Below are 127,229 nucleotides of genomic sequence, written 5' to 3'. Positions count from 1 at the left end.
TTAAATGAAAATTTTAAAAATAAAAGAATTTTTGAGGACTCTCCAGCCCTTTGGGCTGAGTTCATCAATCATTCAAGCAAAAGAAAGGTGCCAGTGCCGTGTGCCCTTACAGAGGCTTCTGCCATGTCCGCTCTGGGAGTGAGTCTCTGCCCAACAAAGGGGTGTTTGGATTTGGAGGGTTGGGCTGTCAGAGCCGGGGCGTGGAAACCCCGGCTAGGACCCAACAGAAACAGGAACAAGTCGATTCTTGATTTTCTCAGTGTTTGGGGGGTAAAAGAGTGGTTTTAAATTAAAATGCTGTAGAATGATCACTGAGTATATTTGAGAGCACTGGGAAAGGAATAATCATAGCACGGTATTTTTTAAAGCTCTTAGAATATTATTATATTATTTCTTGAGAACTATTTAACTTTGAAATCTATCTCATTTAAAGAATGAAACAAGATAAAGTCCTTGCTAGGAGTATTACTTGTTAAAAATAAATCTTTCTTCCTCCAAATACTTCTTTTTCCCAGAAAGTGGTCAACGGACTTCAAGTGTCTTGCTGAGGAATTCCTGGGAAAACCACTTCCTGTTCCACGCAAGCCTCCAAGGGCCCCGGTCACAAAACGCAGAGAAGCTGCTGCATCTGGCCATTGCTCTTCAAGGACACTCACTCTGGGCAGGAGACCGGCATCTGCAGCAGACACTTGCCCTGGCTGGGCTGTGAGCCATCGGCTCCTCACCTGTCCCACCTGGAGTCTGGCTCAAGTGCCGTGTGTCTCCTGCCCTGAAGGGAAGAGAGTAGCTGCCTTACAGGGAGCAGGTGTTGGGGCAGCCAAAGACCAGCGTGGGCCCCGCTGCCCTATAGTCGCACAGCTATGGACGGAGACTTCCTGGGGCTCACTGGAGCCCAGGATGGCCAGGCCTTCTCAGACGTAATTGGATTTAAGGGGGAAAAACTTGAAAATCCCTGCCTACCTGCATTGATGGGCAGTTTTTCGCCTGCTGGACCAGCAGGGTTGTGTTTCCCGCAGGACCAACAGGCAGCTTTGCCTAGTCCTACAGCATCAGGCCTTCTGGCCCTCAGTTCCACCGCAGTGGTCCTCACACCTGGGGAGGCCACACCCGGTGAAGAGAGCATCCTCCTGACAGACAGCCCTGTCGCCCCGTCCCCCTGGGCTGCCCATCAGGCTTCACCATCTTCACTTCTGGCCTCTGCACACCACCTGCCCTCGCTGCCCTCGGGACACCTCCTGGCCTCCTTGCTCGGCCAGCCTGGCCTCTGCTGGCTCCAGCGGGGCCCGTGCTGGAAGCAGTCCTCGCTCCCTTGCTAGATTCCCTGTCTCAAGTCTCCTCTTTACAGTGGGCTTCTGGGGTGACAGAACGGCCCGAGGCGCTGGGCAAGCCTGCGCACCTGGGCAGGGGGATTCTGCAGGCTTTTCCAGACGTTACCTTGATCCTCAGGTGCAGTATCGAAATGTAGTTCACATGACGAGCTTTTCCAAATGTCCGCCTCACCTCTCCCCTCGAAGCTGCCCCTGAGCCGCGGTGTCGGAGCAGGCACGCGCACACTTGGTGCCAGTGTTTAGCTTTGTTGTTCCCCTGGGCGCGGCCTTCCCTGTAGAACACTGCAGCCTGGTATTTAAAACATCCCAGCAGCCTTCCGATTTGTTTCCCTCATGCAGCTTAAAAAGAAGTCGGCTTGATGCCGTGTAAACAGCCCTTTGTCTTGGGTTTTGGATGCTCTTGTCCCCACAGCTGGCCATGCAGTGTTCAGATGGCGCTCTGTCAGCTGAGGACACTTCTTCCTCTTCAGTAAACATAGATGTTTTCCGATTGGCAACTTGTGAAGTTTCGGTGAAGCGTTGAGCCCTCTCAACCCACATCTTTGCCCTGAAGAGACGTGTTCTAAAGGAACTTTGAGAAGCTACAAGAGGAAAGCAACATGCCTGTGTGCATACATATGTGTTGACACACACACATCCACACGCATCCACACGCACAGGTAGGTATGTATTATTTGACCTGCAGATCTGTGTCACTGATTATCTAAAGGAAACGGTGGGTGTAGGCACACAGAGGGAGGGAGGAGGCCAGCACCATTTCCACTGAACCCAAGTGAACAAAGCCCTCAAACCTTGGGAGCGTGAATCTAGGTGCTCTAGACCTGTGTCACAGCAAGGGGGAAGCCTGCCCCTGGAGCAGAGCTCCCTCCCGTTCCAGCCAGAGTGCGGTGCAGAGGGGCAGTGCTGGCTTTCCCACGACTCAAGCCCCGTCCCCTTCCCCCGACCTGGCCCAGGGAAGGGTTCCGTGCCGGCTTTCCTAGGAAGCCCATCTTACCAACACGGCATTTAAAATGCCCCTTCTGTTGGGGTTTGGAAGTGTTACTGCAGGAACGTGCAGAGGTGAGATGACTGGATTGAGGGATGTGGTCTCCTGGCTTGAATGGAGGAGACGCGGTGATGGTGGGTGTGGCTGGAGGCGGTGGCTCCTGGTGAAGTGCTCTGAAAGGGCACATCTTCCTGGTGGGCCCAACCCACCCCGCTCTCTGCTTCCTGGCTGCCCTGAGCTGGTGTCTTTCCTCCACTGGGCTCTTGTGCCACGATGTGCTGCCTCACCTTGAGCCAAGGAGTCGGCCTGCTATGGACTGAAACCTCTGAAACCATGGGTCCCCAATACATTTTTCCTTCTCTAAGTTTTTCTTGCTGAGTATTTTGGTCACAGTGACACAAGTCACCAAAAGTCTCTTATGATCTTTTCCATCATTTTAAATTATAATCTGTTAAAAAAAAATCTTCCTATAGTTTTTCAGTCCTTTAAATTACTTTAGATTGCTATGTAATATTCCATTATGTGGCTACACCTTATGGAAGTCCTTTCCTCTCCAAAAGCAAACTTTTTGCTTCAATAAACACTCCTGTATCTGAAGTTCCACTGTATGCTCAGGTAAATTCCCAAGTGTGAGCCTAACAGGCAAAGGGTCTGAAGATTTCTATGCCCCTTTTCACACACGACCATATATATTTTTTTAGATGCAGGGTTTAGCTTACCAATAGGAGAAACGAGCTTTGCTTTCAGGTGATTTTCAGAGTGACCTGAAAGCTTTTCCCAACGCACACAGACTTTCGTTTGGGGCTGCTGTTGTGGAAGCAGCTGAGGCGCTCGGCAGGGCTGATGCACGGACAACCGGAGCCAGGCGGGGAGCGTGTTTCTGGCTGGAACACTGCAAAGTATGAATGTGCATATCCTAAAAATGCCAACGTGAGTTTGTGGGGTCCACGATCAAGATTCAGCTGTGACGTATAACTTAAGAAATGAGTGAAAGTGTAAAGCCGACCTGAGAAAGAACAAGACCAGCTGCTCTCCAGGTACAAAGCACCCCCAGAGGCTCCCCAGGGAAAGCTGAGCTGGCAGAACAGCACTGTGCCCGTAAGCAACGGGCAATCCAGCGAGAAAACAGAGAAAACACACGTGCACTTCAGATAGGCTAGGAAAAAGCTGGGTGCAGGGGTGGGTACTTAATGACACTGGGGAGGGTGGGAATCCATGGAGGGGGGACACATTTTAAAGTCCCATTTCTCCAATACACAAAACTACTTAAGAATGCTTAAAGTATTTATTGTAAGAATATGAAAATGTAAAAGCAAAGAAGAAGGTAATGGTGAATATTTATATGACTTGTTTGAGGACTGACTTTTTTAAAGCATAAAATACAGAATAGATTTCAAAGAAAAAGACTAAAAGTTGGTGCCTACATAGACCTTGAAGACCAAAACCACTATGCTAAATTGACACTACAGGCTTACAAATATCACTTTTTAATCATATGTGTTGTATGAAATTTGAAATAAACAAACATATCAACATCTTCAGTAGCATTAACATATCTATAAAATCTTCTCTCTCCTTTCTACCTAGAAACAGAAACTTCTACCTTTATCCCTAATTGGATTAAGGAATCTCTTTTGAACATGAAGTCTAAGCATTTCCCATACATTCATTGTGTGTCTGTAACACTTTTAATGTTTTCTACTACATTTTAATGAACCATCTGTCCAAACGACGTTGCCTTCATCTGAGCTGAACATTCTGAGAAGTGAGGAGGCAATTGTGGGTTAGGGATAAAAAATAATGACAACCAGGTCTAACTGAGAGCAGAGCCAGAGCACCACAGGCTCAGGATCAGGCGGAAGGGACCATCTCTGTCAGTTAGCAGGCAGAGCATCCAGCTGTGGGAGGAATCCAGGGCCTGGGGAGGAAGCCCCCCTTCCAAGCCTGGCTCCAGTATTTCCTCCTCCCGGGACCTGAGCTTCTAGCTCCTCCGCAGAAGTGAGAGTACGTGCATTATAACCCACAGCAGCAGGCGCAGCGCCAGGGCGTGCCCCTCAGCTTCCGCGGCTGCAGCAATACCTGAGCTAGTCAACCGAGAAAGGGTTTGTTTTAACCCACAGATTTGGAGGTGTCCATCCGTGATCAACTGGCCCTGACGCTTTGGGGCCTGTGGTGAGGCAGCCCATCATGGAGGGCTACCTATGGCAGCCAGGAGACCAGAAGAGAGGAAGAGGCGGGGCTGGGATCCCCTTCAAGGGCATGCCCCCAGTGACCTGAAGACCCCCCCAGGGGCCCTACCTCCCAATGCTCCATCCTGGGAGCAAGACTCTGGGGGACACGCAGGGTCAAGCCACAGCAGTGATAGTGAAGCTCCCCAGCTCCAGGGCTGCTGGGGGGACCACCCACTTGAGCTTCAAGCAGCACAAAAGCCAGGCAGTGGTGCAGCCCAGGGCCCAGGAAGGAGGGGCATGCCCAACCAAGGGAGCCGGAGGATCTGGAGCCACACACCTCTGTATAGTGCAAGAAAGAGCTCTTCTGGCTGCGGGAGCAGCACCCAGGGCTGACGTCACACCCCGTGTGCCAGGGTGTTTGGAGTGAGGGTGAGCTTTTGACCTCTGCCAGCTCACTGAGCTGTCATGGGGATCAGATGTCGGTAAAGGAGTGGGAACTGTGGCTAATCCTATCATGTGGGCTCCCGTGCTCCTCCTTGGCCACTGTGAATCCTTGTGCAGGTTGTACACTGCACAACTCGAGGGGCGCTGGTGCAGGGCCTCCAGCGCTGCCCTGTGCACAGTCGACCCAGTCGCTGCCGTGCCCCTGCTGCCCCAGGCAGATCCCTAGGACACTCCCGAAGCCCACACTGCGCTGGGTCACACCCTCTGTTGCACTTGCCCAACTACAACACCTATCTTGATGCTTATCCTTAAAGGGACACTGACTTCAAAACATGAGCAAATGAGCCCTGGGCTAGGCCTCCCCTGGGCCCACGGTAACAGAGCCCTGAGGAGGACATGGAGGTCCCCAGACCTCCCGGCCCCGACCCTCTGTATCTCCTCTGTGGTGGGTCCCGGGTGCTGTCCTTGATAGTAAACAGGCGATCCTCGGTCACCCTGAGCTTGGGTGCCTCTTGCATAGTGTCCCACCTGAGTGGAGTGAGCACAGCTGTGCGTTCACTGAGTCTAAACATAAAGGTAAAAACTGCACAGAAGTTGAAATCCAGCCAATGATCATAATAAACGATGACACAGTGTAGTGACATCTGTAGCTTACTTTGAAATTAGTCAGAAATGAGAAGGAAGGGTGGCTAGATGGAGGAGTGAACGTGGACATAGGATCAGGCTCACGTAAGAAGGTACAGTGGTGGGATCAATGGGTGGACAGGGACCACCACGGGAAGGGCCATCGCACTTCTCGCTTTGGCACGCTTGACAGCAGACCCAGGAGGCCCAGTGAGTGCCAACGTCCCCTCCTGTGGTCCTGGTGTGTTCTCTGGGCAGCTGCAGGGCTGGTCTTCAGCACAGGGTGAAATGCTAGGGTGGGGTGCACCCAAGGCCAGTCCCTCCCCTGAGTCACCAGGAAACCCAGCTCCTTCTGTCCTTCTGGGGCCCACCTGGGGTCTCCCTGGGCGCCGTCTCCCCTTGTCCAGATCTGGGGGGACGGGCAAACAAGCACCTGCAGGAAGAGTCTTTCACTTTGCTCTTCTTTGATTTTTTTTTTTTTTTTTGAGGTAGCTGTTTGGATCTAGATGAAGGATGAAGTAAAACACTGACTCAAAAGACCCGATGTGTTAGCCAGTGGCCAGATCCTTGGGGCGCTCTGAAAGGCTGCGTCAGGCTTCCCAGGGCCTGGTGTGACTGGCCTGGGATGGGGCCCAGGCGGGAGGGATTTTTTAAGCTCCCCAGGTAATTTTAAGGTGCAAATGTGCAGCAGGGACTGCAAGCCACCAGGGGGGTGGGGAGGGCCATGGGGTGAGTCTCTGTGCCTGTGGGACCTTCCTTCCTCATGCCCATGTGTGCTCCACGTATTCCACTAGAGTTCAAAGTTATCTTTAAAAGGCCAAGGTCAGTGGTGAGGGCGGGTCAGCCGGGGCCTGCAGGAGGAGGCTGACAGGACAGTGCGAGGAGCCAGAGCCGCCAGGACTGAGAGCACCAAGCCCGGGCTCTAGCTCTGGGTCCCACTCGGGTTCTGACAGCACCAGCCACTGTCACGGGACCGGAAGGCCATCTGCCTGGACATTTGTGCCGGGTCTCACCGTCATGGAGACAGGCCCTTGACAACAAGACCTCCACCGGAGAGTCTGGGGAGCAGCGGGAGGAAGTGCGCCAGGGTCCACTCAAGGCAGGAGACGTGACTTCCATTCTGTGCCTCCGGGGCCCAGGAGGGTCCTGACCAATGCTGAGCAGAGAGGACAGAGGGCCCCTGGCTTCCCTGGCCTGGCCGCAGGTCCAAGCTGCACATCAGACTTCGCCGTGTACAAAGCCCTCCCCACTCGGCCATCAGGATCCAGGCCGCTGGTCCAGTGGCACCCTGAGATGCGGGGAGTATTTGCACCCCCTTCCCTGCGGGGAGGTGGGGCCTTGGGAGGTGATCAGGAGGGTGGAGCTCCAGGAAGGGGTCAGTGTTCCCTAAGGAGACACCGAGAGCCCGTGCCCCCTCTCACTGCAGCTGGGAAAGGATCTGACTCTGTGTCCGGAGACAGGACCGCTCGATGGGGCACCGTGCAGAGGCCTCATCACAGGGTCTGGGGGCCCAATGCAGGCCCAGGAGGCTGAAGCCTGCCCAGCTGGCTCCTCTTCAGCCCGTCTCCCAGGTCTGCTGCCAGGGTCAAGCCCCCAGGGAACATGGCTTGCATGCAAGTGGCTTGTGGCAGTGGGGACGTTTTGGATCCTGCTGCAGGAGTCAGCTGAAGAGCAGAAGCAGGGCTGGGCAGTGGCCAGACACAGAAGGAAGCACCAGAGACAGCAGGAGCCCCGAGGCCAGGAGCCACTAGAGCCTGTCTGACACTCTCCCCAGACTCCACTCAGGGCCGGCTGAGAACAGCTCAGCAGTGCCGTGTGCAAAGGACGCGGGGTGAACTGCAGGCACTGGCGTCAGCTCGGATGTGCTTTACCAGTGACGAACTTGCTGCTGGCTCCTTGAATGTCAGAGCCATCAAGCAGCCGCCCACTGCTCTCCTGAGAAAGGCAGCCAGAGTCCACAGGCCCCTGCCCCCCAGGCTGCAGCTCAGAGCCACCCATGCAGCTGGCACAGTGAGGCAAGCGCAGGGCTGGGATGGCTAGACCTTGGTGCCAGGCCCTCTGTGCAGCTGAGTCAGGCGGAGCCCAGTCCCAGCCGGATCCTGCCAGACCAACCCCAGGTCACAACGCCCAGCACTGAGATGGGAAAGGCCAGCGAGGGGCTGCTGGGCCTCCCGGCCTGGCTGCAGGGGCAGGGAGCTGCTGCCTCGAGTCCCCTGGCTGGGTGTCCTGCAGTGCTGAGGGCCCCGGCGTGGTCACCAGTGTTCTGCCACCAGTCCCATGTAAAACCCACAGCAGAGGAGCAAGGGGCGCAGGGGTCTGGACCCTCTGAGGTGGCTGGGGACGTTGAGTGGAGATATTTAAACCCAATTCTGAAAACCAGGGCCAGCGGCAGGGGGACACTGCTACAGAATGGAGCAGGACACAGGAGCAGAGAGAAGAGGGATGTAGGGCAGAACCAGGTGATAGACCAGGTGCCCTGCCCACCACTCTGTGCCACAAGGCAGTGTCCCCACCTCAATTGTTGAGTTGACCCAAAAGCCACCAACCCTGGAGGTCACACGGTCACACAGTGTCACCCCCCCACCCCCACCGGCCTGGCTGCAGACCACACCTCTGACCTGTGGGTTGTGGTGATGACGGTGGCCTGGGCCACTCTCCGGGGACCTAAGGCCACTTTGGCTGAAGACTTGGACTCTTCACGTGGACCCGCAGGCGTCCCTGGGGCCTGGAGCAGGACGGAGAGACCTGGCCTCTGTCTTCACACTGTGTCCTGCACTGCCCTGACGGGGGCCAGGTCTCCCTGGCTCTGAGGTAGCCATGTTGAGCTTGGAGCCACGTTGGTCTGGAGCCACGGCAGGGGGACGGCTTGACCTGGACCTGCCTGGCGCCTCCTCCCCTCTGACGTGAAGACACCTGCTGGCCACCATGCCCAGAAACACTGGCCCATGGAGCAGTGAAGAGAGGACACTGAGCTCCTGAAAGGCCTCCCCCTGCCCCCAGAAGGGACCCGAATGTCCCCCTTTATGAGCCGCCCCCAGTGCTCCGAGCCTGAACCTGCAGCCGCTCACCCTGAGCTGGGAGGCTGACTCGGGGGCAGAGACCCCCTCTGCCCCCTCTGACCCCTGAACAAAGCCGTCTTTCCCCCAGCACCGTCCCTCGGGCCCTGGGTTTCCAGGGGACACGGCTCCAGGCCTGGGCTGGGGCACGGTCTCCCTCTGCACACGCGTCCCCCCATCCCCTCAGCTGGCGGGGGGGTGGGGTGGGTGCTGGACTTCTCCCCTCTCCCTGGGATTCTCAGCCCCGCCCGGGCTGCTGCCCTCAAGGGCTCTGTGAGTGCACGTGAGTGAAGGGGCCTGGAGCAGGGGGAGAAACCTGGCCAGTGGTGAATGAGCGTGAGGCTGGACAGAGCTGTGAGCACTGCCCAGGGCAGTCACGAAGCAGCTGGGAAAACGTCTGCCCCACGCAGGACAAGCCCACACGCGTGCAGGGACATAGGTGCAGTCTGTGGACTGAGACACACTGTCCCCTCCAGAGTCCATGCTGACCTCCTCAGGGCAGATGGGATTGCAGAGACTCTCCTCTAGCAGTCCACCAGGAAGCCCCGAGCGTCTCCCGCCTGCGGGCCTCTCTGACCTCCAGGCCTTCCCAGCATTCCCAGAGCGTGCCCTGCAGTTCACTCTCTCCTCCCACTCAGCTGGCGCCAGGAAGGGGTTCTGAGCCGCGTCCTGCTGCACAGCGGCCTCTCCCTGTCCTGTGCCTCCCACGTGTCCAGGCCAAGCCCTCGGGCTGCCTTCCTCACATCCTCCTCGCAGCCCCTGGTCCCCTCTGCCACTGAACCAGGAGGGTAACCTACAGAGCACAGAGGCAGGGGACCAGGCAGGAAGGGGGCACACAGTGGCCACTTTTCAGAGCCTCCAACTATAAGACAATGAAGTGGGGGCTGCCGGCAGGGGCTGCTTCCCAGGCGGAGGCCAGGCAAGACGCTAAGGCTCTGGCGAGACCCCAGTCCACAGGCGCGCCCCTGATGAGCTCTCTCTGAGCAGTGTCCACCTGGCACTCAGTTCGCAGGCCACCTCCTGCTGCTGACTCAGGAAGGAAGTGGCCCTGGTGGGGTCGCCACCTCCTACACTGCTCTGGACGCATGTCTGTCTGAGCCCTCCCCCTGGTGCTGGCCGGGGAAGCCCCATGAACTGCTTTCCAAGCCTCTGCTTTCGTTTCCACCCGGGCTCAACAAGTCATCGTACAGAGCACATGAGATCTCACCCCAAACAACAAAGCCCACGTCGGGGGACCGAGGGATGGGGTGTGGGGAGCTGCTGTGGCTGTCTCTGGGGTCTGCCTGGCCCATCAAGCCGCTCAGAGAATGTGCGGCAGCCTTGAGACGCTGGCTGGGCCGAGGCCTGGGCCTGAGGGTGCTTGGCCGTGGCTGCCAGGGCCTCTGGCATGTGCACAGCCCATCAGTGACTCCCAGGGAATCTGAGCACCCCCCCCCCACCCACTGGCATCTCGTGAGGGTGAGACCAGCGTAAAATGGCACATGAACCGCAGAACTGCCATCGGTTCACTGTGCCCATGGCGTGGAGATTCCTTGGCCAGTCGGAGGAGAAAGGAGCTTAAAGGCAGACCCTGCCTGCCCTATCACGTCTGCTGTATGGACCCCGGGAGGAGGGTCCTGGGGAGCCGCGGTGCTGAGCAGTGGACTGTGCTCAGCACACACAGAGGCTGGTCCAAGGCCCGGCAGACACGCGCTGCAGCTGCACTCTACGGCCAAGCTCTCGCAGTAACAGGCAAGTGCAGCAGTGTGACTTCTGCCTGTAGCTCAAGGACACTTCCCTCCTGCCAGCTCTTCAGGAGGGACGTGGCCGGCACACACTCCTCCCCTCTACTCTGTGCTGCCTGCCGAGCTGTGTCCATCTTCCCTGGGGCTGGGGGCTTCCAGGAGGCCAGGATGTGCCGTCAGCACCAAACACGGGAGATGGGGTCAAGCTGTTTGTAGAAGGTGTCACCTCAGCATTGCCAACACACGGGAAGGCCTCTCCGGCTCTGCAGCTGACAGAACTGATGCTTCACACCCCAGAGCTGTGCTACCTCTGCCTCCCAGGCCAAGGATCAGAGGGATGTCTTCCTGCCGCAAAGGCAAGGAAATACCCAGGGCTCCTCACCTGCCCCCTGCAAGTCCTCCGCAGGGCCACGTGCACAGGCAGCTGGGATGTGACAGCCTGGACGTGGGCTCTGGGACACCTTTCCTACAGCAGGCAGGGTCTCACTCTTTGGTGTTAGTGCTTGCATCTCGCACCTCCTGTGAGAACTTTGGTAAGTAAACATGGGTGCGAATGTACTCTAACACTAAAAGGCTGTACCATCTCCCTGCCTCCTCCCAGCGTGTCGGGCCACCTGCAGGGGTGGAGGATGAGGGAAGCTCAACACGCAACGTCAGAGCCCACGCAGGCGCGTCCTCATGCACGTGGGGACAGCAGCGGCAGGAGCAGACTGGGTGGTGGGATGAGCAGAGGTACTGAGGGCAAGAGCAGGCACATCAGTATTAGATGAACGGGGACAGGGGGACAACCAGACTCTCTGAGGTCCTAGAGGAGAACTGGAAGTCCTGGTGTGGACTCGTGGTTTGCCACGTGTGAGTCAAAGCAGACATGGATGTAGTCATCCATGGGTGTGCAGGACAGGACTTCTCTCCTTGGAAAGTGGCACGTGAGCCTGGAATGTGCTGGAACAGTGGTGTGGGCATGAGAAGGTGCCAGGTAGAGGCCTCCTGGAGTGAGGCAGGAAGCCAGGCTCCGTACCGACTCTCACTAGACGAACACGTGGGAAGTACCAGGATGTTTACATAACATGGTAGTAACCACCCAGAGAAAGCAGTGGAGAAGCTAGCTACCCAGACCAACCACCTGGCAGGACACGCCCGGGCAGCACAGCCTCTGGCCCCCGAGGAACCTGCCCTGGGGACTGGTCGAGAGAGGCTGGCTGGAGCAGGCTCAGGCAGAGGCCCTGCCCGTGGGAGTCCTGGGCACACTCCACACTAGAGGAGACCACAGGCTCCACAGCCCGCCACCACGTGCGATCCTGCTCATGCGCTGGCCGTCCGGGCATCACTGAGCAACTGGTGTGAACAGAATGAGGTTAGGGATGGGCGAAGTGATTTGTTGGGTTGATTTCTCAATGCACACAGCCATGTGTGAGGGTAAAAGAGTGTCCTTTGTAGAAAACACCCTGAATATTGGGGGTGACCAGGAACAACAGGTCAGCATGCACTTCAGTGCTTCCCGAGAGGAGTTCTCTGCACCACTTTGAAACTCTCCTGAAAACCTCAGTGCAGTATCAGGCAGCCGAGTGTCCCTGGGGAGAGCCTGGCAGAGCAGAGGCTGGGTGCCAGCCTCCCTTACCACCACACACCTCGGTTCCCACCTCTGCTGCTCAGGCTGGGAGTGGCATCCATTCTGAGAGCACCGTTCCCTGGGAAGTGAGGGCCATCTGGGAAGCCCCGCATGAAGGCCTGTGCCAGAGCTGCAGTGCCCTCAGCAAGGAGCCCCCGGAAGCAGTCAGTGTGGGAAGGCCCAGGGGCTGGGTGGCAGGCGCACACACAAACTGCAGAGGGTGCCGCCTTCGAGCAAGGTCTGAGTGGGCCAGACGTCCCCCTGCGAGCAGAACGTGTGTGTGGAGAGAGAACTGTCCCAAGGAATTGGTCGGGCAGCTATGGAGGCTAGCAAAGCCAAGACCTGTGGTTCAGGTCCGTAGGTGGCCCATTGGAAAATTCTCTCTTGCTAGGGGCTCAGCCTTGTTCTATTCTGGCCTCCAACAGACTAGAGAAGGCCCTCTGTGCTGGGAAGGCAATCTGCTCTCCTCGGAGTCCACTAGTTTTATGCTAATCTCATCCAAAAACATCCTCATAGAAACATTCAGAAAAACATTTGACCAAAGGCCTGGGCACCTCAAGTTGACACGTAAGACTAACCCCCGCCCCCAGTAGATAGAGGTGTAAAGATCGGAGGCAGAGCAGAACCCAGTTTCAATTCTTCTGGACCAATTTTCACAGAATTTCATTATTTTAATGCAAATGAGGTAAATTGCCTGAACTTCAGTTACAGTCAAATGCTGGTTGCCATAATGTACTCCAAACACTCTTGTTCCGGTTCCCTCCACGGCCACATGTAAGGAAAGGGACGGGGACCCACAGAAGCACTGAGAATTCCATGACAGCCAAAAGCCACTGGCCTCACCTTAAGAATCCATGACCAGGGGGCTGGCACTCGGCTCAGCAGCAGGTCAGTTGCCCAGCATAAAGAGGCCCTGGGTTCCAGGCCCAGCACCACAGGAAGAAAGAAATGAACAAGTAAATAAATAAAACAAGGGTCTGTTGAAGTTTAAGGAAGAAAGTGTGTCAAGACACCACAGCAGCATTCAGAAAAGCAGAAGCAAGAGCTCCACTGTTTGAAGAATTTCACATTCACCAAATCCGCTCGCCTGAGTGAAAGCCTGCCTGCCCACTGCTCCCGGCGATGGCTTCAGAAATCGTCACACGTACTTCCTAAGTGACGTTCACAGGCTGTGACTAATCTGAAGAGCAAAGGAGCAGCACACAGCTCCAGCCAGCGTGAGGAGGGCGGGCAGACCGGGGCAGGGCAGACTCCACACATCTCCCCAGACTCAACTCACCACGAGGCTATTTCATTCAAAAGTCCCAACCGCACTTGGTTATGCCAGATCTAAGAAAACTGGAACTGTGGTGCAAGGCAAATTGGCCACATCCACGAAGCTCTGTTGCTTCAAAGAAGTCTCAAGCCCTTCTCAGGGCCCTGACCCTTGGAAGGCAGCAGTGTGACCCCTGTGCCAGGTTTTCAGCCCCAGGAGAAGTCTGCTCCACCTGCTCTCACTGATGGAGACGTGTGATCTGCAGGTCTGGGGAGGTGCCCTGGGGACTCTGCTTGCCAAGCCACATGCTGGCTGCGTGACATGAGCTGAGCAAACACTCCCCCCAAGTCCTGCAGTGGCCCTCTCTCCTACTCCCCAGAATGATGGGGAAAAGAATATGTACCCACAACCCAAATTTGGCTGATTTTAAAACTTACTCCATAATAGTTGCATTCTCCATCAGCAGAAGTCCCCAGAGCACAGAGGAAGGGTCTGAGCAGAAGATTCGGTACCTTGTGCCTTTTCAGAGCCACATTCAGGGCAGGGTGGCTGCTGTGCTCCATGCCAGGATGGAGCAGGACCTCAGAAGTCCTGCCTTGCAGATGGAGCCTCCTAGACTTTGCACCTTGCTCTCCAAAGGCTGTGCCCTTAGGGCTGTGTCTACTGCTGCTTCTTAGAGAATCTACAGGCCCTGCTGTTGGAGGAGTGTGCTGGGACCTCTACACCTCACTGATAGGGTGTGTGTACCCCGCTTGTGTCCCGTCAGGATACCACAATGGTAACCTCCTGCCCCACCGAGCATTCCACTGTGGGACCCCCTGGGGGTCTCTGGCCCACCTTCCCTTGCTATTTGCATGTTGGGCCCAAAGGAGAGGGCCATGAAGAAACATTCAAGGCCCCATCTCAAAGTCAAAAGAGGGCTGGGTGACGTGTGTGTTGGGCAGCCGCTCACCTTGGCCAGAACCCAACGGACATCTCGAGTTTGCCCAGCAAGGCAGCACCAAGTGCTCCCCTGGCACACGAGGACGGCGGGAGCAGCACTGCTGAGAAGCAGAGGCCATCACGTCTCAGTCCCCTCTGCAGACACCACAGCATGCCTGTCGTGACTGAAGCGTGCTCACCAGCTTTCTGGATGTTCAAATGCTTGCTTGAGTGTGTGCGCTGGGACCTGCCCAGGGCCTTGGGCTCCACCACTGAGCTACACCCCAGGTGCTTTTCTCGATGCCTGCATCCTGCACACGCTGTTAGAGGAGACTGCTCTCCTGTGTCTGTAAAGTAGCCAGGACCGCAGTTGTCAGAGTTGTGAAAACTAATCAAGAACACAGTGTAAATGCCCAGCATATGCACCTTAGGCAATTGCCATGCACTATTATTAGGAAAAAAAATAAAACTGATCCTTCCACTAGAATCCTGGGGTGGGTGAGAGGGGCCGCTTGGCTAGAGGGGCGGCTCAGTGGTAGAGTGCTTGCCTAGCTCACACAAGGCCTTGGATTTGATCCCCAGCACCACAAACACAAGCAAACAAAAGGAAAGGTACCACTTGTCCTTGTGAATCCTGTTATAGAAAATAAATAGTAGAGAATAATGAGCTTACGGAGACTTGGCTTAGGGAGAAGTTGCTTTGTTACCAGGGAAACGGCTCAGATCCACCCTCTGATGAAATGGAGGCTTGGCATGGCTAAGAAAAAGCCACTTCGTGGAGGAGACAGAGCCCAGAGACCTGTGGCCCTAACCAAACTATCTGAAGTCACGTGCCCTCAATTACTTAAGCCACTAGTTGGCTTCCTGAAGACAGTCTTCTATTTGTTGTATGTTATGACTGTAGGTGCACACTGCACGCGTTCACTGGTGCCTGAGAATGTCCTGGGCCAGCACACATTGTCCCCATGGAGCCCCACAAAGTCCACCTGGTTTCCAGCTATCACCATAGATCAGATTCTCAGTTGCAACAAAGTTAGAAGTCACTCACTGATGTAAGTGGAGCAGCCCACCTGGGTGGAGACCACCCAGGCAACTTTCACACTTTCACAAGGTACCAGGCACTCAAATGCCAGAGGCCAGCTGAGCTTTCTTGCTTAGCTGCTGTGTGGCACTTGACATGTGTCTCCCTGTTGGTCTGTTGCCTCTGTCCTCCCTCCACCTACGAGGCCCACTTGGCTGTGCTGGACACTGTGGCAGCATGAGGAGTGGCATCTCATGAGGACATCAGCGTGCCCCCAAACCTAGAGCAGAGACGGCGAGGCCCTCCCCATGAAGGGCCATGTGCAACCTCGGCTGGCAGAAATCAGGCTGGTCAAACTTGTCAAGAGCAACACAATGAACAGCAGTTACTGCAGACTTCCTCCTTGGAACAGAGGGCTGGGAGTGGTTCGCCCCCACAGGTCTGAGCAAGGGCTCGTCAGCATCAGGTCACACGGCATCTGACGCTCTCGGCCTCATCCATCTCCAACTTTCTCACATCAGCTGAGCCTGAAATGCTAATTCTGTGCTTTTTGTCTAAAGTAAATGGAAGACTCATTACAGTCACTCAAAAAAAAAAAAACCCAGAAATTTCCATCACAAAAATTACATAAAATTGCAGTATTTCTCATTGCCTGTCAAAGATTTTGCTGAGCCTAAGAAAATCCCAGCTACTGCTCCTTCTGTGGGAAACGTAGCTTGTTCCTAAACGACGCAATCAAGTTGTCTTCTTACAAAGTCGACTACTAATCTGGGGCCCATCCAGGTGGACTCACGGGCAGGTCTTGTGACAAACAGCAGTGTTCTCAACTCCACCTGTCCCCAGCGCTCGCAGGATGAACAGCACAGCCTGTGCGTTGAATTCTGGAGTGGTATTTATAGTCTAGGGTTCGAGTTCCTGGTTAAATTCCTTTTATCCCTGTCCAGAAGTCACAGAGACGCTGAGGCGGTCAGTTTTGGGCTCTTTGCATCTGGGCATGGAGAGAAGCGGAAGGCTGCGGGTCCTAAGTGTGCAGTGTGGCTGCCTTCTCCAGCCTTCCACCCATGGACGAGCTCAGGAACAGCGGGCCAGCGCTTCTTGCCCCCACACCACGGTGGCCTCAGGGAGCCCAGCTAGACAAAGCCCTGACCTGACAGGCAGGGCCGTGGGGCCTGTGGCCCTCCCTCCCCGGGCTCCTGCTCAGAGCTGTCTTGTCACACAGCCTTCCCTGGCCACCGCCTCCCGCACTCCTCCCTCCAACCTCTCCCACCGTACGACCATTTTATTTTATTCATTTTATTTTATCCCCTTTTTGCCTGTCACCCTCCCCACCGACACGGGAGCTCCAAGAGGAAAATGAAAGCCATAATGGAGGCTGGCTGGGGGTCTGCGGGAGGTCCTGCTAAGGAGCTCTAAGGAGCTCTGAGCTCGGAGCTGAGCTAACACTGGGAGGCAGAGAGTGTGCTAGGAAGTACTGCTCCTGGGGAGGTGAGATCAACACGAAGCCCAGGCTCACTCTGGGGTCTCCTGGAAGGACTGGGCGTGGGGGGCTGTGGGAGGAGCTTCCGGGGAAAGCTGCCCAGCTCTGAGGACACGACAGCTGGGGGTGACAACGCCCTAGCCTGGCGGGAGGCTCTGCCTTCTCAGGAACAGTGGACCAGCGCTTCTTGTCCCCCACACCATGGTGGCCTCAGGGAGCCCAGCTGGACAAGGCCTTGACCTGACATAGCCTTGACCTTCTAGGTGGGAAGAGCACCCTAAACAGGGACCACACCCCGCTCCAAGGCACGGAGGCAGCCCGGGTGCAGCCCGGGCAGGGCTCCAGGGTTCCAGGGGCCCACAAGTCTTTTTGTTGATGGCGCCCTCCCACCACTTCCACACTTCCAACTCCACTGCCCCTCCAGGTCCAGCCCCGGGGTCCTCTTCCACAGTGCTGCAGGGACCTTCAGGCAGAGGGACCCCTCACTGAGCACCTGGTGGCTGCTCAGCTCCCTGTCCACAGGACAGGCCGGGGCCTGACTCCACCCCACTCACCTGTCCCTTGCTTCCTCAGATGAGGCAGGCTCACTGCTCCCTGCTGCACTGACACGCAGGTCAGCTGTCGCAGCCGGCCTGGCCTAGTGAGCTGAATTTGGAAAACACCCCAGGCTTACCTGTAATGGAAATGTGCTTGGAACTGGTGTCCTTCCCAGGAGCCTGCCCTTACCTGGTTCAGTCCACTGTTGAGAGCTTGGCTACTATCTGTTGCCACGCACTGGACCCAAACATTAGCACACATCCCTTCAGGAGCTCTTTCTGAGGGCACTGGTGGTGTGGGCTGTGTGCCCCCCAGGCTTGCCACACCCCACCACCCAAGGACAGAATGACGATGGTAGGCTCAGCTGGCATGACCCCACTGCAGCCCTAGGCTGCTCCCAAGAAAGGCTCAGACCAGGATGACAACTGTGCCTTGTTTTTAAAAAAATGATGGTTTATTTAAAATGCACAGGCAGATTTTGACACGGTCTAAGGAATGTTCAGCCCTGCCTCCCTCGACCTTCCAAGGCTAAGGCAAACGCAATCCAAGAGGACCTTCCAAATCCATTGTCCAAATCCATCAGCTCCTCTGAAGACACTGAAGTGGAAACCTCGCCCTGAGCTACGACCTTGCAAAACCAAAGAAACGTCACCTTCCACGTGCCCAAGGCCTGAGTGTCCCTGCTGCAGCACCCCGAGGGGGAGAAGCCCTGCTGAAGCTGCCGCCTGCCCTCCCCAACCTCTCAACAAAGCCAGCCAGGCCAGCCAGGTGGGGACAAGCAGCACCCTGGACCAGCAGGCGGGCGGGGGCGGGGCACTGGAGACAGGCAGAGGAGGGGCAGAGGGACACGGACAGGTGGCGGGACCTACGGTGGGCCACGTCCCTGGGGGCACTCTGCCCCTCGCCCCACCCAGCACACAGGCAAGATCCAAGTCCCTGATCATGCCACCGTGGGATCTGAGAAGCCGACAGGCATCTAGGATGGAGCTCGGGTCCTGCCCCATGAAACCCCTGTCTCCTGCCACTCGCCACGGCCGCCCCACCTGCCAAGCCACCTCCTCTGTGTGTCCTGCCCGATGAACCTCTGCGACTATGGGGTCATCTCTAGAGACAGAGAGGGTTAGGGTCATTTTTGGAGTCAACCTGAAAATCTTTTTAATGGGTAAGTGCCTTCACAGGAATCAGCAGAGCTGTTTTTAAGACCTAGTTATTTTGACATGGTGGTTCCAGGACCTAACACCTGCACAGATGAAGTCCCACGTGTAGAATAGATATTAACCTGATTAAGATAAACAGAAGAGAAATGCAAATTAAAACTACACTGAGATTTCATCTCACTCCAGTCAGAATGGCAATTATCAAGAATACAAGTAACAGTAAATGTTGGTGAAGATGTGGGGAAAAGGCACACTCATCCATTGCTGGTGGGACTGACAATTGGTGCAACCACTCTGGAAAGCAGTATGGAGATTCCTCAGAAAACTTGGAATGGAACCACCATTTAACCCAGCTATCCCACTGAATTAAAATCAGCATACGACAGTGATGCAGCCACATTATTTTTCATAGCAGCTCAACTCACAATAGCTAAATTATGGAACCAATCTCGGTGTCCTTCAGCAGATGAATGGATAAAGAAAATGTGATATTTATACATAATGGAATATTAGTCAGCTTTGATGAAGGATGAAATGATGGCATTTGCTGGTAAATGGATGGAGTTAGAGAATATTATGCTAAGCAAAATAAGCCAATCTCAAAAACCAAAGGCTGAATGTTCTCTCTGATATGTGGATGCGAACAAAGAATAAGGCGGGCAGGGAGAATAGAAATTCAGTGGATTAGGCAAAGGGGAATGAAGGGAAGGGAGGGGGAATGGGATTAGGAAAGACAGTGAATGAATCAGACATTACTTTCCTATGTGCATATATGATTACACAACCAACGTAACTCCCCATCATGTACAACCAGAAGAATGAGAAGTCACACTCCATATATGTACAATATGTAAAAATGTATTCTACTGTCACGTATAATTAATAAGAACAGATAAAAATCATAAAATAAAAAAATGGAAAAAAAATTCAGACCGACAGACCCAGGAGTACATAAGGCAGAAGGCAGTTTAGTCAAGCACACCAGGAAGAGACCCTCCACAGAGCACCGCTACCCTCACGGCCCAGGCCGAGATCCTGAGGCGGAGCAGAACACCTCCAAGGAGGGGGCGTCTCAGGGTTCTAGAACTTACAACCTCAGGATGGGGCACTGCTCGGCCACACTGACGTTTCTAATCACGCATCAGTGGATGGAGTCTGATTCCCTTCTGATGGGAACAAGCCCACTACAACCTCGGCTGCAGACCTAAGTCCACAGAAGAGGAGCCGGGAGCGCAGGTGACCAGGCAGGGTCAAAATCACTTCGCAGACATGGGAGGAAAAAGCAGAGAACACTTTAAAAGGCTTTGGAATCATGTTTAAAAAGCAGTGATTTGTGAATCTCTTTTTTATAAAACAGAATATTTCCAAATCTGGGGATCAACGCTGGGTCTTTGCTGGAGGCGGGTAGAAGACTGGGCCATCTTCACAGACGGCCATCCCCTGTGCCGCAGCGCCCTCGGCCAGCCACGCTTCCTGCTTGGCGGACAGCTGCTCCCCTGGCTCGGTGCAGTTCCGCAAATGCAAGTCCTCCTTGGTGAAGCACAGCTCTATCTGACCAATGGTTTGCACCTGCTCATCCTAAAAACAAAGATGACAGGCACTTCAGCATTCAGATCTCGGATCACCTTCACAGCTTCAGGATCCCGAAGCTTTAGAAACGCCTTGGGAACCAAGCAGGCGCCAGACTAGGAGCAAAGCCCGGCAGCAGAGGAAGGCTGGTAGGCACAGGAGACTCACAGAAGCACGGCTCCTCCGCTGAGCCTCACGCCCACCAGCCTGGCAGCCCCCGGGAAGGAAGGCGCTCTTAGCTTGGAAGGGACCTTGGAAGGCGGACCAAGTGCACACTTCACACCCACACCGAGAACCCGAGAGAACCACGACTTCATAGCACGTACTACCCTCTTGCTAAAATAACCCGTGTGTTTTTTGGCTGAAGAAAGAAACTACAGTTTTGTCTATAAATCTGACAGAAAACTGTAGTTTAAATAATTAAGAGTAGCAACACAGAAACTTAGAAACTCTCTAACTTAGAAATGTTCAACTTACTAAAATCCTCACTTCCTTCTCCACACTCCACCCGTCCCTGTACACCAGCTATGTCCTCCTCAGGGCAAGTGGCAAGAGGACAAAGCCTATTCTAGCATGGCACTGAAGAAACACGGTTATCCCAAAACACACCGCAGTGCACGCACACACAACACCCCCCCCCCACACACACGTGTGCACCTGCACTAGTGCCCACAGCACATGTCTGTCGTGTGCACACACACGTAGCATGTGTCAGCACAAGTACAGACACACATGCACAAACGCGGCTCCACCCCTTGGAATGCTGTGGTGCAGACAGAGCTGCCAGGAAAGTGACCTTGTCCTCTCGATAAGGACAGCCAGGATGAGAGAGCACGGCACGCCTGACCTGCTGTGGTGGAAGGCACTGGATCTTGGGTACCACTCCATAGACTCTGGTGAGGGCATCTTTGAAATCTGCAATCTGACGTTAAATAAAGGTGTATTAGAAGTGACGCCTCAACAGGAAAGGTCACAGAGGACAGAGTGTGACGCACTAAAAGCAACTGCAGCGTCAAGCCGCCTTCTCCCAGAGAGCTCCTGGCTCAGCTCTGAGAGACGTGACAATGACGGCCACCCCCTCCCTGAGGAGAGCACATGGTGGACTGGGCCCATCCACGAGTCCTCTCTACTGCAAGCTGACTCCCCTCCCACCGCCCTCTGTGCCCAGCCCAGCCTCTCCTCTCCACCCTCCTCAAACACCCAGACCGCAGCCCCCTGAAGCCAGCTCCTGCCCATGCCCTGCAGCCTCAGGCCTTTCCAGCCCGCCCACTCTGCAAGCCTCTCCCCACACCACACAGCAACCACCTCCTTTTCAGAAGACAGGCACTGGCTCAGAGCACCCCCCTCTCGACCCTCAGCTACATGCTTCCGACCCCCAGCCCTGCCCCACTGGGGACACCCCACCCCCCACCCCTCTCCTGTACTGACCCTGGGGACTCACACCTCCCGGGGCCATCTGCAGCCCTTGGTGCTCCGCCTCTGCGGTAGATGCTTCCAATCCTCATCCTGTCCAACACTGTGCAAAGCCCCTCCCTGCCGCCCTGCTCTCCCCACCCCTTCCCCTGCCTGGTGTTGGATGCCTTCTTTCCCAGCTCCCTCCCTGTCCGCTCTCCTCCTGGATCTTTCAGAGAACTTAAGTTCAAACTGCCCAGGCTGGATCCTGTCACCCGGCCCCTTGCTGAGTCCCAGAGGCCTAGGCCCCCACTCCTCCCAGGAGGGCGCCTCTCTGGATCCCCCCAGCTCTAGGCAGCTGAGCAGAGAGAGACATGGCTCCCAGCTCTGCAGCCCTCCTGGGGCACTTGCTCCTGAGTCCCTGCGGTGGCACCTGCTGTCCCTCAGCACCACTCTTGGCCCTCCCACTTGGGACGCTCCTCCAGTGCTCACAAATGCTGTGCCTTGGTTTCAACTATACCTTTTGGAGCTAGGATTGTGGCTCAGTGGCAGAGCACTTGCCTTGCACCTATGAGGCAGCAGGTTTAATCCTCAACACCACATAAAAATAAAGGTACCGTGTGCATCTACAACTAAAAAAACACCTTTCCTAGGCAGCCTCTGCTCGGGAGCTCTCTCAGAGCTCAACAGTGTGTGTCCAGCTGCATGCTGGACACAGAGCAGGAAGCCTGCCAACTGGACTCACTCTCACAGCAGGGACCCCTGGGTCACCTCTGTGTATTTCCTGCACCTTAGAGAGCGCCCAGAGCTCACAGGCTCAGCACTCAGATGGGTCTTTGAACCCCAAGTTCTGCCCAAAAACCTAAAACCCACCACCCTGTCTACGGGAACGTGAGGCCAAAGCAGGCCCGAGAGGGCCATGCGGCTGCCTGGGCAGGGAGGTCTTCAAGGTGCAGCAGCTGCACCCTCCTCAAGCCTAGGGCTCCATGGAGGGGGGACCAGAGGAGAACTGGGGAAACGTCTCCAGTCCGGCAGACACCACGGACAGCAGCAGCAAAGCTGCTGGCTCCTCGGAGGCCAAAACAGCCGCTCAGGGTCCGGCCCTGGCCCAAGCTGTCAGGCTGCTGAACAGGCACTCTCACCCTGTGTAACGTCCACACCCTGACAAGCACACCGGCTGCCTAAGAACCTGAGCACTGCCCTAAGGCCAGAGCCTGAGAGCCACTAAGACGGAGGTAGCACCTCAGGTTCTGCAGGGGACGTGTCTGTCTCTGCTGCAGCTGTCAGGAAGCTGAGCCACTCTGCTCCACTGTGGACCACAGCAGCTCCTAGCAGAGCGCATGCAGCCGCAGGCCAAGAGAACTGTCAGCCCAGGACCAAGAGCTTTCCTTCCTTTTCAGGCCATCAGACCTGTCCAGGCTTCCATTTCCACATCACACAGTTCTAGCACAAAAAAATGCTTTTTTCTCAAACATCACGTATTATAAAAATGGATGTCCCTTTTTCAAACTCAAATTCCACCTGCCCCCAGACTGTGGAGCACACCGCGACCGAGCACAGGCCACGAATGCGTCCCAACCATTGGTCTAGGTAGCCTTTGTCACACTCCGCGTGCAGACAGGAAAACACCACGGGGAAGCTAGCTAGAGCAGGAGAAGGGTCACGTTGGGTCACTCTAAAGCCCGACTGTGGCTCAGGGGTGCAGCAACACGCAGGGGTCCCGGGCAAAGGCCACACTCACGTGGTAGTAATTGACGGAGGGTCGGATCCCAAACTTCAGGAGCATGCTGGAATCAAGGAGACACAGTGAGCTGTAGAAAGCAGGCTTGCTTCTTTGGCCTTCTGAAGCTTATTTCATAGAGAGAATCAAGACACTCACACAGGAGGGTGCTTTATCTGTGACCCTGGGCACTACATCTGCTGCAGGGACAGCTGCCGAGGTGCTGCCCTGCCCCTCTCACCCTCAGTACAGGTGCTTTCCATCTGCACCTTCCGGAAGCCATGCAAGGGCTCCACAGCACTGTCCACTCCTGGGCCTCCCCATCGTCCCCTCCACAGCCTCCCAGGAGGCACCTGTTCTAAAGATTTTTAGCGGCTGACTTCTGGAATCCTGGCTTATCCCAGAAAGCTGCATCTAGCCAAGTCTTTAAATATGTCACACACCTGTCAACCTTGAATCACGTCCTGACGCATGGCCTCAGAGAGCCCACCACGGAGCCACCCAACGGACTAAGCTGTGGAGGTTCAGTGCCAAGTCCCAGACGGCCCCTCCCAAGCACTCCCTGGGGACTGACTTGTCCTCAGCCAGCTGCAGTGCTCCCAGGACCAGCAGGAAATGGTGGCAGGCAAGGGTCCTCCAAGCCCTAGAAAGGCCCCAGCCCACAGAAACATTCCACGGCCTGCCCTGTGCCTTCTGCATCCCCTCGACAAGAGAAAGCATGAAATATCTTGGGTTTTAAAAATACTTCCTGTGAGCTGCAATGATAATACCTTAGGTAAACTGAGTTAAGTAAAATACATGATTACAATTAGCTTTACCTGTTCTTCTACTTTAAAGGGGTCATGGGAGACAGTGAATTCTGCAGCTCAGGTTCTATCTCGATTGGGCAGTGCCTTCTGACACAGGTGACCATGGAAAAAAGGCAATGAGAGAAGGACAGGCAACAGGGCACCTAGTCCACCCACACGGTGCGCAAGGTCAGTGGGGCGTCCACCCCAGGTCTTCACCTGTAGGTGCTCATGTGGTCCCCACAGGTGCTCTGCAGCTTCACGTCTGCCACCCTCATGTTACAGTGAATCACAAACTGTCTATAGGGCTGGGCACAGTGGCCATGCCTACAATGCCAAAGGCTCGGGAGGCTGAGGCAGGGAGATACTGAGGCAGGAGGATGGGGAGTTCAAGGCCAGCCTCAGTAACTTAGCAAGGCCCTACGCAACTTAGCAAGACCCTGTCACACAACAAAATATAAAAAGGGCTGGTGATGTGGTCAGTGATTAAGAGTTCAAAACAAAACAAAGATACCTGCCTACAGTTCCTGATAACTTGTTTACATCCTATAACAAAAAGATAATTTGCAATGGTTTATTAAAAAAAAAAAGTAAGGGTTCTTGTTTTGGATTTCAACTTCTTAATTGTATTTTCCTTGGAGAAACTGGAAAGCAGGTAATTTTTCTATAACTGATTCTCTGCAAAAGCAGTGCAGTCCCAGTATGCGTCCCCTCAGCAGGCCTGCCCCAGCATGGGGCCAGCAGCTCTGGCCTCCCAGTTACCCCAGAAACTCCAGGGCTACGCTTCTGCAAAGGTGAACATGCAGAAAACTACTACATTTCAAAAGCTGCAAAAAGACACCACTTGATTGTTTAGATGCCTTACTTAAAAACTCGACAAATATCTACTTATTCTCCTTTTTCTGTTTGGATGAATAAAGCCCTGGGTGCAGAGCCAGCCTCAGCTCACACCGCGGAGGGACCTGGGTCGTGTGCAGATGCGTCTTTCTGCAGAGGCCCCTCCACGGGTCCTGTTCTTGCTAAAAGAACACTGCTCCCTCTAGAAGAAGCTACAGGTCAAATGGACATAGTCCACAGCTCATCTGTGACACTCTGCCGGCCGGGCACCTCCTAGGGAGTGCACTGGACACTGCAGATTTCAAGACCGTGAGGCCACCCAGCCATCCGCCCTGAGACATGGAAGGTGACCCAGGAGGCAGACAACGTCACTTTAGGGCCAGCACACGTCAGCTTCCAACTCCTCCACAGCGTGCCCTTGGACACGCCTCCATCTCCCCTCCTGTCCTGGGTCTGGCCCATCGATTCAGATTTCCCTGTTTTTGATCCCAAAGATGCAGGAACCTGTCTGTGTGAGACGGGGATGCCTTCAGGCTCTGAGGAGGCAGGGCAGGTGACTACAGAACCAGGGGAGCTTATTCATCTTCTAAATAAATCCCATTTGAGCACCCAGGACATGGCTGAGGAGTGAAGGGTCCTGGGACGCGTCTCGTCTGAAGGAAAACCTCCCGGATGAAAGCAGGCAGCAGCGCAGACACTGCGTAATCTCCTCTTCCCCTTCTTTAGGTCAGCAGGCACGTATCTCCAGTCTGGAGGCCAGGAAGCCAGAGACGGGTGCAGCCAGATCTGGTGCCTGATGCCAGCTCATTCCTCGTGGCCCGCGCCGCTCGCTGTCCTCACAAGGGGCAGTTCCCTGGGGTCTTGGATAAGGGCAGCGATCCCACCCAGGAGGCCCCGGCCCTCCACCACTTGGGGTGAGTTGGAGCAGGGGGCAGCACACTCAGCCCCCTGCAGGCCGGGCTCCCGGCTGACACGCCCTCGCTGTCCTGTCACTTTTCAAAACTTGTCCCTGGCTTATCATGATCACTCACAATAAGGAACAGTAAACACGTGTCTAGGTGGAGGGGCAGGGCTGGCCCTGAGCCCTCTCAGTGACCAGACTGGCAATGAGTGGACTGACTTGGCCCCTGCAGGACACACCTCCTCACAAGTTCACTGGCTCCTGCCTGGTGATAGCCCACTCCCCGACTCCAGGGATGAGGCGAGGGCAGGCAGGGGCAGGTCCGCGGGCCTGGGGTACTTCTAGGGCTCAAGGACTCTGGCCCGCTGCTCCTGCCCGCTCCAGTCCCACAGGCTGCAGACTCACTGGGCACTCGGAAAGTGGCTGTTCAGACGGCAGGGCAATAGCTCTGCCACCTCGCTACCCCCCACTGGGCCGACCGGCTACTTCACAGCAGGTCAGTGCCCAGGGAGGCAGCTGCAGCCTGAGCCACTGACTGTGAGGCTCAGGGGCGGCAGGGGCTGCCAGCAGATCACCGTCCACACTCACCCCTGCCCTGGGCCCAGGCTGGGAGCCTGTAGAGGACACACCCACCTGTTGAGGTCCACCTGCTTGTACAGAGCCAGGCTCTTCCCAAAGTACTTCCTCTCTGAGTTCAGGGCGTCCAGCTGGGCAGCGCAGGTGCCGTGCTTCTCCCACTCATGCCTCCTGGGGGTTCAGAGCAGGGTTCAGACACGGCCCAGCACCTGGGCCACGCCACCACCCTCACCAATGGACACCCTCACCAACGGGAAGGCAAACAGCATCCGCAGCATCAGCACCTACTTCACCTGCGCTTGGGACAAGGCTCCAGGAACAGGCCCGTGCCCAAGGCGCCCCCTGTGCCTCCGCTTCCTACCTCCCAGCAGCTCACCCCAGCAATCGGCTGGCTCAGCAGAACACTCCAAGTGAGACAAAGAAACACCACTGTCCAGATGCCCACCCAGCTGCGGGCAGTCTGCTGCAACAGACCGGGCAGCTCCACAGCAGCACAGCCCGCTCCTACGCAGGAGGCCGAGAAAGGCACAAGATCCATCACCCAGGATGGCTCCGCCAGGCCCCTCTCGGCCACCACTGACCATTACAGTGGGTGCAGCCCTTCCACAGGAGACAACCACACACAGCCAAGGGCCCTGACCAAGCCGAAGATGAGCAGCAGTTTGTTCCCGAAAACCATGGCTTCTGCCAGCTCCTGAGGTTCTACTGTAGTCTACCCCACGGCTCACGCTCTCCACTTGGCTCTCACAACACTGCGGGGCAGGGCACTACTGCCCATTCAGCAACGGGAGCTGCGTATGCAAGGGGCTAGGTCTCCTGCTGAAGGTCACAGGACCAGGTTGTCCCAGAGCCTGCCCTTGAACCATCTCGATGCCCAGGTCAGGGCCCTGCACGCCACACTGCCATCCAATCAAACGCTGAACAGAACGTGCACCCACCTCAGGACGGCTGACAACTTGACAATTCAGATACAACCAGGGTTAGCACGGAAGACCAAGGGGGGTCAGACCCCCAGGTCCATCAGGGATCAACTCGTGAAGCTTTAATAGATAAGACTTATGCCACCACTTACAGAGCACTTAACATGAGTCCTTCGAAAGCACAATCTGTGCATTAACTCGTGGCAAAGTTCACCTACAGTAGGAGTTTTAGAGAACTGGGATAGAGGTGACGAGCTTCTGGGACCTGGGGAAAGCAGGGAGGGTGGACACAGGAAGGGTGGACACAGGTGAATAACTAGCCTTCTCCATCCAGAAGTTTCCAGGCAAACTATCTCCACTTTCTATATTCCACGGTCCAGCAAGGAGAGGCTGAACGGTAACTGCAGAGAAACCAGAGTGATGGAATGACCTGTGGCCTGTCCCACAGGGATGCTGTGGTGAGCAAAGAAGCAAATATCGTGCTCAGCGCACAGTAACACTGACTATTAATGTCAAAAAAGTCAACTACTCTTACCTTCAGAGCAAGCTTGACTCCATCGACCTTAGAGGTAGGAATATGTGAAAATATTGATAGTAATGTAGCTCACAATATTTACTCACATCACTTAGACCTGGACAGTCTTTCATTTACCATCGACAAGGTTGGTTACTAATCCCAGGTGTCTTGGGTGCTGCCCTCTCCTTGGACAAGCCTTGGCTGGCCCACCAAGGGCAGAGCAGGGCCTGGGGTAGAGGCCCTAGGGGTCACCCTCAACATCACCTTCCGGTCAGCGCTGAGAGGCACATAGCCCTCAGGTGCCCCTCAGGCTGACACAGCCCCCGGGAGGCTGCATGGTCAAGCTGGGCGTGACCTAAATCTCATTCGTTTTCTTACAAGAATCAGAAAACAGAACCGAAGCCCTTACTCTGTAGAGGGCTGTTATACATGCTCTTCATGGTGGCTGATCTTAGGAACTATCCTAAACCTCAAGCCATAAATGCCAAGACGCCCTCCTACGCACGCTGGATTGGGTGGGGTTCACCATGTTCTCTGTACGCCTCCCTCCCCGGACGCTTCCCTGTGGAAAGCTGGGGACACCTGATGGATGCAGAGCCAGGGAGTGAGGCCTCGGGAGGCAGACAGGAGCACCCCTTCCCCTCGGGTGTGCGAGGCGCTCTCAGCAGTGGGAACGCTGACCAGGGGCATGGCTGCCCTCTGTTGGGAACAGAGGCTGAGCGGTGATTCGCCGTTCAGCTTGCAGAAGGACAGTAATCATCTGCCTGTGCCAGAGCACACAGGCGGCCCCGTACCCTGCCCATGCTGCCCTAAGCAGCAGGACCAGCTCGGAGGCCGTCTTCTCTGTTGGCTGGTTTATCTGTGATCTGACTGAAATCTGGCTCCTCCATCAGGACACAGGGCTCCCCTGGAGAGCCGGGTTTTGCCGACCGAGTCACTGCTGCAGCTTGGATCTAAAACGTCCCCACGGCCCAGTATCACAGGCTTGGTCACCCCAGCCTGCGGGCCACCGGGAGGTGGTGGGGACTTACAGAGAGGTGGGCCTAGCGGGAGGAACTAGTCAGCAGGGTGTGCCTCTGAGGGGAACTGGGACCCCCCCTTCCTGTTCCCAGCCGACAGGAGCAGCAGCCGCCTCCGCCAAGCGCTCCTGCCATGAGGCACTATGTGGGCCACCGAAGGCCCACAGCCACTGGGGCACGCAACCATGGACCCAAACCCCAAAACCAGGAGCCAGAGTCCACCTTCCCCCTTTTTAGGCTGCCTCTCTCCAGTACTTGAACACTCTCCGGCTCCGTGACCAGGGTCATCATTTGAAACACACGGAAGTACACGCAGAGGTTTCTCCTGTTCCCTGCTTCCGCTCACGATGGTAATGACCTATTCTGAAGCCACTTCCTGGAATGTAGGCTGCAGAACAAGTGCTGAGGCCTGAGCTCGTCAGCAACCAGATTCTAGTGGGAGAGGCTCCATGAAGGACAGGCTGGCCGGTCAGCCAGGGGGTCATCTCTTGCACTCCATCATTACAAAAAGCCTTTTGCTAAACTCTGCTTTTCTTTTTTTCCCTGAAAATCGTACATAAAAATATTTCTAGGCTGATTAATCTTTCTGGGAAAGATTAGTTATAATCTGAATCACAGGTTGTCATATTAGAGAAACATGTTGGGGAAAAGAATTACCTTCAGTTGAAACAATGCAAATAAAAGGCATGTCAGTTTTATCTTTTTATAAAGCCATGACTCTAGACGCTCTCCTGAGCTGACTGCAGCCCTTCTGCCTGGGGCGCCCACTCCTGGGTGACAGGTGAGAGCTCACAGAAGCTCTGCCTGGGAGGACGGGTAGGTGCTGTGAACGGGGCCTCAGGCAAGGAGCCCCCCTTCTCTACTCCCCAGACGTGGGTGAGGTCATGATCTGTAGGTAGGTCTTGTTTTTAAAATGTATTTCAAGAGAACAGCACAATATCCCCAAGAAATACTCACTCCTGACTAATTTGGATGAAGACATGCAAGTACTTCACTTATTTTGTCTTTAGTAGAGAAAAATCTTAAGTGAAGTAGTGAATGAAAGCACACAGGAGACAAAACACCTTTGTAAGGTCAATTCTGCTGTCCCCCGCCTCTTCCCCACCAGAGAAAGCCACCAAGACTGGCGAAAGGAGTCATCCCATATCCAGGGTGTTCCTGCTTCCCAGCCCCAGAAGACAGGTGCCCCCGCCCCGCCTGCTCCCCACGTCGCCCACAGAGCTCCCCTTCAGAGTGCACCAAGCAGCTCCCCAGCCTGGCAGGACGGCTGCCACTTACCAGAACTGGGTGCGGTTGGAAGAGGGGTGAATGACATCGGGCCAGTATATCTTCATGTCCGGCACGAGGTCCTACACATAATTTTTAAAATAAGTGAAAGCAGTCTCCACCAGACCCGGCAAACACAAAGCCCAGAAGGCGAGTGGGTAAGCTAACGTCTTCAGACATTCAGCCGTGTGCTGATGTACAACTCTCAGGTGAGTGAAGTAGTCCTGCAAAGTGTTTCTTAAGATCTGACCGATCGTACGAGGGCCTGATGGACGAGAGGCTACACAGGTGTCCAGACCCTGGACTATCACTCAGCACTAAAAGAAGAAGACACCAAGCCAGAAAAGACACGGAGGCACCTCAGTGCATGCCGACAAGAAGCCTGTTCACAGAGGCTCCGTGCGCCTATAAACAGAGGGTGACTGCTTTCTCCATCTCCAACGCTACCCTCAGTGCCCATCAGCGCTCCAGTAACTGGCCTCCTGCCCTCTAAACACACCCTTCTGCCTCCCCTTCTCTCAGAGCTGCCACCATCAAGACAGCTCCCTCAGCCAGGCACGTGGCCACGCCTGTAATCCCAGCAGCTCGGGAGGCTGAGGCAGGAGGATCCCAAGTTCAAAGCCAGCCTCAGCACTTAGCAAGGTCCTAAGCAACTCAGCAAGACCCTTTCTCAAAATAAAAAAATAAAAAGGGCTGGGGACGTGGCTCAGTGGTTAAGTGCCCTGCCAAAACAGAAGAAGACTCCCTCCTCACCTGCCCCCCCACTCAATCTTCAGCCACCACCAGCCCCCTGGAGAAGACACAGGGTGACAATGTAACTTACGGTTCACCCCAGGCCACTTTGGTTTGGGACAAGTGCTGAGTTGGATGTGATGCCACGTGGGAGCAGAGTGTCCACCAGCTGCCCCAGGCCCAGTGCAGAAGGCATCCTGGCCTCCCTTTCACAGACCCTGAACAGAGCCCTGTGGCACTACTTCATCAACCTCCCCTCCCTGACTGTCTTCACAGGCCCCTTGGACGCAGGGGCCACTCCAGGCCTGCCCTGCTCCTCTCGGTCCACACTGTGGCCTGCCCTGCCCCCCGACCACCCCGGGTACCTGACGTGTGCCCGACTACACGTAAGATTTGCAGGCTCCTCTAAGCAAGGACAGATGCGTGAGTGGGGAGGGTTCTACACTCCACAGGGACGACAAGTGTCCAAGAGCTCTTCGGCTGCCAGCGCTCATACACTGCAGCCCTCTGACTTAATCCTTACCCGGAGTTCTGCAGTGGACTGGGCATCATCCCCTCATTCAGGGTCTATACTTGGAAACCAGTCCCACCATGGCCAGAATGGCCGGCCTAGGTAGTACCCTGCGCCCGCTCCCTGGGTCACAGCTGCCTGGAGTCACCACAACACAGCCCGCACCAACCAGAAACCCATGCAGCCCTGACCCAGGAGCCCAGGGCCTGGAGATGAGCATCAGGTCTGGGCCGCCAGGGCCGCCTTGGCCCGCCTGAGCACCTTCCCACACTGGCTCCCGCAGCGGCTCAGACCCAGGGCAGAGGGTGAGACGGGCGGCTTCCATTTAACTCATGAGGTTGTTTTCTGTACCAATAGTTATTAAAATGTCACCGGGGTTCCATCCTACAGGAGACTTCCTCAACCTGGAATCTGAAACATGACTTGGAAGGTACACCTGGGAAGAAGAGTTGATGTTGCTCGATGCTTTACCGAACAGAAATATAATCAAAAGTTAATACCTTAATCTCGTCTACATTGAAGTGCCACGATCGATTGCATTCTTCTCCTTTGTCAGGCCTTGAGATCCAAATGAAAGGACACAAAACAAGAAATATTAGCCTGGCTTGAAATGACATCAGAACACACACATTAAAGTCTGCAGCGAACAGAAAGAGAAATTCCCTCTGGGAACTCTTTGCCCACACGAGTCATTTAACAAAGAATGCCCAGATGCCCGATATCGCAGTCTGAGTTACTTTTGAAGAGGAAAGAGAGTTAAAAACACCCAGGAATAACACACACAGGTTGTTAGCAGGGGAAGCTCGGTAAACGACCCAGCAGGGGCACTTTGGAGTCGGCCCCACCCCAGCCGTCTTCCAGCAAGAGGGTTCTCGGGGGTCTGACCTGGGCATGGGCATGCCCAAACACAGCCTGAGAACAGCCTGTGTCCCTCTACAGGGTGAGGGCACTCGGCGAGGTGACACGACCGGCAGGCTCACAGAGGGCCTGGCCCATGACAAGACCAGCAAGGACACCCTTTGCTGGATCTGTTGGGACACACACACACTCCTGCGTCTGAGTTGTATTCTATCAGGACAAGTCTGACCCTGGACACACCAACGCATACGCCCAGTGCAGCCTGTCCACGAGGTCACAGCACAGGATGCCGAGCTGCAGAAACCTGCACCCTTCGCCTGCTGGAAGGAGGGAGGAAAGCCCGGTAGGTTTTCATTCCAGGCTCAGAGAGGCAGCAGCCACAACAGGGCATCTGAGGACAGCAGAGGGCACCTGGCAAAGTCCAGGGGAGGCCAAGGTCCCAGAGGCTGGCCTATTGTGACTGGAGAGTTGGAGAGAACTGGAACTAGATGTGGGTGCCCAGGTCCCACCGAGTTTGTTTCCTACTAAGAACAAGGAAGGAGGGGAAGAGCAGACCAGCCCGTCCTCCCTGGGCCAGGGGGCCCCGTCCAGCACAAGCAAATGCACAGGACCGAACATGACAGGAGTGCACACAGAGCTCCAGCAGAAAGCAGGCAAACCCAGAATGGAGAGCTCAGATCCTGGGAGTGAGCACAACATGGATTCTCTCTCTCTCTCTCTCTCTCTCTCTCTCTCTCTCTCTCTCTCTCTCCCCTATTCATCTATTCTTACATTCACTTATTATGGGCCCAAAGAAATACTAGAATAAAATTAAAATCTGGGGGCCCCACAATGTACCTAGAACCTCTTAGCACATATTTAAAATAGATAGTTCATAGTCTAGCCCACAGAACTAAACAATGGAATTAGGGTTACGTTAGAAAGGCTGAAAACATTTTAAATAAAGATCCGGCCCACTGTATAAACTCCTAACAAAACACCAAGCACAACACGGTGAAGATGCGACGAGCTGGAACTCAAATCAGCTGCTGCCCCTTCACCGCCCGGTGGCGTCTGATGCTTGCCATAGTCCGTGTATCGTCCAATAGTCCAGAGAGTCCCGACAGCTGTCAGCTTCCTGGGGAGAAGGACACAGGAGAGGGTTGGTTCACTGTGAAGCTCACTCAGCACCCCAAGTTCTGTCACTGTACGTCAGCAAGGCACGGGTTCGCTATCAACGCCAGGTACATCCAGCGCTGATCTACGGCAAGCTCACTGCAGGGAAGGAACTAAATCAGGCTGCAGGCTCCAGGCCAGTCCTCAGAACCGCGACTCCAGGGACAGAACGAGACCGCTATTTCTGTTCTTCTCATTATCAGTGGGCCAGTGGCACCCAAGGCAGCTCCCATGCAGCAAACATCCACGCTTCCTCCCAGGCATAAATACCCTAGTGAAGTAATAAGTATTGAAAACCGGAAGCCAACCCACAAGGAGGGGAAGACAGGAGGTTATCCCGATCTCAGTAAGAAAGCCAAGGTCGTCAGCCATTGCTCAGCGCCTGGAGTGCAGGCCAGGCTCCGGCTGGCCGAACCCTGTGCCCTGCGCCCTCATCATGACTCTGTTCCACCCTAGGCCACAGAGACAGCACCGGAGGGGACTGGGACACCATGCAGGAGTGGAAGGCCGAGACAGGAGCAGTCCAAGGCCATCGTGGACGTGCTAGGAGAGAGCTCCCGTCACTGGGTGAGGACAGCAGGAAGCCATCTTGAGGAAGCTGAAGCCCAGAGAAGGCCTGCAGGCCCCGGCGGGCGGGTGAGGCACGGGACTGCGCATGATGGAGAGGCCTCCAAATGTAAAACCCGCCTGCCCAGGACCCAGTCCTCAAGTGAGTGCTGGCTTGGCAATGCCATGGATTCCCGTAACGGAGCCGTGACCCACAAGATGCGCTTCTAAGCTGCCCAGCCAGAGGACGGGCCAGGCAGGGACTGTGGGAGCAGGGTCCCAGCTGGTGAGCTCCAACAGGAAGAGCCTGGACACAGAAACCGGCCTGAAGGGACACAGGGCCCAAAGCAGACAGAGCCGCAGACACAGAGAGGCCAAGCCAGAGGGGGAAGGGCGCTGCTGGCGCCACTCGGAGCAGCAGAGGGGCAGGCACGGGTCCGGCTCCCTCCGCCCACGGGAGACAGGGCTCCAGCTTCCAATGACCCAAGTCTGAACCATGTCCCTCAAAGACACATCCCTGTCCTGTAGCTCTACCTGTGACCTTACTTAGAAACAAGGCCTTGGCGGATGTCATCAAGATAAGGTGAGGTCATATTTAATTAGGGTGGGCCCTAAACACAGCCACTGGTAGACTCAGGAGGCGGAGAAGCCCCTATGCCCGTGAAGGGGGCACACTGGGACCATGCACCCGTGAGCCTAGGACGCCAAGGACTGTGGCCCTACCAGAAGCTAGGACTCAGCCTGGAACAAACTCTCCCTCAGAACCCTCTGGAGGGAACCGACCCGACCCATGTCCCCATCTTAAACTTCCAGCTCCAGAACTGCGGGCAAACCCATTTCTGGGGTTCTAAGCCACTCCACTTGTGACTTCCACAGCCGCCCTGGGACACAGCACCCAGCCCTCTGGCAGGGTCCCGCTGGCAGGCACAGCTCTGCCGAGCAGCGCCCTGGGGCAGGCAGGAGGCTGGAGGTCAGTGGGCCAGTGGCACCCACGGCAGCTCCCATGCAGCAAACTGACTCTCCAGGTCCCCTGGATCCAGGGCCAGGAAAACTCACCTTGCACACTGTTGGGGGCCAGTGTTGGGTCAGAATTAGTTTCTTCCACTCATGGCCACCACTGTGAAAACACAAAATATTTATTTTTCAGTAACATTTTTAAAGTTACAGAAAAATTAATTCATCCATTCAACACTAAGTACCCATGGGACTAGGGGCACCATCAGGAACAAAGCCCCCACCTCCTGGAGTGCCCAAGCCACAGAGAAGGCAACAAGCACTCTAAGAACTTGTGCCTGGTGGCACACAGCGTCACGTGGCAAAGAACACACAAGCAGAAGAGGACGAGCAGGGGTGAGCCAGAGAGGGTCCTGCCCAGGGACCCAACTGAGCCTGAAGCACCTTTCTCCTGCCACTGCCCCAGCAGTTCAGAAACGCTTACAGACGACTTGTGAGTCCATCAGATCCTGAAAACCGGGTATCTTTTTGTAATTCATGTAACAACAAAACACAACTAGCGGAAGGCTACCCTCACTACGCCACCCAGGGTTCAGATTCACAGGCTGCTCTGCAGGTTTGTCATGTGATCACAGGGTGCTACTGCAGAGCCACCGTGGCAACCTAGAGCATGCCAGCGCACAGCACGTCATGTGCGTCTCCTGGAGCATGGCCGGGGCACACACAGCAGGCATGTCACCTGGAACACGGCCTGTGCAGTGCCTGTCACGGTGTTATCTAGAGCGTGTGTACACTCTGCGCCAGGTCATGCAGTGTAGGCGCTGCACCTGTAACTGGGGTCCACTTAGGCTGTGAATCCTGCCCTTGCTGCTCTGCCACTGACTTATTTTTAAAAATGGACAAGTGTCTTTCTCCTCTCTCCCTGCTCCTCCCTAATCCCTTTCTTCCCTGACCTAGGCAGCATTATCTGTCCTTGACACACGCCCATCATAGGAATGAAATAATTCAGACTTTGGGATGGCACCAGAAGATCTAAGGAATGACCATCCCCCAAACCAACAAGTGAATGACCACGCCAACAGGGAACACCAGGAATGGAGCCCTTGGACCACCTCCAGTTCCTCCTGACCCGCAGAATCACAGCCTCCAGGACAGGACCCCTGTGCTTCTCCTTTGCCACCAAAGCAAAGTTTTTCTCAAAACATTCCGTTACACACCCTCTCACGTGTTTCCTAATGTGTCTCACGTGCACCAAACCCCCCTCCCCAATACAGAAGCCCGCCCAATCCTGACTTTGCTGAGGGTGGTGCAGCTGCAGTTCCCACACTCCGAGCTCTTCAGCAGGAGGCCCGCCATGGTTGGTCCCCTCAGACTGGTGTGTTGGGACCTGGTCTCCAGGGGGCCCTGCTGGGAGGTGGTCTAGGAAGGGATGAGGGCTGTGACAGGGCCTGAGCCTGCCCCCGCCATTCAGCTCCTCTGGCCCTGTGATCCTTCCTCCTGCCCCTGTGCCCACTGCCATGCCATGTGGTCCTGGCAGGAGCTGAGTGGGTGCTGCAGCCATGCCCTTGACCCTCCAGAACTGGGAGCAAAGTCAGCCTTTGCTTCCTAAGTAGCTGGCACAGGTACTTCACTACAGCACACAAAACGGACCATGATGAGCCTCTAACCATATTTACAAGGCTCAATATGCAAAGAGACCAAAGTAGAAGTGCAGCTGGCAAACATGTAAGTGAAAAAGGTCAGCAGTCGGCTGAAGTTAATTCAGAGCAAGTCAAGAGTTACTGATAAACCCAACCTGATCTTTTATTAAATTGGGAGCCCTCTCACCACAAAGCCATGAAAAGCTAATTTCGGCTTTACTATAAATTACTGCAAATTCTGAACCTGCTTGAAATGCCTGCCCGTGCCTTGAACTCACCCCTGCCTGGCTCTCTGACCAGATAGCAGCCCTCTCTGAAACTTTAGTGACACCTCATAAATATTGGCCTTCCCTGGCCAGACAACGACCCTCTCTGAGGCTCTAATGGTCCTCATAAATTCTGATGTTGGAGCCAGCAAATAATGTAAACTACCATTAGTGTGATGCTTGTCAGAGTTCTGTTATCTGTAACCCCCCTTTTGTGTAACTTTCTGGGCTATAAAGCTGGGCTGTAGGAAAGGTGGGGCTGCTGTCTTGTTCCCACCGTTTGGGGAGGAAAAGGCAGTCCGGCCGGTGGAAATAATAAGCTTGCTTTAATTTGATTTTAATTGGAGTCAGTGGTCTTTTCTTGCGTCCTGGTCTAACAGTTACAAAGACCCAGAGTGAACCAAATCAGCGGCTCCAACCAGTGACGGGGTGGACAGATGTGAATGGTGGGAACATGAGGTTAAGGGACCAGTTCTATAAACTGGTGCTGAGGGCCATTGCCAAGTAGGAATGACGCCATTGCCAAGTAGGAATGACGCATCGAAATCCTTGCCAGCGTACCCAATGTTAAATGGACTTGCCTTGGAAATTTGCTGTGACCTTGCATGTGTGTTTGAGAAAGGTGACCCTGCTCAATGACCAGGGTGGATCCAGGATTAGGGTGTATCCTGCAGGTTTGAGGAAGTATCCCGGTCCTTGGGTTTAGGGCGTTCCCGGTTTAAGACAATAGAAGTTTTAGGGAAGTTGGAGGTTGAAGATTATTGCTGCTGGGAGTAGGGCGTGCCTGCTGCCTGAGTTCCCATGGAGAAAAAGTATTTAGGACGTGTATTGTGCGGGAGATTGGGAATTTTCTCCTGAGCGTGTGTGGAGGCTGGTGTGAGATCGGGAATAAAGAATTGCTGTTTGAACCTACAAAGCTGTGTGGTAGCTCGTGATCTTGTGCCAAGCCGAGACATTGGCATTTGGCAAACTGGGCCCAGGTGCTGACCCCCACATGCTTCCTTTTTCAGTAAACAATTCACCGGCAGCTCTGACTGGCCTAGGTGGACAGGATATGTCCCATTCCTCAGCCAATCACCTGTTACCTGTGTGAGGAACACAGGCCCAAAATAACGTGGAGAAGAGAAACCCAAGTTAGCCAGAGGGGGAGATTGTAGTGACCCTTCCACAGACCACACCTGAACTCAGGCAGATAAGGAAAATTCCTCCTAAGCATAGAATCTGCAACACTGTAGGGTTGAGAATCCGGTGAGAAATGCTCAGGCAATGGGCTCCAATTTAGGTCTTATTCAAAGGCAGAGTCCACACTTAGAGGCTAACCAGTAAAAAGATTAAGGCGCACCAACTGAGGAGGCGTTTTCCAAATGTAAAAGACTATTTATGGGAACACTCCAGCCAACTCCTTGGTCCCAGAGAGGTGGGAAAATAGAAGGTGAAGTGCACCAAATGGTTGTTACAGGAAGGATTAAAACTCAGGCTAAGGGCTGGGATTGTAGCTCAGTGGTAGAACACTTCCCTAGCAGGTATGGGTTTGATTCTCAGCACCTCATAGAAATAAACATCCATTGGTAACTTTAAAAATATATATTTAAAAACAAACCCAGGCTGAGAGACACAACCAGGGCCCTTGGTGATTTTTCAATGCCTGTTAGACATAGATTTGTCTGTGTTCATAACCCCCAACCAGGTAAGTCCTGAAGCCAGAGCACCAAAGTGGACTTCCCTGCTGTAGGTCTCCTCCCACACGGCGTGAGTTTTACCTCTTCTCACTTCAATAAATCCTACTCTGTCTACTCTTCCCTTCGGTTATTGTCCATGGATTTTAGTCTTCAAGTTTGCCAGACAAGAACCTAGGAAGAAATTGGTGAAGCAGAGAGCCTAGTTTTATCTCAAAACTCTGGTTTCACAAGCTTCTGTAAATAATCGTGTACTGTTGAGTAAGTAGGGAAATCACAATCATGGTGGAGATCTGAACTGATGATGCACCCTCTCTGCATAAAAGAAAAAGAGAGGAACTGCAGTGTGAGAACCAAGCTGGGGGGGTCAGGCCTTCGTGGCCCTGGTGCTACCAAAACCTGAGGCTGCAAAGTGAAGCAATTTCCAGGAAGTCCACATCAGTATGTTACAATACACCCAGCAAGATTTGGAGCATATGTAACGTTTGTAGCAAAATCTCCCATCTATCATCCAGGCAAGAGCAAAGACCCATCTGACCTACTCTATCCATGAAGAAACAAAGACAGGCTCATGAGAAGAGTCACTCAGCACAGAAGACCCACGTTTTCAAGCCCAGTTAGTACTTGGGAAATGCCCTTGGAGTCTGCGTTAACTCCATGCTCTCCCACACCAGCACAATTACATCAGCTGCAGGAGTTAAGTGAGAGTCTGGGAGCGCCACATAATGCAAATTAAGGTTTCCAGCAAACACACCAGAATTCCATCCATCAGGAACTGTTCCAAGCCCTTCCTGTACCCCTAATGCTGCCTCCTGATACTAGCTCCGCGGGCAGGTGAGGACAGAGCAGCAGGGCTCCAGCGGCACACCGCTGGAGAGCACCTAGCAGGTGGCACTCGCGCTGCCCACGGGCTACTTCCTTAGGGCAAGTGGGAAAGTATGCAAACGTTGCTCTGAGAAAATACTCTTTCTGGAGACTCTGAACTACAAAGTTGTCTCTTAAGTCTATTCCAAAACAGCGATGATGCTTAATTGAAAGGTAAAATCCCGTTTTCCACCCCCCACTGTGCAACTATGAAATGCTATCAGCCGGACCCTCACCCAAACCCCAGGGAAAAGGTTAGAAAGTGGTCTTCCGATGTTGGTGTCCGCTGCACGGTTATCATCGGGGTTAGCCGCGACGGCCGGCGCTCCCCTAGCGGCTGGGCAGGCGGCAGCCGCGGAAGGGACGCGAGGGCCGGCGGCCGAGCGGGCCCCAGAACAGAAAGCGGAAGGAGGCGCGGGGCGGCCCGGCACCGGCCCGCACTCCCGGCCCGCGCACTCACCTCCACCCCGCGCCCGCGCACCACAGGCAGCACAGCGCCAGGCCCCAGCCCAGGAGCGCGCGGCGCACGGCCCGGGACGCCATGTCCTTGGGGCCTCCCGACGGCTCTCAGCGACCCCCGCCGGCGGCCCGGGCCCAGAGCGCTTCCGCCCCGCCCCGGGCGGACCTGGGCGCCCTGGCCACGCCCACCTCTCCGGATGTCACGCCCACCCCTAGCTACCCGGCACGCCCCCAGCGCCCTGGCCACGCCCTGCTGCCCAGCGGACCCGCCCGAAGTCACGCCCCGGCCCGTAAGGCGCTCGCCCGCGGAGGGGCCAGAGTGGCGTGGGCGCCTGGCTCGGCTGGCTGGCCTCCGCCCCAGGGCCTGTGAGAGCGTCCCCTCGCCGCCTCCGGACGCACAGACGCCACCATCTCGAGCAGCTCTGCGGCCCCGGAGCTCGCAGCCCCGACCAGGCCCACCTTTTCCTTGCAGCCCCAGCCGTTCGCCACCCCGGAAAGCTGACCCATACCCGCGACCCGAAGCTGACCCGCCGCAGCGTCCCCTTGTCCATCCACTGCTCCAGCGGTCCTGAGCCTGCCCCCGCACGTACCAGAGACCTCTTCCTTGCAGAACAGCTCTGGGTGCCCGGGTCCTTGTGACCTCCTTCTGCAGGGACGTCCCTGAGACAGGGTGGGATCTGAAGGGTCGCTCTCTGTACACTCTCAGTCGCCCTTGCACTGCTAGTGTTTACTGGCCTTCACGACCTGCACCCCAGTCCACCTGTCCCAGAGACTAGGATGGCACCTCTGTGACATCCACAAGAAGCCCTTGGGAGACAAGACTTGGAAAACCATCTGCTGAAGCTCCCAGTGATGCCTTATTCCCTCAGGGAACACAGACAGGGACATGAGCCTGTCTGCGGTGGGTGCCTGGAGAGGGTCCCGGATTTCAGCCTCCTGTGCTCATCCAGGCCTCGCTGTCTTCCATAAAGACACTGCTGTCCAGTTCTGCACCCACCTGCCTGGCCAGGTGGCAAACTGCACAGGTGCCCCATCCTGTGCTCCTCACACACCCACAACTACAACATGGACAGTCACAGGTGTATTTTGAGTAAAACTGGCCAGGTTCCTGGACTTTAAATCAGGTGGCCTGCAATCTGCTCTTCTGCAGGCCTCAGTGTTGTCCAATAACACTTAGACTGTTTGAGATAAGATGTGGTTAACACTTGTCTTTTCCTCTAGTCTGCAGAGGAAAAAGGCCTATGTCCATCTTGCCCAGCACCTCGGCCCTGCCACCCGGCACAGTGATGGCATGTAGTAGGTGCTCAATGAACACATGATCTGCAGAGGAGTTGCAGGAGGGCTGACCAGGCCTCCTTTCCCCTTCCCTGGCCTCCTCGCTTCCTTTCCTCTGGCCCCTTTAACTCCGTCCCACCCCCTCACCCTCAGTTCATGCCCCCATGGCTCCATCCTCTTCCTTCTCCTTTCTTCTCAAAACAAGAATATTTCCCAGAATCCTACTTCTCCCCTCACCCACAGTCCTGTCTGTTTAAATAGCTCCTCAGAGAAGCCGGTTTAACTCCTACCAAACAGAAACCCAACTCTGGACATGGAGAGTTGGTGGCAGGGGTGGGATGGACTGGGGCAGGCGGCAGCGGGCAGTGGGAGGGGACAATGGGCTCCACCGAAGGGGGCGGGGCTTCTGTGTAGAGAGGAGGGAGACTGTGGGTTGGGGCGTGGTTTCATGGCAGCTTCCTCTCAGGGGCCCAGCTCCCCACCGCCCCAGGTGAGCCAGGCCCAAGGTTCTGGTGCAATGTTCTGCTCCCCTTCACAGCGGGCACCGGCGGTCCAGCTCCTCACCCACAGGCAGAGAAGGGAACTGGAGGGTGAGTGTGGAGCCTTGTGCCAGGCAGACGGGGGCATCTGTGCCTCTATCCAGGTCACATGAGGAAGGGGCATCCTTGGCAATCAGCCATTTTCCAGAACACAGAGAGTGAGGGGCTTTCTTACCTTTGCCATTTTCCAAGTCCACAGGGCTCAGTTAGAATTCAACAATGCCACCTGCCACTCTGAAGGAGCCACCCAGCTATTTCCTGTTGTGTGGCCTCATTTTTTCTCAACTTAGCTCTGTCCATCACCTGAGAATTCCATGTCCTCTTCACGTTCTCCCTCCCTTTCCCCAATACGGGCACTGGCCCCCTGTCCCATAAGGGCACTGGCCGTGACGTGAGAGAAGAGTCAGCTTCAGCCTCTTGCTCGCGTGAGCCCTTCAAGACCTGTGCCTCATTCGGTATTCATAATTTTGCATTCTTCTTTTAAAGAGGGGACTCCAAATAATTTGCAACCCGCAGAACCTGGATGTGAATCTGGGACATCTGTCCATAATGTCCTCTTAGCAAGCCCCTAAACGGAGTGCCATTCAGAGTGAGTGTCCAGTAGATGTTTGTGTAAGGAAGAGGGAGAGGAAGAGTGGCTCCTCGGGCAGCCGAGGAGGAGCTGGGCACAGTTTTGGGGGCTGGACAGCATTCACAGGAACAAGGGCATCTGGGAGCCAGCGCAGTGACATTATTGGTTCCCACAACACAGGGTGAGAAGGCTCAGATGATGAGGTTGAAGAGACCAGGGTTGCTTTCGTAGCAGCATGTCCTTGGAGGGGGCAAGGGCAGGCTGCAGTGGGCATCTCCATGGACAGATGCCCTTTAATGCCCTCTATGGAGCTCAGACTCCACAGAGCAAGAAGCTTTGTTACATATCATCTCGGTTTTGAGTCCTTGTTTCCAGTTCTCGTGTGGATTTTTGTCAGATTCACTGCAGTAACAGGTAACTCCCAAATCTGTGTGATTGACTCCAGCGTGAAGCTTGTCCTGTGCTGTAATCCTGGCTGCCCCGTCTCAGGAGCTGCCGTGGCCCGTGGTCTTCTTCGCTCTGAACCCAGGATGAATCTCCTGCCCACACAAAGGGCACAGCAACGGCAGGACCCCATGGTGGCCCAAACTTGCCGGCAATAACGTTGAATTTTTCACTGAAATTCCTTTAGCCAAAACAAGTGAGATGCCACACCTGACGCCAGTAGAGTGGGAAAACGTCCCCTCCCAGGTGGCAGAAGAGCAGATAATCGGAACTGGCGCAAGGAGTGGTAGTTACCATGACTGAGGAGGGAGGAAGAAGAGCACTGAAAACCAGGTGAGAAAACCGAGGGCAAGGAGTGGGCAGAGACCCCACCTAGAGGACGGCACTTACGGCCAGGGCGCTCTGCGTTCCACGTGGAAGGACAGCATAACCAGAAGCACAGGGTGGCACAGACCAACGGGAGGTCTGTTGTTGGTGAGAAATGGTCAGATGCCAACTGTCAAACACTCAGCTGTAGAACAGTCGAGTGAGCCAGACGCTGGAGTAGGGGCTGGTTGAAAACCACCACATTCCTCCTGTCTTTGCCTCCTCTTGGTAACAGAGCCAACGGAGCCACAGGAGAGCCTGCCAGTTGGGTTCCAAGCACATACCAAGGTTGCCTCTCAGCACAACGCTATCCTGGCCAAGCTGGGCAAGACAAGGTTTCTGCAAACCAGAGGCACAAAGCCCACAGCGCTCTTGATGTGGTGGAGGGCCACAGGTTGAGGAGAAGTCTCCTTAGGGAGCAGAGGTAGCACCTGGCTAATTGCAGGCAATTGGGTTAAGTTCAGCCTCTCCCACTGAGGAGCTGTGTGACCCTTGGTAAGTTAATCGACTTCTCCAAAGCTCAGTTCCCCATTTGCAGGACAGGAAAACAGTATTCTCCATGGAGGGTCGTGGTGATCGAAATAGAAGATGCCCTCATCTTCCCCACGTGCCCTGTCCCTAGAAGAGCTCAGCATCGCCTCTCCTCCGAGTTCAGAGGCTGGGGACCTTCGCTGGGACAGAGGGAAAGCAGGGCTCCTGGTGGGGACCTGCTGGAGTGTAGCTCTAGGGGAGCATCGTGGCCCCCTCTTCACTGCCCCAGCCTGGGGTCTCAGGCTCGCATAGCCACACGGGGGTCGCCGTGACCGCGTCTCTGCAGTCGAGCTGGTCGTACAAGCTGAGGACGGCCTTCCCCTGGTCACCTGCCTCCTTTCCCGTCTTCTCTTCTCCTCACAGACAACACTTCTGGCCTCCCCAGCTCAGCCTGGCTGATGAGCTACATTTTTTTAAAATTTTAAGACCTCGTCTTAAAAAATGCAAAGGGCTGGGGATGTGGCTCAGTGGTTGAGCAGCCCTGGGGTCAATCCCCAGCACCAAAACAACCCAAAAGCAAACCCTAACATGTTGTAGGGCTTTACGTTCCCCAAAGCGCACTGCAGTGACATTTTTGCAGCCCCCTCTGCTCTTCATAATCCAGCTGCTGCCACATCAAGACCGGGGATCCTTCCCACCCTGCCAGAGATGGGGATGGGATTCTCGGCTCCTGGACAGAGGAACACTGCAAAGACAGTGCGGCTTCCACCGTGGGGCAGCCCCCACCTGGCTTCCTCTCTTTTTAGGATGCTCAGTTTGAGAAAACCAGCCAACAGGCTGTGAGGGGGTACACACTAACCTGTATCCAGAGACACGTGGGAGGCCTGCCTGGAACAGCATTCACTCCTCAGCCTGGAACAGCACTCAGCGTGGAACAGCACTCAGCCAGCATCCACTGCCTCCCTGGTTCCTACCTCCAGCTGCACCATGTCCCCATTACGGTTTGTCCCCTCTGAAACTCATGCTGAAGCTCAGTCCCCATGGTGAATGTCAAGAGGGTGGAAAATGAGTGGCCCACGGAGTTAGGGGAGGGGTCTGTAGGATCACATAAAGTCATCTGGTAGAGCCCTCAGGGTGGAATCCTGGTGGCCTGGGAGAGGGACAGGGGAAATGTGCACATGTGAGCCCCCACTCCTCCTCTCTGCCACGTGAGGCTGTGCCCTCCAGAGCCTGCCAGCAGGAAGGCCACCCCAGAGCCAGCCCCTCACTGTCTGGACTTTCACCCCCAAAACCAGGACCTAAATGAACCTCCCTTCTTTACATTTCCCCCCGTCTGTGGTGTCGCGTCCCTAGCCACAGAAGAGGGACTAAGGCAGCCGAGACCCCAGACGTCACGGGAGCTGTCTAGAGTCAGGACCCACAGAAAGTGTGAGCCACATAAAGGACAGTGCGCCACCCACCCTGGCGACTGAAAGAAGTGGTTCTGGGCAGAGGGGCAGACCCAGGGGTGGGGGAAGCCCCCCGAATGCAGTTGCTTTGTGTATTTGACCTTGAACACTGCAAGTGTTTTTATGATCATACAACAAAACTCAATCCTTGGCAACTTCTGAAAACTAAAAGCAAAGTAGAGGAAATGTATGGAATTAGGTGTCAGGAAGATTGCTTAACCACACAGAGCATTATTTCAAGTGACTTTAAAACATGGCTTTGACTGTGTTTCCTAATGGACACATCCTAAAGCAAAAACCAAAAACAAAAATCCCTGCAAAGCATATTAAACTGCTTTCAGTTTCCATTTTGTAATTATATAGCATTGTTATCGTGTAGTTAAATAAATTAACAAAACAAACAAGTAATGATATTAATGCTACCGGGGGTGTTATAAGAGGATGGAAATATAAAAATAAAATTAAACAGATTTAGAAATGAATCCAAGATTAAGCAAAAGTTTTGTCATGCTAAAATTGAATTGTGAATCTCACTATGAACTCATGATGTGTGTGTGTGCCTTTTAATATAAGAAACAAACCAGACTTTTTCACTTTGCCATGTCTACTAAAAGAGCCTGGTAATATTGACCACCCCAGTGGCACTAAGCACCCCCTAGGACCAAAAGTATGGTTTCTAAATACACATTTTCTCCAAGAAGCCAGAACTCCTTGGAGAAGTGGCTGTTCCAGTGACAGGGAGAAGGGCCAACGAGGCCAGAGCATGGTGACGGGGGAAAGCTAGGAGGCCGGAAGGCAGCTGGGGCTGTGCTGCAGGGACCCAGGGCTCCTGATAGAGGAATGGAATGACTTGTGAGCACCAATAATAATAATAACTACAGTGGATCAGGAGATCAGACAGGTTCAAGTACATGAAAGCATAGTATTCCAGAGAACAGATTCCTCGTGGGTCGCCCTTAGCAATCAAGGGAACGACAGGAATCAAGTCAGTATTCAGGAAACTTGCAGACAGAGCAAACTCCTTTATTTATTCCTCCTGTTCTCTATCATCAGCCACCCTTAGGTGACTCACAAACCTGGGGCCACTGACCAGGTCACATCCTAGGCAACAGCCAGGTGCACACCCCCCGGCACCACCTCCAAAGCCCTCTGGCTAGTCTTGGGGTTCTTCTGTGCATTTGACTTTTGAGTCTTTTGGGGCCATCATTTTAGGTCTTCATTATAGCTTTTGTCATTTGTTATTTCAAAAATCCATTTTTGAACCATGACACTTTTTATCCTCAAATACTGCTTCTCCCGCCTCATGTTGCTAAGAAGAACTCTGCCTTTCTGATGGAGTTGGGCCCTCGGAGGTGGCAGTCCTGGCCTGAGGGATGCTGACTTTCTAGCCCTGCTTGGTTGACAGCGCTAAGAAGTAAGCTTTGTTCCTTTGGTTGTTTTTGTTTTTCTAAAAAAAAAAAAAAAAAAAAGATTCATGAGTTCAATGACATTTAGAAGTCAAATTTAGGATGAAAGGACTTTCTTATTTTGCTATTTTGGTCCTGTATTTTATATCTCTTCTCATCTCCCTTTAATCTCTTGCAAGCACTTGGCCACAGACTTAAAAGGCGACTCCATTTGTTCTAAATGCTACTTTGCTCCCTCTTCAAGGTATAGCTAGTCATTAAAGTAATTTTCTCTTTTCCTTGGGGCAGACTCTGGTTTGGGAAGCTGGTTAAGTCACAAACTAGTTTCCCTGGACCAGATAAAGGTGACGGCTCATGACTTGCCTCTGCGAGTTTAAAGGAGGCAAGGTTCCCTCATCCTGGGCGTCTGCGGGAGTCCAGGACGCCTGCTCGCCGGCTCCCCACTGCTGGGGCAGCCCTGTGGTGGTGGGGGGGGGGAGCCTGCAGGGGCTGCTGGGGAGGAGAGCTGCCCAGAGCAGGGTCGCCCCGGGCCAGCACAGACTGCAGTCCAGAAAAGAGCCAGAGGGAGTGGAGGTCCCAGGGACCCCCCTTGTCCCCGCTGAAACGCTGGCCTCATGTGGCGTCCCCGCTGGAGTCCACCTGCCAGCTTCTTGGTGAAGCTCCACTCCTCCTCTGAGTCCCGTCCTGTCCTGACTCAGCACCCTCTTCAGCACCCACAAGCGCCTTGGCACAGAGCTGTGTCCTGTTCTGCCTGCCGCCTTCCTGCTGTGGCTGGGAGAGGCACTCCCTTGATCCGTGCTCGCTCTGCGGTGTTTAGCTCCCTGATCCACTCAGCCAGGAGCACTTTGCCCACAGATTTCATTCTGTAGGTTAGATTGAAAAGAACAGCTTACCCAGCAAATTCTCAGTCAGAAGACATTTTCCTCTCATCATCCTGCTTAGCTTTCTAACAACCCCGGATCTAGACAAAGCAGGTGTGGTGCCCACCTCACAGAGAAAGGGACTCAAGCCTGGCGAAGCTTACAGTGTGTTAAAGGGGCACAGCTAAATAGTGGGTGCCTGGCGACACGGCCCAGCACCCCAAGTCCTCACCCTTGTTCCCCCAATCTACAACACAGGAGATCTTGGAAACATTTGTCAAGAAACAGCACAGGGGACGAGGACAGGTCCCTCCAAAGCCATCTGGAAACGTCATCTCGTGAGGATTTATTTATTCTATATGAAGCAATCCTTAAACTTTTGGTCTCAGGATCCCTTATACTCCTGAAAATCATTGAGGTCCCTTTGAATACAGCACAGTGAATACATCACCTTTATGTGTATCTATAAGACACTAATTTTTAAAAGTATGCATAAATAGAACGAAGATCAATAGAATAGAGGGAAAGGATAGGGGAGGAGGAGGGGCGGGAAAGGGGAAGCTGGGACTGGATTGGAGCAGATTGTACTCTATGCTTGAGTGATTACACAGTATCATGTACAACTATGATACACTAATAAGAACTGAAAAAGTCATTGAGGCCCCCAAAGAACCTCTGCTTATATGCATTATATTTAATGACATCTAGCTTATTAAAAATTTAAATCAGAGAACATTTTAAAATTGATAAATTAAAAACTCTTATAATAAGCCCATTATAAAGTCACATTTTTATTAAAATTTATGTCTTTAAAAACATTTTGTAAAGCAAAATTAACACAGTGAAAAAAGAAACATTACTTTACAGTTTTGCAAATCTCTTTGATGTCAGGTATAATAGAAGAAAGTTGATTCTTATATTTGCTCCTGCATTCAATCACTGAAATGTGCTGTTTAATTAAAGTTGATAATGAAAATTCAGCTCCACACAGATATCTAGGTGGAGAGGGGAGGAGGATTTAACAGCTTTTTAGATATAAACAAAAACTCTGAACTTTCAGCTGCCCTGTGGAATCTGAAATTGTATCACTCTTTCCCATTCTGACTTTAGAACGCACAGCACCATCTAGAACTTTGAGTGAATTTCTGCCCGTGTGCAATAGTCAAAGTCATGGCCCCCTAAAGACACTGGCCTGCTGCTCACCAGAACCCTGGATTTGTTCCTTACACGGCAAAAGAGACTTTTGCAAAGTGCCATTGTTAAGGACCTTGAGAGGAAGAGGTAATACAGAAGAGGACCAGAGGGATGGCACGTGGAAAGGACCCAACCCACTGCTCCTGGCTTCATGCATTGGAGGGAGAGGTTCCTGAGCCAAGGAATGCTGTGGCCTGTCAGCTGGAAAGACCAGGAAGCAGATTCTCCTGTGGCGCCTCCAGAAAGGAGTTGGTCCAATATGATACTATGACCTAAGCCCAAGGAGACTCGGATCAGGCTCTGAAACTGCAGAACTGTCAGATAAGAGAACCGTGCTGTTGTATACCTATGAGTTTGTGGTAATTTGTTACAGCATCAAAACCGTCACACAATGCGTGATTTTGTGTCACTGCCCATGGGTCATTTGGATGATATTGGTTCACTGAGATCGCAGAGTTTCCCATTGCTACCATGTCTCCTCACACCCTACCCAAGGAATCGTCTTCATTAATGCCACCACTGACCTGGTCAGAAGATTCTTTGGGAATGGGAAAGCTTTTAAGCTCACAGTGGCAGACACAGCCTTCCAAAATTCTAGTTTTTCACTTGACCACTCCACTTTTATCATTGACAACAAATACTGTTAGTTGTTTTCCTCGAAATAACACACTAACTGCACTCATTTTGGAAAAATACTCTAAATACTGATGTCCAAATAATCATCTCATCTGTCAGTTGCTTTTTCAACTAACAATGTTGCCCCGAAGTTGGCTCAGCACCCAAGCACCTTGAGGGAGAACATACTTCAGTGCAGTAAAGAGCGCAGGGCCATTCTCATCCCACACAATGTTTAGAAATGTGTACACAAAGATCAAGGCTAATAAAGTTAACACTTTTTACATCCTCATCAAGGACACTGGCATGTCAAATTGACCTCTTCTCCTTGCCTGGGAGTGAGACATCAACAAGGCCATGACCAATACCATGTGGTGGGTGTCACAACTCTTGGTTGCTGCAGTGGTACCCACCACTAATATAAATGCCAAAACAGCCAAAAAGGGCCAAAGACATCTTGGAGGTATTACAAAAATAATTTTGAAGCCTCAAGAGAAAAACATCAGGTCTCGTTTAGAGGTAAGCCAATCAGAATTACTTCTGATTTCTCAGCAGACTCTAACAGAAACTATCTGCACACCAAGATTGTTATATCCATCAAAGCTATTCTTTAGAATTTAAGAAGAAATAAGATAAGCATAAACTAAAAGAAGTCACAACCAAGTCATGCACTAAATTCTGTACTTAAAGAAACTGTATACAAAAAGAAGTTAAAAACAGTCTTCAGAACTCCCAAAGGGATGGATCTCATTAGAAACCAAATGAGAAGAAGGACCAAAATTAAACATTAGAAATAAATCAGAGAAGGAAATAATAAACATCGCCCTCTAATAACACTGAATATAAGTGTTCACAACACTCCAGTTAAGACGGTAGATTGGACTAAAAGGCAAGACCCAAGTCTATGCTGTTTTCAAAAGGCTCATCTTTAGGCAAAGTCATTCACAGGCTGAAAGTGAAAAGATGGGAAAAGATATTCCATGCAGATGAAGACCAAAAACAAGCAGGAGTATTTACTTTTACATCCAATAAAGCAGACTTCAAACAAAAATTAATGAGAGACAAAAAAAATCACTTCATACTGGTAAAGGGAACAATCCAATGAGAAGATATAATGTCAGTGAGTATTTATGTCTCAAACATCAGTGTGCATAAAACAAGCACTACTTGATGTAAAAACTCAAAAGATCCCAATTCAATAATACTGGGTAATTTCAATGCATCCCTCTCACCAATGGACAGGTCAATCAGACATAAACTCAGTAAAGACTTATTAGACCTAAAAAAATACCTTAAATCAAATGAGCCTAATAGACATCTATAGAATATTTCATCCAACAGCTAAATTTACCTTCTTCTCAGCCACTTGTGGAAACTTCTCCCAAATAGACCTTATTGTAGGACACAGAGCAAGTCTGAGCAAATACAAACAAATCAATAAAATTCCTTGAATTTTATGAGATCATAATACAATAAAATAAACAGTTAGAAAAGCCATAGAAATTACATAAACAAATTGAGATTGATCAATATATTTTTATAATGAATGGATAAGAGAGGAAATAAAGGGAGAAATTTAAAAATTCCTAGAATCAAATGAGAATAGAAACATTATCAGAATCTCTGGGACAGAGAAGGCAGTTCTAAGAAGAAAGTTTATAGCTATGAGTGCCTACATAAGAAAATCAGAAAGATCCCTAATAAACAACTTAATGATGCATCTCAAAGCCCTAGGAAAAAAGAACAAACCAATTTCAAAATCAGTAGAAGAAAGGAAATAATTAAGAGCTGAGGTTAGTGACAGAGAATTCAAAAATAATACAAAAGATCAATCAAACAAAGACTTGGTTCTCTGAAAAGATAAATAAGATTGATAAATATTTAGATAAAACTAACCAAAATAGAAGACCCAAATTAATAAAATTAAATGCTAAAAAGGAAATATTACCACACATATCTCCGAAACTTAGAGAGTCATTAGGGACTACTTTGAAATCATATTTAATAAAATTGAAAATCTAGAGAAAAAGGACAAATTTCTAGACACATACGACCTACCAAATTGAATCAAGAAGGTACAGAAACCTAAACAGATCAGTAATAAGCAATGAGATTGAGTTAGTAATAAAAAGTCTTCCATTCCAACAAAGAAAAGCCCAGGGCCAGATGATACACAGCTAAATTCTACCTGACTTTCAAAGAATAACTAACACCACTGCTCCTCTAACCCTTCCATGAAGTAGAAACAGGGAAAAACTCCCAAATTCATCCTCTGAGCCAGTATCGCCCTGATGCCCAAACCAGATAAGAACACATCAGAGAAAGAAAACCACAGACGAATATCTTTGATGGACAGAAATGTAAAAATCCTTAATTAAAACATTAGCAATTTGTATTCAAAAATGCATGAAGAAGACTGTTCATCATAATAATCTGGTTTCAGTTCAGGGGTGTAAGGGTGGTTCGTCATACACACACCCACGACCGTAGCACTGTGATTCACATTAGCCAAGTTACAGAACCAGACCAGGAGTCTGTCAACAGGTGAATGGATGAAGAAAAGGTGGTGCACGCACCCCAGGGCATTCTACTCAGCCATAAAGGAGACTGGAGTCTAGCCACTTACAGGAAAGTGGATGGAACTGGAGAACATCGTTCTAAGTCAGATAAGACAGTCTCGAAAGTCAAGGACTCAAGTTTTCTCTCATGTGTGGGGGCTGGAAAGAAAAGGGACCCAGTGAAAATAGAGGGATGACCAGAAAGGGGACGGGGGAAGATACAGGTATTATCCCATTCCAGCTGCGTGAAGGGGAGATTCAGGAGAATGGGAGCCCAGTACATGCTATGTGCACGTGTGAATATAACACTGAGAATCCCACTATTGTGCAAAATTGTAATGCACCAATAAAAAATGAAAAAAAAAATGATTTTCATCTTTTGGGGGGAATGAGATCATTTCCAAGGGTCTGCTGATCACCTTTGGGGAACTGCTGATTTAGGGGAATCTGCCTTTTGTTTGGCTTAGCATTTGTTATTGATCAGGGCTCCAAGGAGTTGTATGTTAACTCTTACAGTTGGTTACAATGCAAGGTACTTGTGTCCCTTAGCAAAGATAACTCCAAAGGTTAAGTGTTACTCCCCTCCTGGGGCATCAACCAGTTTTGTCACTAACAATCTCATTCCTCATCTTTCTTCAGAAAATAGTCTCTCAGGCTCTCTCGAGCTAACTTTACCATCCTGATGTTTTCCACATGACCGGGCTTTTGACGTGCACTTACCACACACTTGTAGGAGAACTATAATTAAACTTGTTGAAAATCATACTTCAATAAATGTGCCAACAAGTCTTCAGGCCACGAGGTCACTGATGGAAAGTATTTTGTGTGTACCCACCAATCCCGAGAGCTCTAGAAGCACCCTGGGGAGAAAGGTGGTCACTGGGGTCAGGGTGGGAATCCCTGTTATAAGGAAGAAGGCTCTTCTTGTTGTGAAGACTTAAAGGAGAATCCTGCTGCTCTGGTGTGCACCTGTCAGGGCGTGAAACATGCCAGGTCCACTGGGAGGGCGATGGAGAGGTGCGCTAGGTCAAGCTGTGCCCTCCTACCGGGCCACACTGTAGCTGGATGGATTGAGAACAGGGAAGGTCATGTCTGCTGGCAGTTTTGAAGCAAGATCACAGATCACTGGATCCCATTCCAGGGAAAAATGGGCTCTAGATTCCATCCTCCTGAAGACGGTGAGTGTCAGAAGCACCTCGGGTCTCAAGGCTGGTCACAAGTACCCCATCTCCCAAAGAGGAGCACTCACCCCACGGCCTGCCCAGGTTCCCCTAAGCCTGTCAGGTACAAGGAAGCCCAAGCCACACCAAGAGGCCACCACCCCGGCTCAACATCCTGAGTCAGGCCACGTGGCAGACCGTGGTGAGGAAGCCTCTCTGCTCTAGAACTTGGCTTCAAACACCTGCCACTTGAGAAGCCGACCTAATCTCCGCTGCTGGCACTGGACCGTGACACAGTGGAATGCAAAGGTTTCACCCTCAGACTTGAAAACCAATTTTGAAAACTGTGCACACTTTGTAAGTCGACATCTGAGCACTGTAATTCAAATAGGAGTAAAGAACATGGTTTCTGAGGCACAGTCTTATCCCGTTCAGCTGCTGTAGCAGAAATCAGAAGGCTGATAAACAACGGGAACCTGTTTCTCACAGTTCTCGAAGTTGGAAAGTCCAAGGTCAACCAAACAAGGGCAAAAAGAAAGAGCTTTACTGAACGTCACCCAACAGGGGAGCGAGAGGCCTGCTCAGATCTGTCTCCCCAGCTGGTCACGAGCAGGGTTTTCAAGGCGTTGGGAGTTGATGGGTCTGATGCCGTCTCCGTCTTGATGAGATCCATCTTGGTTTTAGTCCGTGTCTAAGGCTCCCAGCCTGTCTGTGTGCCCACCCTGTCTAAGGCCCTGAGCGTGAGACTTCCAGCTCAGCCTCGCTCAGGGTCGTCTGCAGGGCAGACTTGAAGCCGCTTCCCAGGAAAGCGTGTTCTGCCCGCAAAGATCTTACACCACAGCCAGATATGAGGGAGTTGGGGCCTGAGGGGCGGCTGTGGGGTAGAGCACTTACCCAGCACATGCCAGGCCCTGGCTGGATTCCAGGACTGAAAAGGGGAAATAGAAAAATTACTATTTAAAAAAAAAAAAGAAAGAAAAGAAAAGCCCTGACAGGAGGGAAGATCCGAGCTCCGTTCTGACTTTCTTCTTTTTGGTGCTGGGAGCGGAACTCAGGGCCTCACGCGTGCCAGGCTCTGTTCTGGGCTACATCTGCAGCACTGGTTTGGGCTTTTACAGGCAGGAGAAGTTAGGAGCTCCACAGAACCAGAGAAGTGGGAAGTTCAGGGGTGGGTGGGCATGAAGGAGACCTCGGCCGCAGCGCCCTCAGGGAGCCTGGGAGACGGCCTCCTCTTCTGAGGTCGCATTCTGAGTTCCTGGTCCTTGAGAGATGCTTCTGTGCTGGAGGAGACACCCACCCACAATCCAGGCCCTCCAGCCAGGGCTTGGGTCAAAGGTGCCGCCGTCAGCGCCCTCCTGCTCCGTGGTGAGGCAGAGGGAAATAGCCCGTTACAAACGAATTTCTTTGGCACATTTTGAATGCAGGCACAGAAGTGGCTTTGAAAGCTGCCCTTTGGTGAGTTTAAAGGAAGTCCGTGTGGGACCGCAGCTGCAGTGAGGGACGGAAACAGCTTCGGAGGCTTCTGCCCACTTTCAACCTGAAAGATCTTTCCACTGGGGGAGGAGGCCTGGGGCCTGCCACGGCCCAGACACAGTGCCACAGGGGCCAGGACTGGGGCGGCCCCCCTCAAGGGGTAAGAGGGCTATGTTCTTTTCTCTGTTAATCGATCTCGTTTCCCTATTAATCCCTGTGGTCAGTTTTTCCTGGATTGAATTAAGGACACTTCAGTGGGAAAGGAACAAGTTTAAAACGTACCACGACAAGCAGCACCTTCTTGCTGGGCCTCACATGGTGGAGGGGACAACAGAGATTCTGGGGTCCATTTTGTAAGGTCACTGATCCCATCATGAGGACCCACCCCAACCCTGATCACCCCTCAAGGCCCTCATCCTTGCACCCCCAAGACTTAGGGGGGTGAGGACTTCAACATGAGAATAAACCACGTGTTCCCTCCGTCTCCACAGGCTTTGCCAAGATCTTGAGCTGGAGAGGAGTTTATTAAGTTGGTGGAGTCAGCTGGAAATGGTCTCACCTTTGAGATCAAACCCCGAGCTTGGTTAGGGTGGATCCTCCTTTCTCATTCCACTGAGCACCTTGGGCTCTAAGGGCACAGAGGAGGAGCCAGGCAGAGGGCCCTCCCCGGGCTCTGTCCCCTCCAGTGGTCCTGGGTGGCCTGGAAGGCCTTCCACCCTGAGGCAGTGCTTAAGGGCTGGGCCTCCCAATGGGTCTGTGTGGGCTCTTCCTTACAGACAGGAGGAGCTGCCGGCCCCAGCAGGTCTCCCTGTTTAGGACAGTCAGTGTTGGTAAAGGAGCCCTTGGGATGTGCCCCTCCCCTCTCCCCAGGTGTGCCAGGACCTTTGAATGACCAGGCCAAGTCCTGGAGAGGAGTCTGCAAGGTCCTGCCTCCTAGACTGCGGTGGACGCCTCAACGGCATCAGGGGCCAGGTACAAAGGAGGGCTCTGTGCTGACCTGGTGGCAGGCGGTGTTGCGGCCCCCGTGGCTCTGGATGGTCTCCACGCAGAATTGCAAGTGTCCATTTGACAAGGGAGGTGGCTCGTCACTGTGGGGGCTGCTTTCTGGACTGTGGCTCACTGAAGCTCACACATTGGCATCCACCTCTGCAGCTGGGAACCAGAGCCTGTTGCTACAAACCACTGTGACAGACCAGGGCGCCAGATGCAGGGAGGAGTCGGGAGAAGTCTGCTTTGGGATCAAAGAAAACTACCTTTTTGATTCTGAGTTTCAAAAGTTGCGCCTGTCAGATGCTGATGGCTAGTTTCAACCTGAGAAAAACCAGTGAGAGGCTGCTGTGAAGGGAGATTCTGAATGTCCTCTGAGGCAAGACCTCTTGGCCAAGCTAACAAGTAACTGGGCTCCAGCTGCTGAGAACACTGGGCCTGTGCACCTGCGGAGGCCACGGGGAGAGGTCAGGTCAGGCAGCTGGCTCTTGGGGAAGGTCTGGGAGTGGGCCAGCTGGAAACCAAGAGGCCCAGGCACGGCTCGCGCGCCCTGGGGAGGGACCCACCTGAGAGCTGTGGGGAACTGCTTCCTGGTGCTGACACCAAACCACACGTGAACCTAACGGGTGCCTGTTGGGATGGAAGAAAGAAGGTTCTAGACCCATCTTCACCCGGACCAGCCTTGGGCTCTGGAGCAAGTCATTGGATCTGAAAGTCCAGTGACAGCCTTGACCCTGCCCTGAAGGCGTCATGGTGTGCACAGGGGACAAAGTCACCGCTGTGTTCGTAGAGTATACCAGAAATAGGAACCACTGTTCTCCTGCGTCCAGACCCACCGACCTGCCTCGACTCCCCTCACTGCCACCTTGAGCCAGTCACGGAGGATGAACTCCACACTGGGACCCTCTTGCACACAGTGGCTGGACAAACCCTGCTGAGACTGCCCACCAGAGGGCCTGCACGTGGCCCCTCGGGGCCCCCGGGTGTGGCAGCTGGATTTCAGAGGAATCTTCTCAGGATAAGTGTGAAGGAAAACCAGGAGGAACAGCCAGCTCTTATCCCGCCTACGGAGGGCCACCTGCAGTACTCTCCCTGACCCATTGACTGAGGTGGTCACCATCGTTCAGATTCAGAAACAGGAGGCCTGGACTCCCCGTCTCCATGAGAGGAGTACCTAGGAATTTGGAGCCAGCCGTCACAGCTGCACACCAGCTAGGGCCTCCCGCAGGCGCTGCCTAGTCCAGGTCAGGCCTCTCGCTGTCCTGCTGCTCTGGCCCACTCTGCCTCCCGCTCACACCTGTTTTCCTTTTCCTTTTCTTTCTTTTTGACGCCTGGGCTGCCCACCCTGGAGGGACGCTCCTCCGACATCAGCTAATTCCTGGGAGAGAGCTTGCCTTAGACGAGCCATTTACCTGCCAAATATCCAGCCGTCAGTCCACCCTCGCCGCAGCCCCTCTGCCTCTTGGGCCTTCCCACTCCAGTCCAGCCACGCTGGCAGAAGGCTGCCCCGGCCCAGGCCCTGGGAAATGACACAGAAGCCAATCCTGTGGGCCCCCGCCTGCCAAGCCCCGTTTCTGGGGCTCTTCTCCTGTGACAGCCTTGTCCCTTACCGGTCTCACCATTCCTGGTCAAGACAAGCCCCGGAACCCTGAGGCGACTCCACCAGAGTGCTGTTTCTAGGTGGACACTCAATCTGTCCCGTCCTGCAGCTGCCTGGGCCAGTCCTGGGCCAGTCCTCCCTGATCTCCCCACCCTCAGGTGTGGATGTTGTTCTGTCCAGTCACGTGTAGTCCCAGGCCCCTCGCCTAGAACAGGTGACCTCCTGTGGTCACCCACAAACTCCTCCTGCTCTGAGGCAGGCTCCAGGGCCCTTCTGTGAAGGCTGCCGCCTCTCAGGGCAGCTCAGATGATCCCTGGCTGCAGGTCCAGACTCCCCTATGACACTGTCCACATCACCTCGTGGTTCACCATTTACAAATAATTCACAGGCTTTTGTCCCCCAGAGGCCATGGATCCTTTCTGGGAAGATACTAGTTTTTCCTGCTTATTTTCCTGAAATGGATGCCTGGCTTTCAGCAGGAGAGAGACCTGTGGAGTCAATAGATTAGAGAGAGGACAGCAATGTTGTGTGCAGGCGGAGCTTTTCACACAACACACACGTGTGTATAGACACATGTCCATCTGTGCAGCATGTACATGTATGTGCATAGGATGTGTGTGGTGTGTGTACATATATGTGCATGTGTGCAGATGTGTCTATGTGTATGTACATGTGGGCATAGAGCTATGTGCCCACAAACACATGGGATTATATCTCACAGGCACAGCTTCACAAACCAGATGACAGACAAAAACCCCGTCTGAACTTCCCACCCTTGGTCCTTGTTACAGCACCACCTCTACTTTTAGCCTGGCTTGTTGAGACTTCTCAGTAGCTGGGAGGATATTTGCTTTGACCAACAAATAGAACAAGAAAATTTAGTGGTCTGTATGCTATGATTAACATCAATTTTATATAATTTGGATAACTTAGGTGCATTTCCCAGCTTGTAGTTAAGACTTTAAGGTTCATGCAAAACTGCTCTTAGATCCAAGAGCAGATAAAGACAGAAGCACTTAGATGCTAGTCAAAGGCAGCATTTTGTGCCTGTGGTACCCATGTGAAGACCGATTACAACTTCCAAACTGAATTATATGATCATTTGCTGTTGCAATTGATTTTTTATTTCAGTGCTAGGGATTGAAACCTGGACCTTCTATATGCTACACAAATGCTCTACCACTGGGCTATATCACCAGCATTAGCTACAGAAATCTAGATCAGAAATAAACTTCTTGCCAGACTTCCAATGCATAGATCCTTGACTTTTAGCTTGCAGTATTATTGCTCAGGTCCTGGCCTTTTGATTTCACTCCTCATCTTTGTATGAACCCCAATCTTTTTTTGACAGCTTTCAGATATCCATAGAAATCTGAAGGCTCGGCAGGTGTGACATACAGGCTGTAATCCCAGTGACTTGGGAGTCTGAGGCAGGAGGATTATAAATTCAAGATCTCCTTCTGCAACCCAGTGAGACCCTGTCTCAGAAAACAAAAAAGGCTGGGGTAGAGACCCTATCCCTTCCTCCCTACCACCCCTGGCAAATAGATCTGAAAGTTCTGGCTGTGATTATATTCAAAATTGATTACTGAGGACTTGGGGCACCTATTCAAGCTATAAACTTCCATGTTTCAGTTCAGGGAGACTTTGTTAATTTTCTAAGATCATGTTTTTTTTTTTTTTTCCTTTCTGTTGTTTCTGGAAACTCCTCTCACTTATCGGTTTTGGATCCTTCTGGATTGACCCTCCAAGTTTGAAGTCTATCCTATATTTTTCATCACTTCTGTGTGTTGCATACGTTAACAGATATTTGAGTGCAGAATAAATTTCAACACTGTGCTCTGACCGTCACATACAGGTGGTGAGTTTTTCCACAGTCTTTGTGCTCACTGGCCATTTCAGTGTCTTCTTTGGTGAGGTATCCGTTCAAGTCTTTTGTCCATCTTTTCTGGAGCTGTATTTTTACGACTGAGTTGCAGTTCTTTAATGTTCTACATACAAGCCCTTTGTCAGTATAGGTTTGGTGAACACTTTCTCACATATTAGATTCTAATGATGAAAAGAAGCTTTAATTTTGCTAAAGGCTAGTAGTTCACCCTTTTTTCCATTTATGGTTATGCTGTCTCTGCTACAGAAGCTGCATATGTGTTCTCCCACATTTCCTTGAAGAAAGTGTGATTTGGGGCCTCTTTCTTGACTCTTTTCCCCTCTGGTTATGGTTTACATTTTCCTGCGTCTTCTATATTTAGAAACTTTTCATGCTGGTTATTGTAAGTGCTACATTGTTCAGGGAGAATGGATTCTGCTGTCTTTCTCTAGGAGTATCGGAGGCTCCCTGGCAAGCACACAGCAATTAATATGCAGGCAGCTCAGTGGGTTCCCGTGAAGGTTTGGTTTCAGATTTTGGTGGGGTGGGTGGGCAGAGCCCCTGCTCCTGGGTTCAGCTAGTGGCCTTCCTGTGCTCCCTCCAGGGCCCAGGGTCCCAGGACTGGTCTGCTTGCTCGTGACGGCTGGGACTCCCCGTCTCGTGCTGTGTGGTCTCTTGTGATCTGTGCACACGGCATCGCCACAGCTGCTCTCTGCCAGGCCTCAGGGAGCCCACTGCGGCGGCGGCACATCTGGCTCCACCCACAGAGGACCAGCCTGGGGATTTCTGGACTGTCTGCTCTGTGCAGCTCTGCCCTCTCCTGACCCTGCCCCGCCAACCTCGTGACCGCCCGCTGCAGCCCGAGCTGTGCAGGGCCACTTCTTCTTTTGGGGTTCTGCTTTCCTGCAGCCTTGATTGGAAAGTGGCCCCAGATGGACTCTGGTGCAGACGCAGAGACCATGCTGTGTCAGGTCCTCTCAGGGTCACAGCCCTGCAAGACGCCTGCTGCTGAAAATGTTTGCTGTGTGTCTTTTGCCCAGTTTTGTGGGCATTTTTTAACAACCTCTGAAGTCGGGAGACAGACCTTGCTGGCTAGGCCAAGTGGGCCTCAGTGTCCTCCCTGCACCCCGCCTGCCTCCTGTAGCACTAGCCTCACTGTCCACACTGGCATCCCCCGTGCTACCGTCCCTCCGTTGTTTGACGTGTCTCTTTACACGGGTTCCAGGAGGCCCTGCCACAGCTCCGAGCTCTGAGGTTCCCCACGGCAGGCGGCAGGCGATTGGGCCACCCAGCTTTCACTCACTGCACCCCGCCACGGAGATTGGGACGTCCCTCTGTTCCTTAGTATTTGTGTAAATTTGTAGTTGGACACGGAGGCTTACTGAGGCTGAGGTTTGGCTTCCGTAACAAAACAACCTCACAGGTGGTTTTCCATCAAGAAGAGCGTGCCATCTTGTGCCTTTGTGTGAGGTGCTGCAGTCTCTGATGCTCTATGACAGTCCCTTGGGGTTGAAAAATAGCAGGATTCTGTCATTCTTCCTTACTTGCTCAAAATTTTCTATGTAGTAACACCTTCTGTCTATACTGCTGGGACCTGAGTAGTGACGATTTGAATAAGAAAGGCACGTTAAGTTTCTCCATTCTTTCCCTCTGTTCTCAGTTTTGAATAGTTGATTCCCTAGCGTCTCTTCAGGGAGGCCAGACACATGTATATGTGAGTGTGTGTGTGAGTGTGTGTGTGGTGTGTGTGTGTAGGTGTGTGTGGTGTTTGTGTGTGTGTGGAGTGTGTGTATGTGTGTGGAGTGTGTGTGAGTATAGGTGTAGGTGGTGTGTATGTGTGTAGGTGTGTGTGGTGTGTGTGAGTGTATGTGTGTAAGTGTGTGTGTTTCCTATTATCTGGGGGCTATTTCAATCTGATGCAGTTAACATCTTCACTGGTGCTCAGATTGTCCCATTTTGGACCTTGGAAAATCTACAATTTGATATTTGTGTCCTATTAGCATCACCTGGTAGTCTTTAATAGCTTCCTTGCTCTCTGATAAAATGTTCTAGATTCATTTTCTAGATTTTCTGACTCAGACCTAGAATCAGCTACTTCTCCGAAACCCTCTGTGCCGCCCTCCCCTCCCCTGGGAGAGGGCACTTCAAGACAGCATTAGAATGGGGAACGCTCACTTGGACTGGGTGATCATTGCTTTAAGGTTCTCACAGAACACATTCGTCCGTGTCTATATCTAGCTTTCTACCTACCTGTCACACACTCTCCAATATTGAACAGTGTGTTTATAGACCAGCTAACAAATGAAACGGAAAAGAGAACCAAGGGAAAACCAACTTAACTATGGAGCTTTGATCGACGTTAGAGAGAGGATTATAGGTATACGGGTGAAGAAGGAACTACTTAACATAATTAATGCTAGGACAACAGGGAAATTACACAAAAAAATCACATCAGAAGAGATTGAGAATTTAAATATGGAAGGTGACACTTTAAACTTTTAAAAGAATATATAGAATAAAAGAGGTAGTAAGTTTGGTTTCTGAGTATCATCCTCACTAAAAGGAAATAGGGATCCTGGGAGAAATGGCTAGTTCCAGAGATGAACCTGTTTCAGGGCTGGGGCCTTCTGGGAAATCGAGGCAGTGTGAGGACTCCCCTTTAAACCCTGATCCCTGTCATCAAGTCAGAAGGTTTCAGACACGTTGCTCAGGGAACAGGCCTGAGTTCACGAAGGACTAGGAAAAGGGAAAGGGGACGCTCTCATGGGGAGAGTGGTCCTCTCAGAGAGGAGAGGGACAGCGTGCCCCTCCAGCAGGCCAGTTTTATAGGGGATCCCAGGGCAGTTTCCAGAGAGTCCCACCCAGGTCCACCTTTTGGGTTTTGGCTGACAGGAGGACAATGTCATGTTTTCAAGTCCCCACTGCCATGGCAACTCTAGGTTTGGGCCATGCTGACCAGTTTAGATCGGACTCTTAAATTCTTACAGGTTTTATGATTAGGAGGAATTGTTCTTATCTCCCTAAGTTTGGGGATCTGGTCTGTGGAACGCGTCCCCCTTCAAGGTAATTTGGATTTCTCTTAGCAACATTATTTCAGGCATTTCTCCTGCAGATAACAGGTAGTTTGCTGTGGAATGTGACACAGTCTGTCCACTTTGGCCAGGCAGGGCTGCAGGTGAATTGCTTCTTGGAAGAGATAGCATATGGGGGTCAGCAGAATGGACCCAGTTTATGGATATCCCCTGAACCTTGTGTTCCCACCACTGGTGTCTGACTGTCCCCTATCAAACCAGAAAGTAAGGACATGCTTAAAAATAATGAAAGTATGTCCAAGGACAAGGGAGGAAAGCCAAATGGCCAAATGTGGGACAATTTGAGCAGCAAAATAAAACAATGAGAAAAATGGATTATAACTTATTGAATAAAATAAGAATCTATGCGCCACACTGATGTAGATAAGTGAAATAAGGCAAAGTTCCTCCTTAGAGAACACCAACTAATAAATGAAGACATTGAGATACAGTTTAAAAAAACAAACAAACAAAACCTCTCCCCCTTACAGCTGGCACAGTAGTGACTGGCTCAAGGAAAGAAGCACCCTCTGATGCGCTCTGGTCACCTCCAGACATACCTCAGCTTACTCCTCACCTCGCTGGTTTAGGATGACAGATTACTACCCACCAAGTTGTGTGGGATGGGCTGTGGGAGGGGCTCTGCAGGGTGATTCTGGCCTGGCGCCTCCTAGAGGCTGCAATTAGGGGTGGCCCTGCCTGAAGCTGTGATGTCCCCAGGCTTGCCTGGGGGACAGGGTCATCTCCAGTGACTGGCTCCCACAGCTGCTGCAGGAAGGCCCAGGCCCTCACTGTGAGTGCCTGGCTCCTCTGGGGAAGAGGTCCAGAGCAAGGTGGGGGCCAACATGGCTTCCCGTGTGACTGAACCTTAGAGGTGAACTTCATGACATCCTCCACATCCCTCTGGATTGGGGTGGGGAGGGGACCCAGGGATGGAGGTCAGGATCACTGGCCCCAATCTGGAGAATGACTCACAGATGCTAAAATTAGTAGGAAATTTGATGAGGGGGAGGATATTTATAGTCTCAAAGTGCCACTCCATGAAACATTAATTTCTAAAGGAAACAGTAATTTTACAGAGGAGAAACCTGACAAGCACACTTAGCCAAGTGATCAGAAATTGCATCACCAATTACAGGACAAGCTGATTTCAGGCGCTCCGAGGTGGTCCTGCTCTGGACTTGGGTGCTACTCCTGCCCCAAATGCATAATTGAAATCTACCCATAAGAAGGCATCAGATGACCCTAAATGAAGGTCATTTTACAAAATATTGCCCTTAAGAACAGCAGTGTATTGTAGATAGATAGAGGATAGACCACTCCAGATTAAAGGACACTCACTAATGCTGGGTGTGGGGGCACATGCCTGAAATCCCAGCCACTTGGGAGCTGAGGCAGAAGGATCGTGAGTTTGAGGTCAGCCAGGGCAACATAGTCATACGCTGTCTCAAAAACAAAACAAAACACTAAATTTATTCTTCATGGATTCTAAAGAAGTAGGACTAGTGATGATTTTGAGCTGAATCTTGAACTGGGAGGACATGTTGCTGTTGAGAATATTGTTGAAGCAGTCGGAGATTTTTGAGTAGGAACCAAAGAATCAATGACAGGTGCGATGGGCTGGGTGGGTTCACACTGACTCCCTCAGAGCCAGGTCTTCAATACTAGGCAATTTTTTGAACTGTTGGTTAAACTGTCAGTAACCTGAAATCAGCTGTGGTGGGCTGTTAACCATGGGAGCCAGCAAATGCTAAGAACAGGTCCCCTCTCCCTTCCCGTTGTGCCAGCTTGCCACTTGATAATGGCTTTGGGGTAGCGCTCTGTTTCCTCTGCAGACGTCAGGGTGCGGTGTGAAGCCATGGTCTTATTCTAAGGGCACACACGTGAGGGCAAAGCAGCGTGACCTCTGCCTCTTACTGAGGTGGTTCATGATGCACAGATAGATCAGTGGGTAGAAAAAGCTAACATGGCAAAGTTGTGACAAGGATGAATCTGGGTAAGGAGCTATTTGTGGTATTCTTACGACTTTTCTGTAAATTTATTTTTTTCCAAGATAAAACATTAAATGTTTCCAGATTATTGAGAACAAGAAAGATAATTGATTTGCCCAGAGTCATGGAGAACATGGATTTTTGGTCCAAAACTCTCATGACACCTGGAAGTGGCCTTATTTTAAAGATATTCAAAAGTTTTTTTTTAGAACTTTCATGATAAAATTAATGTGAACAGCTTTTAGATTTTGAAAGTAACCTGTTATGTGTAAACATTTACATTAAAAACAACATTGTTTTGTTTCCTTTTTCCTATTACAGTTGCAATGTTTCATTGGCTACAGAATTTAGAGTTGCCCAGAAGAGCTGATAGTCACTTGACCAAGGGAGAAAGAAGAAATGTATTTGAAGGCAGAGGGAATTTCATGTGGATCAAAAAAAAAAAATTTACAAAATGTAGTCTATAAAGTTGACAAATTGCACTTACATAACACTAATTATAGATGGGGAATCATTCTGCAGCAGGGTTTCTCAAAATAGTTCTACTGACATTGCGGGTCTGATCATTCTGTGCTGTGCGGGTCCGTTCCAGGCAGCACGGGGCATCCGGCAGTACCCTCGCCTCTACCACTGGAAGCCAGTAACCGAGCTCCCCTCCCCAACCACCACCAAGAAAACATGTGTCCAGACCTTGTCAGAAGTTCTCTGGGAGGGCATAACTGTTCCAGTGGGGAAGCACTGTTTCAGATACAGAAAAGTCAAAGAAGAAGAGGATTGGCGTATGTTCCTACACACACATATATGAAAGAAATATCAAGACAGCAAGAATTTCAGCGTGCATGTCCCAAATTGTGTATTTTAATCTTCTTGTGTATTGTTTAGATTCATTAATTAAATCAGTGCAATATTCTATTTCACACACATTTCAGACAATGAATATATATATGTTGGAATTACAATAGCACTGGAAGGTGGGGCTGGAGATGTAACTCAGTGTTAGCCTACATACTTAGCTGGCTTGTGAGGTCCTGGGTCCAATCCTCAGCACCGAAAATATTTTAAAATAAACACATAAATAAAATGATGTTGACATCTACTGTTTTCAGTTAATTTATTTCTGTCCTGATGTATTTGCCAGATTCTGAGTCTAAATGTCAAAGACATTTAAGTAATGGGTTAAGATAGCAGGCTAATAGTAATTTGAAGCAATTTTAAAAATGGTAATTCTTCAAGTAGTAGAGTAGCACATATCTACTGGAACACTGGAAGTGTGCATTTCTAAGGCTTGTATGTACCAGATATTGCTATGTTGCCATGGTTACAGCTTTTGAACCAATCAATTCTGCATAGACATGCACTTAGCAACAAAGTAATTAAATTTATAAAGTGTGCTAGGCAGTGAAGGGAAACGAAGAAATAAACAAATAACAAAATTCTCAGGGAAATAGTAGAGTAGAAGAAAAACATTTTCATACTGATCTTAGTATTTAAGAACATCTAGGAACTGGGCTGTAGCTTAGTACTAGAGGGCTTCCTGGGTTCAACCCATCCCCCCAAAATCTAACTTAAAGACATAAATTAAATGGACAGTCAACAGATAATATTAGCTGCCCACTCTAACACTGTAGGGGAGGAGAATGTTTTCCCCCCGTCCATCTTAGATTCTCTGGTCAAGGGTCTGGAAACTCCATGGGAAGAAGGGGGAAAACACGTTTATTCCCCTGTGTGGCCTGTACCCAGGGAGCACTCTGTGGAGAGGGGTGGTTGGAACTCAGGCCCACGCAGCCTCTCAGCAGGGAACAATGAACGTTAGGAAAAGGACTGAGTGTCCAGGCAGCATCCTACGGGCAGCTGAGCAGTGGGAATGGAGGAGGACCAGGGCCGGCTACTGTGGTGGGTTGGTGCCCTCTGGGGCCAAGCAGGGCCAGCCATTTCTCTAGGGACCAACCTCTCTCCATCCTGGTAGAGAGGGGAGGCCTTTAGCCAAATAGGCAGAAAGCAGAGGATTTTAAAAAAATGTTATCTGCTTGGACTCATTTGCCTTCAGCCTTATGCCAAAATGGCGAGACATTTTGGGGTGGCAAATTCTGGTATCCTATCTTTGAGCAAGTAATCAGAAATGCCAGTTGTCCTGCTGCACACTGCCCCCTGGTGGCGGTAGCTTTGAAGCTGTCTTGAGAAGGGAGAACATCTCCCTTGCATTTCCCATTTCCTTCATTCGGCCTTTTTTTCTTACTTTACCTATTTCTACTTAATTACATTATTGTGTGGTTTGAATATGTCACTAGAAAGTTCATGTGTTAGAAGCTTACTCTCCTATTTCATATTCTGACGTCATCTGGGTTTGGGGGAGGCATTAGGATTATTTGAGGTTGTAGGAGCAGAGCTGCATCAAGACAAAATGGCTTTATAGGAAGAAAAGATCTGAGTTAGCACATGTGTTCTGTCTTTCCATGCCATTCTCTGCCATGTGGTGAGGTGGTAAGAAGGCTACCTTGATATCGGTCTTCCTAGCCTCAGAACCACAAGCTAAATAAACCTCTATTTTTTATAAACCACCCAGTCTGCACCATCCAGTTATAGCAACAAAAAGCGAACTAACAAATATCTTATATAAATATTGGAAGAAAGTGAAATACCATGGAAAGAGCAGGAACCCAATAGACTTGAGTGGCGGATCTTGGCTGTGTGACTGTGGACATAACACCTAGATTTTTGGAGCTTTGGTCTCATCTATAACAAGTCAGGAAAAAATAGTTTTCTCAGAGCATCACTGAGATAATGAAATTAGACTGTATGTTAAAAATAATATTTTTATTGTGCATTCTATGTTTCAGGACATTAAGTATTATCTACACATCTAATTATGTGTACTCATACATACACCCATATATACATGTGATTTTTATCTCCATGTACATGTGAGAAACTGGCACAGAGAGTTAAGAAACTTTCTGTAATCAACATAACCACTAAGGGTATTCAAACCTATGCACTGTAGCTCTGGAATCCATGATTTTGACTATCATACACCATGTTATTGATCAATAAGTTTTTGTCAAAATAAGACACTAAGCAATTTTGCTAATTTTCCAGGTGTGCTATGTCTTTTGCACAATCTTAAGATATTTTAAGAAATCATATTGCAAGGTGACCTGTAACCTGCCAGGGTAGGTTCCTGCTTAGGTAATGTGAGCTGCCTGGGAAGTAAAAAGTCAAACAATTAGTAAGAAATAGAGCCAGAGACAGAAATTAGATATACAGAGGAGTGCTGATGGGTCTTCCAGTCCTGATGGGAGTACATCAAAGGCAGGGATAAGATTTCAGTACGAGGAGTCTTGCTTCTAACCCGGGAGAGGAGGGTGTCTTGCAGTAAACGGTTGATAGACATTTTGGCAAGCCAAACACAGATGCTGTGTGGCTCCAGCAGGTCACCCTCATCTCCAGTGCTGTCCTGAACTTGTGATGGAGCTGGGTAGGAAGCCACCAGAACCAGGTGTTCTCACACTAGCAGGGTTGCTGCTGGGAGTTCCAAATACCAGGCTTTCCTGCCCGATGGCTTCAACGTTGTTCTAGTTCACGCACAGTTCATGCATGGCATCCCACACCCTGGAGAAACATACTCCTTCTCCACTGCCTGATCCTTATAAAAACAGGACACCTGACCCCAAGCAAGAAAGTCTACCACTGAGTACAGACTGATGGACTCTTTTTATGATTCCAGAATCATTTTTAATTTTAACATCAAAGACACATTTTATTTCAAGAAAATAAAAGCAGAAAGTCAGAAGGCATTTCCTTGTTCTACCCTCCTGTGTTTATTCTTATCAGAATCTAGTTATTTCACACTTACAGTTACTGGAACATATTTGTTATGGTTAGTTTTATGTGTCAACTTGACTGGGCCATGGAAGGCCTCCATATTCAGTCCAGCGTTATTCTGGAGGTGTCTGTGAGCATGTTTAAACTGGTAGACTGAGTGGAGCAGAATGCTCCCTCTAACTTGGGTGCTCAGCTGAAGGCCTGATGAAACAGATGGCCATCCCCAGTAGAAGAGTCTTTCCTGCCTCCTCACCTTTAGACTCAGACTGAAACACTGACTATCCCCTGTCTCCAGCCTGCTACCTTTGGCCAGGAGGCACACCATCCGTTCTCCTGGGTCTCCTGCTTGTCAACTCAATCAACAGATCTCAGGACTGGTTCCTGGAAAGAGCAGGAACCCAATAGACTTGAGTGGCGGATCTTGGCTGTGTGACTGTGATGGTCCCATGAGCCAATTCTTTATAATAAATTTCCTTGTGGGTGCATATGTATATATGTATGTATATATGTAGACATGTACACAGTTTCTGCTTCTCTAGAAATAAATAAAATCTCCGTGCCATATCCATGTTTCTCAGCTCTATCCTCTCCTTTTCATGTTCTCTTCTGTGACCTTATTTGAGGCCCTTCTGAATCCTTCTTGACTATTGGAGCAACTGTTTTAGGGTCATTGCATCTCACCTGCCCATCCCCTCTTGCTTCTGGAGTCTCAGAATCGAAAGAGGCTACTGCCAACATTGCTTTAAAATATATTTTTTAGTTGTAGTTGGACACAATACCTTTGTTTTATTTATTTTATGTGGGGCTGAGGATTGAGCCCAGTGCCTCACATGTGCTAGGCAAGCGCTCTACCACTGAGCCACAGCCCCAGCCTGCCCACATTGCTTTACAGTTACATTTACAGGCCATTTCCTACCTTCAGGATGAAAGTCAGATTTGTCACGTTGGTGGATGAAGCCCTCGCACTCTGGTCACCTCAGCCAGACCTTACCACTGCCCGTGCCCCTTGGCCCAGTCCCCTGGTATCTTTGCTCTCTTCCTTACTGACCAGGAAACCCCTATTACATCAGGGGTCTAGCAGCACTCCATTAGGAGACTGACGGTCACCATGGGGTGATGGCTTGAACAACAGAAGCACACCTTCCCACACTTCTGGAGGTAGAAGTTCAAGATTGTGTGGCAGCAGTTTTGGTTTCTGTGAGGTGCCTCTGCATGGCTTAGAGGCAAGCAAAGAGTCCTGGTCTCTCTCCCTCTTCTAAGCACACCAATCCTATTGGATTATGACCTCACACTACCTTTATTGCCCCTGTGGGCCTGCTCTCCAAATACAGTCACTGTAGGTACACTGTTCTCTGTCCTCCTTGACTGTCTGTCCAGCTGCTTCTTCTCTTACCCTCCCTTTTCAGTCTTTTCAGTCAATTTTAAGAGTTACCTGTCTGAATCCTTGAACGGTCAGCCCCCTAACTAAGGGAAAAGAGCTCTGTCTCTTCACTACCTAATTTAGGGCCTAGAACAGAGCAGGTGTTCAATTTGTCAGTTCAAGGAATTTCAAATTGTCTTCCAGATGTCCAAAGCTGCATGTTCATCACAGGCTTCAAATGGCTCATTCCCCAAACCAACGCGTCATTGTGCCAGCTCCTGAATCCTGCTTCTGCCATAGATGCTGTTCTCATTTCCCGATGCGTCTGGCTTTCCAGCCTCTGCGTCTGTGACCTTCCCCAGCTGGAGCACTCTTCCCTTCTGCCCTCCTCTTGTCTACCTGGTCCATGGGTGTCTTCCTGGCTTCCCAGGCGTCTCGTCCATCCCCATTTTCTAACCAGAGCAGATTCTACTGTCGGCAACTTGAACACTACTTCCAGACCCTTTCTCTTTAAGCTCATGTCATCATTTATGTTTGGAATGGTCTTACTTCTCTCAAATGAATCTGATTTAATTATTTTCTTTTTAAGTCCACCTCAAAACTAACTTCTTAATCTTTACAAGAAAAGGCTCCATTTAAACTCAGTTTTTCCTGTATTCTCGTTGTACGACCATCAATATGAAAAACGTGTTTTTTTAGCACCTGTATCTCAGATTCTAATCTGCAGACTACCTGCAGGAAAATAAAGGAGGGCTCCTACGCCCTGCCACAGCCCTTGTGGATGAGAGTGTTTCCTATGAGTGCTGGAGTTTGGGATTCCCTTTCCCTCCCCAAGTATTCTTGCAAAAGGACTTAAAACACACCGGAGTAAACAGTAGGACAAGGCCAGTGCACTGAGCCTTCTTCATTCCTAGCCTCCACCCGAAATACAGACTCACTTTCTCTGGGAAAGTGTTTACACACACACAAACACACACATACATGAGTTGTACATGCAGACACTGCCCGACGGCGGTCTCTCGGGGCTAGCCCGCAGCTGGGCAGTGCACTGAACCAAGAGCCAACCACCACCCTATTGGAATTGGGAAGAGAATTCTGCAGCGCAGACCTGGCGCTCTGAAGCCTGCCCCTCGACCCCGCCCCTAGCCCCGCCCCGAGCCCAGGCCACGCCCCCGAGCCCTGAGTCCCGGACGTGCGTCGAGTCCTCGCCCCGGCGTCCGACGTCCCGCCCCCACAACCCCAATCTCGACTTGCGTCGAGTCCTCGCCCCCTGCGTCCCGACGCTTCGCCCTCTCGCGTCCGCCCGTAGCCTCGAGGCCCCGCCCCCGACGTGAGGGGCGGGGGCCGCTGCGTCGCTGCGCCGGGCGGCTTCTGCGGCGGCCGTTGGCCGTTAGCGCGGCTTGGGCGGTTGTCTTGGAGAAGCAAGATGGCGGCGACGACGGCCGCGGTGGTGGCCGAGGAGGACACGGAGCTGCGGGACCTGCTGGTGCAGACGCTGGAGAACAGCGGCGTCCTGAACCGCATCAAGGTGCGCGGACGCCGACAGGGTGGCCGGGAGGCGGGCGCGCCATCTGTGGAGGCGGGTGAAGAGGGCGCGGGGCCGGGAGCGCGGGCCGCGCGGGGCGACGCGGCTCGGGGTGGCGGCCCGCGGCTCGGGGTCGGGGGCGCGAGGTCAGCTGACCGCACTGCGGCGCCGGCCGGAGGATGGGCAGCCCGCAGGTGCCCGGTCCCCGGGGCGGGCGCTCGCCTGACGGTGGCCGGCTCCCAGTGACGCTGCTTCTCTTTCTGCAGGCTGAACTTCGCGCAGCTGTGTTCCTAGCACTGGAAGAGCAAGAAAAAGTAGAGGTACGCAGCCTGCAGACGTGGCCAGCGGGGTCAGCGGCTTCTGGCCGGCCGGAGACGCTCCGAGACGCACTGCGCAGCCCGCGGTCCCCGCGCACGGCCACGCGCCGGGTTCGCGCACGCCGGGTTCTTTATGACTGGGGGACCAACATTCCTCTTTTGTGTGTATTCCTAAAAGTATGCCCAGTAACTTAGGCCAGTGCTCAATCCGAATCGAAAAGCTGTAGGAGTTACCAGAAGAAATGGTTCATTGTCAGTGAGTTAGCCGAGATTGTTCAGAGCCCTTAATAAGCTTGTATGCATTGGGCATCTTCAAGGTAGGGGGTGTGCAGTATGTAACCTTCCAAAATTTTTTTGACCTCTAGTATTTTTCACATCTTTTTATTCAATTAATAATTTATAGGGTTTTTTTTTTTTTTGCCCTCTACCAATAATCCCCTAAAAAAACCTAACTAAATATCCTGTAACTTGTCAACAATGTTCACTTTATTATCAAAGTCTTTCACTGACCTTGATGGCACTTTTCCCACTTGCTTAGACCTATGTACCTTCTGTTTAATTTCATCAAACTGTTCATTTATTGTTTGCTCTCTCCTTGTTTGTTTTTAGGCATTCGATTTTTCTTTTTCTTTTTTTTGGTAATTCTGGGGATTGAACCCAGGGCCTTGTGCATGCAGAGCAAGCACTCTACCAAATAGCTATATCTTCAGCTTGATTCTTTTTTCTTGATTAATCTAGAACCATGGTCCTTCCCTCAGAAACCCTGACTACTTCACTTTCTAGAGAAAAGCCACTTAACCATATGAATTGGTGATGCTACAGATTGGTGGCTACCATCCACAGCTGGGAGCTGATCAGGTCCAGCCGATCTGTGTTTTACTTGGCAGTCCCCTCTTTAACTTCATTTAAGCCTTCTGCTTTATCTGTTCTCTTTGCTCTAGACAGATTGTCTTGTCTTTTCCCTCACAGGGAAAAATGGAAGCCATCGAGTCCTTTGTGTCTTCCTCTTTCTGCCCCCAATCTACTGCTTACCTTAGGAAAAGCTTACCTAAAAAGCATGTATCTGTACCTCTCTCTACCTCTCTCTTTCCTGCTTTAGAAGAGGCACTGTCTTTTGTTTTTTGTGTTTTTTTGGGGGGGTGGGTGGGTACCTGGGATAGAACCCAGGGGTGCTTAACCACTGAGCCACATCCCCAGCTCTGTTTTTTTCTATTTTATCTAGAGACAAGGTCTCCTTGATCGCTATGTTGCTGAGGCTGGCTTTGAACTCGAAGTTCTCAGCCTCCCAGCCTCTGGGATTACGGGCATGCACCACCACGCCTGGCAAGGCCCTGTCTTATCCAGGTATTATTACTTTGGGTTTTGCCTTCCATAGTCTTATTTTTTTTTCTTCCTTCCAGAAATCTAGGTTTTGAAACAATGTGTATATCACATACCATTTCTTATGGTACCAGACATTCCGTCATTAACATTTTAAATGTACCACTACTACACCTTAAGAAGGTCTCTTGCTACAGTCAAGAAGAATATCTTGAGTATACTTTGGATTTTACCTGTCTGGTTGAGCATAGTGGCATTTGACATTCTTAATTCCTTCTTACTTGAAAAGTCTCCCTTGACCTTTGAGACCTTTCTGTTCTATTTTTTCTCTTTTCTTATTCCATGATTTCTTTAGCATGATCTTTTTTTCTGTACTGCACTTGAACTCTTGCACTTGTTACCTTGTTAGTTTTCATTCTACAATCTTTTCCTAGTGACCTTAATAACACCTGTAACTTGAGCACCATATTTTCAGTGCCTATGTTTCTCCTGAGCTGCAGGCCTGTATGTTCAACTACCTAATAGACCCATCTTTCTGGGGAAATCAGGCAGGAAATGTGTTTCTTAGGCCTTGCCTTTCTTTCTGCCTATCTGCTCAGTCCTCACTCAGCTGTCTGTCCAGTCTGTCTCTGAAGGTCAGTGTGGAGGTACTCTGCTGCCTGCTTTGCCTGTGCTTCATTTTATTTCCTTTCCAGAATGCTGTATCCTGTTCCTATTATCTAGGCTTCTCTTTGCTGACGCCCCTCACAATCCCCCTCAAGTCCTCTATATTGCTCCTAGATCTAGATTGACTGTTTATAATACATATCTGATCTTGTCTCTCCATTCTTTCCTGAGTGTTTTAGTTGATTCAGTCTTCAAATTTCCTAGACTATAGACTATCAGGGTCCTTTGTGATCTTTCCCTCTTTTTTGAATGAATTCAGCATATAAAATGTGTAATTTGGTAAACTTTTACATTTATGCTAAGTATGTACTGATTACCACCATCAAGATAGTGAACATAACTCTAGTCCTTCAAAATTTCCTTGTGTCCCCCCTGCATCCTAAATATGTCTTCAGAGCCATATGAATGGGATCCTATAGTATGTACTATTTTTGATCTGGCTTCTTTTGTTCAGCATAATGCACTTGAAATTCATTTTGTGTGTATTAAGTCATATCATTTAATCTTGGGTTCAAGATATCTTTCCATTGATTCATTGAATGGATACATGACAACGTGTTTAACCATTTACCTGTTGATACACATATTTAAATGATTTTTGGATTTTGATTATCATAATCAAATGCTGTGAACATTCATGTATAAGTCTTTGCTTAAATTTGTGATATCTTTTGAGAAATACATAAGGGTGAAATAAGTGGATCACATTCATGCTAGGGATATTTTAAGCTTTTTAAAAATGATCACCAAACTGCTTTCCAAAATGATTGTGCCATTTTGAATTCCCATCAGCAGTATATGAGGCGCTTATCTACCTCTAACTGTGCTCAGCTAGAGGAGGGCCCTCTTGTGCTGCCTTGTTTGAACCTCATTGTCAATAATCACAGCTTTGATGCAAAAGAGTATTTTTTCCTATATTTATTCAGATCTATAATTACAAAGATAAGTTGACCTATGGCTACTTGTAATTGGAAATTTTAAGTATATATGTTATAAACAATAGAGACCTAAGATGATAAAATATCATACTCCATACATTTGAAATAATAAATAGTTGTTTAAATTTAATTGCATTTTACAGGAGTATTGAAGATATTGGGCTTCAAAAGCAGTTTAATGAATGATTTATAAAACAATTTAAAACAAACATGGGTCTTCATGTATGGCTTTTTAACTTTGAGACATTATTAAATAGTACAAATCAAGTCCTGTTTGTGAAATGGATTTCAGAAACTAATTTTATGATCGATAACATATTACTTATGTCTTTGCCAAAAATTAAACTTAATGTACATTTCATAGTTATTTTTAGGATAAACATGACACTTAAAATATTTCATTTTTTTTTTAACAGAACAAAACTCCTTTAGTCAATGAAAGCCTGAAAAAGTTTTTAAATACAAAAGATGGTAAGACTTTCCATTCATTCTTGTTTATTTTTATCTGCTTCTGAATTTTCAAATCTTGTCACCATTTGGGGAAAAATCAGAAATTTTATCTTTTTTTCAAGTATGTTTTCTTATAGATGCGCATTTAAAAATATTTTGCTGTGTAACAGTCACATTGCTATTGTTCAGTGGGTTTGGTTGTGGAAAGTTGTTGGTTAAAGCAAATTTTACATAAACACAATTTTAATAAAAAAAGTACCACATTGAAATATTTTTGTGGAATATTGCATTGTTTTATAGTTTCAGACTGGTGATCCTAAGGAAGAAATTGAAGATTGAGAATTTTTTATTATTTATTTAAAGAGAAGAAATTAATAATTTGAAAAATTTAGAAGCCTCTTTTTCTCCTATTCATTATCTTATTTCACCAAGGCTGCTTGGTGAAATTGAAATTGAAAGTTTTTTAGGATTTACTTACACAATTTTTTCTTGATCTTTACAGGTCGTTTAGTGGCTAGTCTTGTTGCAGAATTTCTCCAGTTTTTTAACCTTGACTTTACCTTGGCTGTTTTTCAACCTGAAACAAGCACAGTAAGAACAGTGATTTTTACATCTGTTTTCATGTCCCAGAAACATTGATACAAATGAGTTAATATTAACCTGGAAGCTAATAAAATTTGACAAGTTATATTTACTTGCACAGATTATTTTTTGTAATTGATGATTCATTTTTCTTATAAAAGCTATTTGAACTGTCAGAGAAGAGGTACCAGTGTTGCTGCTTCATGTAATTTGTAGCTTGCTAATAAAGTTGAGTGTTATTAGTGTTAGTTTTGTCATGATCCTATGCTGTGGCTTTTTTTTTTTTTTTAAGTAAAGTTTTAAAAGACATTCACTAGAAAGATAGCTTGTTTGAGTTTGGAGATACTTTCTGTGATCTCTGGTTGTACTTTTGGTATGTTTTTGGGCACATGTATCTTCTTCTTTTCCAGTTTCAAGGTCTCGAAGGTCGAGAGAATTTAGCCCGTGATTTAGGTATCATTGAAGCGGAAGGTACTGTGGGAGGACCCTTATTACTAGAAGTGATCAGACGCTGCCAACAGAAGGAGAAAGGGCCCTCTGGTGGGGAAGTAAGTGTGATCCTTCATGATTTGTTTTAGTTTTTGTCTAATTTGGCCAGGTAGAGTAGATATATGCAGTGAATCAAGGTTAACATGAAAAGATTTCCTTAAAGATAATGAAATGCAGTGAGAATAAATATATATTTTAATGAAAATTGAAATATTCTGTTCACTTATTTTTTAGCTGGACACAATACCTTTTATTTTATTTATTTAATTTTATGTTGTGCTGAGGATCAAACCCAGGGCTTTGAACTTGCTAGGCAAGTGCTCCAGCGCTGAACCACAACCCCAGCTCTGATTTTGACACTTTTGTATATTGTTTTAGTTATTGATATTCACAGTGTTGAATTCAGGAGCCAAACTGTCTGAAAAAAATGATAGCTCCTCATTGCCTAGCTCTCAAACTTCAACATGTTACTTAATCTCTCCATTGCCTTGCCTCATTTATAAAATTTGGATAATAGGATCTACATCTTGTGGGTGTTGTAAGACCCATTAGTTAACACCTATAAAATGTAAGAATGATACTTAACATAGGAAATATTTAGCTAGTTTTTAGTTTTTATTTTAGTTAAATTTGGAAGAGATGATGTATAGATGAATTTTTTTTAATTTAAAGGTTTTTTTAGATTATGTTTAAAACTGAGCTATTGATTTTGCTTAGTTTCTAAACGTTTTCAAATTTGTTGATTAGCAGTGATCTTCTTATTCTTAACCTTTCTTTTCAGAACTACTCCTGAGCAGGTCTGACTTATATTTAAATACTGTTTCAGTCAGTTTTTTGTTGCTGTGACCAAAAGACCTGACAAGAACAACTTAGAGGAGGAAAAGTTATTTTGGCTCATGATTTCAGAGGTTCAGTCCATGGTCAGCTGACTTCATAGCTCTGGGCTTGAGGTGAGGCAGAACATCATGGCAGAGGGGGATGGAGGAGGAAAGCACTTCAGCACATGGTGACCATGAAGCAGAGAGCTTTGCTCACCAGGGACAAAACATGAACCCCAAAGACATTCCCATGGTGACCTATCTCTAGCAACACTGTCTTGCCTATATTTAGACCCAGTTAATCCCTGTCAGTGGATTAATCCATCAGTTAGGTTACAACTCTCATAATCTAATCATTTCACTTCTGAACCTTCTTGCATTGTCTCACATGAGCTTTTAGGGGACACCTCATATCTAAACCATAATATACACATTAGTTTTACGTGAAGATACTGTCTTAAAGATGTAGATACATGTGTGACTATTCCAGATTTGTGGCTGAGTATGCTTTTTCAGTCATAGAAATTTCTAGAATGTGGATGGAAATGGGCCCGTGTATGTATGTATTCCATTTGGGGAGTCTAAGTGTATGTTTTCTACTGGGAACTTTGAAAATCAGTAAAGCTTGCTTTAGTACTAATTGAATTTCAGGCATGGTAAATATAGAGCTCAGAGGTATTCAGGATAAAAAAATGCTTCCAGAATTAAACAAGTAACAGTTCAAGATTAGAGAGGAAGATTGTACATAATTTTTTTTAACAAATGTTTGTGAATAATTGTTTTAATTCAAAGGGTGAAGTGATTGTTTCATGCCAAAATTTTGCTAAACAATGTGAGTAAGATATTGGTTGGGGGACCAAGTTTAGTAAGGGCACTTCAGAAGGCAGAAGAGGGCAGCAAGGCGGCTGGGGAGCTGGCTAGATCCAGGACCTGGGACTGATGGCCTCTGAGCCGTCGTAGCCCGTGTATTGCACCTTCATTCACTTATTCTTCAGTAAGTCAATAGGATTTTGTTGTCTTCTTATATGATGGACATTGTTATGTATTAGGGTATGAAAAATGGCTCAACAGTCTCCTGGACCTCAAGTCTACAGTTGGTGGCAGCATCTCTTTTTTGCACTCCTCTCAACTTCTGTGATCCCGAGGTCTTTTCTTTCTCCACCCGCCCTTTTGTTTTCTTTCTCTGTTACTCTCTGTCCTGATTGCAGTGGTAGTTGCATGTTTTTCTCTCTGGTCCTCTCTCTTCGTACCCTAGGTAACAGCTGGACTCTAGAGCCAGACTGTTGGGTTGGGACCCCAGCCTGCCACATTTTGGCTGTGTGAGCTGCTTTAGTTTAGAAGTCGATAATGGAAGCTCTCAGAGCAGTGTTGGCATGGAGGTGAGAGTGGGTAAACCCTGGCCTTTGTTATCACTCTTTCTTAGTTTTGTATAGTTACTATGTGGATGACTCCCTTAGCCATGCCTAATCCTCTCCCCTGGCTTCAGCTTGGAATTTCCAGCTCTTCACTACATATAGTAATCTGGATAAACCACTAGTACATTTAAGTTCTGTGTTAAAAAGCTGACTTCTAAAAAAGAAAAACATGACAAGAATAGCCTTCCTATCCCCCAAACCAACCTCAGTTCCAGGTGTTCTTGCATTCTTTCCTGGGCTCTGGAACTCCAGGCTCCACCCCAGGAGTGCTCCTCACATAGCCCTGGATGTGGTCACTTTGTTAGGAGGAATTCACTCTGGCTTGCATGCTCCAGATGTGGCAGCTGGCAATTAAGGAAAAGTTAATTACTGTAAGCTCTTCTCTGCTAGACATATGTTTGCACCAAGTTGAGACCTAGTAAAGCCTTTGCTTTGTGGTTGATGAGATTTGAGAGTAAAATAAATCAGTGTGTTCTTCAGTACCCTGTTCTGGTGGGTAGAATTGCAGCCTGCCCTGTCAGTTTGTCCTGACTCACATCTGTGATTCTTTCAGATAGACCAAGCATAGAACTCGTTCTTCAAAGTAGAATTGTTTTGCTCTCTAGATTGCAAAACAATTAAGTTGGACATTTTATCCCCACTTTTTGCTGTTTTTTTCCCCTCTTAATATTTGGGTATTTAGTCTTTTTTAGCTTTTCCATCATTTATTAGTATTTTACTCTATTACTTTGAAAGAAAACCTGATGTTAGAACAGAATAAAAAATTACAGGTTTTATTGTCCTTTGACTTTTGATAATAGAAACTAGCTATGGATTAACTTGTTGAGCTCAGTTATTAGGGCTTTTTGCCAAAACTTTATTTTAAAACTACCTTAAGAATTGAGTTACTCTGTTCCACATACTTCATTGTGGTTGACTATTAGTGTCTCCCGGTTGTAGTTCATCAAAAGCACTCTCTTGTTTCTGATCTCATCCTGGATCATTATCCTCTCCTTTAGCACCTTCATCATCCATCTTCATCTCCATTCCTCAGGGTTCTCACCTTTACAATCTTCACTGTTGCTGAATTATTTTTAAAATTCAATTCTTCATGTCTTCTTTCTGTAAAAATTGCTATGACTATCATAATGGTAATTTGAATCTCTAGATTCTTTGTCCTTAATCTCAGCTCCTGAGTGATACTGCAGGATTCTGTTTGTGTAGGGTTTTTTGTTGTTGTTGTTTTGTTTTTTGAAGTGTGAAACCTTGTGGAAGTTGAGTATCTCATTTCTGGAATGTGTTTCAGATCTCTGAGTATGTTTGTATATCTTTGTTGGATCACCTGTTCTAAAAATCTGAAGTCTGAAACTTTTTGTGTTTTCAGATAGGGATATTCAACTTGCATTCAATCTAGACTGAACTTAATTACTTGAAAGCAGCTTATGTCTTTTTGCCTGCTCTTATTGTCTTATCTTATTCTCTGCCTGAAATGATACATCTGTCCCATCACTCAGCCTGCAATGTTATCCTTGTGGTACTATCCACAGCTGGCTGACTGTGGTGTTTCCTCTTCTTGTTGTTCTCTCACTACTGGTAACTGATGTATAATTTAGAATTTATTTTGCTGATTGTTACAGTCACATATGTTTATCTTTGTCATACTACTAGATCACAAGCCTGTTGAGGACAAGGGTTTTCTTTTCATGCATCTGGTAGGATCAAAGACATGATGATTAGCTGTTGTTTGCTCATGGTCAGTGGAAAGTTTTTGAAGTCTTTGAGTGCTACATGAAAGACAGATTTGTAAAGGTTAGAGAAAATTAGAAGTAAAACCTGTAGGAAGGCGAATCTAGACAAAGAATGGAAGCAGAATAGAAATGAGAGAAAGATTACCCTTTAAAGAAGAATCAGCAAGATTTGGTAAATTAGTATTCTGGCAAGGGGCAGAGTCATAGAAGGCCGTGTGAGAAAGGAAGAGCTCAGAGATGAGCTATAGTTCCTAACCTGGGAGAAGATGCTGCCATTATAGAATGGGCTCGGGAAGAAGCCATGATGTATAGCACATTTTCATGTTTAAAAAATTGTGGTTGTTAAAGAATTTCTAAAACAAAATAGCCAGTATTTAATACACAGTGTCATAGAGCTTATGGTAATAATAACAAGTGAATAATTTTTGGAAGTGATTCTTATTCAGGAAATATTTTTAAAAACTCTCCTTTGCATTTGTGATTAAAACCTTGTGCTGAGAGACATATGTAACTATTGCACATATAAGCCATACTAGAATAGCTGCTTTAAAAATGCAAAAATAATAAAGGGGCATAAAAGAGAAATAGAGTACTACCGTTCGTAGAAACTGATGGTTTTTGTGAGAGTTGCTATTTGGTATTTTTTTTCTTGACATATAATGAAGGAGGGTAGAAAAAGTAGACCTTTGAGAATCACAGAATAATATTAGGAGAGAAGGGAAGAGAGAAAGTCAGTGTTGAAAAGATAGATTAGGGGCATATTGCAGTGCAACTAGGTGGCCTTCAAGGTGACTGAAATATTTTATAGGTAATTAGAATGTGGATGCATTTTTTTTTTTTTTGGTAAAATTAGAGGAAATCTGATAAGAAAAGTTATGTGAATGAGGCAAGAAGTAAAATGCCAATTTTTTACATTGTTTTTAAATGCTAAGATTCCTTTGAAGGATAATTTGTATACTCTTGTTTTATTTTTAAATGTGTTTTAAATTGTGATTTTTAGGGTGCACTGGATCTATCTGATATACATTCTCCACCAAAGTCACCAGAAGGAAGAACCAGTGCACATGGAACCCCCAGTAAGGTGAGTTAGCTGGGTATCAAAGTAACATCTGCACTGAGACTCCGAGGGCTCTTCCCTCTACTCTTGTGTGTTCTAGGTTTTCTTGTTCTTTTGTAACAAGGGCTCTGATTGTTCAAGGTGCCTTTTTCTTGTTGGTTAAGTATGTGTTTCAAAATTTCTATTCTTTTTGTTGAATTTTATAGGAAAAAATATGCCCTTAACATCAGAATTGTAGAATATTTGAATTCATTTGGTACTTTGAATATTTTCTTCCATTACCAAGGAGATTTGTTTACTTTTCATTTATAAATCCCTAGTTTGAGAATATTTGTTTCCAGAATATAATTGTTGTGTTGAATATTATATACTGTTAAATGGGTGGTCAGATTTAGAAATTGCAAATCATGATGGTTTTTTATATTAATGAGCTATTTTAATAAAATTTATGGGAAAATATACATACTATGGTTAGCTTTCTCTGTGTGTGTGTGTGTGTGCACACGTGCGTTTGTGCTTGTGTACTATTAAAGAAAAGACCTGATTTGGGGGATATGGTTTAAAGGAGCAAAAAATTGAGTTGAATGCTTGAATTTAAGATCAAGAATATACATATAGCAATAGAGGAACAAATATATGATTGTTAGGAAAGTTGGTGACTAACTGGAGTGTAGTTGGTCTTATTTAAGAATGGGCTTGGGTCATGGTTTAGTCTAGTCAGACTGCTGTGGTAAAACATCCCAGGAGGGGAGGCTGATAAAGAGCAGATGTTTGTTTATCCCAGTTCTGGGGCTGGAAGTCCAGGTTAAAGGCATGCAGACTTGGTGTCTGTTAAGGGCTTACCTCCTGGTTTTTAATTGTGACCTACTATATGTCCTCACATGGTGGAAGGGATAAGGGAGCTCTCTGGAGCCTGTCTTATTTATAAGGGGATTAATCCCATTCATGAGGGTTTAATCCTCTGGCCCTAATAGCTTCCCAAAGGTTCCCCTTCCTGATACTATTATCCAAAGGATTGGAATTTCAGCATATGAATTTGGGGGGACATAAACATGCAGTCCATCACAGGTTACATTTGTATTCTATGATCTGTCCTTTATTTCTACTCCATAGAAATAGAGTTATGCTGTGGAGTACATTCAAAGATCAGGCTGTGAGTTCAGGGTGGTACGGTGACTTTTACGTAAGAGATGATATTTTAAATCAGGGGAGTAAGCTGGGCATGGTGGCACATGTCTGTGAACTGAGCAGCTCAGGAGATTGAGGCAGGAGGATCTCAAGTTTAAAGCCAATCCTGGCAAAAGCAAGGTTCTAAGCAAGCCATTGAGACTCTGTCTCTAAGTAAAATATAAAATGGGACTGGGGATATGGCTCAGTGGTCAAGGGCTTCGGGGTTCAATCCCTGGTAGCAATAAAAAATTTTTAAAAAATTAAAAAATCGAGAGTCTTCAGAGGACAGTGACTCAATTGCCAGATGAGAACGCTGCCCAGTGACTGCTGCTGTTGGCACTGCTGCTGCTGAAGGTTAGAAGCCCAGAGAAACGTCGTGCTTTATTTTTGACTGAGAAAAAGGATGATTTTTTTTTCTTTCGAGATTCCTAGTTAGCATTTTTTAAAGCGAATTTTTTAAAAAGTTGTTTTCCCTCATGCTTGTGGGCGCTGTAATCCTGACAACAGAATAAGTCATGAGTAAATGTTAAAAAATTAATTGCTGATCAAAGAGCTTGTGGAAGAAAGACTTATTTTCCACAAAAATATCTGGCATTAGAGATTAAAATCAACTACTATTTATTTCAAAATAGTTACCAGCAGCATTGAGCTATTTGAAAGTTGTCTTTATAGCAAGTTATTTTTAAGGCAAATTAACAATGTGAACCTACGTAAAGTATATCTTTGGGTTAAAATATCAAAGTCTGTTTTACATACTCATTCTTAAAGAATTTTTAACTTTGGAGAATTATGAGAATCCTCAGTGTCTTAGGTTGTTAAATGTTGCCCAAAACTCTTACGTTCATTCCCGATTCAGAGGACAATGCCTGTCCTCAGGCGGAACCACCACGCTTCTGCCACTCATTTCTGTTCAGTGTGAGCTCCATGTCATAGTTGGCACCATAAGCTCGGGTTGCAGTGGCGCCTTCAGAAATAACTCTAGGTAGTTGCTGGCCAGGCTAGGGTGGGATCTGTTTTAAAAATGAATCCTTATTTTGTCTCTTAACATGCAATTGCCCTCTAGTTCTAAGGGTCTGGATTTGGGATTCTAGTACTTCTGCCACCCTCTTCTTGCCGGCTGCCTCCTCATGAGCCTTGAGAGCCTAAGCAGGGATGTTGTGGCCAAGGAGAGGGTCCCACCAGCCGTTAGGAACCAGCTTCGAATGCTCCTAGGAAGGTCAGGACAAGTATTCTACAGAGCTGCTTAGGAGCTGAAGCCAGGCCTGCTTAGAATACTACTAAGGCTAGTGTTGAAAGAAGCATCCTCCATCCGAGGATGGACAGATGGTGATGAGTGCCTACACTTGACCAGATACCTGCTGGAATTAGTAAGTAAATATGAGTTACGAAAAACTAAGAACTGCAGGCTTTGAAAAGGAACATACTAGATTTTCAATTTTTAAGAAATTTTTTAATTGGAACCTTTATTAGTTTGGTAATGAGTTAGTTTATTTTTAAAGATTGATATTATGTGGTAAAATGTCATTTTATTCTCATGCTCAGATACCAAGGTATAAAGGACAAGGTAAGAAGAAGACAAGCGGGCAGAAGTCTGGTGACAAGGTAACATGCATGAGGGCAAAGGAGAAAAGCAGCCTGTGCCAACCTACCCTTGGACTCATGGGCCCTTATGGGGCCTCCTCTTGGCCTGGGCTTTAGGTTTCCTTTTGAAAGGTCTCTGCCATATTACCTGTAATCAGAATATGAGGAAGTAGTCTGGTGTAAAACAAAAAGTAATTTGTCTGTTTTGTCCGGGTGAAAAATCATATTGTTACATTCTAAAATTATACTTTGAGTTTTAATTTGGAATTTGTTTTGTGGCAGTAAAAAAAGTGGAGTGCATGATCGTGTGCATATTAACACTATGATTTTTGTCTGAGGAAAATAGAATATCAAATTACTTTTTGGCTAAGTTTCAATGAATAAATTAAAGGCCATGCTTCGTTTTTACTAGTGTTCTGCCATGTTCTAGGCCTTGTCCACCTGTTGACCTTTGCTCAGGCCCCTCCTTACAGCAGACTGGAGGGGCCCATCCTGCACAGTGGTCAGGGCTGTGGCTGCTTTTTCTTCCTCCCCTAAAGGTCACAAAAATTGACTGAGCCAGTAGCTTAGCTGCATATAAAATTTAACTGTTAAGAGATCTTAGAAACATTATTAATACAGTTTTTACATATATTTAAAGTAAGACAAAATAATTTAATTTTCAGTCTCTGAGGTTATTAAACCTATATTGAATATTGGTTTATATATAGATTTTTTTCCACTAATTTGAAAACTTCCAAAATTAAAGCCTTAAAAATATTGTGTTTCTTTTATACACTAGCTTTAGTTTCAAAGGTTTCAAAGGTAAATTCTGTTGTATTCTCTTTATTCACATTGTTCTGCATTATTAAATGAGAAGGTGTTCTGTTAGCCAGCATGTGTTCCTGGAACATCTGCATAGTGACAGTCATTTTGCTAATTCTGTGGGCAAGACATACTGAACACAGTCTTCACTGAGGATTTCACAGTCTAACTGGAGAGGTGAAACTACCTTAAAGATAATTAATAATTAAGATTATAAACTGTGTTTTTACATTCTTTCAAATCAGGTGTTTTTTTTTTAAATTTTTTTTTTTTTAACTTTTAGGAAGTTAAAGAATGTTGCTGGATATAGTGTCACACACCTATGATCCCAGCAACTTGTGAGGCTTAGGTGGGAGGATTGAAAGTTTAAAACAAGCCTCAGCAACTAAGCAGGGCCCTAAGCAACTTAGTGAGACCCTGTTTCAAGGTAGAAAATTAAAGGGATTGGGGATGTGGCTCAGTGGCTAAGCACCCTCCCCATATCACCCCTGCTCCCCCAAAAAAGTTAAAGCATGTTTTTGTAGTATTGTTTTTATATTTTCATTAGTGTCATGGGTCTCTAAGGAGCCAGGACATTGTGAATAAGAGAGAAGCACATAGAGACATTGTGTCTGCTTGTGTGATGTGGTTCGCCTTCACTACTCTGGGCAGGGCTTCGTGTGTCTCCCTGATTAGGGGAGTGTTGGCGGGGCCCTGTCCTAGAGTTTAGGTCATGTGTTGGGTCCCTTCTGTTTCATTTGTTCCTGAGCCCAGGGTATTTCCTCTGTTGCCTTGACACCTTTTTCCTCGGCTTCCCTGGTCTTGTTTCTGAATCACCTGTGTGAGAAGTCTGTTATGCCCAGCATTGCCTCTCTCCATCCTCTGACAGATTACCTGTGGCTCTTTCCCCCCACCTTTCTGTTTTGCCTTGTGCATGCAGTAGGTTGCCTGTGTCCTTAACAGCTTAACCCAGAGACTTAAGTTGCATGTAGAGGTGCGATTATACCTGCCAAGATGCCAGGGGAAGACACTTACATTGTAGGTGAGTGACATTTACCAGGTTGTGTGTGGTGGAAGGAGCCCCGCCTGATTGTCCTGCAGGTGGGGACTGTGCATGCCTTGTAGGGTGTGCAGTGTAGGGGCTTGAGCTAAAGCAGAGTGGCCTGGGGTGCTGCTCACCAGGGAGCTCTGGAGCCCTGAGCCAGGAGTGTGGATGGATGTCTTCTCATTTCTTTTGAATGCAGAAAGGGACAAGTGTTAATGGCTCATTCAGAGACCTCAGTTGTTTTCAGGGAGGCTATATTTAGACTAGAAATAAATTGTGTGTGTGTGTGTACACAAATTTAATTGGGGTTGATCTAAAAGGTCTTATTTTGTTATTCAGAGACAAAGGTTGAATAGAAGATTTGGAATATAAGGAGGATAATTATTAATTGAGAATGCTTTTCTTGACTGAGTTAAAAATTTGGAAATATGAACACTTCCAGAGTATTACCTGTGATGATTTATTTCACTGTATACCATTTTGTTTTACCAGATATTGTCCTGGTTGTTTGGGAAAAAAATGTAAAAAATTATGAAAGATTTGGTAGGTTCTACTGACTTTGGTTTTACTGTTGGAAAACTGAGTAAGATATTAGATGTTTTCTGTTATTAATATTTAGGACCAGGTGCTTTTATCATAGAATGTAGTATGAAAGATCATCCATTTTATGGTTCTCAGGTGTTTTAGAACTAATGTGTTTTGAGGTACTTTTGCTTTAAATTCTTAAAAGTGACATTTCTTTTTTCATTGTTTTCCAAATTCTAGAATAAGTTCAGTTCTATGTGGACTCAGGGCAGTGATCATGGTCTCATTGCCGGTGTGTATTGGGCTTTGGCAGTCACCTAAGGGTTTTCTGGGTAAGCCAAGTATTGGGACCCCTTTAACTCACCCACGCCCCATACCCTCCTGGATAGGTGGATGGGTGAAGGGTCCAGACCACAGTGTCCTTCCAGTCCTGCTTGCCCAGCTCTGTGATCCCAGTCTCTTGAGCTTCTTGGACTTGACCTGGTGACATTTCTTGTCAGCTGAACCCGTAAAATCTGTGGGTGGGACAGGACAGCTGCCCAGGGCTGTCCTCCAGGCTGTGACAATTAGGAGTCGTGGTCCTGTTGTGTCTGTGGGAATTAGGTTGCTTGCAGATGGCAGGGGTAAGGTTTCTCTAGAAGCACTATGTTCTTGGAGAGTGGTTAGGTATTTGTTTTGGCTTTCTAGAAGTTTGCTGTTTTTGTTTTTCTAGGTAAGCAAACTAAACTTTTTGAATACATGTGTCTGCCACAGTGGTAGTGAAATCCTCTCAACACTTGGTTATTGAGTCATGAATCAGAACCAGTCTTTGGCAGGAGGGGATGGGAGGGAGGTGAGCAGGAGAGGAGGCATGGCATGGAAGAGAATTAAAAATAGCATAGAACTTTTGAATATTGCAAAACTAATAACTTCTTTGACTTGATGTTTCTCCTACTATGAACAGTGTAGATTAAACCATTACTTTGAGAGAAAAAAAAAATCTTTTTTCTAGGTTCTTAAGCCATTCAAGTGGTAGTTCAGTTTTTGGCTACTGGAAAATAGTAATGTTTTTCTCTGTGAAATCTGCTGATTTTCTATTAATCTTAATGATAGAATTCTTGATTATCAAGTATTTGATTGAAAAATATGTACTAGAACTTTCTTACAATTTAAATTTTCCATAAAGCTTTGGCGTCTTGAGCTCTATCCAAGGAAATTTAATGGCTGTTGTAGTAAGTTTAATGCCATCTTGTAGTCCCTCGCTTAGGAAAAGACAAACGTAATAACTATGAATTTCCTAGGGCTGCTCTAACAAAGTGTAAGTTGAGAGGCTTGAAAGAATAGGAATCTATTGTTTCACAGTCTGAAGTCCAGAAACTTGAAATTGAGATGCCAGCAGGCCTTATTCCCTCTTGGCTTCTAGGCGGCTGATAATCCTAGGTGTTCCTTGGTTTGTAGATTGATCACACCAGCTTCTGCCTCCATCTTCACATGGTAGTCCTGGATCTGTTTCTTAGTGGTGCTGGGGAATTGAACCCAGGGCCTTGGGCATGTTAAACATGCACCATATCTCTGAGCTATACCCCAACCCTCTTCTGACCTTGTAAGAATGCCAGCCATACTCGATTAGCGCCTACCCTCCTCTACCAGGGCGACATCGTAACTAATTACATAGGCTAAGGTCACTACTAGAAGTACTAGGAGTTAGGACTTTAATAAATCTCTTTTGGGGGACACAGTTCTATCTGGGGTCCCAGGGATGAATTCTAAGGCATAAAGTCATACTTCTTGGTTTTTAACAATAGGCTTAACCATAGCTACTTAGAAACCCAGGTAACACAAAGGTAGCCGAAATAAATTCTAGCAGATACCCACATGTATTTGTATTTCTTCTGTTGAAACTGCTCTAAAATGTTTATAGTGCTTTTGTTTTAATATCTGTGAAATGTTTTGATGACAAATCTTTTATTGGTGTGGATTTTTTTAATACTAAAAATTATTTGGAATTAAGTTTAGTGAATTCCTTAATTACCCAGTTGAGTAATGGCCTTTTGTTTATAATGATGGCTCTTTTTTTTTTTTTTTAAAGTAACAACCCATTCCCATGTTTAGAAATTGATTTGGAGAGCAGTTCTGGAGTAGATTGCTTTTGAAGTTTGTTGTTACTCCACAGAAAATAGAGCTATGTGTTTAGAACAGAATAATTCCTTTTAAAAATGTGTTGTAGCCAGACAGTGGTGTATACCTGTAATCCCAGCAATTAAGGAGGCTGAGGCAAAAGGATTGCAAGTTCGAGGCCAGCCTCAGCAACTTAGCAAGATCTTAAGCAACTTAGACCCCATCTCAAAAGTAAAAAAAAAAAAAAAAAAAAAAATTAAATTTGGAACTGTTGAACTGTTGAAACTGGACCAGGGACATGGCTCAATGGTAAAGCACCTCTGAGATCAAGCCCCAGTAGCAAAAAAAGAAAGAAAGAAAAAGAAAATTCTTGTAGCATGGTGTCCTAATGTCCTTCTCTATGAAACTTGTCTTCCTAAAGTTGGTCCTGCTGTTCATAGCAGGAGTATTGCTAACGCCAGTAAAAAAAAAATAATCATCATGGTACATGGTGGTTACTAAGCTTAGTTCATTATGTGGACTTAAGTTATGTTGATAAAGTGAATTCATAGGGAAGAGAGACCTTATTGGAATAGTTGGTATTTCTTATGCTGTTGTTTTGTATTTGCATTTCAGTTTACACCATGCCAGTTATCCTTTGAACTTTCTCAGGAGTGTCTTGAAGGAGAAAATCACTCTGTCTCTAATTGTAAATATCACAAGGTCTCAGGGTATTTATTTCTAACTGACTTATATCTTTGCATTTGCAAAGATATAAGTCAGTTATTATACTATTTATAAATGAGAAATACAACTGTCATGAATCTAATTAAATATACAAGTGCCATGATAACCTGTTTATATTTGGTAATACCAGGAAAACTTCAAAAAGTTGCTAGAACATTTTTTAAAGTTTCTGCCTCTTTGAAAATATCCTACATTGTCTAAAAGGATGGCAACTTGATATTTATCTTTTAGTAATTAATTTATCCTTATTAAATGGTATAGCTCTTATACAAGGCCCTAAAATTTATATAGCATATATCTTTCCTCCATCAACTAATTAGGGCATCTAACCAGTATATAAATGTGGACCCATCTTTAGGCAGGCATGACGCATGCTGCCTGGGTAGAGGAGGCTCAGCGTCTCTTGTGCATAGTGTCTGACCCACACTCACTCCCTGCCTCGGCACGGGCTGTGCTTATCGCTTGCCATGTTATCCATCCCTTCTGTCTCAATTCCCATTTATACTTTATTTTAAAAATGCTAACCAAGTTTTAATTCTTGAGGAAACTCAGGCCTAGAAAATACTGAGATTGAACAGTTAGTAGTTCAGTGTAGGCAGCATTCCAGATTCTTTGTTTGGGTGAATGCTTTTTTTAGAGTATCACAGGGATCTTGTGTATTTGGAAATTGCCATTTTAAACACATTAAACACATCCTCACAAAATTCAATCTAATAGGTTAAGGTAAGTATTAAGAGCTAACTTCTGGAATGAGACTTTGACTCTGATGTGACTTCACCTCTCACCTACCTGGGGGACCTTGACAAGTTTCATAAATATCTGTGTTTCCTTTCTTATATCCACAGAGGTAGTAGACAGTCAACCCACACCATAGCTTCGAAGATTAAATGAGGCGTCACATGTGAAATGTCTGAGTGCTTTCCATAATTGTTAGCTGCTGTTATTATTGCTGGCATTGTTTTGTTGTTGTTGTTAATATGGACATGTCTAAACACAAATGTGATCAAGGAAAGAATAAAATTAGGCTGTGAAATAACTGTGAAGAAGAAAGCCATGTGGTTCTTTGTGCTGACCTTGCTGTGTGCAAGTAGGGCGTGGTAAAAATACCTTAGAACTTCTTAACCTTGGTTTAAGATAGGCAGCAAGATGAATGTCCCCATCCTTGGGCCTCATGGAAGGTGCAGACTAGTGAGTGACTCTGGAATGCTGCGCTAAGCCAGTTGTCGTGGCCAGTCTGTTCCCCGTGGAAGCAGGAGTGAGTGAAGACAGCGTTCTCACCTCAGCGTCTTTGGTGCTTGGCACTGGATGGAAAACTGCTGTTTTGTTTCTGATAATACTTTAATGCGTGGTTCACTTCTGTGACATAATCTTCCTTTTCTCTTTCGATCATCTCCTGTTTGCAAATTGAAACTGTATTAAGATTTTTTTATGACATGTGAGAGGAAATGGATATGTTAATAAATGAGAAATACATTTACAAGTGGGATAGGCATAGTAAAGATACTTGCATTTACGGAAGGAGAAAGGAATGGTATACACGTATTTCTTTAGCATTTTTACCTGTCAGTAGTTGGCCATAGTAGGAAGCCTGGGGAGTAACGGATAGTTCATGGGATCACACTGCAGTTCATGCTACTGCAAGCCTCCCCCTCCCGCAGATTTGCTTATGTTCATCTGACTTCTTTATTTAAAATATTTAAGGTCGTCTCACCAAAGAAGTCTTTTCTCTCTCCCTCTTTCTAGAAGGCCAGCAATGAGGCCAACCAGAGTGACACAAGCATCTCCTTGTCAGAGGCAAAGAGCAAAAGCAGTCTGCACTCAGTGGCTCATGACAACAAAATTGGATCTTTCTTAAGCAATGCCACTTCAGAGGTCAAAGACACAGCTGGTCTTTGTCCAGATGAAGATGATTTGGAAGGAGACTCTTTCTTTGATGATCCCATTCCTAAACCAGATAAAACTTATGGTTGGTGAGTAGAATGTTTTTGGATTCTACTGTTCTCAGACTAAAGTTTTAAAGATGTAATTTATCAGTGCTTACATACTGTGTTTTAAAAAAAACTACCACTTTTCAGCCCTTTGACTAAGATCAAATGTAAAAACTAATAATTTAAGGGTTCTATAGTTATCAAATCCATAAATATGATCTTATATCATTAAACTTGTTATTTTGTAAAATAATCCCTGATTTATAAAGAAACCAGGTATGACTTATTTCATAGCTAACTATGTATTAAGTGCCTGCCATGTTCCAGGTCAGGCGTAGCAATGCTAGAAAAAGCAAAACTGCCCTCAGGAAGCTCATCTTCTGGCTGGAGTTAGAAAATCAGGAAGAATTACACCAATGTCTGCCAGATGATGGGGAAATTGTACCTGTGTGTGTGAGAGAGAGAGAGAGAGAGGTGAAGGGGCTGGAGATCATCTGGATTTCAGCATCACATCAGAGAAGGCCTCACGCGGGCACCTCCCTTAGAGGGCGCCATCTGAGCAAAGAGCCAGAAGAGGCAAGGGAGTCCACCAGGCAGAATCTGGGCTTGCAGGAGAGGAGATGGCATATGCAGAAGTGTGGACAGAAAGGGAAAGAGCGTGGAGTTTGTATGAGATGGACCCACAGAAGTGGGTCTGGACTAACCATTGAGTGTCTTTCCTCTGAGACTAAAAGGTGTCTGGCTGCTGACCTGGGTGGACGCAGGATGCCCAAGTAGGGGCTGTGTGGTTCTTTACTGTGGGTCATGGTGAAAGGGATGATAAATGGCTGTTTGGGGAAGTACTTTGAAGTTAGATTCCAAACGACTTGCTGCTAAATGCCAGAGGCCAAGTTAGTATTTATAGTGGTGCCAGGGCTCTTGGCTTGGATCACTATGAAGTTGAAAGCCATCTCCCCAGGTGAAGAGTGGGAAGGGCACTGTGTGTGGCATGGTGGAAGGTAGGAGCTAGAGCTGCCACGAGGCCTTGAAGCTGGCTGCTGGACGTGCACTCACTGCTGGGCCTGTGCGTCTGTGTTGCGGGCATGGCCCAGGCTGAAGATGTGAATGAGGGAGCCATTCAGTTTGTAGGTAATGTTGAACTGAGAGGTTGGAAACCAGCAGAATGACAAGGTTACCCAGTGATCAAGAAATATGCAGATGGTGGAAAGAGAAAGACGGGGTGTCTTTGCAGGAGGAAGCAGTAGGGAGCATTCCCATGAACACTGCTAAAGTCAGCCACTGGAGTTAGCCACGTAGAGGTCAGTCATGACCTTGATGGGTGATTTTATTGGAGTGGCGTGGCGGCAGGTTAAAGGATTAGCATGGGCTCAAGAGGAAACGATTGTAAATGGTCAACATGATGAGTTGTAAAGGGTGCCGAGGATTGAGGTTTTGGCTATATTCTGAGAAGTAACAGCCCATGTGGGTGCCTCTGAGAAGGGTCTGGATTTAAAATGGAGGAGGAGTGAGGGGAGGATTCCTGGAACGCTCCAGTGGTGGAATCCTGCACCCAGGGCAACAGTCTTTGCCAGAAGAGCAGAGCGCCAGTCTGCTCTTTGGTACAGAGGTGGATGTGGTGCCATCCACATTCTCGTCTGAGTTGAGTAAGGATGGAGACGGAGGGAGAAGGTGTGAAATCAGACAGGGATGTAAGAAGAGCGGACCATGGAGTGTGTGGGTGTGTGCAGCATGTTGGGCATCCCCCAGATGGGTGCTTGTGATTTGGAAGGGATTTGCGGCTTTCCAGCAATACGTACATCTGAGTAATAGTACTTACTAGTTTACTCCTATACTGACCTTCGGTGTGTTAATGGCTGATGGACAAGGGCTTCTGAAACAAATGACACAGACAGTGAAGATGCCAAACAAGTCAGTGTCGATTGTAAGATATTAAACAGTTCTGAAGAGAGTTGTGCTGGCTTTTTCTTTTTAAATATTATTTTAGTTGTAGATGGACATAATATCTTAATTTTATTTATTTATTTTTATGTGGTGCTGAGGATCGAACTCAGTGCTTCACGTGTGCTAGGCAAGTGCTCTACCACCGAGCCACAACCCAGTCCTGGGCTGACTATTTACTGACAAGCTTGCCGTGTGGATTTGTGATTGATCTGTAGTCTGTGTTGCCTTTTAGGTGTAATTTATTTTATTTTCTTTCTCTCTTTTTTTTTTTTTGGTACAGGGGATTGAACTCAGGGGCACTAGACCACAGAGCCACATCCCCAGCCCTATTTTCTATTTTATTAGAGACAGGGTCTCACTGAGTTGATTAGTGCCTCGCTTTTGCTGAGGCTGGCTTTGAAATCGCGATCCTCCTGCTTCAGCCTCCCGAGCTGCTGGGATTTACAGGGGTGTGCCACTGTGCCCTGCTACTTTATGATTTTGAAGTTATAAAGCGTGTGTGCTTTATTTCCAGCCATTGTGTGCATATCCAATTTTTACAAGTTGCTTTTATTCTAGGGGCAAAATAAAAGTGTTAGTGTCAGGACCTAAGATTACTGTTTCACTGTCACTTGCTTCCTGTTAGGAGAAGTGAACCTAGGAAGCCAGCGGGAAGCCTGGCTTCACTCTCAGATGCGCCCCCCTTAAGGAGCGGACTCAGTTCCCTGGCAGGAGCCCCCTCGTTGAAAGACTCTGAGAGTAAGTGCCTAAGGATGGGGGCTTGCCTACGCTGGGTGTTTCTTTCTCTCGTTAGGTAGTATATGATTGTTAATTTTTTTTTAGGATCATCGTAAATATAGCTCATAATTTTATCACTTCACCATTTCCTGTTGATATTTTTTCATTTCTTTTTTGATGTAGTCACATTCTGTCTCATTCATACTTTGCTTTTTCTCTGCCATCAGAATACTTTTAGGAAGATGGCTTTTTAGCTGAAATGTCATTTTTTTATATATAATGTGTATCTGCACATTATATATATAAAATGTTTATGTGTATATAGTGTATGTATATGCACACAGACTGCCTCCAACGTATGATGGTTTGAGTTGATAATTTTCCAACTTTATGTGAAAGCAGTGTGCACTTGATAGGAACGATACTTTTGGTTTTGAACATGGATCTTTTCCATGGCTAGCAAAATGCATGATCCTCTGCTGTGGTACTGGGTAGTGACAGTGGACTGCAGCTCCCAGGCAGCCACAGGGTCGCTAGGGAAACACTCTGCTAAGCTGGATTTTGAGCAGGTGAGGCCTATTAAATGTGTTTTTGGTTTACAACATTTTAAAACTTGTGCTGGGTTTATTGGATGTAATCCATTGTAAATCAAAGTACATTTGCAATTTTTAAATCATTTCTCTTTTTGGACTTTTAAAATGAGTTGAATTTAAAGTCAGGTAATTTTGAAACTTTTGTTCTGTGGGACCATTGTAATTATCATTGGAACATTAAGTAAAGCATTCTGTTTACATGAACTTGGCTATTCATGTGTAGTGTAGGGGTAAAGTTCCCTGTCAAGAGCATAGTCAAGCTGTGACACCTCTTGCCCTCTTAGCCCTCCCCTCACACATTAGGGATGCAGTGAACTTGGTATACCAGACCACAGTACATATAGGATTTCGCCGGTGTGTTTAGAGCATACGAGTACCTCTTGAGAAAGTCTCCTGAGTAGCTAGCTACACTAGGAATTTGCACTGTGGGTTTTATCTACTTTTGCCATGCTTCCTAACCCTTTTGTGTTACAAGGCACAACTGTGAGAATTGCTAGAACCCACACAAGACAGACATTTGGGAAGCTAGCCGTGTGTCCAGTTAGATGACCTGTGGTGTCCTTTCTCTCCCTGGTTATTGCCACCCTCAAGGAATTCAGGATACTGTGGTCATGTCACTGACAGACTAGAGAATGGTGACTTAGGATGCTGAGAACTAAGGCTGAGGAAATACTACTGCTTGACAAATAAAATAGTACATAAAATAAAATAAAAATACAGAGGTTCAAAGGAAAAATAAAATTGGTGAAAATAATTAACTGTAGTTCCTGCATTGGTGGGACTGCTTATGGAACAGTTGAATAGTGAGATGGTTGTGTTCCAATGAAGAGTATTAATTATTTGTGAATAAATATTGTTTTGGGCTTATAAAAATGTTACAGTAAATAATTTAAGCATCTTTTAATGATGGCATGTAATTTTTTCTTAGTTCTGAGTTATGTTCCTGTTCTATAGAAGTCTAATATTAAAAAAGAAATTTTGAGATGGCTTAGAGAATGTTAATATTTATTTCTTTAATAAATATTCTTTAATGCTAATATTTATTCCTGTTCACAGGTAAAAAGGGAAGCACAGTTTTGAAAGATCTAAAATTGGTCAACGATAAAATTGGATCACTTGGATTAGGTAACTGGATTTCCAGTTTTAGTTTTGATGCTTTAAAGTGATGATATTTTTAGGGTAAATTCTTACATGAAGTGACTCCGTGAGTCTCTCTTTGTTCTGTTCATTCAGCAGTTCATCCACATAACCTGTCCAGGTTACACCCTGTGCCACGGATGGCTGTGGCAGCAACCAGGACAGATGTCTGTCTTGTGGAGCTTGGACTCTAGTAAGGGAGAAGGATGTAACAGGATGAAACCTGCAGATGTTTCATGTGTTAGAGGGCCACCTTGGGCATGGAAGCCGTCGCAGTCAGCTTCACCTGGCCTGGGCATACCAAGAAGGGCTCTCAGAAAGGCTGGGCTGAGATCTCATGGTCAACTAGGAGATTACTAGGGAGAAGGAAAGAGGTGTCAGTTGAGACTGGGCAGAGTTGGTCAGAGGCAGAGCTCTTCTCTGGGTACTGGGAATACAGGGGTCCAGCTCGCAGGGGCTGCAGTCTAAGGGAAGGAACAGACTTGTGAAGGGAAAATTATGAGATGTGTTCTGTTATGTGGAGCAGATGTTGGCGACCCTGCTATGAAGGAAATGTTCCTGTGGAAATACGAGGCCCCATGTGATCATTACTGAACCTGAGTCACGCGCTGAAAATGCAGTTCTCTGTACTGTGCAAACCACAGGCAGGTCCGACAGGCAGGCCTGGGTGAACCTTGCTGTGTCCCTGACTTGAAGGAAGGTCACAATTGGGCTCTCCGTGGCCATCTCCTGTCCTCTCTGAATGTGAGGTGAGATTAGGTCCCCTGGTCCGTGATGACTCACACCTGGGAGTGATGGAGCATAGCTTCCCAGGCAGGCTCTTTGCCTTTCCAACTGCAGGCAGATCTGAGGGTGCAGCTCAGGGAACAACTGCACTCCTGGAGAAATGTCCTGAGTAGGGCAGAGAGCTGGGTTAGTACCTGAAAATCCTGGGGTGGCACTGATTGGGATGGGGGTAAACTGAGCTGCTATTTCATCTGATAAGTGGAACTAGTAATATCGACCTCATTTTATAGAGTAAATAGGATTTAAATATAAATAAAAGTGCAGTGCCCGGCATGGTAGATGCCTGACAAACGTTAGTTTCCTTTTTATGTTACTTTGTTCCCCCATTTGCAGCCATTTGCAGAAGAATAGATGTTCCCTGAGCTGCCTGGATTCTTGCTCCACACAGTGCCCTGGAATCCTCCTGGTAACGGCTGAGTTGCTGGCTGTGCTGCCTTCCATTCTTTGTGCGTCCTGGTTGCTGGCTGGCCAGCTAGGTGGGCCTATTCCCTTCCCTTCCTTGGTTCCTGCCGTCTGGTGCTGTTGGGACGCAGTAGGCATTCCTTCTGCTGCCTTGGTGATCTGCCCCACCTGGAGACCCCCTGACCATGGCACCTGTCGGCTGTTCTGTCTCTATTGAGTTCTGGTACTTTTTTGTTTCACTCTTGAGATGTTTCCCTTTGTTGCTAAACTTTTTAGCTTTTCTGACTGCTCTATTCTCTTATCAAAGTGAGGGTTTCACTCTCTGTGAAGGAAGTGCGTAGAGCTCTTCTCCTCAGTTGGGGAAGGAGGAGGCCACTTTGACTGCAGAGTTGCTGGTAGAGTAGGAAGGTGGTAGGTGTTCTGCCTCACTTTGTCTTCTCTTGGGACTTTGACAAACCTTGGTTGGAATTTAGATAGTTCCTACTAGTGTGACATACCAGTTCAGTAGCCACATGTTTGTCACTAAGTGAGACATAAGGATTCAAGAGAAACAGAGTTTTATTTAGCTTTGTTTAATTATATTGCAACAATATTTTCTGTTTGAGCTTTTTTTTCATTGTAAATATACATTCAGTATTCTGGTGGAGTAGTCTAGGATGGTAATGATGGTAGTGATGTGTACCCAGCACTGTACCAAGAAGTCCCTTTATAAGTGTTTCCTTAGAGGTAGGTTTATTATTATCTCTAGGTTTACAGATGAAGAGCCTAGACTGAGTAACGCCCAGGACCATGTGGCTTTTAGAATATGATACATTGCCTAAGAGCCCTTAGTGATTGTGCTTTACTCCCTAGACATTATTTAAAGCTTATTTCAGTGGGAAAATAAATTCTGAGTTTCATAAAAACAATTGTAAATAAAGTTTTAGAACACAACCTGTTTTGTTTTGGTAAATATTGATCTAAGGTATGCAATGGAAATAAGATAGACAATTAGCATGTTTGGAGGAGGAGTCGGTATAAAGGCATTCCTGCACCCGCTGTCTGACGGGTCACAGTGTGGGGGATGCTGCAGCAGGGCCACACCATCTGGAAACCAGAACCTTCGGGAATGTTACGTGTCTTGTTTATGATACTCATGATATGGATAATAGGGCGTACATCAATCAGTAATAAAAGTACGTATTGCCTGAGATGGCAGGAAAATGCCCAGAATGAGACTAAGGATACAATTAAGACATGCCCCAAGGTGTGTTTCAATATCAGGATACAAACAAAAGTGTTATTCCTCAAGCCTAAGCAACAAGAAATGTTTATCCTACCGTTAACCATTTACACACACACACAAACACACACCCCGTCCTAAAGTCACAACCTGTACAACACCTAGCTACAGAAAAACAATTGCTGTGCCCACAGTTCAAGGACCATCGTATATAGCTTACTTAACTAAAGGAGGATTATGGTATCCCCCTTGAGGGCAAGAGGCTAATAAAAATACATTCCCCCCACCAACACACCCTCCTTTGCCTTACTCAGGAATTTATTATGAAAATGGGAAACACATAGTTAATATTAATGGCAAATGAGTTGAGGTGCAGAGCCTGCCCTTCAGTTAAAGATTACAAAGATATAAGACTTGGTGTGCTTTGACCAAGGAAACTCTGTAAGAAAGCAGTTAAATAGGTCATATTAAAAAAGGAAATTACTTTGGAAATTAAAAATAAAATAATGTAAAATTAACATAGACATATTTTAGAGGTACTTCAGAGTAGTAGGCTTTTTAAGTAACAGACTTTCACTATTTTAGTGTTTTTTACTGGGATTTTAGTTTAGAAGTAAGAAAGCTTACCAATAATCATAAGTATGCTTTAAAGTTAAAGGTTAACGAAATAATTATTGGTATAAAAGTGAATAATAGGTCTGGAGACATGTAGTCTAGTTGTGTCGCCTAGCACCTAGTGATGTGAACACGCAAAAGCTTATTCAATCAATGTATGTCAGAAAAGATCGTAACTCTTGAAGATTATGAAAATCAAAGAAGTTTCAGGCTTTGAAGCTATCCATTAACTACCTGGAAAAACACCTGTAAAAAAGATGTAAAAATAAAGGTCCCTCTAGGGGCAGCAGACTTTTTCTGAAGGCTGCTTGTAACTTGCAGCCAGTCGTCCCATCTCCTCTTCTTTTGCTGACACCGCTCCTCCTTCAGGATCCCTGGACCCCCTGCCGGGGCTGGACCCTGGCAAGGAGTCACTAAACAATGTAAAGGGCCAGCTAGTAGATATTTTAGGCTTTGTTGGCCACATGTAGCCTATGTTACATATGTATGAATATTTATATTCCTTAAAAATGTAAAAGCCAATCTGAGCTCATAGATTGAGCAAAACCAGGTTACTGTCTGGAGGTGGAGTGAAAGAAGTCCAGGCCAGAGATGACCAGGGTCAGGTCTTGGGTGGAGGCAGGTGTCCTACACATAGGACGGATGGGTGGCATGGGGTAGGGAGGAGAGACTATCAGGAAACACAGATAAGAATTGTTGGCCTGTGGGCAGAATTTTGCTAACACCCAGCTTAAAGAAATGTAAATCTCTTGTGTTCATGGCATGCATTTTTACTTGACTTGCTATTCCAGATTTCAGTAGTGTTGAGTAGTAAGTGTTTCACCAGGAAGTCAGAACCCAGTGTGTTGCATGTTGCTCAGTATTTGTGGTATGTTTTGCATTAGCTACATGTGGGAAGGCAGGGAATTCAGCTGTCATCGTGGCTCTGACACTAACCTGCCTCGGTTTCCTCTTCTATTCTGTGTTGATATTCACAGTAAGGGACAGTGATCGGTCCTTGGAGGCTCTCAGGCTTTATTAGCTGCTAATGATGTTTGGTTTTTGGCCTTATAAATCTGTCACCTGTGTGGTTTGTTGAAAAAGATTTCTTCCCTTCTCCCCTTCCTGTGCCCTGCTTGACAGCGCCTGCTTTCTGTCAAGCACTTGTAGCCCCTTAACCTTTGAGGCTGCCAATGGAGACAGGCTCTGTATTCTAGAGAGGAAAGCAGCCTGGAAACTTGTCCCCACCCATTGCATATGACCAGGGACTCCCCTCATTGCCTGATGGTTTGAGTGTTCCACTAGCAATGACTCTTGCTTTCTTCATTTCCTTATAGTCTCCTCCCCACCTCCTCCACCCACTTGTCTTATCTGTAGGTCACTGGTTCAACTGGAGACCTTACCCCAGTTATCTCAGGCCTTGCTGTCCACAGTAGCTTCTGATTTCCTTTATTAGCCATCAGTGTGTGCATGGGAAAGCACATCAGATATTGCTGCCCTGGTCTCTTTGACTCCTTCACCCTCTCATTAGCTTCCTTTGGCATTTAGGCCTAAATCCGACCTTGGCCCTCCAGGGCCTGAATGTCTGATGCCTGCTGGCTCTGTCTACCCCCATAGACTATCCTGTGGTTATAGGAGCTTCCTCCTGGTTATTTAAACAACCACTCCTCTGTCTCCAGGACTTTGCATGTGTTTTCTCTTCCTGGAACACACTGTCCTCCAGAATTTGTATCTCTGTGGCTTTCGTTAGGTTTTAACTCCATTGCTGTCTCAGTTGTTTCCACTCACACTAAGCAGCCTTGGGTTTGTACCCCTGTTCATTGCCTCTTTCTTCTTAGAGTGTTGGCTGCTCTACCGGCAGGGGACCTAGGTCACTCACATTTGATAAGTGGACTATAGTACTTGTGTACTGTAAGGAGCATTACTTTGTCTAACTGCCATCAGAACTTGGGTTCCCTCAACAGTTCAAGAGACATAGACGGATCTGAGGACCTAGGACAGTGCCAGCAGCTTCTTTGAATAGCTTGCCCTTGAGCCAGAGCTTTTGATCTGCATCTTCCCCTTGTAGGTCCTACATCATTCCTGTTCATCTTCTGCTCACAGTTTAAGCAGCTCTCATGCACCTCCAACCCTGTTTCCTCAACTAACCCTCAGAAGACGTGGAAGGGAAGGAAAGCTAATTTGTAAATTGGTCCTCAGTTGCCCTGGGTTGGCCTAGGGTTGTAGTTCAGTGGCAGAGAACTTGCCTAGTAAGTGTGAGGCACTGGGTTCCATCCTCAGCACCACATATAAATAAATAAATAGAAAGTACACAGATCCATCAACAACAATGACAAAAAAAAATCTTTTAAAAAACTTATTTAAAAAAACATAGCCCTAGGTCTTCTTGAAGGTGCTCACTCTGTCAGCCTCAGGTACACCTGGAGAAACTGTAGCACTGCTTCATCAGCATGTCTCCCTCCTGAGGTTCTCCTTTGTTCAGACCTTAATGTGGACAAAGATCTGTGTCAAGCACTTTATGTGCATGAAAAAATATGTTAACCCTGTGATTGGTGTGGGTTTGATTGTTCTTGGGCACAGATCACCAAGCCCCCCTGGGTTCTGGGGCAGTTTGAGCTCAGCGCTGTTGGGCTGGAGCTGGTCCACTGATGTGATCCTGCCTCTTCGAACCATGGGGGTCATACTTGGGTCTTAACAACAGCAGTTGGCTTAGAAGTTTCAGTGGTTCACAGCAGGTAACCAGAGGGGCTGACAGCGTGAGCTTGCTGCTGCCAAGCTCCATCCAGTCAAAGGGCAGCATCAAGAGCACACCCTCTGAGGGCTAGAGTAAAGGCAAGGTGCAGCTCACCCCCTAGGAGACGGGTGACCACTTGGGACAGCTCTTGTCATGGTCTTCATAGTGATGGAAAAGGTGTTGTTTCTGATCTTAAGTCTTCTCTCTTAATGATGCATTATAGTTCAGTCATGTATATTGTTTTGGCAGAAAACATGTTTAATTGTAGATAAATTATGCAGTGTTTACGTAAATGTAACATATCTTTTCTTAAACTTATCAGGGACTGGAGAAGATGATGACTATCTTGATGATTTTAATAGGTAAGAAAAATGGACAAATATTTGTAACTTCTGAATATAGACAAATGTGACAAGGTGATGTTAGGGTTTTAGTAAATTTGATTCTCTTGTTCATATTAATTGAAGGTGAATAAAAGAATGGTTAATCTAAAGTTGTAGTTTTGGAGCATGCTCTTCATCTTACATGAATACATGGACATCTGCATCATGTTGATGCTGGTAAGAATGAGATAAAGAGCTGACATGGAGCAGTTGAGGCGAGTCATGTGGGTGCAGGTAGTACCATGCCAGAGTGCACTCTTATCGCTTTCTTTCCTCTTGATGGTGAGAGTGGCCTGTATTAAGTTTTTTTAAAAATGGCCCTTTCCAATTATTTTTCTAATTCTGATGCTATTTTTTAATATTTTATGTCAGATAACCTTAAAAACATAAAAATAGTCTAGACATTGCCAAATAGTTTGGAAGTAATATTTGTTGTTGGGCTGACTGGAAATTTTAAATTAGACAACAACGAGTTTTACTTTGACACTTTTTATTGCATTTGAAATATGTATTCATTTTTAGCATATAAAATTAGCATGTAATTGTTTTGAGAGAGTGTGATATAGTAGATGAAATCTTAGAAATCTGGGTTTGTTTTCTTGCCATTGTGTTCGGAAAGTCACCAGTGAACCTTGGTTTTCTCCTCCAAACTGCTGAGGTGGTTACTGAGTTGTTAGTGAGGTGATATGTGTGAAACTAATATTGAATGTTATAGTTTACTCAGAGGATTAAGATTAATGTGTGTGCACATTTGAAAAATGTTAACTCTTCTTTTCAGAGTTCTTACTTTTCTTTCTTTTCTCCTCTTGGAATTAGTGCCAGCCGTCGCTCAGAAAAAAGTGAACTAAGTATTGGTGAAGAAATTGAAGAAGACCTGTCTGTGGGAGGAGACGACATCAATACCAGTGATAAAGTATGGTGTCACATATTCCTGGGGAATGCTGTTTTTGCCTATTTGTTGATTTACTATAAAGCTTCAAAATTTCTACTGATCCATAGAGACAGAGTTGAAAGCTGTGAGAAGTTCATGACAGAGTTACCTGTTCCAAATCTCTTACGAATGTCTGTAATGAATACGGAGAGTTGCTTTCACTTGCTGTTTGTGTTGGGGCCCGTGTGCCTCCAACATGTCTGAGTTGTTCTGGGTGCTGGGCTTGCAGCGGGTCAAATGCCAGGGTGGATCAGCTGGAGTCAGAGTGGCCTGCTTGGTGTGTACGTAGAGGTAGGGTGGAGCCTGTGGTCGTCTTGGGGCCAGTGGAGACTCCAGAGCAGGTGAAGCAGGGCCACGCTGGAATCATCAGCAGTGAGTACAAGGGCGCACAGCACGTCCTGTCAGCATTTATGGTCGGGAGTCCTACTTGAGGTCCACACCTGAGCTTCTCATGCATTAGAGAAGAGAGCATCCGGATGCTTCGCTTTGGCCCCACTTCTCAGGATCACATCTGTCCGTGGCTGGTGTGGGTCTGCCTTGCTATGAGGTGGCTGCTCTTCCAGAATGAGGTGGCTTTGCACAGGTGTGCGATCATCACATGGGGAAAAGGCCTGCAGGAAAGCCCTCATTTGACCATGAAATGCCATGGTCCAAGTTGGCCGGGTCTGTGTTTGCATTCTCATTTTCTTAGGTGGGCTTCCACCTTCCATCCTGGTTTCTTTATTTATGAGGTGAAAGCACAGATACTACTTATGGAATTGTTGTGAAGGCTGTGTGATAATTTGTGAAGCAGGGTACCTTCTCTAATTCTGGATACACTGTAGACTTAAATTATCTGCCTTTATGTCTTCATCCTGGGCCACCTGTGAGGCCTCCAAGTAGTACCAAAGAAAACTACCGAGGATCGCTCCCCGCCAGTTTTGTTGATGGAATTAAAGTTGTAGAGATCAACTATGAACTCACACGTGTGAAAATAGGGGTAGGAGCGTGAAGTGGAAGACTTTGGAGTAAGTGGCTGAGCCATGATTTGTGAATTGGCGAGGGGAGAGTCGATGTGGTCTCCGGTCGGCCACTAGAGGCTGTGAGTGGCTTTGGGGGGCAGCTGCCAGGCTTGGCTTTCTTGGCTTGTTCATTGTTGGTCACCCTCTCTTAGTTTCTGTGCTCTGGGAATTTTCCCCTGCAGCTGAACTTGATGTGATTGTGTTGTTTTGAAGCAGCCTTGCACATGGAGTGACAGCTGTACTTCATCAGCTAGCGTTTTTTAGAAAGTTGTGTGCAGAGGATTAATACTATGCACTTGAAGAATACAAAGAATATTTTTGTATTCTTTGCTACTGTGGAGCTTTTTTTTTTAATGTTTTTTTTTTAATTGTAGTTGTACACAATACCTTTATTTTATTTATTTATTTTTATGTGGAGCTGAGGATCAAACCCAGGGCCACTTGCTAGGCAAGTGCTCTACTGCTGAGCCACAACCCTAGCCCTGCTATAGAGCTTTTTGCTGAGGTGAGCAAAACCAGTTCTACATGAACCAGTAGGTGGTGTAGAAAGTATGCTGCTAGTGGCTGTGAGAACCGAGGTATCTCTGTGGAGTGACCATGTTTGGTAAGTGGGTCTGCTTTTGAGTCCAAGCTTTTTGACTTGCAAACTTGGACAAGTTATTTAAATTTGGGGCCTTAGCTTTCTCATTTATTTTGCAAGGGGGTGATCATTATGAATACTAGAGATAAGTGTGTGAAGCTTATGGTTCAGTTTTGGCAGAGTAGGCATTCAATAAAGGGTCGCTAATCCTGCTGTTTTTGTTATAGCCATAAATAAGATACAAACTCCTTCCTTGATTTCTCTACAGGGTCATGGAGAAAAGTCATGCACATAGTGTTTGAAAATTCAAGGTAGAAAGTGAGAAGTGCTGTTAAATGCCTGTTATTTGTGAGCTTATGAAAATTCAAAAGTGGGAACTGATGTTGGACTGGATTTGACAGATGGCTAATTAGGTTTTGTTGGGTGGGAGCAGCGTGGAAAGCTGGGGCCGGAGAACACAGGGCCACTTGAGGGTGCCATGCAAAGGGATGCAGTGATGGGGGTCTGCCCAGAGCCAGCAAGCACAGAGGCTCAGGGTGGCCAAGGAAAGGGCCACGCCCTCCTGAGCTTGGTGCCCTCAGCTTCCTGTCAGTGGGAGTGACCTAGTGAAGCAGGCAGGTGAACATGTGCACTCCAGCTGTTCTTCAGAATGTGGTTCCGCGTTCTTCATTGTCCATTTGCATGAAGCTTCTGCCACAGAGATCATTGTTTTCCTTTCAGGACTCAAAATGGTTTAGGAATTCTTATTTTGTGACATGAAAAATCTGTTTTTATAGTGTTGAACAAAGATGACTACTTGGGGAATTCTAATTCTAAAACTAGTAATGTAGGGAATCCATTTATTTCCAGTTAACCTTTGTTCTTACAGTTTCCTTTCAAGGTAGCCACCTGAAATTAAGCTGATTTCTTTGGAAGTGGTTTGGTTATTGTGGTCTCTTTCTTTTTTTTTTTTAATTTAAATTAATACATAAAAGTTTTAAAAAGATACTTATTTGACAAATGTACACATTGTACTGTTTTGTTGTTTTTCCAGGATATGGAACTGAGGGGCACTCAACCACTAAGCCCAGACCTCAGCTTTTGTGTGTGTGTGTGTTAGAAACAGTCTCGTTGAGTTGCTTAGGGTCTCACTAAGTTGCCGAGACTGTCTTTAAACTCAAAATTCTCAGCCTCCTGAGCCACTGGGATTATAGCATGCATTTGCCACCACTCCTGGCTTGTGCAATGTGTAAATCAGTTTTAAGTGTATCTCTTCAAATATTTCTTTGTGGTGAAAACATCCATAAATTTCTTCTTATACTTTTTGAAATATATAGTACATTATCATGATCCACAGTCACATACAGTGCAGTAGCTTGCCAGAACTTCTTACTCCCTGTAACTATGACCCAGCACTTAGGCTAGCCTGTCTGCATTCCCCAACCCCACCCTACCCTCGGATGGCCGCTGCTGTACTTTCCACTCCTCTGAGACCAGCTGAGTTAGATTTTTCGTGAGTGGGATCCTGTGTCTTTCTGTGCTGGCTGAATTCCCTTAGCGTCATGTCGTCCAGGTTCACCCATCAGTTTCTTTTTTATGATTGAATAGCCTTTCATTGTGTATGAGTCACATTTCTTCATCCATCGTCAGTTAATGGACACTTGTTTCCATTTTTTGGCTGTTGTGAGTAGTGCTCCAGTGAACGTGGGAGTGCAGATATATCTTTTTAAGGTCCTAATTTTATTTCTTTTGGAGATATGCCTGGGTGTGGGATTGCTGGATCATAAGGGCATCTGTTTTTAATTTTCTGAGGCCCCTCCACATTGTTTTCCACAATGGCTGTACAGTTTACATTCCCACCAGCAGTGTGTGTGCGTTCCAGAACTTGTTTCTTTTCTTTTCCATCATATCCCTTATTAGTGGAGTGAGGTGACAACCTCATTTTGGTTTTGATTTGCATTTACCTGATGATTAGTTATGTGAGCGTTTTTGACACATCTCTTGATCATTTGTATGTTTTCTTTTGAGAAATGTCTGTTTAGGACTATTGTCTGGTGGTTATTTTATTTTTTGCTTATGGGTTTTTTGAGTTCCTTATATAGTCTGGATGTCAGTCCCACATCAGACATAATAGTTTGCAAGGGTTTTCTTCCATTCTATAGATTGTCTCTTCACTCTTGTTTTCTTTGTTGTGCAGAAGTGTTTTATGTCTGTGCTTTTTGAGTCTTCTTCAAAAAATCCTTGCCCATTCCAATCCCCTTTTTTCTTCTAGTAGATACATATAGTTTCAGATCTTACATTAAAAATCTTTAATCCATTGTGTTGATTTTTATAACTGGTGAGAGAGAAGGGTCTACTGTATGTGAGTACCCAGTTTTTCCAGTGCCATTTATCTAGAGAGATACAGAAAAGGCATTTGGTAAAATTTACCATCCTCTCATGATTAAAAAAAAAAAAAAAAGACTGAAAAACTAGGTATAGAAGGAACGTACCTCAACATAATAAAGCCAGGTATAATAAGCCAACAGCCTACATTATGCTGAATGAGGAAAAGCTGAAAACTTTCTCTCTAAGCTCTGGAATAAGGCAAGACGCCCACTTCATAGTGCAAGAAGGCCCAGGCAGAGCAATTAAGCAAGAGAAAGGGTGTCTAGATTGTAAAGGAGAAGTCAAGTTGCCACTGTTGCAGAAGCATTGGTCTTAAATGCTATAAAACCCTGTAGATGCCACAAAAAACTTAGGACCAATACGCAAATTCAGCAGTTACCGGTACAGAATCAACATGCAAAACTCAGTAGTATTGCTGTGTGTCAGTGGTGAATTACCTGAAATAGAAATCAAGAAAGCAGCCTTCAAAAGCCTGGAGTTACTGAATTATCTATATTAAGAAAGGTTGTCTTCTAGTCCACAAATTTTCCTGTATTCACTCTTGTCTATAGTTTAGAATCAGTATTAATATAGTACTTGATTGTTTTGCAAATAAAATGGAATACCTTACCTGTTTCATCGTGTAATAATGATAGCAGGAGGACGTGGAGTTCCAGGACATGGATCTGTTTTTATAATCTGTAGGCTTTTCTGTCATTTTCAGGATTTTGGTTTTTTATTTTTATTTGTGTGTGTGTATGTGTGTGTGTGTAAACTGATTTTGGATCGAAAAATATAAGAACCTCAGTTAAGATTTCTAATAATTTTCCTTGTGATAGTTTTACACGAGGTCTATATTTGGATCAAGAATGAGAGGGCTTATTTATTCAAAAGGATTTTATTCCTAACTTAACATTTCTCTATACTGAAAGATTAATGAAATGGGAAGATGTATTGGGGGCAGAGGAACAGATAGATAAGAGTGCATCTCAGATCTCAAGAGGGGACTGTGTCCTTCCTATCGTGTATCGTGGTCCTGTGTAACATGTAGTGGTCCAGGGTTGGCCCACTGTCCCCCTGAGAGGCCACTTACTTGTCTTTTCAGGCATACAGTTTTGTCCTAACTACTCGGCTTTGCCTGGAATTGGGAACACAGCTGTAGATGGTACTTTGGGCATAGTTTGCAGTCCTGAGGACCTTCCCTGCTATGGTAGCTGGTTCATGCAGATGAGGGTGGGTCTGGGTGGGACTGAGAAGGCATGCCACCATTCCTGTGTCTTGGAGCATGTGTCTTGGCCTTTGGATTTTCCATGCTGTTAAGATCATTAGCCTAAGAAGTTTATAAAAATGAATATGTCCATTTTGGCTGGTTAGTGCTTAAGCAGAATTAGTGAACGCTCATTTGTACAGCGCTGGTGGCCCCAAAGCTGGAGTACAAGGCTCTGGCCAACCTTGTGGTCCTAGGTCCGTCTGCCTCACTGCAGCCACCAGCAGGCTGACCAACTCCAACTTCCATGAATTCAGTGTTAGCAGGTATCGGTTGGGCCTGAAGTTTAATGTTAGGAACTTAAGGTGCATACCATTATTTAAAAACACAGTAGGCAGTAGTAGTTTTCAAGTGAGAAATGTGAACATTTTCAATGAATTTCAGTAATGCTTATTTGGGTAAAGTTTAGTTTTAGAGACTTGGCAATTCAGAAACCTTTGCAATCAACAGAATCACATACTGGGGCTGTGCTCACCTAAGGAGATTTTGTGATGTCTTCCTTTTCTTAAATTGGTTTAAGGTCTCTAAGATGTTGTTTCCTTTCTTTTTAATTTTCATTTGAAATATTTGCGAGTACAAAGCACTGAACTCAGAAGGTTGTGCTGATTTTCTTTAGCCATAGAATTTGAGGCAAATCCCTTCTCAACATTTCAGTTTTACCACCTATCTCAGGAGTTTTAAATATGAAGCAAATATAGACTAAAAAATGTTTAAATTATAGCAATCTGTATTTTTTAAAATTAAGATGCTATCCACATTGTGATACTAATTCTTTTCTTTCTTTTGAACAACAAAGCTTGATGACCTCACACAAGACCTGACTGTCTCCCAGCTCAGTGATGTCGCGGATTATCTGGAAGATGTTGCATAGACACGAAGAGGAACTCTTCTAATTAACAAAGGACAAAGGACTGATCAGCTCCATATTTTTTTTTTCCAGACAATCACTCTTTGCTGGAATGTCTATTCCCTATTGGTGCCTTGCATTTCAAAAAGACTGCAGATATTTTTAAAAATTAGCTTTTCATTTTACTGCAAAATACTTCCTGTATGAGCCCATGTGTGGAAGATGTAATATTCCTAATCTGGCTTAGCTGTATGTTTCTCTGTGGAAGTTGACTGTCTGCTTTCAGGCTCATCACAGGGAGGGACCCATGGAAACGTCAGTGTCACGAGCATAAGGAGCGGTGTCAATAAAGCCGTAGGTTTGCACAACTCTGCTGCAGTGGTCTTTGGAGCCTTAGCTTCAGCCATCTGAAAACAAACCTTCCTTACCACTTAGTATGTTTTGATATTAGGTGGTTCTACACATAGATCCAGTAAATTTGTGATACTGAAGTATATTGATGTAAGTAGATTTGATGTATCAACTTTATTTTGTATTTCCTTCCTTTTGGAAGGTTTGTTAGACCATTAAGGTTATATTAAAGTACTCTGTGTGTGCTATTTAGTTTTGTTTATTTAAAAGAAATCTAGGGTGGTTTTGACCTTTAATTCTTTGACTTATCAGTAACAGTTAACATTTACGGTCACCATGTCTCCTCTTGTCCATGTAGGCAGCTTTAGGCACAGTCCTCTTTGTTGCAGCTGCAGCTTCTTACTGTACAGATGCCTTGAAACATAGTAAATACCAAAGTGCATCTGAAACCACTAAGCAGTGCTTTCATTTCAGATCTGTAAGTCGATGTTTAAATCCAAATTGGAATGAAACGGTAGTAATGGCCTAAGACCATATATATTCAGTTTGACAAGCTTTATATATTGTACATAATTTCACTGTAAACCCTTTAAAAACAGAGCCATAGTAGAATTTCCAGCAGTCTCATTTACCAACATGCTGTGATGTAGGTCACTGACATTTGTCATGCTAAGATTTTAAAATGTGCAAGTAGGAAAAACAGAAGTGGTGCAGTGTGTTCATGTGAATACAAGCTGTGAAGGTGTTAATTTTTGTACTTTTTATTTCACATACGACTTATTAAAAAGTTACCTTTATTAATAAAAAGAGCAAATAAGGCATAGTTGGTGGGTCATGGTAAGTGACAGACTGCGTTGCATAATGCCAGTTTTCCATTTTGTATTAACTGAAGAATTGCAAAAATATTTATCAGGCCCTGAAATGTAGAGGAAATGAAAATTTAATGAGGATCAAGGCTGTCTAACCTTAGAATCTGGCTAAGTAAAACTGAGCTGTAAACATCAAGAGGAAGTAGGACAGAAAATGGGCCAGGCGTCCTGGAACCCCCACGTTTCTGTCCTCAGTTTGTGGACCCCTATCTGTCCCAGTCAACTTTTCAGGTTTGAAAAATAGCACTGCATGAAGATGGAACTGGGCTTGATACAGTCTGCGTTTCCTGGGGAACGTGTCATCTGTGTGAGCACTTTCTAAAAACTCTGGTCCTCTGGAGTCTGAATCAGTGTGTGATTTTTTTTTTTTTTTTTTTTTTTTTTTTGGTGTGTGTGGTGGTGGTGCTGGGAATGGAACCCAGGGCCTCACACATGCCAGGTGGATGCTCTACTACTGAGCCATACCTCCAGCCCATGGTCCATTTTTGGTGGAAGATACATTTCAGTGCAGTGATGTGGGAGCAGAGCAGGATGTGGCTATTTAAATTTATGGAAAGCTTTGAAACAGTAGCATCTGAAATTTGTCATTTTCTGTTTCTCATAGACTCTGACCTTTCAGTGATATTTGGGAGGGTGGGGAGAAAATGCAAGATTTATCACTTCTCATCAGGACTATGTTACAGATTACTGAATGATTTTGAAATTTAAAATTAAACTATGGAGAAGTTTTCACATGTATTCCTTGCTTAGATATTATTACCCTGTTAAAACTTATAATGTGAAGTTATAGGTTTTGTGTTTGATTAGTGTTTTCTTTTTGTTTATAAAATATATATTAAAATATTAACTCATGAGACACATATCTTATGGCAACTTATATTTTACAGTGTTTTGTGTTTTTTATGGTGCTTTGGATCAAACCCAGGGCTTCATATGTCCTAGGCAGTCACTCTGCCTTGGGGCCTTACAGTGGCATTTCAGAGAAGTGCTAGCTTTCCTTTTTTGAGGGGTCGGTGGGGGCGGGGGGTACCAGAGATTGAACTCAGGGGCACTCGACCACTGAGCCACATACCCAGCCCTATTAGAGACAGGGGCTCACTGAGTTGCTTAGCACACCTCCTTTTGCTGAGGCTGTCTTTGAACTCACCATCCTCCTGTCTTAGCCTCCCGAGATGCTGGGGTTACAGGCGTGCACCACCACACCTGTCTAGGCCTTCCCTTTTATTGATGAGAATCACAAATGAATGAAAAGCACTTATTTGGTATTCTGCGTTCACGTGTGGAGCGTCTGCTCGCTCTCCATGTCTTCTCCCTCTGCTCATGTGCTGGGGCCAAGTACCCTAAATCTGTATCCTCCCAGAATCGCACAAGGCTGGTTTGTCTTGCTCGTTTTTGGTGCCTTCCGGAGTAAAGGAGAAACCCCATTCTGTCTCAGTTACCCTTGTGTTTAGTTATCTCTCATCACTGAATGATCTTGCTTATTTTTATATATTGTCCAGTAAGCTCTGTGAGAACAAGGACTTTTTTAAAAAAGCATACTTAGAGTAGCATTTGCCCCTAGTGTGTGCTCAACAAATCTATGTTGTAAAAATCCATGGTAAGCACTGGCAGACGGGTAGGGGCATGGAGAGCTTCCTCTCAAGTACAATGCTACAGTTTGTGGGGGGACGGCTGTCCCTATCCCAAGCTTGGAGAGGCCCCCAACTTCAATGCTGAATAGGTGGGTGACAGACGGGTCTAGTTCAGTTGAAGTTTGTTCACCAATGCCCAAATGGAGAGTTGAAGACAGTCCCCTTTGCATGGCTCAGGTGTGGATGTTTTGGGCACTTGAGGAGCAGAGCAGCCCTCAAGATCACTGGACCACAAGGTGGGGGATGGGAGGAGAATGAGAAAGGAGAAGCAGTTCTCCTGGAGAAGAGTGTGCCTGACCAAGTGTAGCCCTGCGTTGGGCACTGAGTTGGGAAGGGAGACTCTGTGACATCCCAGTTTTCATTTGGACTGTGTACAGAGGGGGGCCTTTTAGGTAATGGTTGCACCCCGAGTGCTCTGGCCAAATAGGTGAGTCCACTGAGGGCTGAAGGGACTGCTGGGACATGGGACTAGTTGGAGGAGGAGTCACAGGGGGGCCTGCTCCTCTCTGCTTCCTGGCTGCCATTAGCTGAGCAGCTTTCTCCCACTGTACCCTTCCTCCTTGATGTTCTTCCTCATTGCAGGCCAAGATGAGTGGAGCTAGCTGATCCTGGACTGGAACCTCCGAGACCATGATCCTCCTCTTAGGTTGTTCTTGCAAGGTGTTTTTGGTCACAGTGACAAGACACTAACACCCCATCAGTGCACCCTGGTTCCACTCCTGCCCTCCTACAGTTCAAATTACGTGTCCTTTGGTACTTCTAGGAGAAGAGCATATTTTGGGAGACAGAAGTAAATTTCAGCAGTCCAGACCAAAAGAGATCTAATTATACTATAAAAGAACCTGCAATGACTTTTTTCTTAACTATTCCTTGGAGATGGGGTCTTGCTCTGTTGCCCAGACTGGCCTTGAGCTTCTGGATTTACAGTCTTCATGCCTCAGCCTTTTGAGCAGCTGGCATTGTGGGTGTGTGCCACTGCTTCAGGCTCTCCAGGGAGTTTTGATTAAAACATTGGGCTAAGATTTAGTAATAGGGCTGACTAGTGGGATGACAAAAAAAAAAAAAAAAAAAGGAACTGCAAAGATAAGTTCAAAGCATTCTCTTTTTATCCAAATGGCCAGGATGAGAGCCGCAGCAGCAGGAAACTGGGCCAGAGGACCTCTGGTGGCTGACAGAGGAGCCCTAGTGGGTGAGGGCGGGAAGTGCCTGGGCAAGCACTGGCGGTGCCTGAATAATGGCTGCAAAGTTAGGATGGTCAGTGGATGGGGCATTCATGCCATGATCACAAAGGGCCTTGCTGTCAATGTAAATGGGTCTCAACATAGTGAGATCACACCGGTCCTTCATGTCACAACTGTGTTGAGACCAGTCCTGCTGGGCTGCACCCACTGCTGCTTCCAGGGAAGGCAGATGAGCAGGACCTCGCACGCAGCACAAGGCTCTACTGGCCAGACCCGCTTTCTTGGAAACCCAAATGGAGAGGTGAGGTGGTGGATGCTGGCTTCAGGGCGCTGGGACAAGAGCAAACGAGGCTTCCTGGCATTTTGATTAGAGGCTTGTTTCTGGCATGTTGGATTCATAGGTTGACGTGAAACGATTTTTACCTAAATGTTTAATTTTCAAACATTTATACTTTGTTTAAAAGCTTTGTAAGTTACCAGAATATTGGACATGGATCCTTGTCATTCCTCTTGTTCTAAATCATATATGGTTCTTAAAACTAAGTGGAGGCTCTTCAGAGTGAAGATTGCTGGTAAGTTCCCTTTCACTCCAGGCACCTCGCAGTCCTCAGGTTTGAGACTCTTCCTGTCTGGTGTAGGTTTTGAGTCCTGTGTGTGGCCACAGAGCCTTCAGTGGACCTGTGGGACTTGGAGGAGCACATTGCCATCCTCTGACCCCGTACCCCTTACATCTCACTCCTGGGCAACTAGTTTTTTCTACTACTTCAAGGCTCAGGTTAGCCCATTTTCTCCATTCCTGAGCCTTAGCTACAGAGAACCCTTCACCAAAGGTAACCAGCCACAGCTCTCAGAGCTGCTTTTGAGCTCTGAAGAGCTGCTGTGGGCTTCCTGCACCTTCCTCCTCCCCATTCCAGCTCCCACAGGCCTTCATCTGCACCTAAGACTCAGTCTCCAGGAGTTGGCAGTCTGCGCAGCCCAGTCCGTGAGCCCTAGTAATGAAGACTGAAGAAATCACTCAGGCAAGTGCTGCCTGCCATATGTAGTCACTTGGCTAGAGATAAGTGACAGTGGGCTCTGGTGGGGACTGGAAAGATATCTATGAGTAAACCAACTGGAAGGATGATCTTTGAATTTTATGACCCTGGAAAATTGATGGGCTGATAGGTCTTCTCATGATCAACACCCCTCCCTGAATCACATGGAAAGAGCAAAGGGCTACCCTAGAAAGAAAAGGTGTCCCCGTGAGTCAGAGTGTTGTGAGAGCAGCAGAATGACTGGCATGAGATGAGAGTCCCAGACGCGTTACTCTCTGGCTGGCTGATGGGGGGCAAGTCACTGTCACTTTTCACATTCCTCATCTGTAAAGGGGGACTAAATACGTCTTCCCTTACAGGTCTGCTCTTGTGGCGTGGGTAACTAGAGAGTTTAGCCTGCCTTGTTCTTGCCAAGTGGTCAGTACAGTGGGTATTCTTTTTAATAAGGCAAGAGTCACAGGATGTGGTGTCTTCACTGGTGATGAGGTCGAGGAGACAAATGCTTCCTGGATGATGAGCCAGTTTCTGTTGAATTTCTGTTCCTCTTTCAAGATCTGCTTCAGATGTCACTTCCCCTCAAAGCCTCACCACCTGAGCTACCTTGAGCTTAGGCCCTGCCAGTGGTCTCCTGGGGGCAGTCAATGCCACTGTGTAGGAGCCGTCCAGCACGCTAACAAAGAGAACAGCAGGACAGTTAGGAAAATCACAGCAGGCAGTGACAGTCTACACCAACCAGGGTCTTAATGCCAGGAAGCACGGCGAGGTCTCATCTACAGGAGAATTGCTGTCCAGGACTGAGGGAAGCCTGGACTTGGGCATCGAGCTTGCTTGTTCAGTCCTGCCTGTCGAATCCTCAAAAGAACCACAAGGGAGAAGCTATGCTGACTTCAGAAACTAGTGGTGAAAAAGCTCTTTTCAGGTATATTAAAGATAGTAATCTATGAGTTGAATCTCGAATGGAAATCAGTTGGCCTCTTTATTTGCTGATTAATAAAGAGGTGTATATACTGAAACACATTGTAAAAATGCTGACAGAATACTAGAGAAGACAAAACTATAGCTCACCATGTTGCGGACATTCAGGAAAAGTTGGTTAATGGATAGCATTCAAAGAACATGTTTTACTAAAAGTTATTAGTCACTGAAAGAAGGTGTAAGTGCCCTCAATCCTAAGCTCTTGTGAGAAAAGAATTGAAAAAGTGCCTTCCAAAAGTTGGACTCCCAGCACTCACACGACATTTCCAAAAACGAGTTGTAAATGTAGATTAAATTCTGAAAGTCTCTCAATAATCAAGAACCATTTTTATCAATCATTCTAAAGGAAGCAAACTGTCTGTAGACAGCTACTTAAAAACTTTTGTCCCAGGAAGAAGTGACAGCCAGAGGCTGAGGCCGTGTGGGAGACGTGCTGTGTGGAATATCAGGCGGGGTCACGTTCTGTTCCTGGGTCTCTGATGTCTGCGGCAGCTGTCAGGTGAGACGCAGGGGTGCTGGGGCTCAAACTCTTTGATGCGGAAGCCCAGGTCACCAGAGGGGCGAATCCCTTACTGGCCTCTGGGTGACTTCTAAGGCCCAGCCTTTGATGTCCTACTGTTTCTTGTCCATAAAGCCTTGACTATGCAGAAATGTCAAGATGTTTTCTCTAAGCCCATCGTCCCATGCCCAGGTGGTGGCATAACTCACCACAGACAGGACAGGCAGCCGTAAGCTGCCTCACAGCTGCTCATCCTGGGCCAGAGTGGGCACGACGCAGATCACGACACTTTCTAGTGATTGAGTCGATGACTTTACTAAGAGAAGGTTTATAACAGTCCTTACACCAGATTCAACCACTGAAGTAATCAGTGATTAGTAGCATACTCAGAGTTGTGCCCCATTGTCACCATTTTGAAACATGTTTATTATCCCATACAGAAACCCCTATGAGTCACTCCCAGTTCCACTGTCCCTCCCACCTCCCCTCCAGGCAACCACTTCCTATCTCTGCAGAGTTGCCCATTCTTGCATATAAATAGAATTACGCACTATGATGTTTTGTGGCTGGCTTTTTTCATTTAGCATAATGTTTTCAAGACATCTGTAGTGTCTCTTTGTTGCCAAGTGGGTTCTCCCTGGGTGAGCATGCCAGGCTTTACCACGTGGTGCTCCCTGATTGAGCATGCCAGGCTTTGCCACGTGGTGCTCCCTGGGTGAGCTTGCCAGGCTTTGCCACGTGGTGCTCCCTGGGTGAGCTCGCCAGGCTTTGCCACATGGTACTCCCTGGGTGAGCACGCCAGGCTTTGCCACGTGGTGCTCCCTGGATGAGCTTGCCAGGCTTTGCCACGTGGTGCTCCCTGGGTGAGCTCGCCAGGCTTTGCCACGTGGTACTCCCTGGGTGAGCTCGCCAGGCTTTGCCACGTGGTGCTCCCTGGGTGAGCACGCCAGGCTTTGCCATGTGGTGCTCCCTGGATGAGCTTGCCAGGCTTTGCCACGTGGTGCTCCCTGGGTGAGCTTGCCAGGCTTTGCCAAAGTGGTTCTCCCTCTGTGAGCTTGCCAGGCTTTACCACGTGGTGCTCCCTGGGTGAGCACGCCAGGCTTTGCCACGTGGTGCTCCCTGGGTGAGCACGCCAGGCTTTGCCACGTAGTACTCCCTCTGTGAGCTCGCCAGGCTTTGCCACATGGTTCTCCCTGGGTGAGCACGCCAGGCTTTGCCACGTAGTACTCCCTCTGTGAGCTTGCCAGGCTTTGCCACGTGGTGCTCCCTGGGTGAGCTTGCCAGGCTTTGCCACGTGGTACTGCCTGGGTGAGCTCGCCAGGCTTTGCCATGTGGTGCTCCCTGGGTGAGCACGCCAGGCTTTGCCATGTGGTGCTCCCTGGGTGAGCTCGCCAGGCTTTGCCACGTAATGCTCCCTGGGTGAGCTCGCCAGGCTTTGCCACGTAGTACTCCCTCTGTGAGCTTGCCAGGCTTTGCCACGTGGTGCTCCCTCTGTGAGCTTGCCAGGCTTTGCCACGTGGTACTGCCTGGGTGAGCTCGCCAGGCTTTGCCATGTGGTGCTCCCTGGGTGAGCACGCCAGGCTTTGCCATGTGGTGCTCCCTGGGTGAGCTCGCCAGGCTTTGCCATGTGGTGCTCCCTGGGTGAGCTTGCCAGGCTTTGCCAAGTGGTGCTCCCTCTGTGAGCTTGCCAGGCTTTGCCACGTGGTGCTCCCTGAGTGAGCACACCAGGCTTTGCCACGTGGTGCTTCCTGGGTGAGCACGCCAGGCTTTGCCACGTGGTGCTTCCTGGGTGAGCTTGCCAGGCTTTGCCACGTGGTGCTCCCTGGGTGAGCTTGCCAGGCTTTGCCACTGGTGCTCCCTCTGTGAGCTTGCCAGGCTTTGCCACGTGGTGCTCCCTGGGTGAGCACGCCAGGCTTTGCCACTGGTGCTCCCTGAGTGATCTCACCAGGCTTTGCCACGTGGTACTGCCTGGGTGAGCACGCCAGGCTTTGCCACGTGGTGCTCCCCGGGTGAGCACACCAGGCTTTGCCACTGGTGCTCCCTCTGTGAGCTCGCCAGGCTTTGCCACTGGTGCTCCCTGGGTGAACTCGCCAGGCTTTGCCACGTGGTGCTCCCCGGGTGAACTCGCCAGGCTTTGCCACGTGGTGCTCCCTGGGTGAGCTCGCCAGGCTTTGCCACTGGTGCTCCCTGGGTGAACTCGCCAGGCTTTGCCACGTGGTGCTCCCTGGGTGAGCTCGCCAGGCTTTGCCACTGGTGCTCCCTGGGTGAACTCGCCAGGCTTTGCCACGTGGTGCTCCCTGGGTGAGCTCGCCAGGCTTTGCCACTGGTGCTCCCTGGGTGAACTCGCCAGGCTTTGCCACGTGGTGCTCCCTGGGTGAGCTTGCCAGGCTTTGCCACTGGTGCTCCCTGAGTGATCTCACCAGGCTTTGCCAAGTGGTGCTCCCTGGGTGAGCACGCCAGACTTTGCCATGTGGTGCTCCCCGGGTGAGCACACCAGGCTTTGCCACTGGTGCTCCCTGGGTGAACTTGCCAGGCTTTGCCACGTGGTGCTCCCTGGGTGAGCTTGCCAGGCTTTGCCACTGGTGCTCCCTGAGTGATCTCACCAGGCTTTGCCAAGTGGTGCTCCCTGGGTGAGCACGCCAGACTTTGCCATGTGGTGCTCCCCGGGTGAGCACGCCAGGCTTTGCCACGTGGTTCTCCCTGGGTGAGCTCGCCAGGCTTTGCCACGTGGTGCTCCCTGAGTGAGCACACCAGGCTTTGCCATGTGGTGCTCCCCGGGTGAGCATGCCAGGCTTTCTGCTTTCCCACGGATGGGTGTTTCCACTTTTTGCTCTTAGGAAACACTGCCAGGAACATCCACGCACAACTTTGGGTAGACGTGTTTTCTTTCAGGTACATACACACATTGGGGTTTTAACATGTTTGATGGCTCTATTCTCAGAATTTGCCAAACTGCTTTCCAAAGCAGCTGTACCATTTTATATTCCCACAGCGACTTCTGGTGCTTCTATTTCTCCACCTCCTTACAGCACTCACTCTTTTCCCTCGTTTTAGATAGAGGCAGTTCTAGCGACTGTGATGTAATGTCTCCTTGTAGTATTGATTTGCACTTGGGCGTGTGTGTGTGTGTGTTCTGATGATGTTGGGTGAACTCATGGTGGTGGTTTCTAACCTAGTTTGTAGTGATGTTCAAATCTTCTGTTTCCTTGTTGACCTTTATTCCTCATTGTTCTATTCATTATTATTTTTTTTTAAATAGGGCATTTCTACCTCTTCCTTTGTCATTTCTTGCTTCTTGTGTTTTGGAACTCTGTTGCTAAGTGTGCCTGTGTTTGTGGTGGTTATGTGTTCATAAAGGCTTGGCCCTTTGATCATCACTGAACAACCCTCCAGTAATTGTTTTGTTGTTGTTCTAGTGTCTACTTTGTTGGATATTAACGCAGCATCTTGCTCTTATGCTCCTGTTGGCATGATATACCTGTTTCTTTCAACCTGTTTATGTCTTTGAATTTCAGGTTGTCTCTGGAATGTCTGATTTATTTATTTTTTATTTATACTGTTGGATCTATGTCTGCAGTTTTGTTTTCTGAGTCTTGTTTCCTTTGTTGCTTCTTTACTGCTTTTGTTTGGATCAGATGTGTATTTTCTAATTTCTTTACTGTTTTCACTGTTTTTAATGTTTTTTAATGTCCCACTCTGGGCTTACACTTCCTTCTCAGTGTGTCCACTCAAGTCTGTCCTGCTTGTGCTAGTGAGAGACGGAAGCCTTTCTTCCTGCAGCCGTGGCCCCTCTCCCCAGGATGCATGCCGCTGTTCCTCCGCCTGTCCCGTATGTGCATGTTGCATGACTGCTTTGTGTCATTCCCGGGTTTAGGCATGTAACCATGTGCTGTGCCACTTCCTGGGGTGTTTCACAATTTGGCTTCTTCAGCTGGATTTAAGTAAATTTGGGGCAAGAGCCTTTCGTGGCTGTGTGTGATCTCCCTGTGGGAAGGTGAGCGTTAATCTGCTGATTTACTAGATTGACCAGTTTTGTTTCATTGTCCTCTGCCACTGGAGAGGGCTCTGCTCTGTAGTGAAGGGGGAGCAACACACACGAGTGTCCAAAGGGCTTCGTTGACCTTCACAGTACCTGAAAATCAATTGATTTTTTTCTTAAAGGCTAGATTCCCTAGAAAGTCAGGGGCCAAAATATTCTTAGCTTTACATGATGAAATAGATGCTATATGAGCTTCGGACAAACAGTTTGTCAATTTATGGTTATAAAAAGTGTATCTCATAGGCAAAATAGCAAGTGAACCTGGCAGTGAGTGTGAATGCTCACGGGACGTCGCAGTGGGTCCCGGGGCAGGGGGTTTCTGGCAGCCTAGCGCTGGTGTGCTGAGGGGGTCGCCTTCTGTGCCCTTCGAATGGTGCTGATGCCCCCTAAGGTTTAAAAAGAAGAATTCTCCTTAAACATCTGGCTTGTGGGAGGCTCCTGGACCAAGGGCGTGCCGTGCCCACCTCCTAGGACTGAGAATGAGCCATTTCTGCTGGGCAGGCAAAGACACTGCCCTGGCCTGGAGCTGCAACCCTCAGGCTACCTGGCAGATCCTTCCCTGGTGAAGGAGCAGGAGACTTCATAAAGAAGGCACTTGGGACTTCCAGGGACCCACGGACAGGTGGCTTGGACAGATGGCTCGGGGCTCCATAAGAGGACCCCTTACCTGCTGTTGTCCAGGGAAGTTGTGTCAGAGTTGGCAGGAGCAGTCACCAAGGGTCCCTCCAAAGAGCACTGAAAAATCACGGTTTTGGGTTCGTGTTTAGGTATTTTCAAAAGATACTCGTAATACGCCCAGTAGTACTGACCATTGAAACAGGCCATTCACTCAGTTTGCCTTTTCAAGTCATACCACTTGGGTTCTGAGGGCGATTTATCTGCAGCTACTTCCACTTATGTGAAAAAGAAAAAACAAAATATGGCCAGGCTTAAAGAAATATTTGGCATTTACCTCCTAGAGAACTTTTTTTTTTTAATCTGAGTAAATAAATTGAGGGCTCAGGAAACTTGCAACTAAAGATTTTTAGAGGGAAATTGATTAAATTTATAAGAAAAACAAAGGCCTCAGCTGGTTCATCGTGGTCGTGTGGAGATGGAGAGGGAGCAGAAGAGGTAGGCAGAGGAGAAGGTGAGCCCTGGGCGCTCGGACTGTGGGGAGAGGCTGAGCGGGGAGAGGAAGGGCCTGGGCAGAGGAGGGCTGTGGGCAGCAGGCCCCCAGCAGGCTTCGCCCTTGTGCACCTGGTGCGTGACCTGGCTTCGGGATGCTGCTTTCAGAACAGACCATCAGCAGATCCTGCTGCCGCGAGGTTCGTGGGTCAGGAGTGAGCCACACACATTCTCTCACCACAGCCATCAGCTGTGACTTTTCAGGATTTATCAGTCACAAAGGCCTGCTGGGAGGAAATATTCTCAACGATACTGATTTGGAAAAAATAATCTCCTAGCCAGGTGCCTGTAATCCCAATGACTCTGGAGACTGAGGCAGGAGGATCACAAGTTCAAATCCAGACATGGCAATTTAGCCAAGTCCTAAGTAAGTCAGCATGACCCTGCCTCAAAATCTAAAAGGGCTGGGATGTGGCTCAGTGGTTAAGCACCCCGGGGTGCAATCTCTGGTAAAAAAATAAAAAGACCCCCCAAAAAAGAAAACTAACCCCAGTTCCTTGCTTCAAGAATAGCTCAAACCGGCAGACGTTCCTGCCCATGTTGAGGGTCCTGGAACACATGGGATACATGCGTTGGTGTGAATGCACATCTGGCTGTTTCCACAGATTAGGTTTCTCCTGCAACCTAAATCATCTTCAAAATGTAAGTTGATGAAGACCTTCAGAGTTCTCACAGCTTTATTTTTGTATTGAAAGAGGAGCGATGTTTACAATATCTCCCAGGAAGCCTCCCTGTAGGACTGAGTGTCAACCCTGAGCAGACTCTTACCCCAAGATCTAAGGTCCAGGACTTGCAACTCTTCCCTGTGAGTCACGGCATGGTCAGCACTATCACATGTACCAGGGCGGCCGGCATCTGATGTTCACTCAGACGTGTGTAGTTTGACATCAGTGACTTTTCCTTAACTGTGTAGGCTGAAGTAGCAGAAGGCACGCCCGAGTCAGAAGCCTTGCAGGCCATCTTGCTGCGACGCTCCGGGTGAGCTGAATTTCCACTGTGGTCTGCTTCTGTGGTTTGAGAAGCAATGTGCACACCGAGAGTCAGTTCTGTTATGTAAGAGCAGCCGCACTGTAGAGGTGCTCACTGGCAGTCCTCATCCAGCCTCCCTGCCCCAGGGAAAACCCAGCTGACAAGATGACTCAGAGTTGGGCCACTCTCACTAGACAGTTTCTCTCTAAATGGAAGACTTGGAAACTTAATATTGAAATCGTAATTAAAATGCAAGGTCCTTAATCAATTCTCTCTCTCTCTCTCTCTTTTTAAACACTTTATTTTTTTATGTGGTGCTGAGGATTGGACCCTCACGCATGCAACGCAAGTGCTCAACCACTGAGCTACAACCCCAGCCCCTAATATTCCTGAGGGTTTTTCTTTCATGGTGTAACTTCTTCAGTAGTTGAGGATCTTCCACTGACCAAGATCATCATCCTAAATGTCCGTCACTGCCTAAGGCCTCCAGGGTTCCTGAGGGGACAAGGGATAGGGCTGCAGTAAGCATCCAGAGGCTGCCAGCTGTCAGCACTCAACCTAGCTTGAGCCCTTTGGAGTGACCCCAAGGCCCTAGAGGACGGTGGAGCCACAAGAGGGAACAAGCCTGGACTTGGAATGACGTGAACAGCAGAGTGCCTTCCCCAAAGGCTGTCATAATCGTACTTTCACGTAAGTAAAAGAGAGTTCGGTGTGTAGCTGCCGATTTTGACTTGTATCACAGCCAGTGTCGTCTTCCTTTGGAAACAACCAGACGTCAGCTTGAGTATGTACCGTGACATCCTTCAGTCACCTTTTGTCATGCTTTCAGTACTGATGGAGGTCTACGCCCTGTTCGTGTTTACAAACTAAGCTCCTCTGTGAAGTTTCCTCCTTGTTTGCTTTACTCTAAACCACAATCCAGCACCGTGACTGGTGGAACTGTCAGATCCCTGCATGTGGAGCTCCTTACTAACCGTCTCAGGACGTAGGATCCCTTCATGCCATGAGCCACATATTTAAAAGATGGTTGTAGGGTTTGGATCTTAAACATCCCCAGATGATGGTCCCGCTGATGGGGCCATTGGACGCGGTGGATACGTGAGAAGGTGGGGCTGAGTGGCGGGAGTTGGGTCATTGGAAGCATACCCTTAGGGTACTTGGGGACCCTGGCTCCTTCCTGTCCTGTTTTCCCCTCTTATCAGCCAATGTGGGCAGCTTTGTCAACTGTTTGCTCCCACTAGATGTTTGACTTCTCTACAGACCTGAGGTGATAGAGCCAGACCATCACAGACTAAGACCTGGGAAACCACGGACTAGAATCAGTTTTCCTCCATTTAAATGGATTGTCCTCAGGAATTTTGTCACAGCACTGAAAACTAATTCAATGATAAACAGACATTTCTGTACAATGTTTCTTATTAGTGGAATTCAGATTTACTGAATTACTTGAAGACGTGAAGCTAGCTCCTTCATTTAGAAAGTCTTTCATTTAGAGACAAACGGAGGAAATTAATAAAAGTAAATATGGATCATTAGTGAAAATGGTATTTTCTTCTTTCTTTTCCTGTATAACTGAGAGTAGTTTCTGTTTAACAAGAAATGATAGCCAGACCAAATAAGTATTTTTTTGTGTGTTCTTAAGAAAACAATGAATATACTGTTGATTCCCTGATTGAGGTCAAGAGATCTATGAAAAAATTATAGCAAATGTCAGTGGACAGTTCTATGTTAGAATGCTTTCTAACATAGAATCCAGATAGTATAGAAGCTTATAGTATTTGCCATTGAAAATCAAAATGTGTGTCATCAAACTTGATTCACAGGACTACTCTATTTGGAACACACACAAAACTACATATCTCTGCTGGAAGAGACCCAGGAATACCTAAATAAATAGAGGTACTATGTACTTGGATAAGATGATTCCATGATGTAAATGAGTCAATGCTTTCCAAGTCTATAAATGTATTTCTTTCAGTCCTTGTAGGAGTAAGACAATGAAACTTGACAAACTAATGCTGAATTCATGTGGTAGGAGGTGTTGACAAATGGTCTCCGCAATTGCCCTACTTTCTCTGTTTCGCCACCACACTTATTTCCTTTACAACCTTTACCTCCCTTTAAAATTATTGGGTTTTACTGCCATTTTCCCTCCTGCATAATAAGTTCCACAATGACAAAGGACGAGGTGTATCTAGTTTTTAGACTTTTGTATCTGCAGCATGACCCAGTGCCTGGCTTATATAGGTGTTCAATATGTTGTTTTGAAAGAAAAATAAAAATAATTTGAAAAATACTGAGCTATGGCATAAATTTACAGATTTGAGAACTATAGCAAACCCAAAAAGAAATCTATGTCTAGATACATCATAAACTGCTGATAACTTGATAAAAATGTCTAGTGAACACTAAAGCAAGGCGTCGACTTATTAGGGAGGAAAACATTCAGATGAACATAGGTCTCTGTCCAGAAATTGTGAAAGCTCTACGTTCTAAAGTAAATGTCCACCAGAATCCTATTTCTATTGGCAATCTTCTTCTGGAATGAAGGTTAAATAAAAATATTTTCAAATTAAGGGAAAGTAAGAGAATCCATTGATAGGAGACCTGCTCTAAAAGAATCGGTAAAGGAAAAGATATGATACCAGAGGAGAATAGTAAACATCAGGAATAGTAATTGTATGAGTAAATGTAGACTAGCCTTTTGGGTTTAAAAAATAAGATTTGATGGTTACAACCAGCTAATCTGTTGGGTTTTCAATGTACATGTTGTATGTTGATGCATGTGAATCATTTTTAATCCTAACACTGATACAAAATATGTGGGCTTTTTCCCATATAAACAGTCAGTTCTCCAACTCTCTGGGCACCAGCTGAATATCTATTCTTCACTTTTATTGTGACGCTAACTCTGGATAGTTAGCGTCAGAACCCACAGGCTAAGGGGTCCCTTATATTGCCCCACTTCAAATGCTAATTGCAAATTTCTCGCCTCCTGTATTGCTGACTGGGTATAAAATGGGAATTTCCATGAACCTCCCCCTCCCAGGATTCAACGATTTGCTTGAAGAGCTCACAGAACTCAGATAAAACACTTATTATAAAGGATATTATAAAGGGATCAATGAATATCTGAGTAAAGAGGTATATAGGGCAGGGCCCGGAGGAATCCCAACCACAGGAGTTCTGTCCACATGCAGTTGCCGTACATGCATTTGGATGTGTTTACCTGCCTGGAAGATCTCCAAATTCCATTGTTCAGGGTTGTTTTTTTTTTTTTAATTTTTAAAAAATATATTTTAGTTGTCAATGGGCCTTTATTTATTTATATGCAGTGCTGAGAATCGAACCCAGTGCCTCACATATGCTAGGCAAGTACTCTGCCACTGAGCCCCAGCCCCTAATTTAGGGTTTTTATGGAGATTCCATTACATATGCACAATTGATTAAATCTTTTGCTCTCGGTGGTTAGCTCAGTTTCCATCCACTCTCAGAGGATGGGGTGGGGTGAGGCTGGAATGTCTAACTCCAATCAGATGTAGTTTCACTGGCAACCAGCCTGCTTTCTGAAGCTACCAAGAGTCAACGTGTTAGCACAAACCGAGAGGAATGGCTGAAAGCAGCTCAGTGGGAATAGCAGGTCTCTCTCATAACTGTTATTCAGGAAAATCCAGGGATTTGGGCATTTCTAATCTTCGTTTGGTTGTCCAGTTGGTATCAGGAAAGTTGGGAGAATTGGTTGTTGAAAAATTACGTATTTGGTGTCAGAAGTGTTAGGAGTGAACATTATAGGAGTCAAGAGACCTGTCGGTGATAGTTTCTTCATTCAACTTGCAGAGGTAGAGTATCCTACGTACACCGTGGAAAGTCAGCTGTTACCCTTCGAGCTTCCCCTGCACACTCTTTACACAGAGGTAGGGTAAAGGCTAAAAATGCATTGCCACAAAATGCTTGAAAGAAGGCGGTAAAGAGAATCAAGGAAACGATACTCCTGAAGACAAGCACATGAATTAAATATTAAATCTTAACAGTCCAAACCTCCCAGAAAGAAGGGATTGTCAGAGAAGGTTGATAAAAGAGAGCCCAGTGCTGTGCAGTCTGTAAGAACTGGGATTAAAATAACAGACGTAAATAAATGATGGAATTCTCCGTCTCCTTTTTTACATAGCACCAAAATACCGGAGGCAACGATTGACAGAAGCGAATGGAGAGGCAAGTAGTTCAGCATCCCATTTGCAGTAACTGATGGAACCCCAGGCAGAAGAGCAATAGGTCAGAAGACTGTAACAGCACTGCAGACCAACGAGGCCCAACAGACGTCTGAAGAGACTCTGCCCAAGAACAGGGGTACACTCCTCTCAAGTGCACATGGAACTTTTCTCCAGGCCAGATCATGTGTTAGTCCCAAATCCAACTTCTGCAATTTAGGAGAGAAATAATACAAAGTATGTTTTCTAGCCACTTTGGAATAAAATTAGAAAAAGTAGGAAAAATTGGTTTTGAGAAACTCGTCAATAGGTAGAAATTTAAAGATAGACTCCTAGATAACCAGTGGTTCAAAGGAGAACTTAATAAGGGAATCGTAAAACACTGTGTCCTCCAGATGGAAGCAAATGAAGACAGCACAGGCCAGATTCATGGATACGTCTGAGGCAGGACTTAGAGGGAGATTTATAGCAGCAAATGCCTATATTAAGAAAGCTCTCCAATCAATAACCTGACCTTCCACTCAAGACACTGGGAAGAAGAGCACACTGAATCTGAGACAAGCTGGAAACGAGCAAAATGGAAAACAGACAATGGAGAAAATCAATGAAATCAGAAACTATTTCTTTGAAAAAACAAAACAAAAACAAAAACAAAACAAAAAACCAACTAAACTGTGAACTTACAGCTAGACTGACGAAGAAAAACAGATTCAAATCACTAGAGTTAGAAATAAAAGAGCATGATTTATGAGCTTATAGAAATAAAAAGAACTGTAAAAGAATACTGGGATAGCAACTGTTAGAAGACTTAGAGGAAATGAGAAAATTCCTAGAAATAAACTACCAAAATTGACTCAAGAAAAAATAGAAAATCCAGATAGACCTAGATTTATGTGAAGAAATTGAATTACTAATCATTAAACCAACAATAAAGACAGAGCCCTGCACCAATGGGCCTCAGCACTAAATTGTATGAAACTTAAACACCAACACTGCAAAACATGAGGAAAGGAATTAAAGATCTGAGAGGAAATGCAAATCAAATGGAAATCAAGAACAGAGTAGTACTGACCCAAAGGCAGAAATACAGAGCAATGGAAGAGACTGAGGATCCATAAAGAAAACCATCCATGGCATCTAATTTTGGACAAAAGTGCCAAGACCGTTAAATGGGGAAAGAGTGCTCCCTCCGACAGATGCCAGTGGGCCCAGTGGACAGAGCCATGCCAAAGAGTGGACTTTCCTCACCCCAGGTACGGAGATCAACTCAAAATGAGTCAAAGACTCAAATAAAAGGCCAGACACTAAAACCCATGAATCATGGGAGTAAATCCTTGTGACCTGGGATTCGGCAACACATCCTTCGATGAGTTACCAAAAGCCTGAGGAGTCAAAGTAAATGGATGAATTTGGCTTCATCAAAATTAAGAACTGTTTTGATTCTAAGGACACCGTCAGGAAGGGGAAAAGACAACCCTGACACCTGCAGATCAAATAAGGACACATGTACTCAGAACATGAAAAGATGGGTGAATGCCGCTGGTCATCAAGGAGATACAAGCTAAAGCCATGGCTGGGTGTCACGTCCCCACTCCCCAGGGTGGCTGGAATGGAGAGTCCTATTAGCAGATGTGGGTGAGGTGTGCGGAAGCCAGCCCTGGCATGCAGTTTGCGGGGAGACAAATGACACAGCTGTTTGGGAAACAGTTGAATGGTCCCCTGGATCACTGACCTGGGGAATTACCGTGTGGCCAGCCAGTTTCACCTGTAGGTCTGTACCTGGGGACAGATGAAAACAGGTCCACACACAGAGTTGGAACATGGGTGTTTGGAGCAGTGTTATAGTAGCCAAAGGTGGAAGCAGCCCAAGTGCCCATGAATGATGCAGGATAAGCAAAGTGTGATGTCCATACAATGTGATCAGTTGGCCATCAAAAGGAATTAAGAACTGATGCATTCTACGGCTTGGATAAAACTTGAAAACTTTGACAGGTGTGTAGAAGAAATTTTCAAGGCCCACATTTTACATAATTCCATTTATATGAAAGTTCAGAACAGGTCCTCTGTAAAGGCAGAAAGTGGGTCAGGTCTGGAAGGTGCTTAAGAGTAGGAAGCTCTTTTTGGAGAGATGAATATACTCTAAAATTGGTTATGATGGTCACATGACTGGATATTCCAAAAACCCATTGTCTTGAACTTCTAGTGGGTGAATTGAATGGTGTACAAATTATACGATGACATTAAATAAACAAAAAAGGGTAAAAAGACATACCATGTAAACGCTAATCAAAAGAAAGCCAGACTCAGCCTTAAAGGAGAATGAAATCATGCCATTTGCCAGTAAATGCGTGGATCTGGAGAAGACCATGCTAAGGGAGATAAGCCAGGCCACAAAAGCCAAAGGCCAAGTGTTTTCTCTGATATGCAGATGCTGATTCCCAAGGGGGAGGGAAGAACAGAGGCACTTTAGGTAGAAGGGAGGGGAGGGGTTTGGGGGTAGGAAGGACAGACAGTAGGATGAATCAGACGTTATTGCCTTATGTGCATATATAACCGTATGACTGGTGGGGTTCTACATCGTGTATAACCAGAAGAAATTATACTCCATGTACATGATGCATCATAGTGCATTCCACTGCCATATATAACAGAATTTTTAAAAAGCTGCAGTGGCTATATAGGTATCAGAAAAAGTAGACTTCAGAGTAAGGGCAGTTACGTGAGCTCAGAAGAGTGGTTCCCAAGAAGACACCTAGCAACAGCTGCCCGTCACACAGAAACCCACGGAGCCTGTTCACCCGACGAGTCACAGAAGGTGACTCGGCCATAGTCTGAGTCACCCGAGGACCACAGATGGAAACCAGCAAGGACCTGGTTGGACCAGACGGCAGCCGGTCCAGCTGGGTTAGGTGGCTTCTGTAGAGCAGAGCCCCAGACAGGGAGAGCGCACCTGCTTGTCAGGTGCACGAGGAGTCATCATAAACAGCTCCTGGTTTATGGAAGACCTTTTGCCACATCTAAATACCAAATGATGTGAAGTATTAAACTGAAAATTAATAAAGTATTCTTATTAGCGCATCACAAGCCGGTATTCTCGTGCCATCATAAGATCT

General features: G+C 47.7%; 2 protein-coding genes across 8 annotated transcripts; one reads left to right on the top strand and one right to left on the bottom strand.

Moving 5' to 3' along the window:
• Positions 1-19,602: 19,602 nt before the first annotated feature.
• Positions 19,603-39,660, bottom strand: Rnaset2 (ribonuclease T2). Its single transcript, XM_078018755.1, has 9 exons — positions 39,477-39,660; positions 34,673-34,733; positions 32,980-33,032; positions 31,558-31,615; positions 29,827-29,897; positions 26,150-26,263; positions 23,012-23,057; positions 20,726-20,800; positions 19,603-19,887 (listed from the first exon to the last, which is right to left on the bottom strand). Exons 1-9 carry the CDS (start codon positions 39,557-39,559, stop codon positions 19,687-19,689), a joined length of 762 nt encoding a protein of 253 aa, XP_077874881.1. The 5' UTR covers positions 39,560-39,660; the 3' UTR covers positions 19,603-19,686.
• Positions 39,661-69,862: 30,202 nt separating this feature from the next.
• Cep43 (centrosomal protein 43) lies at positions 69,863-107,792 on the top strand. Of its 7 annotated transcripts, XR_013424679.1 has the most exons (14): positions 69,863-70,081; positions 70,345-70,398; positions 73,736-73,790; positions 74,272-74,360; positions 74,762-74,899; positions 79,801-79,881; positions 82,570-82,629; positions 89,528-89,754; positions 92,279-92,391; positions 94,020-94,088; positions 94,627-94,849; positions 95,220-95,362; positions 100,161-100,200; positions 101,038-101,084. XR_013424679.1 is itself a non-coding variant. In XM_078018753.1 (13 exons), exons 1-13 carry the CDS (start codon positions 69,980-69,982, stop codon positions 107,215-107,217), a joined length of 1,200 nt encoding a protein of 399 aa, XP_077874879.1. In that variant the 5' UTR covers positions 69,870-69,979; the 3' UTR covers positions 107,218-107,792. The 7 variants fall into 7 exon arrangements, 2 of the variants coding, with proteins under 2 accessions (XP_077874879.1, XP_077874880.1); XR_013424680.1 differs by lacking the exon at positions 95,220-95,362; XR_013424681.1 differs by lacking the exon at positions 101,038-101,084 and having other exon boundaries at positions 95,220-95,332; positions 100,161-100,179.
• Positions 107,793-127,229: the final 19,437 nt, after the last annotated feature.

Source organism: Ictidomys tridecemlineatus, chromosome 8 (genome assembly GCF_052094955.1).
Source record: "Ictidomys tridecemlineatus isolate mIctTri1 chromosome 8, mIctTri1.hap1, whole genome shotgun sequence".
Classification (NCBI taxonomy): Eukaryota; Metazoa; Chordata; class Mammalia; order Rodentia; family Sciuridae; genus Ictidomys; species Ictidomys tridecemlineatus.
The sequence above is the reverse complement of the archived record's forward strand: the minus strand, read 5'-3'. Positions and strand labels throughout refer to the sequence as shown.

Coding starts and splice junctions, on each gene's coding strand:
- Cep43 (XM_078018753.1), top strand. CDS start 69,980: ATGGCGGCGACGACGGCCGCGGTGGTGGCCGAGGAGGACACGGAGCTG. Junction 100,201..101,037: donor TATCTTGATGATTTTAATAG/GTAAGAAAAATG, acceptor TCTTGGAATTAG/TGCCAGCCGTCGCTCAGAAA. Junction 101,135..107,142: donor ACATCAATACCAGTGATAAA/GTATGGTGTCAC, acceptor TGAACAACAAAG/CTTGATGACCTCACACAAGA.
- Rnaset2 (XM_078018755.1), bottom strand. CDS start 39,559: ATGGCGTCCCGGGCCGTGCGCCGCGCGCTCCTGGGCTGGGGCCTGGCG. Junction 31,616..32,979: donor TGGACGATACACGGACTATG/GCAAGCATCAGA, acceptor TTGGATCTCAAG/GCCTGACAAAGGAGAAGAAT. Junction 23,058..26,149: donor AAGCAGGTGGACCTCAACAG/GTGGGTGTGTCC, acceptor CCTTGATTCCAG/CATGCTCCTGAAGTTTGGGA.